The 140,027-nt window shown below is 46.6% G+C and overlaps 13 protein-coding genes, 1 long non-coding RNA gene, 1 other non-coding gene and 1 pseudogene across 18 annotated transcripts in view; 6 read left to right on the forward strand and 10 right to left on the reverse strand.

Annotated features, from left to right (window-relative positions):
* Positions 1-1,070: 1,070 nt before the first annotated feature.
* On the forward strand, positions 1,071-9,876 carry LOC117856404 (hydroquinone glucosyltransferase-like; annotated as a pseudogene).
* LOC117859381 (small nucleolar RNA Z247) lies at positions 6,258-6,396 on the reverse strand. The gene has a single exon (XR_004641179.1). It is a non-coding gene; the product is annotated as a small nucleolar RNA Z247 (small nucleolar RNA).
* Positions 9,877-11,709: 1,833 nt separating the features above from the next.
* LOC117854947 (hydroquinone glucosyltransferase) lies at positions 11,710-13,484 on the reverse strand. Its single transcript, XM_034737210.2, has one exon. It carries the CDS (start codon positions 13,338-13,340, stop codon positions 11,862-11,864), a length of 1,479 nt encoding a protein of 492 aa, XP_034593101.1. The 5' UTR covers positions 13,341-13,484; the 3' UTR covers positions 11,710-11,861.
* A 447-nt stretch (positions 13,485-13,931) lies between these two features.
* Positions 13,932-19,494, reverse strand: LOC117854948 (probable GABA transporter 2). The gene is made up of 6 exons (XM_034737211.2): positions 19,108-19,494; positions 18,755-18,985; positions 18,257-18,354; positions 16,527-16,713; positions 14,844-14,974; positions 13,932-14,621 (listed from the first exon to the last, which is right to left on the reverse strand). Exons 1-6 carry the CDS (start codon positions 19,217-19,219, stop codon positions 13,995-13,997), a joined length of 1,386 nt encoding a protein of 461 aa, XP_034593102.1. The 5' UTR covers positions 19,220-19,494; the 3' UTR covers positions 13,932-13,994.
* Positions 19,495-22,809: 3,315 nt separating this feature from the next.
* Positions 22,810-28,505, reverse strand: LOC117856762 (uncharacterized). Its single transcript, XM_034739146.2, has 5 exons — positions 28,309-28,505; positions 26,047-28,155; positions 24,877-24,937; positions 24,572-24,795; positions 22,810-23,368 (listed from the first exon to the last, which is right to left on the reverse strand). The coding sequence occupies exons 2-5, from the start codon at positions 28,083-28,085 to the stop codon at positions 23,314-23,316; spliced, it is 2,379 nt and encodes a 792-aa protein (XP_034595037.1). The 5' UTR covers positions 28,086-28,155; positions 28,309-28,505; the 3' UTR covers positions 22,810-23,313.
* A 5,797-nt stretch (positions 28,506-34,302) lies between these two features.
* On the forward strand, positions 34,303-35,160 carry LOC117857666 (uncharacterized). The gene has a single exon (XM_034740465.2). The coding sequence runs from the start codon at positions 34,493-34,495 to the stop codon at positions 34,907-34,909; it is 417 nt and encodes a 138-aa protein (XP_034596356.1). The 5' UTR covers positions 34,303-34,492; the 3' UTR covers positions 34,910-35,160.
* A 93-nt stretch (positions 35,161-35,253) lies between these two features.
* Positions 35,254-41,009, reverse strand: LOC117857665 (jasmonoyl--L-amino acid synthetase GH3.5). 2 transcript variants are annotated; one of them, XM_034740464.2, is made up of 7 exons: positions 40,732-41,009; positions 40,068-40,276; positions 39,734-39,986; positions 37,550-37,881; positions 37,350-37,451; positions 36,380-37,197; positions 35,254-36,027 (listed from the first exon to the last, which is right to left on the reverse strand). In XM_034740464.2, exons 4-7 carry the CDS (start codon positions 37,828-37,830, stop codon positions 35,480-35,482), a joined length of 1,749 nt encoding a protein of 582 aa, XP_034596355.1. In that variant the 5' UTR covers positions 37,831-37,881; positions 39,734-39,986; positions 40,068-40,276; positions 40,732-41,009; the 3' UTR covers positions 35,254-35,479. The 2 variants fall into 2 exon arrangements, with proteins under 2 accessions (XP_034596355.1, XP_034596354.1); XM_034740463.2 differs by lacking the exons at positions 39,734-39,986; positions 40,068-40,276 and having other exon boundaries at positions 40,732-41,008.
* Positions 41,010-50,386: 9,377 nt separating this feature from the next.
* On the reverse strand, positions 50,387-54,105 carry LOC117855689 (uncharacterized). The gene is made up of 3 exons (XM_072293609.1): positions 53,419-54,105; positions 50,855-52,882; positions 50,387-50,744 (listed from the first exon to the last, which is right to left on the reverse strand). The coding sequence occupies exons 2-3, from the start codon at positions 52,788-52,790 to the stop codon at positions 50,623-50,625; spliced, it is 2,058 nt and encodes a 685-aa protein (XP_072149710.1). The 5' UTR covers positions 52,791-52,882; positions 53,419-54,105; the 3' UTR covers positions 50,387-50,622.
* A 3,445-nt stretch (positions 54,106-57,550) lies between these two features.
* On the forward strand, positions 57,551-60,357 carry LOC117859113 (uncharacterized). The gene is made up of 4 exons (XM_034742300.2): positions 57,551-57,849; positions 58,488-58,806; positions 59,463-59,521; positions 59,803-60,357. Exons 1-4 carry the CDS (start codon positions 57,615-57,617, stop codon positions 59,841-59,843), a joined length of 654 nt encoding a protein of 217 aa, XP_034598191.1. The 5' UTR covers positions 57,551-57,614; the 3' UTR covers positions 59,844-60,357.
* Positions 60,358-69,097: 8,740 nt separating this feature from the next.
* LOC117857005 (uncharacterized) lies at positions 69,098-74,324 on the forward strand. Of its 2 annotated transcripts, none has more exons than XM_034739474.2 (3): positions 69,098-69,297; positions 70,984-71,055; positions 71,845-74,324. In XM_034739474.2, the coding sequence occupies exon 3, from the start codon at positions 72,119-72,121 to the stop codon at positions 74,063-74,065; it is 1,947 nt and encodes a 648-aa protein (XP_034595365.1). In that variant the 5' UTR covers positions 69,098-69,297; positions 70,984-71,055; positions 71,845-72,118; the 3' UTR covers positions 74,066-74,324. The 2 variants fall into 2 exon arrangements, with proteins under 2 accessions (XP_034595365.1, XP_034595366.1); XM_034739475.2 differs by having other exon boundaries at positions 71,848-74,324.
* A 383-nt stretch (positions 74,325-74,707) lies between these two features.
* On the reverse strand, positions 74,708-79,872 carry LOC117857004 (disease resistance protein RGA4). Of its 2 annotated transcripts, none has more exons than XM_034739471.2 (3): positions 78,947-79,872; positions 76,583-78,718; positions 74,708-75,029 (listed from the first exon to the last, which is right to left on the reverse strand). In XM_034739471.2, the coding sequence occupies exons 1-2, from the start codon at positions 79,744-79,746 to the stop codon at positions 76,600-76,602; spliced, it is 2,919 nt and encodes a 972-aa protein (XP_034595362.1). In that variant the 5' UTR covers positions 79,747-79,872; the 3' UTR covers positions 74,708-75,029; positions 76,583-76,599. The 2 variants fall into 2 exon arrangements, with proteins under 2 accessions (XP_034595362.1, XP_072149711.1); XM_072293610.1 differs by lacking the exon at positions 74,708-75,029 and adding an exon at positions 75,041-76,171.
* Positions 79,873-100,421: 20,549 nt separating this feature from the next.
* LOC117854901 (uncharacterized) lies at positions 100,422-114,388 on the reverse strand. Its single transcript, XR_004640391.2, has 7 exons — positions 108,347-114,388; positions 108,180-108,261; positions 102,537-107,826; positions 102,388-102,456; positions 102,112-102,303; positions 101,189-101,256; positions 100,422-101,098 (listed from the first exon to the last, which is right to left on the reverse strand). It is a non-coding gene; the product is annotated as an uncharacterized lncRNA (long non-coding RNA).
* Positions 114,361-122,500, forward strand: LOC117854900 (disease resistance protein RGA5). Its single transcript, XM_034737164.2, has 4 exons — positions 114,361-114,524; positions 114,652-115,486; positions 118,864-120,906; positions 121,048-122,500. Exons 2-4 carry the CDS (start codon positions 114,654-114,656, stop codon positions 122,351-122,353), a joined length of 4,182 nt encoding a protein of 1,393 aa, XP_034593055.1. The 5' UTR covers positions 114,361-114,524; positions 114,652-114,653; the 3' UTR covers positions 122,354-122,500.
* A 1,799-nt stretch (positions 122,501-124,299) lies between these two features.
* Positions 124,300-126,024, forward strand: LOC117857296 (mitogen-activated protein kinase kinase 4). The gene has a single exon (XM_034739891.2). It carries the CDS (start codon positions 124,315-124,317, stop codon positions 125,563-125,565), a length of 1,251 nt encoding a protein of 416 aa, XP_034595782.1. The 5' UTR covers positions 124,300-124,314; the 3' UTR covers positions 125,566-126,024.
* A 56-nt stretch (positions 126,025-126,080) lies between these two features.
* On the reverse strand, positions 126,081-134,006 carry LOC117857295 (uncharacterized). The gene is made up of 14 exons (XM_034739890.2): positions 133,315-134,006; positions 133,120-133,206; positions 131,796-131,905; positions 131,595-131,645; positions 131,303-131,474; positions 130,885-131,205; positions 130,577-130,777; positions 129,980-130,468; positions 129,678-129,887; positions 128,793-128,981; positions 128,427-128,590; positions 127,784-127,942; positions 127,157-127,235; positions 126,081-126,837 (listed from the first exon to the last, which is right to left on the reverse strand). The coding sequence occupies exons 1-14, from the start codon at positions 133,792-133,794 to the stop codon at positions 126,394-126,396; spliced, it is 3,156 nt and encodes a 1,051-aa protein (XP_034595781.1). The 5' UTR covers positions 133,795-134,006; the 3' UTR covers positions 126,081-126,393.
* Positions 134,007-137,212: 3,206 nt separating this feature from the next.
* Positions 137,213-140,027, reverse strand: part of LOC117858775 (uroporphyrinogen decarboxylase 1, chloroplastic) — a 3,796-nt gene continuing 981 nt past the window's right edge. The window contains exons 3-5 of the mRNA XM_034741903.2: positions 138,955-139,239; positions 138,075-138,310; positions 137,213-137,571 (exon numbers count right to left, since the gene is read on the reverse strand). Coding sequence (XP_034597794.1) covers positions 137,403-137,571; positions 138,075-138,310; positions 138,955-139,239 — 690 coding nt within the window. The 3' untranslated portion in view covers positions 137,213-137,402. The remainder of the gene's footprint in view (positions 137,572-138,074; positions 138,311-138,954; positions 139,240-140,027) is intronic.

Consider the following 140,027-nt stretch of genomic DNA (forward strand, 5'->3'; position numbering starts at 1 on the left):
AGTGGAAAGGCAGTGGCGTAGTACCGGAAAATACAACGTTTTTATTATTTGACCACTCACATGGTGATCAGGCCAGACATCGGGTCCCATGTGGGGGTGCGTCACTGGGTTTGGGTAATTATATTTTCGATCTTTGGGTACGGCTAATTGAAAGGTCGTTATATGCAACCCGATCCGTTGTGCATAGTTGGTGAGTAGGTATCTCCTGCAAGATGTAATCGGTCTGGATCGCCGTAATTCTCGGTTATGAATGTACTTGATCATCGCTTAAGCATCGTAGAGTAATCAAGTTGAAGATAATGTTTTGATGTTGTATGAGGTTAGTCCCACCTAGTTGCTCAAAAATGTTTTATTCACTTAGAATGATTAGGTAAAAACTAATCTGAAATAAAATGATAAAACTAAGGTTCCACTAGTAGTAAGCTTTCCACAAAATGTGAGTCAACCAGTACACTAAAAAGTTATCATATTCCTTGAAACAATATTTTAAATTTACCTATACAGGTTAAACGGGTCAGTCTTGCTGAGTACCCTCGGGTACTCAGGGGATCCCTTGTTGTTTTATTTAGAAGCGCAACAGGGTCAACCGAAGAGGAAGGCCCGAAGAACTAGGGTATTTTACGAGTCTCGTAATACCCTAGAATGAAACCTCGTTGTATAATTAGTTTCCCCTCGGACTTGTTTATGTTCAAAACTCTTAGAAATAGTCTAACTTTGCACTATTAAGTTTGTTTCAATTTATGGTTTGTAATAATTCGTGCCTCCTGTATGTATGTAAAAATGTAATATTTGTTGATGCTTTCCCTTCGTGGAAGCTATCCTGATGTATGGCTACGATTCAAGTCGTGGATGATTCGAGGCATCCTAGGGACACTTGACGGACTACCAGATTTACACTATATTAAGTACATTTCATATAATTGTTGTTCCGATAGTGACTAGACGCACTTAGGCCCATTTAAATCGAACGGTTCCGCCACACAGCGCATGTGATGGAGGTAGATATGATTTCCTTTTGAAGTAACCAGTGGAGGACCTTTGGTACCGAGTCATAACACCACCCGGTACTAAAAGTGCTAAGGGAGCGGTACTAAGGTTGTTTTTTTAGTGAAGGACTCTAGTTACATTTCATTTCAAAGCAACGTATTTTGATTGGATAAGAACATTAGGAAGTGCACATAGCGGTAGAGAGGTTTGAGAGTGACGACGCCGACAATCAGAATCAGCACGACAGCACACATAGCTGAATAATCCTTCTGCCTGATGGCCTCGAAGTCTCGCAGCAGTCTACTTATATTGCCCCCACCGCTACAGCCCTATGTGTAGTACAGCAGGCAAGCTGTGAGCAGCAGCAACCCAACTCCGGCAACACTTTGCCTATTCACACAACCACACCGATCCAACGCTTCCATGGGGATGGAGGCCGCGCTGACGACGCCTGAGAAACGAGCTGCGCACCTCGTGCTCCTCGCGAGCCCCGGCGCGGGGCACATCCTGCCCGTGGCCGAGGTCGCGCGCCGCATCGTTGCGCACGGCGGCGGCGCCGAGTTCACGGCCACGCTCGTCACCTACGCCAACTTCTCCTCGGCGGACCACTCCTTCACGCTGAAAGAAATATTTGGAAGCCTTAACCCTCAAGGGCCGCACCTTTCATTATACAACAGACCGTGTGATACAAGATTACAAGACCTAATAGATCATACGATTCACCGTCGCCAAGCGCTCGTTCCCGCGGCTCCGAGACCTCCTCCGCTCCCTGCTCGAGTCCCCGTCCGGCGTCGCCGCTTTCGTCCCGGACCTCCTCGGCCCCTGGGCGCACCAAATCGCCCGTGAGCTCGGCGTCCCGAGCTACCTCTTCTGCACGACCAACCTCATGGCGCTGTCCTGCATGCTCCACGTCCCCGAGCTCGACAGGACCACTACCTGCGAGTTCCGCGACATCCCGGAGCCCGTGCGCCTGCCGGGGTGCGTGCCCCTCCGTGGCGCCGATCGACCTGCTCGACCCCATCCAGGATCTCGCAGCGACCCCGCGTACCGCCTCATGGTCGAGTTCGGGAAGAATCACCTTCTCGCCGATGGCTTCATCGTCAACACCTTCGACGCCATCGAGCAAAGACCCTGGTGGCGTTCGAGGAGCTTTCGGACAAGGGCGTGTACCCTCCGGCGTACGCGGTGGGCCCCTTCGTCTGGCCGTGCCCCAGCGTCGAGGCTGCCAATAAGCACGGCAGCCTGTACGAAAAGGAGGAAACATCTATCTTAACTCGTCACGGTTGCACGTTTATACGTGGTGAATAACACTAAGATTTTACATGAATACAATCATGATCACCTAGCACTCGGTTTGCTTTATAATCTAAATTACAATCTGTAAATAATATCTCTAAGCAATTCGAGTCTATCTCTAAAATCACAATTGTCACGCACGTACACAAGTCTATCTCCTAGACTTTCTGTGCCAGTGCATGGTAGCCAAGCTACCTGAATTGCAACCGAAACTCTAATATCCTTCCTCAATCTAAATCTCAAGAAGCCATCCGCAACTTGATCATGAGTGGATACTAATCTGACTTGTAATTGCTTCTTGACAACTCTCTCTCGTACAAAGTGAAAATCAATCTCTATATGTTTTGCATGAGCATAAAAAACTGGATTTGCTCAAAGAAAATCGGCTCCCAAATTATCACACCATAAGGTAGGTGGTTATGTCAACTTTACTCCAAGTTCAAGCAACAAAGATTCTAACCAAATCAATTCTGCAGTAGTATTTGCCATAGACTTATATTCTGCTTCAGTACTAGAACTTGAAATTGTAGCTTATTTTCTAGCACTCCAAGATACAAGATTAGGATAAAAGAATATTGCAAATCCTCCAGTAGATTTTCTATCATCAACACTACCAGCCCAATCAGCATCAGAAAATGCACTCAATGTCATTGAACTGGACTTTCTCATATGCAACCCAACGTTCAAGGTAAATTGAACATAGCGAAGAATTTGTTTAACAGCAGTCCAATGAACAGATATTGGCACATGCAAAAATTGGCATACCTTAGTAACTGAAAATGCTAGATCAGGTTGTGTGAGAGTAAGATATTGAAGTGCTCCAACAACACTTCTATAATGTGTACTGTCTTCTGGTCCCAATGGTTCTCCTTCAAAACTTAAAAGCTTTTCCGTACTTGATAATGGCGTTGATGCACTTTTACACTTAGGCATACCACGTGTTAGAATCTCACGTGCGTACTTCTCTTGTGACAACAACAATCCTTCTTTGTTTCTTTGAACTTCAATTCCCAAGAAGTAATTCAAATCACCAAGATCATTTAGAGCAAATTATTTCGAAACAGCTTCACTAGAGTTGCTAGTGACAATAATATCATCAACATATATTAGCATATAAATCACCACTCCTGATCGTGGATAAATAAATAGAGAATTGTCCGAATTTGAGGCCAAGAACCCAATTTTAATAAGCTTTGCTTCAAACCATAAACTGCCTTGTCAAGTTTATGTACCAAGTGTGATGCACCATTCTTTTCAAACCCAGGCGGCTGTTTCATGTACACCTCCTCTTCCAGAACACCATGAAGGAATGCATTCTGAACATCCAATTGTCTTAAGCACCAATCTTTAGAAATTGCTAATGACAAGACAAGCCTCACTGTTGCAATCTTGACAACTGGAGTAAATGTGTCCTCATAATCAATTCCATATCTTTGATGAAAACCTTTTGCAACCAATCTCACCTTGTATCTATCAACTGTTCCATCCGCCTTCTTTTTAACCTTGAAGACCCATTTGCAGTCAATTAGATTGCAGCCACTCTTGGATGGCTCAACTAGATGCCAAGTGTTATTCTTGAGCAATGCTGTGAACTCCTCTTGCATGGCTTGTTTCCACCTTGAATGATTTAGAGCTTCTTCCAAATTTTCAGGCTCTCCAATAGCACAAAAATTCCCATAATGAATAGTCCTGTCTGTAAACTTCTTTGGTCGAACAATGCCATGTTGAAGACGTGTACGGCACGACGGAGGTGAACCAATTTCTTGCAACTGCAACGGCACACCGGATCCCACAATCGTGCAGAAAATCCCTCAGCAAGCGCACGTTCAGTCGAGGCGGAGGCAACTGGCGTAGTCGGAGAGAGCGAGCCACGTGACGCCAATGGAGAGGCGGGGGCGCATGCGCGGTCCACGTTGTCGGCGATGGGGGCGTGCGTGCTGGAGCCACAGGAGACCGCACGTCTGTCCCCCCACGCAGTGCGCACTGGTTAGCAGAGTCGGGCGTAGGAGGATTTTCCTGGGAGTTTGCGCTCGGGCCGGCAACAGGTGCAGGCAAATCCAGCTTGGGAGCGACGCCAGGATCGTCTGCAGCCCGGACTTGATCAGCACCAGCTTCATTATCGGATGCACCGATTCCTTATGTGTCACTGCGAGATTCCAAATTTTCTGGAGCAAGTTCCTGCACAACATCAACAACTTCACCAAGAGTATTAGTAGCATCAGTCAAACAATTTACACCCCCATGATTGAGTAAATGTGATGACAAAAGGAGGATTTCTTGGCGCAATTGGGCGCCCATATTGGGATAGAGTTGGGAGAAAGGAAAGAACTCCTCATCAAAGACAACATCGCAAGATATGTAGATACGTCCCAAGGAGATACCAAGGCACTTGAAGCCTTTGTGCATGGTGCTATAGCCTAAAAAAGCACAACGAGTGGAACAAAAAGCAAGTTTGCATGAATTGTATGGGCGCAAATTGGGCCAACAAGCGCAACCAAAGACTCAAAGAGACTTATAATCAGGAGTTCCATGAAGGAGGCGAGTGACAGGAACATTATAGAATTTTTGGTTGGGAAATTCGAATGCCAGACCCGGGCATTTCTCAAGCTAATGACTTTGCTTGGAAGGAGATTGATGAGGTAGGTGGCGGTTAGAAAAGCATGATCCCAATATTTGAGAGGCATGGAAGCATTGGCAAGAAGGCATAGCCCTACCTCAACTACATGACGGTGTTTTCGTTTGGCCATGCCATTTTTTTGATGAGCGTAGGGACAGAAGACATGGTGAGAAATTCCTATGCGTTGTAAAAGGGAGTTTAACTTTTCATATTCTTCTCCCCAATCTGATTGCATAGACTTAATCTTGCGATTAAATTTCCTTTCTACAAATTGCTGGAAATTTTGAAAGACTTGAAAGACATCAGATTTTTTCTTGAGTAGGTAGATCCAAGTATATTTGCTAAAGTCATCAATGAAGCTAACATAGTAGCTATGCTGACCAATGTAGGGGGGCGCCGACCCCTAAACATCCGAGAAAATCAAATCAAGGGGAGACTCAGATGAACTATTTGATATAGAATATGGAAGTTGACGGCTCTTGGCCATCTGACAAGCATTACAAATAGTTTCTGAATTTTGATCCCTAACACACAGGAGTTTATTTGAACTAAGAACTTTTTCTATGATAGGAAAGCAGCATGCCCAAGTCTACTATGCCAACGCGTAGTAGAGGGCTTATGGACGACAAAAGCTTGTTTGTTGGACTCTCCTAGCGCTAGATTAGATCCATTATGGATAGAGGCCTTCTCAGGATCTACCTTGATGAATGATTCTCTTTGTTCCCTGATCCTTGATACAAAAGAAATTTGGATGAAATTCTATGAAAGCATCATTATCTCGAGCTAGTTTATGAATGGAAACTAGATTCTTACTAACACTAGGAACATGAAGGATATTTTTCAGGATAATTTTTTGCTAGGGGTATGTAAAGTTGTATGACCAATGTTACTAATTTCCATACCTGTACCATTGGCCGCATGCACTTGATCACGTCCATTGTATTTGTCATGAATTGTCATCTTCTCAAGCTCACTTGTGACATGATCTGATGCACCACTATCAACATACCAATTTGAATCATACCCATAGCAGGCCGTGACTGCCCTGCTGTTTTCTGATTTGGTTGATCGTCATCTTCATCATATCTATACCAACAACGATTTGCTTCATGCCCAACCTTCTTGCAATTCTGACAGATGATCTTGTTAATGTGACCACCTTGTTTGGGTGCACTAAAGTTGCTAGGGCCGGAGCTGTTATTTCCACGACTAGGTCCACCACGACCATTATTGTTGCGACCATGACCATGGTTGTTGTTACTGTTATGACCGCGACCACCATAGTTGTCGCATCCTCTACCAATCATATTAGCTGACGACTGAAATTGTCCTCCATCTTGTATCATCTCCATGCGTTGATCATATGTGAGCAATTGAGAATATAGATCGCTCAAAGAAAGAAAACAAACGCGACCGAGCATAGATGTCACAAAAGGATTATAGTCAAAATCAAGACCATTCAAAATAAAGTGGATCATCTCGTCATCATCTATAGCCTTCCCAAACCGTGGCCAATTCATCTTTAAACAAGCATATCTTGGTGAAGTAAGCGGAGGAGGACATGTTACCCTTCTTGGTCGTGGAGAGTAGAACGCGCAGATTTGCAATCTGCGCTTTCGAGTGCGCTGAGAACATCCTCTCAAGCGCGCCCCATACTTCTGCTGTTGTAGCTGTCGTCGCCACCGATGCTAATGCATCTTTGGTAAGAGAATTCAGCAGATAGCTTAGTACTTGCTGATCTTTCGCGATCACGATCCAGGAGTCGTACTCAGCGTTGTGGACGATCTCCTTCTTGCCATCCGCCATGACCACATCTAGAGTCTTGGGCGGCGCAGGGGTAGATCCATCTAGGATCCCCATGAGTTGATCTCCTCGTATAGCATGAAGAAACTGAGCCTTCCATAGCAGGTAATTATCTCGGGTCAATTTTTCCGAAACAACTCCTAGCGCCAACATGGGTGTTGACGTCGACGCCATGGAATATTGTTGGGAGGTTTCTGTCTTGGGTGGCACAGGAGGTTTGGTGCAGGAGATGTTCCTGGTGCAAGTATTGTGGATGTTTTAAGAAGAGTATGCTCTGATTACCATGTAAGAAAAGGAGAAAACATGGTTGACTATCTTGACTCGCCACGGTTGCACGTTTATACGTGGTGAATAACACCAAGAGTTTTACATGAATACAATCATGATCACCTAGGACTCGGTTTGCTTTATAATCTGAATTACAATCTCTAAACAATATCTCTAAGCAATCCGAGTCTATCCCTAAGATCACAGTTGTCACGCCACTACCGGAAACACGAAGTTTGTCGAGTGCCTGGGGCACTCGGCGAAGGCCCAAAAACACTCGGCAAAGAGTTTGCCGAGTGTAACACTCAGCGAACTGCACTCGGCACACTTCGCCTCGGCAAACAGTGGATTTGCCGAGTGCCGAACGTCGGGCATTCGGAAAATGGTTTGCCGAGTGTCAAAAAGCACTCGGCAAACATTTTCAGAAAAAATTAAAAAAAAAACAAAAACACCGGCCGCCGGCCACGGCCACCACGCCGCCACCGGCTGCCACGCCACCACACCGCCTCGCCGGCTACCACCACACTACCTCGCCCGCTGCCACCCGCCACCACGCCGCCTCGCCTGCTGCCCCCACGCCGCCTCGCCCGCTGCCACCCGCCACCACGCCGCCTCACCTCCTGCTGCCACCTGCCACGCTGCCACATCCGGCCGAGAGGGGAGGGGCCACCGTCGGAGAGAAGGGGAGGGGGCCTCGACGGGGGAAGGAGGGGCGGCCGCGCCGCTGCCGGAGAGAAGGGGAGGGGGCCTCGGCGGAGGAAGGGGAGGGGGCCTCGCCGGGGGAAGAAGGGGCAGCCGCGCCGCCGTCGGATCCGGCCGGGAGGGGCCGCGCCGCCGCCGGATCCGGCCGGGAGGGACGGGCCGCGCCGTCGCCGGGGAGGGAGGAGGGGAGAGGAGGGGGAGGGGCGCCGGCAGGAGAGGGAGAGGGAGAGGGAGGGAGGGAAGGGGCGGCGGCGGCGGCTAGCCGGCGGCAGGGTGAGGGAGGTGGGTGGCGGTGTTGCGCGGAGCTAGGAAGAGGAGGGGGGCATCGGGGGGCGTAGGAGGCTGGGGTGCTGGGGTCAAGGGGCCGGGGGGGCGGGGTAAAATACTTGGTTTTGACGTTTGCCGAAAAGAAAAAAAAATTTGCCGAGTGTGAAAAGAAAAAGACTCGGCAAACATTATATAATTACCTTTAATACATTATTAAAAATATCCAACGGTTCCAAAAATTAGCAAAATGACACATGAAATAATATATGTTGTCTATTGCATATAAAAAAAGTTTTGTGGTCAAATCAAATCTCGAGCATCACTTTGACTCTAAATCTAATCGAATTCTTCTCAACGCTACTATTCTTCTTCGGAGATGCTTCGGTTTGTAAACATCGCACATGACAAAATGTGCAAAACCTTCTCAATTTTTTACCACAACCTCCACGTATGATATCATCACACCATGACAAATCTCATGATTTTCCGAATTCGTTTGCCTTTTTTAGAATTTAAAAATCATTCGATCGCATGTTTGTGGTTATGTTTCCTGAACAAGATGTTTGAAATTTCTTTTCATGGTAAGGCCTCAAACTAAGCTAAATAACATAAATATCATTTTTCTACGCATTTTATTCTATAATTTGAATCACTTGCCGTTCAAATTTGACTTATACCAAAAATTCCCTTGAAATGCAATTAATTAATTAAATATAGCAAACAAATCCAAAAATATACCAAATTTTAATATGAAGTACCACATGTTGTATGTGGGGAGTAGAAAAAATTTTAAGGTGAAAAGAGGAAAAAATTTATTTTTTTACCGAGTGTCAAAAAAAACACTCGGCAAACCCCCCTCTCACTCGGCAAAGAGACGGATTTGCCGAGTGTTTTTTTCTTGACACTCGGCAAAGATTCGATTTGCCGAGTGTTTTTTCTTTGCCGAGTGTTTTTAGCTTGGCACTCGGCGAAGAGCTTGTTTGCCGAGTGTTGAAAAAAAACACTCAGTAAAGAAAAAATACTTGGCAATTTTTAGCTTTCCGGTAGTGCGCGGTCTATCTCCTAGACTTTGTGCCGGCGCATGGTAGCCAAGCTAGAATTACAACCGAAACTCTAACACTGCCTACGGTGGCTGGACGAGCAGCCGGACGTGTCCGTTCTGTACGTGTGCCTCGGCAGCGGCGGCACGCTGTCCACCGAGCAGACGGCCGAGCTGGCCGCCGGGCTCGAGGCGAGCGGCCAGAGGTTCCTGTGGGTGGTGCGGTTCCCAAGCGATAAGGACTGCAGCGCGAGCTTCTTCGGGACGGCGGAACACGGCAACGACCCCCTGAGCTACCTGCCGGAGGGGTTCATCGAGCGGACCGAAGGAGTCGGGCTCTGCCTGCCGCTGTGGGCTCCGCAGGTGGAGATCCTGATTCCTGAACCACCGCGCCGTCGGCAGGTTCCTGTCGCACTGCGGGTGGAACTCGACGCAGGAGGCTGCGACCGTGGGCGTGCCGATGGTGGCGTGGCCGCTGTACGCCGAGCAGAGGATGAACGCGGTTATGCTGTCGGAGCGTGTGGGGCTGGCGCTGCGGCCGAGCGAGGGCAGCGGCAGGGAGGACGGGGTGGTGCCGAGGGAGGACGTCGCGGCCGTGGTAAGGGAGTTGATCGCGGGGGAGAAGGGCGCCGCGGCGCGGGAGAAGGCGCGGGAGCTCCGGGCGGCCGCGGCGAAGGCATGGGCGCCGGACGGGCCGTCGCGCAGGGCGTTCGAGGCCGTCGTCGGCAAGTGGAAAGAACTTTGAGCGTGCGGCCGGGCTGATCCATGATTGTGTATGGCTTTGCGGTTATGCGCGCGTCATATGGCGGCGACGTGTCGACCGATATCTCTTTGTTCGTCGCTGATGTTTGTCTCCTCATCGCTTTTGTATGTTGTGGGTTTCGTGTGTTCAGTGGAGCTTGGCTTGCTCTTCTCGCTGTCGTTTTTGGTGATAACCATGAAGCTTGCGCTGTTCCCTCAACAAAAGGACATTGATCGATCGATTTGGCACCAAATCGCCATTGTTTATCATTGCCCTGTGCGGAAGAGATCTCCATTGTTAAACAGTGATGATATTTGTGGGCCGTACAATTTATACAAATGTCATGAATATTGCATGTTGATGTTGGCTGCAAAATTATAAGACCACTATTTTTGTTGCAGTAAATTTATACGTCCAAAAAAGTATATATACTCTTCATGTAATTAGTGAATGATTAAAACAACTAATATAAGTGTTTAGGCTGTTAACGCTTGCTTCTTTTTCAGAAATCCATCGGTGAGATATATATAGTTCAAATTGAATCTAGTATTGTACTAACAAAAAATCAGATGGTGTTGAACTCTGACACTCAATTTTTATTAGACCGCAAGAAAAGTTATTGTAACTTATGTGGAAGGACTGAAGGGTTGAACTAAGCGTAGGTCAGCTGTCAAGGCTCTTTGTGGCGGAACCTGTCTACTCAGATTCGAGTCCTCAACTCACTACGGGTAGTCGTATTTTCCTGAATTTATTTCAGAATTTAACCGATACTGTTCTTTCAATAGTAAGCAATATGCTCATTGATGGTGAGACGCTAGTGGTGACTTCGTAAATCTCAATATGTAGCTCCGTGGAAGGAAGGAAACTACAGTTCTTTATAAAGTAATTGTAATTAAGTAATTGTAATTAAGGTATAGAAAATTTAAGAACTAGGATGTCATTAAGCACTAAAATATTGGTGTTGATTATTTTTGAATTGTTGTCTATTTTGGTTTCTCCACACATATTGAGCTTGAGCTGATATGATATGCATTTTGAGAGTATGGGGACCTAAATGACACCCGAGCTAACAAATGTGGTTGAAAGAGTTTCCAATCACAACGCTCACATTCTTTTTTTGGTGCATGATTTGAGGCCCTCTCCCAACCCCTGCCTTTCAATTAATTGCGTTGGCGTCACATAGTAGGTAGCCCGTAGCCCAACATTAGTGCATACCCTGACGGGCCAATGCTATAGAAGCATAGAGTATCTTCACCTGTAGCATGCAGCTCAACGGATCGAATCATCCCGTGATCCGGGACAGGGACAGGACGGATTGCCGATGGGAAGGGGTATCTGCCGATTTCACTCGCTACCATGGTATTGTTTGGATACGCTTCTTCGTTTGGATTATAATTTAAGTGAAGATTTTCTCGTTTCTCGCTTTTCGCTTCTTGTAATTCAAATCTCTGAAGCGGCTTACTACATAAGCGAGAATCGATGGAAATAACCAAAGCATTTGCTAGGATTCTGACTTATTTCCACCGACTATATCATCTCACCGGCCAACGTGCATGTACGCCTTAGTAGCATTGCGCGCACATATGGCAATATAATGTAATTGATCTTCTGTCCTCGCCTTGCAAATTTACTATGTTTATGACGACGGGTTATTGGTTGCGCAGCAGCAGCAGCGTCCACATCATCCGCGCCAAAGTTTGCGTATACAACCAGGTTCAAAATTCATGAACTTTGCAGATGGACTGGTGCTGTGGTTTTGGTCCTTAAGAATATAGGCCTACCTCCGCATCATGCAAACTTACCACGGCCCAGCATACCGGTCTGGGAATAGGAGGAATTATATGTTGATGTGGTTATATTCTTTCTTTTTTCCTCCCGAGACCTCGCTCGTCGCTACCTCGAGCCCGACTTCTGCATCCGAGAGGGAGTCCGATTCAGGCTTCTGCTGCCCAGCCAACTCCGCCTCCCTTGGCCAGCTATGCAAATTGATGGAGCAACCTCTTATTCTTTTCACGGAACACACGACACGCACATATAAAGGTGATGATACAAACATGGAGACGCAGCAGCGAAGAACAAAGGCACACAGGCATGAATGAATCTGCTTGCTGTCATATGCGCAAGCCTAGCTAGCTAGCTAGCTACGACCCACAAATGGCGCAAGCTCGCGCGGACGCAGCCTTCTTCCACTTACCGGCGACGGCCTGGAACGCCTCTCGCGATGGTCCGTCCGGCGCCCAGGCCTTCGCCGCGGCCTCCCGGAGCTCGCGCGCCTTCTCCCGTGCCGCGGCGCCCTTCTCACCTGCAATCAGCTCCGTCACCGCCGCCGCCACCTCCTCCCTCGGCACAACCCCGTCCTCTTCCCTCGGCCGCAGCGCGAGCCCCACCCGCTCGGACGACAGCATCACCGCGTTCATCCTCTGCTCGGCGTACAGCGGCCATGCCAGCATCGGCACGCCCGCGGCCACGGCCTCCAGCGTCGAGTTCCACCCGCAGTGCGACACGAACCCGCCGACGGCCCGGTGGTTCAGGATCTCCACCTGCGGGGTCCATTCCGCCACGGCGAGCCCAATGCCTCTGGTTCTCTCCACGAACCCTTCCGGCAGGTAGTCTAACGGGCTGTCGCCGTGACCGTGGCCGTGGCCACCACCAAAGAAGCTCGCGCTGCGGTCCTTGTCTCTGGGGAACCGCACCACCCACAGGAACCTCTGCCCGCTGGCCTCCAGCCCGGCCGCAAGCTCGGCCATCTGCTCGGTGGACAGCGTGCCGCCGCTGCCGAAGCACACGTACAGGACCGACCTGTCCGGCTGCTCGTCCAGCCACCGCAGGCAGCTGTGCTCTCCTGCATCACCGCCGCCTGATGAGCACGTACGGACGAAGGGACCAACCGCGTAGGCCGGAGGGTACACGCCTTTGTCGGACAACGCGTTGAACGCCGATATGGTAGCGTGCTCCATGGCGTCGAAGGTGTTGACGATGAAGCCGTCGGCGAGGAGATACCTCCTCCCCACCTCGACCATGAAGTGGTACGCGGGGTTGGTGCGGTCCTGGACAGGGTCGACGAGGTCGGCGCCGCGCAGCGGCTCGCAGCCCGGAAGCCGGATGGGCTCCGGCAGGTCGCGGAACTCGCAATCGCAGGCGGTGGTCTTGTCAAGGTGGGGGAGGTAGATCAATGTGTGCAGCGCCATGACGTTCGTCGTGCAGAAGACGTAGCCCGGGATGCCGAGCTTGCCGGAGACCTCGAGCGACCACGCGCCGAAGAGGTCCGGGACGAAAGCCGCGACGCCGGCCGGGGAGGCGAGCAGGGAGCGGAGGAGGTCGCGGAGGTGCGGGAGCGCGCGGTCGACGACGGTGAAGATGCGGGTCTCGACGTGGGCGTCGGCGGGGAGGTCGTCGAGCGGCACCTCGGGGAGCACGGCGGTGGAGACGGACGGCGGGAGCGAGGCCACCGCGGAGGAGTAGTGGACCGCCGAGGAGAAGTTGGTGTAGGAGACGAGCGTGGCGGTGAACTCGGCACCGCTGCCGTGCGCGACGACGCGCCGCGCGAGCTCGGCCATGGGCAGGACGTGGCCTGCGCCGGGGCTCGCGAGCAGCACGACGTGCGCGGCCTCCGTTCCCATGGAAGCAAACAGTCAGTGGGAGTGGGACTGTGGGACTGCTACCAGCCTACCACACTAACAGTCTGCCAGAGTTCGATTGCAGGCTTGCAGCAGCAGTGCATGCAGTGGAGTGTACAAGTAGTGTGTCCGGGTGAGGCGGCAAACAAGGATCACTGGTTCCCCAGCGACAAGGACCGCCGCGCCAGCTTCCTCTCGTTGTTATTGGCCTGTTTGTAGTCCATAAATTTGCTCAGAAAAAAAAAACACAAAGCTGTAGTTTTCATTGCCAATAGACTCAAACCACTCACTGAGCACGTGGTTGGTTCGCTGTCGGTACGGGCACGTTGGATATCTGCTGTGTGTGGACCGTGTGGTGCCGCGCTGCCTCTTGCCACACTCGTGTTCTCCGTTCCACGTATGTGATCACATATCACACGGTGCTCTCTAATCATGCATGGCACGGGCCGGGAAGGAGAAGGAAGGTGGGAGACAACGACTATTCCTGATCGGACCCACCTACACTAGCACTAACCATCTCACAAGCGTCGTTTCAGGTGTGAAAAAAGAGTCACAGATCGATCGACTCAAAGTGGCACTACGACACAACACCTCGGCGCGACAACTATGCACTTGCTATATACCATGCCATTCGAGACACGTTCATTCAAAGTGTGTTCAGTCGACAACGTTGTTGCTGAATAGCTTGAACTGGCCGGCGTCCAGCACGAGCTTGCGGATGGACGCGAAGGCGCCGATGACCCCGACGCCGGCGAACAGGACCATGACGGCCGTGTTGGCGAGGAAGACCGGGGACCGCCTCGGCGGCGCGAGCGCCATGTTGTACATGAGCACGGGGAGCACGAAGTCGAGCGGGATGAACCCGACGGCGCCGACCACGCCCACGATGTCGCCGAAGAAGGGCAGCATGGCGGCCATGAACGCGCAGAAGGCGAGGTACAGCGTCCGGAGCAGCAGCCGCGGGGCGAGGTTCCGGAGGGAGAACCGGTCCTGGGCCGCGTCGGCCGAGCTCTTCTCCATGATCTCGTAGGCCACCTGGGAGTAGACGAGGCCGATGGCGAGGAGCTGGAGGAGGACGAAGAGGACCGCGACGCCCAGCAGCCACGTCGGGGCGAGGGCAGGGCCGGAGTCCGGCATGAGGCTCTTGAGGACGTTGGACTGGACGTGGCTGCCGAAGGCCCAGTAACCCGTGATCGACGAGAGAAAGAACGTGAAGACGATGACGGAGTAGCACAGCACCAGCGCCTTCATCATCTTCCCCGCCGCCGGTGGCGCCAACGTCGCCTGCACGCACAAACGAGTTCAAACTTGTTGGACCGGTAGTGAGATTTTTATTACTGGGCTCTATTTATGGGCCTACTGATGCAAGCTCGATGCAACAAGGAGCCCAGCCCATCATGCGAGTTTTACTACAGCCCAATATCATGCTGTCTGGGACAAGATTTAATTTTCTAACTCAGATAGGAGTAATATCTACTTCTACTCAGGACGTCCAATGTTAAATACCTGGATTTCAGGCAGTATGCCATTGCCGAAGACGGAGGCAAGGATGGAAATGGATAGAAAAGCATTGAACGTCTGCTCGGACTTGGACGAGCTTAGCGAGTAGTCCTTCGGAGGAACGTTTTTGGACAAACCTGTCAAGAATGAGGACATAGTTAAACACTAGCACAGCAAGTTACTACTACTAAACAGACTAGGAAAGTTAATGATTTCCATAGGGTGCACTTCATGGCAAAAGAAAAGGTAAAAAGAAAATCTGAAACACATTGGCTAAAAGAAATTTGTTCTGAAACCCAGAGCTGATCAAACTCCCAAAGAGACCCAAGTAGAGATATCTCTGGGAAGAACTTCAGAACTGTGGAGTACAGCTAAAAATGGGTAAAATTCTTATAAACTTCTGTCGGACACCTAAATTCTTAGACATCAGCCTCCTTAATTATGTGTTTTTCGAAAATCACCCTAATTCTCAATTCAAATCATGCAACACATTCATGTGTGCGACGATCTTGTAGACATTCCTGTCGGTGCCAATTGTAAACAGTATAACTGTCAGGAAACCGAAGGACATCTTTTAAGCAACATTGTTGTGTTTTGTTGAAGGATGTCAGACTAACGATTCCACGGTGCTAAGGTGTCGGTACACCATTGCAGGTGAGCTTATGCAAATGAAGCATCAAAGCACTACAGAAAAGCTGCGGCTGTAAATAGCATCTTTTCTTTAATTTGTTTCCTTCATCGTACGCAAAGGAACACCTAAACCACAACGAGAAGTACTAACGGGAGATTTAAGGCATCTGATTCGTCAATTATGTCAGCCTAAGTGTTTCAGCCTTTGAGGAATCTAATTCCTCCACCAGGATCATATGGTGTGTTTGGTTTGAGGGTTGAAGGGGGTTGAAATGAGTTGGACCCAGTTAAGGAGATGTTTGGTTGAAAAGTTGGTGGGTTGGGTTCATCCCAATAAAGGAATATTCTCCTCAGATGCAGGTTGGATGCATCCGTCCAAAATGAGCAGACGCATCCAACCCATATGCACGGCGTCTCCCACAGTTTCGTCCGAGAGGAGAAGCAGGCGCGAGGGGCGCGAGCCTCTGGCACGGCACGAGGCGGCTCCGGCCATGGGGAGAGGCCGGGGCTGGTGTAGGCCGGCAGGAAGGAGGACGGCGGCCGGCACCGGGGAGAAGGGAGGGGTGGGCGGCGGCGCAAATAGAGAGGGAGACAACGGCCGGGAGCGGCGGGAAGGATGGCGGCCGGGAGTGGCAGGAAGGATGGCGATCGGGAGCGTCGTTGGCTTGGGGAGCTCCACCACCGACCCCGTGAGCTGCGGTGTGGGAAGTCTCGGTGTGGGGGAGAAGATAAGGTGGGGTAAACGAAAAAAAAGAAAATGTTAGGTGGATGATATGTGAGACCTAATGGATGACATGTGGGTCCACAAATAGATATGGCTAACGGTGTTAAAATGGCATCCATCCCAATTTTCTCAACACTACAATCAAACAAAAACTGGAACGGACCTATCCGTCTCATCCAAACACGAGATGGGTTGAACCCAACCCATAAAAGTAGGATGAACCCAACACATTCCACATGATCCCAAAACTAAACACATGCTAGAAGATACGGAATGTATGGAATGTATGATAGTACAGTAGGATTATGTAAACAGGAGAGTTCGGGCAATATTACCTGCACGAATGCAAGCGGCAGCCACAAGGATTGTGTAGCCCAAGCTCAGGATCAGCGAGACGAAGTTGATGTGCCGCAGCGAGTGGAACGACGGTAGCTGGGAGAGGAAGGCGAGCACCACAGCCACGATGATGATGAAGTGGTACAGTTTTAGGGGACCATGGGGAGCAAGGCTCCTGTACATAATCTGCTTTGGGCACCATGAAACATTACAACATGCAGATAAAAGAAAGCAGGTTTTTGTTTGGCTTTCTTGACATTAAGGTAAGGATTATTTATGAAGTAATTTACTGATTATTTTCTCAGTCAAACAAATTTACTGAAAAAAACATATAGCAACCAGTGAGCTACTTTCTGACAGAAAAATCAACTCTTATCTGTACTGTCACGGCCGATTTCAGTTCTGCTTCTGCCTGTGTTACTTTCTCGCTTCAGCTTACTTCCTATTTAGGAGTATTTATTATAAATCTTCAGGTCAAGTAAAATTTGGCTCTCAGAAAAGATAGTAGGTGAATCTTGACTGCTGGTAAGTGTACACAGTGTGAAACACAGGTAGTAGCCTTGCTTATATTACAACCACACGTTCAAGTCTCCCAACACGTCGGAACGGTAAACACTAGAAAATGACACATCAGCACTTATTAGTAGGACCTCGTTTGTTGTTTCTTGACGTGATCGGCTATCATGATTTGGACCTTACAGTGTCTGGCGGATATTTAAATCAAATCAAACGACTGAAGACCACATATTAGTATGGCTCAACAGAACTGCTAAAATAGTGAAGTGTAGCACGGAAGTTGAAAGAACGAAATATCTCCTTCCCATGTAAAATTTGACTCTCAGAAAAGGTAGGTGAATCTTGGCAGCGAAGTGAACACGGTGTGAAATTCAGGGTAGCACAGCCTATACTAGCTTACAACTACATGTTCGAATCTCACAACGTCGAAACGTACGCTAAACACTAGAAAATGACCGATCAGCGCTTGGCAGGACTACGTTTGTTGTTTATGTAGCGTGATAGCTATCTTGATTTGGACCTTACAAAACTGCTAAGATAGTGAAGTGCAGCATGTTCTAAGTATAAAATGTTATGTGACCACAAGCTTTTGGTTATTGGTATACTACAAATCCCACAAGCAATGCCAATCAGGGTACTACTTGCAACGCTTCAAATTATCCTCCAACGTGTTGGCACGCACGTCACTCTTGCGTCCAACAACAGCCTCCTTCCTTCCTGATTTTCTAGCTAGTGTGAACTTTTTGAAGAATTTTTCTAGTGTCAAGTGTGAGCTGGCCATCCCTATGTGCGTGCGGATTAAGTCATCGCAACAGTGGAGATACAGAGAGCGGTCCTGGAGATACAGAGAGCGGTCCTCACTGAAGCAACGCATGTCGATCCACTCTCCGTTCGAGGTAGGCTAAATTTGGGGAGCCGGAGATGCGTGATTTCTGTCGCAGACCCCTGCATTCACACAGACGAACGAGACCGTTTCCACATTTGCGACGGCAACCGTCCGTGGATATTGCTTGTTTATAAAGAGAGTGCGGGCTACTACAACTAACTAATTTCATATACGTCCAAGATGATGGAGACGGCATGCAAAAGGACATGACAATTGCCCAGCTCACTAGCTAGGAGTAGATCGGTAAACTAACCCAACGTTGAAAGCTAGCATGAGCTAAGTGAATTTACTTATGCTAAGATTTTCTTGGATGCAACGGCGGCGCACCTCGAGGCAGTCGGCGGCGAGCAGGATGGAGCCGATGCTGACGCCGGTGTTGATGGCGGTCTGCACGGTGACCACGAAGTAGAACATCCACCCGGAACCTGCAATACATTTCCACCAAACACAAATCGCAATTCAATCAGCGGCCACCTCAACCTCACCAACACACCATCTGCTATAATTTAATGTAGGAAGAAGCCGAACGGGAGGGGCGTGCGACACCAGCGCGGGGCCGGCCGGCCGGCCGGCCGGGCACGTACAGCCGTGCTCCGTGCCCATGGAGTGCACGCAAACGAACGCCATGGGCGGGCGAAAGGTGTGGGGGGCGCGGGCGCACGGCATTGATGCCGCTGTCGCGCTCGCGTCCCCCACTTCGTGGTCGCGAGCGATGATGCGCCGAACACGTGGGGGATGGGAGAGAGGACTTGCGGTGGATGGCGGTGGTTGATTCGGTTGGTTGGTTTTGGTTGCCGAGATCGGGAGGCGGGTGCGCGTACGTACCGAGGACGTCGGCGGCGAGCTCGCGGAAGCGGATGTGGCGCCGGCCGCGCGCCTCGCAGTGTTCGAGGACGCGGGACATGAGGGAGTACTCGTAGAAGGTGACGGCGGCCATGGTGGAGAGCAGGGTGAGGCCCAGCGCCCACCCCGTCCCGCGCAGCGCGTAGGGGAGCGTCAGCACCGTCGGGCCCACGATCGCCGTCGTCAGGTGGAACCCGGCGTGCCACCACGTACCTGCGGCCAGCAAAACCCGAGATCAATTGGCCGGCCGGGCGGCTCATCCTGCTTAAAGCTGGAATTGAACTCGGCAAGTCATCAGGGACGAGGAAGAGGCGGCGGGTGCATCGCATGCGTACCCTTGGACTCGAGCACGAAGGCGGCGCCGGCGTCGGCCCCGGCCGCGGGTGCTGGCTTGGCGCCGTTGCCGTTGGTGACGCCGGCCTCGGCGTCGAACGCGGCGGGCGCCATGGCCTCGCCCGTCTCGCTCGATGCCCGTGGGCGCAGACGCAGGCGCCTATGTTATGCGTGGACGACACACAGAGAGAGATACAGGCACACGTACGGTTGCTCGGCGAGGCGAGGATCCGATTCAAATCTTAAATCCGACGGGGCGCGTGCGTTGGGGGTGGTGATGGGCGAGTCAATAGCGAGGCGAGGAGATGAAGTGTGCGTGGCGTGGGGGTCTCCGTTGCCGGATCGCCGCTTGTTTTCTTTGGATGGAGCCTTGTGCCCTTGTGCGGTGGCGTGCCCCGTATTTATGCTGCTCGCCGCCGGGCTGCCGCGGCCGGGCTTCGGTTTACGGCCTGGGGCACGCCGCGCTGTCGCGATCGGTCTCGGGGAAACCTTGGTAAATTGCCGGTAGTGGGTTGTTCAACTGATGCGCTGGTTTTGTTTTGCCTCCCTTTGCAAATGTATCGTTTCCTCAGTACTGCTGCTGTTGATCTTGGGCCCTTGGCTCTTGAGTTAAATCTATCAGCTCAAATTACTCCGTCCAGTCACGGATACCTGGCGTTTTAGACAACAATATGATTTTTAAGACATGGCTTTATCGAGTACTTTTCCGTTAAACTAGTATGTGCTATTTTGTTTACTGAAGGAGGGCATGTTCACTTCAGCTTATAAGCCGGCTGAAAAGCTGAAACGGCTGATTTGTTGTGAGAGGAAAACACTATTTGGTGGCTGATAAGCCAACTGAGTAAGCTGAAGCGAACATGCTGTCAATAAGCATCCGCTTGCCAATGAACTGTTGTTGGTCCCGGAACCTTTCCAACATTTAAATCGGCTGCCAAATTTGATAGATTATGAGTTATGACAACAGCAGCTCAGCAAGTGAGGTGGAGTATTCTCTCGATCCAACCAGAAACTATGCTATGGATCTTGTTCGCTCAATTTTTTCTTATCGGTATCTCTCTGAATATTGACTCTGGGCATATGTAAAATTGTAATAAATACTTCGTAAAACTTTTGTTGTGCTGCCGTAGTACCCTGTAGATTTAACTCAGACTTTATGACATCTATCTAACGTCTGTGGACTTTATTTGGATGTATTATGATGATGGTATTCAGGATTTTAGTTGCGCTTCAGGGATTACTCCATATGTAGGTAACTAGATTCATCCAAGGAAAACAAAGCAGAACTTTTGCGAATAATGTATTCATGCTATTATGAGATAGAAACCTCTTTTAAATTATACTTATTCCGTACCAAATTATTAGTCATTTTAATTTTATTCTAAATCAAATTTCTCTAGATTTTACCAAGATTATAGAAAAATGCACATATATCTGCCACATCAAACTAGCTTCACTTTGATAGTATTTATCTTGATAGTGCATATCTCTTTCTTGAAAAACGTTGTCCTGTGTTCGCCCGCTGACAGTGACTGTGACGACCTTCTGCTGCTCGACTCATCCGTGGAAATATATCAAGACAGCTTTGTTGGCGGATCGAAAGCTTTTCAGGCAAAAGATGAGCAGAAGATGCCAAGAAGAATCCCTCCAAAGCGACAACGGGGCGCGTATTTCCACCGGACTTGACCCTTTGTCCGTAGAATTTGGCATAGCAGCACGGTGTACCGGAAGTCCGGAGCAGCGTATCTCGGCGTACCAATTGGCGGTGACAAAGCGAACGATACCGAGTCTGCCCGCACTACCTGCATGCCGCCGATAGCGCAGCCGTCGAAAAGGCGGCGATGCCTGATGCCATGTTTCCTCCAGCCGATAACATTCTTTAAGCACGGAGATGTAACTCTCGCTGCGCCTGCCATGACCTGTCGAGGTGCTACTGGGTGAGATTGCACATACCTGGGCCGAAACCGGCGAGGCTGAGCACTTCTGCAGAAATCTCCTTGCAGCATCGTGGACTCGGGTCGCTTCACTGGAATGACGGCGATCTTAGTGGAGGCACAAGAGGGACAAATGCTTATCAGCATCTCCAAAAATGCCCAAAATACTACCCAAAACTTAATTTTGGGAGTAAAATAGAAAAAAACACAGCTCCAACAGTTACCTACACGCCCAATCCCGACGGCAAATGGAGCCATTTTTCCGCAGCGAACCCGCACTCCCAATCGGCGAAATAATAACGAAGCCCACCGATTTTCTTCTCCTCCCGCGCAGAGTTCCTCCCGTAGACGCCATTTTTCCTCCGTTCATCCGTTTTGCCGCAGGAGGTGACGCCGCGTGCCTTGCACTGCATCACCCTGCCGCCGGCCTCTCCGCTTTCCGCAAGCGACGCTGGCGCAAGCGTCGAGGACGGCGGCGGTGCGTGGCCTGACAGGGAGCCATGCGGCCGTCTCCATGAGTCCAGGTCGTCCCATCGAGTTGGGCTAATCTAAATTCAAGTTCCAGAGCAAGATTTTTTTTTATTACTTCATTTGATGAATACTCGTGTGTCATGATTAATTTGTATCTATCTGATTTGCAATATCTTTGAGTCATGTGAGAAGAGATTGAGAATGTTATTATATGGGGTTTGAACTTTAGATAAATTCAGTTTGCACTCGCTACCCCTTATCATCGCTTAGCCGTGCACAGGCCACCCTCGCCGTTGGCGCGCACACCACAGGGCATGTCTTTGGTGGAGCAGCGGTGGTGCCGAGCAGATGGCCTGGCGCCGCTGAGAGGAAAAGAAACACGAGGATGCGAGTGGATGGCCCGGCGGCGCCGCGACGAAAGAACCGCGAGTGGCGTCGTTCAGGAAAAGTCCAAGGCAAAAGATCACTGCTAATTTGAAAAATAAGAAAAAGGATGATGCGTGGGATATTTCATAATTTTTGGAAATGGAAATTGGAACTGTTGGAGGAAGGCATGTTTTATCTGCCCAATTTATTTTGGGCAACTCCCAATCCTGACTTATTGGGAGTAAAATTATTGGACACTCTTGGAGATGCTATCAGGAGAGCTAGCAAGATATTCCTTCCGTCCTAAATTACTATTCATTTTAGTTTTTTTATATACATAATTCTTACTACATATCTAGATATACTATCTAGATGCATAACAAAAGCTATGAATTTAAAAATGTCAAAACGAGGTAATATGGAACGGAGGGAGTAGATCCGATTCCGGCTCAATCAGTGCAAGTAACAGCAGACGGTTCCCCCAGTATCGAAACCAGAAGCGTCACTTCTGGTCTGACGAAGAGACCAGTTTCAGTGTGCTTGCATGATTTGTATTGCTGTCGAGTCGACAGAAAAAAAAGTCAGGTAGGTGTGAAGTAAATATGTGGTCTTAATAAACTGGCCCCATCAGTCCATCAGCTCACGACAACGGTTTCGGAAATGCTGAAGATCTAGCAGCTTCTTGCAACCCCGTCAGCTCACGACAACAGTTCCAGGAATGCTGAAGATCCAGCAGCTTCATGCATAGCTGCAAGCCTGCAAGTGACACATTCATGCGAAGCAAGTTAATACAATGAGAGCTGGTGTACAGTTGTACCTGAGCAACTGCGGCCATGCCCGTGATCTTGAATACCAGGTTTGGCATCAGAATTGCAGCTGTACATTATATGGGCAAGATGAGTTGCACATACAGAACGAGCCAGGGGAGCTCCAGGGGAGGGGAATGCCATCATATCGGCAAGGAGTCTCAAGAATCAAGAGCCAATATATACATATATATGTTAGGGGAAGCATAGCTCTACCAATATATTACAAGCCGATAATTGCTCATACATCTAAATATGCGCTTCTGTGCCTGTGATGGGGCGGGCGGGCAATGTACCGACAATGATAACACAGATAAAGAATAGCATGTACAGGCAGAGCAGTGAAGTTAGAGCTGCCTGATAGACTGAGTCACTAGCAAACTTCCTTCCATCAAAGGAATGGAATTAGCAGGACGGAGATTATTGGTAGTAAGTCACTTAACCACATGATCCTGGCTTCTTGAGTAGCATCATGTTCAGGAAACCCAGGATTTAAGTACTACTTGTAGAGCTCCAGTCCAACAACTTGGAGAAATCTGAGATTTAATATCACAAGATATCACAGATTTGGCCACCCATGGTCAGCTTTGAAGAGTGCATTATGAGCAAAACCAAGATGCTGTACAAGAGCCAGCTATCTAAACTCTTCAGGGACGTGCATGCCAAAACCACGCTTCAACTTCTCAATCCTATTCAATAAAAAGCAGATAACTGTAAGTGGATGACCGAATATATTGGAAGCAGCCTGACCAAGAAATACATGATGTGTCAAATGTTAAATAGCAAGAACCCAGGGCCTCAGAATATCGTTGGCACAAACTGCTCGAGGATCCTGAGCTAAGGTGTACATATGCTTGTACAGTAGATATAAAGATAACAGTTTAAAGAACAGGTCACTCGCAAAAATTGGCAAGGCAGATGCCAATGCACATCTACAGAGGATTCAATCATCACTTGTGGTGCTGGGCTTGGAAATTAGTTGGAATAGACACCAACGATTGTTTTGTTTAATGAGAGAAAGCCCCACGATGGTATTTGGCAGACATGGTTTAGAAATGGGGGAGACCCCACCTTATGGCTGGCTTTTGGATCAGCAGGCTCTTTGCAGTCCAACAATTCTAACCTGTAAAGAATTCATGTGCTAGCTACAAATAAATAATTGAAAGTTAATTCGTTCAGGTGGAGTTGAAGACTTGGACGACAGGTGAAATGAAGTGTATGTTCTAGAGAAGTTGAAACGGAGCATTGAATATGGAAGCTTATGTGCAGAGGAGAGTAAGATTGGAAGCTTATCACTAAGAGATCTAGCTGAAATTTCTACGTCAGAGGGCACTGTGGTTTAAGTGGAAGTGGACGTCAATCTTGAATAGGTTGGTTTTGCTTACACTAATATTCAAATCCATATCCAAATTTGTGGGACTTTCCATCATGTTAAGTTTGCTTGTACGGTCGTTTCACCTCAGGACGTCCCATGACACAACGCCTAGAGTCAAACAGGCCAGAAATCAACACTAGCCATTCTAAATCATTAAATGTGAGAAAATGGGAATGTTACAAGATCAAGATGGTGAAATAGGATAGGTCAAAGCATTATCCTTTCAAAAGAAATACTCATAGCCATGTAACTCCTGTCATTTCTGGGACCCATCAGATGTTTCTTCTCGCATGAGTCACTTCATCGATGCTTGTGGTAGATGGAATCAGAGGCCTTAGAAGCAAAGAGTGCATTGTGCTCCTAGTTTTTCTTAAAAAATATGTAAAGGAGCTCCACGCTTATGATAACATGCAATGGCAAAGAAATGAATGTAGAAAAAATGGATCCAAATGTTCAACCACAAAAGATTTAACTTTTTCCACACAAGCACAAAATTAAAGCATGTAAAGAAACTTACGTGGGAGCAAGTTTTCCAAGACTGCGTAGCTTTTTTCCAGTTGCTTCATCAGTTATATCTCCAGATACCTCAATAGAATATGACTTTCCAGATATCCGCGGCAGTCCTCTTCCCACAAGCAAATCTAAATCCCTCTGATGAAGCTCCCTGCCATTGACGAAAACACCAGTATCCCCACCGGCACAATTTCTGGCCATCGGATAATTGAATTCTCTAATAAATGGCTGTATACAAAAAAAGTTATTTGTGAGAATTTATTTTCTAAGAGAAGTAGAACACCTTTATGTAGAAAGAACTCATCTTACAGGGATAATGCCAATACATTCTCTGCCCATGACACCCCAAAAACCAGCACGGTAGTCGTACCTAAATTATGAACAGAAGTAAGGGAGATGTCAGCATTTTTTCAAACAAAAGAAATTCCAAAGAACCAACAGAAGTTAATCCTACAACAGCATCTGTCATTAGGGCTCAATCGAACACCTCACACAATAAATAATTAGCTGGATAATGCACGCCAGAGATTAATATACAACCAATGCATTTTTCATTATCATTACCAAAACAATTCTCTAGCCAAGCTAAAAATGCATATTCAAAAGTTACAGGTAAACATCCATTCAACAGTTCAGGGTTCAGGTTAAATGTCACAGTTGATGCAAACTAAAGGTAAGAAGATCAGAAAGCTGACAAAATACAATACGTCAACAGCTACTAACACTATTGCACAAAATATATTGAAAACACCACCTAATTATTGCAACCGAGTTTGGCACTTAGTAAATATAATTTCATTTCAGCTCAATAAGACAACGGGTCAAAGAATAAGGTCCTCAGTAGTATAATTATGCATGCACGAGGCAATGACTAAGACAACAGGAAGAGTAGAGACTGCATCCAAGCAAACTTTTAGTGGTTCTGGGTGGGGGAGGGGTATGCAAATTACAGGACGCACTGAATTTGAGCTACAGCATTTTAGTGGGGGCACTAGAAACACAAACAAGAATGAAATTATCACCAGTAATATGAGACTCTAGCAGCAAGGAGGGTGGTAAAAAGCCTCTCTACATATCAAATATGATATGTGTGCTGATTGTTTCAGGAAGCAAAACCAAGATCAAAATCAGGCACATCCACACGCAGAACTAGAAACAAAGTGTGCTGTAAGCTTGGGAAAGAGTTTCAGAAGGAGCTGCTATTCTTCTACAACTACATGTTCATAATAACTCCTTTCAGATGTCCTTCTCCTTCATCATAATTTTCTGCTAATAAATCAGATTTGCTTCTGGCTAAATGATGGTGAATGCTGGTGATGGTTTTTACTTCTCCTTAACTGTGAATTCGCGTTACTTACTGCAGAATAGAATAAACAGTTTGCAATATATATATATATATATATATATATATATATATATATATATATATATATATATATATATATATATCAAACTGTTTCTACTATAGCAATCACTTACCAATACGAACCAGGGTCAACAGGACCTGCTTTCTTTTCTGCCTTCTTAAGGGCTCTTTCAGAGATTGGATGACCATTAATTGAAACCTTAGCACTGTCCATGGACTTATTTAATAAAGACAGGTCCTTGAAGCCTTTCTTCAAGAAACCAGCAAAAAATGATGAGTCCCCACTCTTACCAGTTGAGGACTGATCTTCATCTAACCCAGCCTCTGATGAACCCCGAGAAAACCCAGAATTTGTGCGCCCATTAACTGATGAGCCACTCTCTGCTGGGGAATTGGCATCTTCAGTAAATGGCCTCTGCAATTTCCCATAATCTTCTTCCGTTTTCAGCTCGTCATGTCTCTCACTTGTGCTTCCAGCTTCGATGGCATTGTCTTTGTTGTCTTCATCACAGTTGTTGCTAATGTTTTCAGATCCAAGAACGCATTTTTCATCTCCTTTGGCCTTTGGCTCATATTTACTGCTGTCCTCACTTCCTCCAGGGCTGCTATTGTCATCTTTAATGTTTGTATACTCATACTTTTCACTTCCATCTTCAAGGCTACTACTGTCATCTTTCACACTATTCTGCTTGTGCATTTTGTTACCACCTTCAAGGTTGCAACAGTTATCTTCCTTGTCTTTCTGTTCGTAACTGCTGCGTGAGCTTTCATCTTCAGTAGCATCTTTGTCATCATCATTGCCCTTTTGTTTGCTTCTTGTACTAACGCTCTCATCATAGTCATCATTAACATCATATTCTTCTTTGCAAGTTATGTCTGATCTGTAAGCCATTGCATCCTCATCGTTACCTTTTTCTTGGGTGCACAATGGGTCAACAAGTTTGTCCTCTAAAACTGGAGATCGTGGGGTAACTGAACCATCTACTGAAGGCTCTGCCTCACAGCCTGCATCTCTTTCACACAATATATCCTTTGGGCTACCAGCATCCAGAGACCTGCTTGGAGAGAAAGAGAGACCCTCTGCTTTTGACTGGATGCTCCTGTTTGACCCATATTCTTTGTCAGTCCTGCCATGACTGGTGGTAGAAGAAAGTGAATTATCATCAGCAAAATCCATGTTGAACTGCATGCTGCTATGCTCGTTTGCATTGTAGAACACGGAATTGAAATCTTCTTGGCGCTGATGAGTGGAATCTTTCATCATCTGATCATTTGAGCTCTGCTCCATTTCAGGCACATATAAGGATGATGATGGTGTCAAGGGAATTCCTTTTCCTTCATCATGCTTCAAACTGATTATCTGACAACAAGACCCACATTGAAACCGATTCTTCTTCCTCCCTATGCATTTTTCCACAGGCATCTGCAGTAGCTTATAACATGAACTGCACACGGCAAAAGGTGCAGCGCCATCCACTGGACGACAGATATGTTCTGCCTTCTTCCTGAAGAACTCTGCCCTCCTCTTCAATACCGTCCGATGAGAGTAAAGCGATGACGCCACGGACCTCCGATCATAATCAGACGAAACAGATGGTGACCTCTCGAACCGGTACGATTCATGCTGCCCAGCAAAGTATCTCGCCATTGGGATGTTCTCCTCTTGCGGCGCAGCCCTCTGCCCGTGCAGACAGTGCGGACAAGCACACCCATAGTGATGGTAGCTCCCAGGCGCCATCCCACCGTTCTCCCACTGCCTCCCAGGGTACTGGCGGTAATGCCCACTAGACTGCCTCACATACCTCTCCCCATGTTCAGGGCGCTGCGGGGCGTATGGGCTGGGTGGTGGCAAGCCGTGCCCATACCGGCCACCATAGCGGGAGCGGTGGTACCCCGGCTGAGGTGGCGGCTCAAGGTGTTCAGGGAGCATGGAGACCGCGCGGCGGCTGACCCTGCGGTGCTCCCGCGGCTGGCCGACGACGTGGCATGAGCGCGTGATCTGGTCCCTCAGCTCGTCCAGCTTGCGCAGCAGCTCGACGGGGTCCTGCTGCAGCGCGGCCCAGTCCGCGCCGCCCCTCGGGTCGCTGCATTGCGGGCGCTCCTCCACCCCAATCCTCCGCCTGTACTTCATCTCCTTCAGATCGCTCCCCATGGCGGGCGCCTCCCCGCCAGGCGAGACTCCCCCCACCTTTCCCACCGGATCGGCAAGCGCCGGCGTTGTCCTGCACGAGTCGCGCGAAATTTGTAGAGGGTTAGGGCTGCAGAGGAACAGATCAGAGGTGGCCACCCTCTTCCGAGGGGAGGTGGGGAATGGAGTAAGATCTGTCGGTTTTGTACGGGGACGGGAGAGGCGGGGGATGCAGGACGGCGGTTACCTTCCGACAGAGGTCGCTGCGTCGAGGCTACGGCGCGGGGGCGTGGCGGCGCCGCCGGCTCTCCATTAGGGTTTCTCCCCGCGGCTCGAGGAGTCCGCCATGAGAGAGAGAGACAGAGAGAGGAGAGGAGGGAAGCAGAGTAGTGTCGGGGAGCGGCGGCAGCGTGCGCGTTTGTAACGGAGACGACGAGGGAGCGAAGTGAAAGAAAGGCTTTATACAGCGGCGGGCTCCCTAGGGACCTTTCCGCGATATCTGGGTTCCCGGAGGGCCCCGTGCGCCGCTGAGTTACGTGGGGATGTGGTCCGCCTTTGGAACGATCTGGCTGCGCCGCTGACGCGGGGGGTCAAATCCGCGGGCCCACCTGGAGGCGTGCGCCCGTGGTGGGCCACGGGCGCACAGCTGGCGGGAGCCTGGCGCGGCGGCTTCGGTTTCCCCATTTCTCTCCCTCTGGCTTAAGCAACGAGAAAATAATAATAATAATAATAAATAGTATTTTTTTTAATCACTTGACCACCGTATGAACATGTTACTGTGGTATAGTACGGTCCAAGTTCGGTAACGCTTGCAGTTTTCCCCATTATTAACGTGAACGTCGCAACGGAATCGGAATTAAATAGGGGTTTGCTTGGAGGAGGGAATATGGCGTTGCAACTGGTTACCGGTGAAAGGGACTCGGGGCCTTCAGCATGGCATGTGTTAGTTAGTTGGGCCATGAAGGAGGTATAGTTGGAGTGCCTTTCACAACAGATTGTGTGTAAGCGACTGCACATTAGATTTGTACATACACAGTAGACTGTTAGCTGTACGTACGATGCCGTGTGCCAGAGAAGTGTTGTCGTGTACATTAGGCACCCATGTTCAGAGAAACAAAAGATTTGTACTAATAAAGATAACCGGATCCGAGCTAGTGAGATTCCGGCGCCCTTGTTCACAGTTCAGTGACACTTCCCGTGCCTATAGAAAATTACTGGAAACCGATCTGGGAAAGAATACTGCTTGTCAACGAAAATTATATGTTTCGACGACCTAATAGCGTTGCGATTAAAAGCCACTGTAGGCGACATGTTTCGTTGGACCACAGGTCCTGTGTCACGACCCTCACGGGACGGAGGCTCCTGGCTGCAGCATGTGCAGGGCCAGGTGGAGCTCGCATGTGAGCCGTTCGACATGACATGAGTACCCATGGCCTTTGGCAGCTGTATCACAGTTTTTCGTGCAGGGATGATGGAAGACAACGGGAGGATAGTGCGTGAGCAGGGTTCGGGGTTTTTTTTTTTCGAGTTCCATACCCTTATTCTACACCTTACTTCTAGAACACTTATTTTTGTAGTTGGCAGCATGTCATCAGTTTACTAAAGCATTTATGGGACTGGACCTGCTGCCTGAACAATGTTTCATCATTTCCTTCACTCGAAGTTACTTAAGATTGATAATCCTTTTATGTGAATTTGCCATAGACCGTACCGGAAACCTTTGACAGTACACATGATTAAGATTGATAATCCTTTTTTTCTTAAGAAAGACTGTACACTCTGACTATTGTGTTTATTTTCAGGTATTCTTTTATAAGGAACCCTTGGCTTCTAGAACATCGATTTTTTTTCTTTTCCCGGTTGCCAAGCATCGATCCTGCCATCATCATCAGATAAGAAAAGCATCTACTATGATCTATGGACGCGAACGTTTCCGTGTTCCCTTCGTCGTGGGACGCGACGGCTGCCGGCTTGCGTTCCCTTCGATCGCTGCCCAACTCCGGCCGCTTGACAAGAATTGACAAGAGAGAATGGAACAAAGAACGCGAGGCACAAGCGATGGAATCGAACACAGAGCGGGAGGCTGGTGGTGTAGATGCAGCCTCTGCTTTGTTGAATTTGTTGTTTGTCAGGGCAGCCCAGCTAGCGTGCACCACAGGTTCCCCTGGATTGGCGTTGGCGAAAGGTTGTTGCTTACCCAAGAGATGCCGCGGAAAAGCCTCATTTTCTTCTACGAGTACTCCTAGTTGCATTATCTGCTCTATTCAGGACATATACCACGCGCGAATTGGTGCGGTGTATGTGGTGAACCAAAATCATGGATTTTTGGCGGTATGTTCCTCCTAGTCACTTACGATCATGTCACCAACAAACCCCTCGAGAACTCCCTCCTGGCAGAGGGAAATGAAAGAGGGTGCAGGTCGGCTAGCCTCTTTCATGTTCCCGGGTCTGGTGGACGCGTTCTTGCCGTTATCCCTGTTACGAGTTGTTGAATTTTTGAGCCACGCATTCCTTCCTTCGTAACCAAGTAGGAAGATTAGATCATGTACTTGTCCTTGTGCTGCGAGATCTACTTTCTTAGAGAGTGTTTGGATACTAGGTGCTAAAATTTAGCAGTGTCACATCGAATGTTCAAATGCTAATTATAAAGACTAAACATGAGCTAATTATAAAACTAATTGCAGAATCCCTGTACTAATTTGCGAGACGAATCTATTAAGCCTAATTAATTCATCATTAGCAAATGGTTACTGTAGCACAACATTGTCAAATCATGAACTAATTAGGCTTAATAGATTCGTCTCACGAATTAGACTCCATCTGTGCAATTAGTTTTGTAATTAGCTTAAATTTAATACTTCTAATTAACATCAAACATCCGAGGTGACATGTGCTAAATGTGCTAAAGTTTCAGCGGTATCAATTTCATCCCTGCCTTTTTTCTGCCCGGCCGAAAGGACAAAGGGAGGCGCCCGCACGGGGACACGCGAACGCGCCGGACCGACAGGTACAAGGACCCGGTGCTTTTGCTCTTGCCGCTGTCCTCTCCGCTCTCGTGCCCGGAGTCAATGCTTGTCCGGGCACCGCACCGGTGGGGGGCGGTGGTTTTCGTCTGGCGCTCTCGGCCGCGTCTTGCTAGTGCTCTCCTCGATCAGCACAGCAGGAGGCTTTGCAGAGGCCGGACGTGTCGGCAGCGGGCACGGCCGAGCCGTGTCATCCGCTGGGTCGCTGGGAAGTCTGCGTTTTGGCTGGCTCCTCACCAAGCAACAAATACAATCAGGTGAGCTCAGCGAGTCCAGCGCCCACCAAACTCTTAAGCGTCCGGACGTGAGCGGCCTAAAATGGTTGGCGCATGGCACTGCAGGGTGCAGGCACGGCACCCCAAGAAGAGGGGAGCAGGGATGCCGTGGCCCATGGCCGTGACCGTCGTGATGCGACATGTGGGTTTGGCGGCTTGGCCTGGGGGAAGTATAGACCGTAGAGTCAAAGATTGCAGCGCGGATGCGTATCTGCAGCTGTACTGTATCGACAAGACCGTGTGTAGCGAACATGCCCATTAAATATAGTTTGTATTTTGACGACGTTAAGCATGTGTTTTGTAGGTTTTCTAGTTCTCAAGTTAAGTTACAGTATTCAAGCTATGGTATTCAAATGACCAAGTCATGGTATCTAGAATTATTCTATGGTATTCTAGAGCATCCAAATGATGGTATTTTCTAATATCTGAGGAGAAGGCTCGGAAGACGAGGAAAGCACTATAGCACTAGATGATCCGATGGTAGGTTAAGGGGAGCGTCGGACGAAGTATATTTACTTTGCGAAGTTACAGAGAGGTTTTGGTTAGAATCTCTTCAGCATCGGATAATCCGACGGTACCATGTGATGAAGCATCAGATGAATGTTGGATGTGTCAGTGAAAAACTTGGACGCGAGGAGGCCAACGCTAATTGCATCGGATATTCCGATGCATGCCAAAACAGACCATCGGAACATCCGATGGTATACTTTAACTAGTTGTTGGCGCAAAAGTTCTTTAAGCTCTTGGGCTTTTTATACCCCTCCACTTGCCCATTTGGAGTTGCTGGATGAAGTTGAAGTGTGCAGGAGTCTATTGAAGAGTAAGACACATCAAGAACACATCCAAGCCACTAAAAGTGCTTAAATGATCCGTCAAAGGTATAGCACAAGCTTAGGAAAGTGATTAGTGCTAGGATAGGTCTACAGAAGAGAGAGTGCAAGGTGTGCCTACCTTATGATCATGTTCTAAACCACCTTCGTACAGGGTGTGCCGGCGCCTTAGAGCCTTTGTAGTTCGCCAGCAAGTCTTCGACCCTCTGGCTTGGTGTAGAGCAGCGTCGACGATCGTGTGCGGGAGACGTGGAGACCCCCTTCGTTCGTGAAGAAGCTCCTCGGTGGAGACGGCATCAAGGTGACCGGGGACCTTGGCATGAGCCTTAGTGGCCAAGCTTTGTGGCAAGTCAAAGGGTGTCCAGGAAGAGACTGGGTGACTGGGAAGTAATACTCTTGTGTGAGTGTTTTGGACTAGTGGTGGCTTAGTGCCTACCGATAACATGGGATAAATCATTGTGTCGAGTTTGTTTCCCCTCATTCTCTCCTTTACGTTTCCGCATTACATTCTTGCAACTTGTGCATTCTTAGTGTAGTATTTTGCTAGGATTGACTCTATGTTGCAAAACTTGTTTTGGATGAGGGTTTCATACTAGATCAATCATAATTGTACATCTTGATAGCATGATCTAGTTTAAGTTTGATGCAACAGTAGTGGAAGTTATTGGTTAAGGTTTTAATGGTTAAGGTTTTAAGTTATCTAATTCACGTCTTCCTCCTCTTAAACTATGAGGATCGATTCCTTACATCATCCCTGAGTCAACAGTCAACCGTACACATTGTGTAGGAGCTTAGTTCAAATTCGGGGTTCGAAAGTCGTACCGATCGGGTCAGTCACATGCATGTCGCTCGCCGCGAAATTGTGTTCGTTGGAGTTTTTGAGAAACGGGGGAATTTTATACCAAGAAATAGAGCATTACATTTTCATGAGCATGGTTGAAAATGTAACATCCGTCGTTCTAATGAATCAAATGTGACCTTAGGATTAACTTTGTGTCCTTCTGAGTTTTTAGTAGAGAAAGAAAGAACGCAAAAGAAACTTGATCGTACTGTATTCGTATCTTGCAAATGCTGTCAATTTAAACTAACACAACCTCCGAAGCAGAAAACATGCCTGGTGGCTCCGGTGAGTTGGTCAGTGGCCACACACACAGACATGCGCGTCGTGGGCCGGTGGTGGAGTCCGAGAGGGCTGCGTTGCCGACGGGCCAGTGTTCCCCGCGCGGGCGGCGAGGAGAGGAGGGAGGGGAGGCGGGCCCGTGAGCCTGATCGCCGGCCCTGTTCACCGCACTTGACGGCTTTGGAATTTTGGACGGAGCCACGGAGGGAGCTCTGGTCAGCTGGACGACGACGACCTTTAAAGCCGAGCAGTGCGACTGCGCAACGCGCATGTGCCCTGTCCTTCTCCTTCCCCGTCTCCGAGGACTGGCCGCGCCCGTGACTGCTGCCTGTGCGCGCACCCGCGCACGCTTTTATCCGCGACGCTGCTGGCAGCTGTCACCGCACGTACGTGTGCGCCTGCGGAGGCGGTTCCGCCTCGGTGCGCGGCGCCACGCGCGTCGGCGTGCTCTCGCGCGCGCCGTGGTTGGTGGTGGCGTCCCGGCCGGTGGCCGCTGCCGCGTCGTGCCCTGCCGCTGCCGGCCAGCCGCGCAGCAGAACGCGCGTACACCTCGTGGTGGCTCGCGTCTCGTTCGTGTGCGTGACAGGCCTGATCCGCCACTATCTACCTACTCTCATCGTACTCTGTCATCCTCACCGTCTCCGCAGATATTATCTACCATCTGCTGGTCCCTACGCCGGCCTCAGGGAGTCATGGACCATTTCCATGCGCCAAGACTTGATCGTCCCTAACTTTCAAAAAAAAAAAGACTTGATCGTGTCCAAATGGGGCCATCGAGACAGTTTAGATGTCCGAACGTCCTTTGAGGTTGGCGAACAGCTGGTTCCGATGCAACTTTTTCATTTGACCTCCGCGCATAATCGTTTTCAGAAAATCGCGTCGTGTGTTCGCTGGACAACTTCTTAGACCCAGAGACCCTCGGACCATTTCTCTCTCACCGAACATGACCCCCCCCCCCCCACCCCCCCCCCCCCCCCCCCCCCCCCAAAAAAAAAAAAACAGATAGCCCAACCAACCTGCACACGACTTGCACGAATCAGGTTGCCAGCAAAAAAAAAAATACAGGAAACAGGCGGGCACGCAAAGATCAACGCACAAGCCGTTTCTCCTCCATCGCGTTGCGTCTTTGCATCTTCCACCTCGATCCGGCCAGTAGGCTCGCGATCGTGCTCTTGATCAAAGCATGTCTCGGAAGCGCCATGATGATCTTGGGAGAGCGGAGAGCAGCGGCACCGGCACCAGGCGCGGTGGCAACAGCGGCAGGGCGGTGTGGGACACGGGGAGCTCCCTGTACGACTCCTACGAGCTGGCCGCCGTGCGCCGGCTCCTCGACAGGCGCCTTCTCGCCGGCGCCGGCGTCCTCCCTCTCCGCGACGAGCCGCCCGCCGCGGCAGAGACGAGGGGCAAGAACAAGCAGGTCATCGTTGCGGCCAGGGCCCGCAGGAAGGTGACGCTGCGGGCGCTCTTCAGGGCGGTGGCCACCTGGGCGGCCCGGCCGAGGCAGGCGCCGCTCGCCTGCGCCTGCGCCGGCATGGTTCATGGTCGCGGTCAGGGTGGTGCTGCGGTCGAGCCGGATGTGCCGTCGCACGGCGAAATTTGATCGTCACAGTTGAAGATGATCTGTTCTTGCATTGGGGTAGGTCGTTCTTCATTTTTTTTTTCATTTTGATGTGTGATGTGATGTGTTTTGTGTACATGCGACGTGTTGCTCTGTTCATGCTGCTCTTGTTCATGGACCAATTAAATCTTTAGGGAGAGGGAGTTCGGGTCCGGCGACGGATCTTTATCTAAGCCCATGAACACTTTTGACACCTTTTCTCATGGAAGAAAGTTGTGGCGAGACCGAGTGAATTTGCTTCTTGTACAAAACTTTTGCTTCAGTGCACAGGCTATTTTTCTGAATTTTCTCGAGTGGATAACGGCTGCTAAATGCAGTGCTAGGAGTGCAGCAACCTTACATCACAGCTACATTACTATACACACTGTCAAACAGCTATATTTACATATAAGAGCTACTAGCAATATACAGTTGCGCTACCCTCAACATGACGGATCGTACACCAAACACTTTCAGTAGACTAGAGGAAGTGATCAAAGTAAAAGGATCTAAGACGATGATAAGACGATAACTGCATTTCAGCTATCAGTAAGCTTGTGTGGACAGCAACGATCAGATCCCATATGCAGAGCTGAAGTAGCTCTGGGTGACGTTCCTGTTCAGTATCTGCAGCACCTTGCTGTTGGACTGGCTCACGAACCGCGGCGTCTTGAACTGGCTCACGGCGCCACCGAGGCTCAGGTAGTGGTTCATGACCTGCCCAAAGGTGCCCTTCCGGAGGACGCGGAGCTCGAGGGCTCCAATGGTCTTGATCTTCCTCGAGCCGACGTACCCCGCGTCCACAAAGGCCAGGTCCATGCTGTTCGCGCAGCTGCTCAGGACCTCCTCGCTGGCGTTACCAGAGCTCAGCTCCCAGAAGATGACGTAGTGCCCCGGGTCGCTGGATCTGTCCACGAGGCTCGTGAAGTCCACCACCTCGAGCTTCTCTTCGGCCAAGAGCTTCTCTGCCTCTTCGACGGCTAGCTGCAGGTCTTTCTCCGTGTTCTTGTCGATGTTGATGCTCAGGACTAGGCTTCTGCGACATATGAACTGGAGCTCTGGTGTTGAGTTGTGGAAGCCCGCTATCTTCACAATATCTCCCAGTCTGTATCGGTATAGACCTATGGCCCAATAGCCCACAGGGAAAGCAAGAATATTAAACATGTGCCATTTCACTGGAAATTAGAACTGATCAGAGATATTTACTAGGCAATATGCTACTGATAAACCTTTTTTTAATGGAACTACTGATAAACCCTTCTTAAGGACAAAGATATGAAACACTAATAAGTATGGATGAACTATAATAAGCTGGGGCTGGAGGCTGGCTAAACAACCCCCAAGGTAAGATAATCTGAATCATCATATGAAAAAAAAAATAGTGGGTAAACAAGATGGCAACATACAAATTTCCAATGCACAAGAAACAATCAGAACTGCAGTATTTGAATGCTACTTGAGAAAGAGACGTACCTGCAAAGTTGGTTATTACAACTTCGTAGATTTTGCCAACCTGGACTTCAGTTAAGCCAACAGGTTCTGACTCTATGTAGTGAATAGAGGAGCTGTTCTCCATTTCCTCCCCTTTCGGTTTTTCCAGAGGAATGAACTCAAAATAAGCAATATTCGGAAGAACAGCGTATGTCACCTCCTCAGGCGGCAGCGTCGGGTTTACATTAGAGCCAACCCATCCTTCAGATGCACCGTAGTCAGCACTCATCAGTGGTAAGTGTCCAGCATAATGTCTCAATTTCTTTAGGTATGGCTCCATGGACCCTGTCATTATACCATAGATGTACTTTGCATTTGGCCACAATGCTGGGATTACCCCATACCAATTACTCAAATTGTGGCACTTGCTGTAAATTGAACTAGCAAGCTCAGGATTTGGTCTCAAGATTTTTGAAACAGCTTGACGGATAGATGGTGTGGTGACTTGCTTTGAGAGAACACCATCTCTTATATCAGCACATAAATCTTCCCATACCTCCTCGAGGGTATGAAATGCATGGACAAGACTGTGTGCAAATGGTGAGAAAACAAACTGAACTTCATCTGAGTAGATTAACCCGCATAATAGATGGCAGTATAAAGACTGATGGAAGTCGGGACCAAAGATGACTTCATCAGGACTGCAGCACTGAGACATGATATCCTTCATCGCTTCCTTGAAACGCCAACTCCTGTACAAATTTGTTGTCGCAGTTGTAGCAAGAATGCCCCCTTGCGTAAAGACTTGTTTGCTCCCATAAACAAACTGCAGAGCTTTTCCATTACCAATAGGATATTTACTGCAAGTATGTCCAAAGATTATTTTGAAATTCTGGGATCATAAAATTGAGGGGATCTATGAACATTTACACACCCAAAATTATTATATACTAAAATCAGTATTGAGCAGATAATTTATAAAAGATCATAAGTAAGAAGTGAAGTTCCTTACCGGTTTCTAAAAGCATATGAGGTTCGGAATATTTGAATTGTACTCTCAAGCAATTCATCATTGAATGGCAAAAACTTTGGTTTTCCCTGTGTCGTACCAGAACTGAAACAAGAAGACAGAAGCAATGAAGTTTAGACTTCACCTATTTCAGATACATGTTGATGCAACAAGACACAAAAGGTAAAGTTTAACTAGTATACCTTACGGAGAGGGAAGTGATGGGCTTCCCAGTTAGGACCAGTGAGTTGTCTCCATCAACTATCCTTTGGATGTAGGACTCTATGTCACTATGCACACATAGAGGAATGCAGGATTTGAAGCTCTTGGAATCTGTTCTCCTTTCAAGATTGAAGCGATTCAGATACTCAGCATCAGCATTTAGTTCAAGAATCTTTCTCAGCGTATCCTGCTGCACGCGTCCAGCATCACGCGTTAGCAACTCAAACTCATCAATGATCTCATCACTGCTGCAGATTGTCATCGGAACTTGTAGGTCAGAACCTTATCACCTGCTTGTGTTGAAGAGGAACCTCTGCAAATATCAACATCGGAATATAACAGCCACATAAACCACTTGAAGCAGCATTGCCACAATACAAATTTAAATCAAATGCTTGAAAGTTAAAAAGAGAAAGACTATCGATCAGGGACATCTAGAATGACATGTTATTCATGTGCCTGACCAAGAGTGAGCTGGATGCAGTATATTTTTGGGATCGGTACCCGGAAAGGAAGTACATGCAACTTCATAACCAACAAATTAGGCTACAAATCATGAATTTTGCCATTAAACAGGTGGAGGGAACACATATGTGGATACCTAACAAAGCCAACAACCAAAGAAGGTAATCTTTCTAATACATGTCAGTGGATGACGAAAAAGTAGCAAGTCTCTGTCATACAAAAATAAAGGAAGAAATGGACACCCACTTTTATTAAAGGGTGAGAGTTTTCATGTCATTATGCCCCCCTATCCAAGCAAAGTTAATCCCAAATTTTAGAGCAGTGACGCTGATGATTACAAGAGTAGCTTTGTTTAGGTATGTCTTAATGGTTATATTAACTGTCTTAACACTGAGTCAACCCTTCTCGTCATCTATAACCAATTAACCATAAAGTTTACTTCTGGCCACCAATTGTACAAGACAAAGTGATAGAAGCAGTGATAGCAAAACATTTTGGTAAGTAACTATCCATGAACTACTGCTTAAAAATAATGAGCTACTTCCGCAATAGGCAACTTTACTGAGGCAGCCATGACATGCGTCAACCCAAGATAACCCACCTAAGCCTGAAATTTGTGAACTGTTTCTGCCTTTCTGGCAGAGGAAACACAACCATGAAGGGTTGTCAGTTTGTCACTCACCGGGCGTACAGCCATACACATATACAGGATCCCTCAGGAAGTTGCATGCAATGAAATGACTAGTACAATGGTTGCTTCCTTATTCAGAGCATTGATGCAACTAAAATGGCAAGAAAGGTACAGAGGTACAGACGCCTGAAGCATTTATTCATTCTTGTATATACCAAACTGACAATGAAGAAAACATGTAGGCAGTATAAGCCAAAAAAAAACATGGTTCGTTGCTAGGGGCAGGAAATCATGGTTTCTCTTTGAGGGAATGAGTTGACCTACTATTAGAGGCAAAAAAAAGTAAATATCGCAACTCCCAGATAGTACATCCTGCACGCTTGGTTCTCACACCTTGATCTTCCTCTAGGGACTACAAAGCCAGGCATGGAAGAATTCCTACCTCTAATTCAGCGAATTGAAAAAAGGCTTACATGCACCTCGACATTCCTCACCAAAGGAGGAAAATTGGAAATGGTCAACTCAGTGCTTTCAGCATCTGCAGTTTTCTACATTTCAACCATGAAGCTACACAAAAGAGTCATCAAGCATATAGACAAATACAGGAAACATTGCCTATGGAGTGGAGCAGATTTAAACTCAAAGAAGCCGGCCAAAGCTGCTTGGCCTATGGTCTGTGTACCAAAGAAGGAAGGAGGACTAGGAGTCATAAACCTCTCAGTCCACAATGATGCTCTTCTACTCAAGTTCTTACACAAATTTTTCAACAGGGCTGATATCCCTTGGGTCCACTTATTATGGGAAAATTACTATTCCAATGGTAAACTGCCTGGACAATTCAAAAAGGGATCCTTTTGGTGGAGAGACATTGTCAAGCTCCTTGACTCCTTCAAAGGACTTGCTTCTGCTGTTATTGCAGACGGCTCCACTGTCCTCTTCCGGACTGACCTCTGGAATAACATTGTACCCTCAATGGCATTCCCAGAACTTTTCTCTTTTGCCAAGAACAAGTTCATCTCATACAAGACTATTGCAAATCGGCCAAACTTTATTCAGAACTTTCACTTACCTCTCTCAACTCAGGCGCATCAGCAATTTTAGGAACTGGAGGAGATATTACTAAGTAATCAGCCCTCGACTGACAAAGATCAATGGCAATACATATGGGGTAATCATAACTTCTCAGCATCAAAGGCATATAAAGCTCTCATTGGACACAGAGAGGTTCATCCAGCCTTCCTATGGATATGGAGATCAAAATGCCGAATGAGCATAAGGTGTTTTTCTGGCTACTTCTCAAGGATCGACTCAGTACTAGAGACCTATTAAGAAGGAAAAACATGGCTTTAGATTCGTGTGCTTGTGAACTCTGCATCCTCCAAAGATTGGAAACTGTTACCCACCTCTTCCTAAGGTGCAACTTTGCAAAGGCTTGCTGGGCTTCTATAGGGGTTTCAGTCATCACCTCTCGGCCTCTGGTTCATATTATCAATCTCATCAGAAGCAAGCTAGCAGTGCCATTCTTCATGGAAATCACCATCTTGATGTCCTGGTGCATCTGGACGACTAGGAATGATCGGTTGTTCAACAACGAAGATTCCTCGGTTGATTCCTGTAGAAGGAAATTTATCTACGAATTTTCTCTTGTTATGCTAAGAGCTAAGCCTAGTTCTGTTCCTGCCATGTCGGCTTGGATCGATAGTTTGTAATTTTCCTTTGGCTATTCCCCTTTTTTTTTCTTGTTTGTTTTTTTCCTAGTCTGTAACTTTAAAAGGATTTTTTCTTTTATATATAATCAGTAGGGGCTTGCCCCTCCTGTTCCTTCAAAAAAAAAGCTTAAGGGCTAATCGACAGAACAAACCATGAATCTTGATGCAGTATATTCCCGCTAGTTTACCAAGCATATATCGCCTTCGAGTACCATTAATAAAGATAAGATCCCAGTCCAAGAACCGCACTTTTCTGATTTCCCTCCCCAAAATTCTATCAGGAATCAACAAAAGTTCACCATGAACCAGCAAAATCCAACCTTTTCGCGATAGAAAGGAACGGTAGGAATGCACTCACCGCGAAACCAACGAGCTGAAGAGGCGGCTTGCGAGACGGGGGCGGGGCGAGGAAGCAGCCCCGGCCTGAACGCTCGGAGGCGGAGCGGGGTAGTCAAGGCTGAAGGGAGCTTACTGCTGATACTGTGGCGGATTAGTTGGAGATCGTTATGGATTTGGTGGACACTAACTGCTGGAGGTGGGGGATGCTTGCAAGGAGCTTGCGGCTGGTTTTATAGCCGCCCTGCTCCCGCGAGTTGGACTTGAACCAACACACGGAACTGGGTGTGTGGGGATTTCCCTTGTCAGGTCAGGTGTGCTGTCTGCACATGTGAGTAGCATGTGTGCGAGAGGCACGTATATAGAAAACATTATTTTCTCAGCACTGGGAAAAAGAATGCAAAAATGTCACTATGGCAGTATGGCCTATGATACAATTTTCATCCATGCACGATTGATGGCACAAAGCTACGGGCCATTTTAGCGTGATGTGACGAGTCAAGACCAGAATTATATATGTGAGATAGTGGCCTTATTCCTTCTATGTATCATTGTTATGCCCAGAAAAATAGGTCGTCTCATGTGCCTGTTGTGACGTTGTCCAAACATATGGATGTTGATATGGACCCAAGATCATTACCTTTTTCTAAACTACAAAAAGGTAGGTAGAAAGTCTTGCGCCAATCTCACAGGTGCGGGTATGAAAATATGAGTAGGGCACCTCGAAGTCAGAATTTGAGGTCATTGAGCATTGGAATTTTGTTGGTTTTGATTGCTTTTTTTTATTTTGATCCTTTTCGCAAAAAAATTTCACAAATAGGCTCTTGGCGGAACCAATTCCAAAAATGGACCCTTAACGTCTTAGCGCCAGCCTTCATGGCGCCAAAGTCCCCGCCATGGTGTGACCACATGGCGTGTGATGGATTACGTGGTGTGTGATGGATTATGTGGCGCCAAGCCCTGGTGCCAAGGCTTGGCGCCACCGAGCCTGGCACCAAGCCTTTTACCATAGCACCGAGCACTCCTTCCTTTTGCGCATCAGATTCTTTTCGCATCCTCAAACCCGCGCCGCCGCCCTCGGAGTCCGCCGCCGCCGCTGCAGGCGCCGTCGCCCGCCCGCCCCCGCCCGGCCCGAGCCGCCCTACCCCGCCCGGCGCCCGCCTGCCCCCGCCCGGCCCGAGCCGCCCCGCCCCGCCCGGCGCTAGGAGGCGCCCCGCCGGCGCTGTCGTCGCCCGCCCGGCCCGAGCCGCCCCGCCCTGCCCGGCACCAGGAGGCGCCCCGCCCCGCCGGTGCCCCCCGGCCGGGCCCCCGCGCCCGCCCTGCCCGGAGGCCGGCCACCCCCCGCCCTGTGCCCACTCCCGGTCCAGCTGGAGGCCGCCCCCCCCCACACCAGTGGCCCACGGCCCGGCGCCCGCGCCCTCCACGGCCGGAGGTCGCCCGACCCCCCGCCCCCACCCCCGGCGCCCGCCCCCACCCCTTGCCGCCGGTGTGCAGCAGTGATGTAAAACTCTAAGAAGAGTTATATTATAATTTAGATAGATAGGTAGAATTGTTAGATAAAATAGTTATATTGAGAAATTAGAATAGTTAGGTAGAATTTAGATAGGTAGGTAGAATTGTTAGATAAAATAGTTAGATAGATAAATTGACAGATAGATAGAATTGTTAACTATGAAAACTAATATAATTTGGTAGGTTTTTCATATGAATTGTAATGATAGAAGGAATGGAGAACACTCATGACACTATTTAACCAGGTGGATTTGCAATTTCGTTTACGTAGTTAGATGTATAGTTACATAGTAAACTAGTTATTACGAGTAGTTGTATAGTTAAGTACATATGTACATATTAGGTGACATAGTTAGTTAGTTGTATGACATAGTTAATTAGTTGTATTTAGTAGTTAGTAGTCAATTGATACTATCTTATTTCATACTAGATACCTTGTACTTAGAATGCTTCATTTATTATGGACTAAATGAATTGTGCGTCGTTATATTGATGTACTAGATGGAGAACGTAGTGAGCATATATCATGGAGGTACCGTGGAAAGGGATGACTACGGATGTGTTAAGTTTGTTGCCATGTAGTGCGAGGTTGTGATATTTGATGAGAAACCCTCGTTTAGTGAGTTGCTTGCAAGGGCTCGGGAGGAGCTACATTGTCATGGAGATGATGAAATCACAGTCGAGGGCATACTTCACCTAGGTTCCCTTCTCAACATTCAAAGGAAGATGGTCCCAATTTGGTGTGCAGGCCAGTGGGAAAAATATGTGAGAATGGTTATGAATGGTCATTCCCCAAGTGTTGAAGTGGTTGTTCGTCGGGTGGGAGTTGATCCAAATCCTCGTTGGTTTTCCCGACCAATGGGTCAACGGGCACACTTCGATCCTCCTGTCCCAGAACCTGTTATGGACGTGGAGGTTGCACCTACGATTCCCGATGCTGAATCTGCCCCCAATGAAGTAGTTGGACATGGTTGTCAGATTGTTGATGATGTGGTGGACTCTCCTAATGAGTTCCTTTTCACTCAAAATGATCCGAGTAAGTGTCTTATCAGTTTTGTTGTTGGGAGCTAACCCCATTCGTTCCATCAATTTCTTCTTTACTCATATTTGTACTTAATGTCGCAGGAGATATTCCAGAAAATGTGGATGTGCCTCTAGTTGCTGCGCAAGTGCAATGTGGAGATGGATTGCGTGGCTCCAATAGTGTTGAAATTATCAATGATGCAGATACATACGAGATGGGAGTGGATCTTGATTCTGATGATGATCACCCTGTTGGAGAGATAACAGAGAGTGATATTGAGATGTTCAGGCGTATCTTCCCTGGATGTCGTGATCCGATAGTTCACGAGTTTAGCGATCTTACTCTTTCCGATCAGGCGTTTGCAGAAGGACGTGATGATGAGCTCCTAGAAGCTCATGAAGCTAGTCCTAGTATGGTTATTGAGGAGGGAAGGGTATTTAAGGACATTCCCGCATTGAAGAGATGGTTGCAAGCATTTGCGGTGATACGGAAGAGACCTTACAAAGTGTCGCATTCATATGCGGAGCGCCGTTACACAGTTGTGTGTGACAAGGAACGGTGCCCATGGAGGGTTTGTGCAAGAAAGCAAAATATCATCGGGAAGTGGAAGATCACAAAAGTTGTCGGTCCACACAATTGTGCTAACCATGAGCTTATAGTGAGACATCCGCAGTTAACATCTACCCTAATTGCGAAGCGGTTGATGAGAATATTGAAGGAACAACCCAACATGAAAGTTAGAACAATTATCAGAACTGTTGAGGAGATTTATGGAGGTTATGTGATAATTTATGGTAAAGCTTGGAGGGCTAAGCAGCGAGCGTGGAAGATGATATATGGGGATTGGGAGTCTGGGTACGAGCAGCTGTCAGTGCTTTTTAATGCAATCAAAGCGGTGAATCCAGGCATGCATTATGAGTATATCCCAAAACCAAATGCTTGGAAGGATGGGAGGCAAATATTCGGGCGTGCGTTTTGGTGCTTCCCTCAGTGTGTGGAAGCCTTTAGGCACTGTCGTCCTGTTTTCTCTATTGATGGTACATTTTTGATTGACAAATATAGGGGCACACTTCTTATAGCCATATCTTGTGATGCGAACAACATGTTGGTTCCTTTGGGCATATCTTTGGGATCAGGTTAAGGTTGGCCATACGAGGTTGGACCGCGCGTACCTGGATTACATCAACGAGCTAGACGCGCTCACGGCTCATAGTGTAAGTCAAAATTTTTTAACATGCTTTGTACTCTTTTAGTATAATAACTAACATCTTGTTTTGACATGTTGCAGGTAAATTGGCAGCCTTACGAAGGAGAGGACACACTTCCTTTTGCCGTTAGCTTCATGTGTGCGGCCGACGACGATCTTTACAGGATGAAGTGCCCTCTCATATGTTTCTATGCTGTTGAGTACCACCTACCAGATCGAGTAGCACGTCAGTTTGGGATCAGGCAGATTTGGCCAACACCTGCGACCTCGACTAGTGTGGAGTTACACAGGTAAGTCTTTTCCTATTTGAATTATTTCCAATACCATTAACTAAATTTTGCCTAGCAGTAACATCTAACGTGACGTGCAGCGTGGATCGTAAGAAGAAACAGAAGGTCACTGATTGACACGCATTCCACCAGGCGTACATTGAGGAATGGGAGCAGGTCAACGAGAACGTGGACGAGAACGACGAGCCACACACAAACAATGAGTATAGGCAATACCAGACTTGGTACCAAGATGCAACGCGTCACAGGCTGAGGGTACAATGGACACAAGATGACTACGCCGACATCCACTCGTCCGATGATGAAGACACGGTGTACAATCAGAGTACTCGTGCTGGAAGGCAGGTGGAGACAGGACCAATCCTGGATAGGATGGTAAGACAATTGCTTCACTTTTCTATGTTCTATGTTAAGTTACTTAGTGATTTAGTTAGGTAGATAAGGACTTAGTGACTTACTGACTTAATCATTTAGTCATTTAGTGACTTGTGTAAGTTAGTTAATGACTTAATCATTTATTTCTTTAGTGACTACTGACTTCTAAAAATTTGTTGAGGCCGTACCCTCCAAAGCTCGGTTAGAGATATTGAGCATTTCCATCCTAGAGTTACGGACCCCGAGACGCGAAGCTTTCTAGACGTAAGACTCAAATTATTCTTTCTAATACTTTATTAATACGTTACATTCTTTCGTGTAACTAGTTTTTTCACAACAGCAACTGTCAAGTCGGCTTCACCGTGCAGCTGCTCGTTGTGGTTGCAGGACTGCCACGACGCGAGACGTGCACGTTCCATCCCCACGCGAAGGAGGCGTCGGTATGTCTAGGCAAGGCCCCTCAGGTTCAAAAGCAATTGCATCCGAGGATGACGACGACGACGATGAGCAGAGGCCCGAGGAGCTTGGCCCGTCTCAGCTCCACAAGGCTCCCTTGACTCAGCCTACACAGGTTGTAGGCACTAGACTACGTCGCCCACGTTCTCCTTACACTCCAGGCACCGACACCTTTGTCACAAGGGTAAGGGTAAGACTAGGAGGCATTGAGCTATGTGGTATATGGACTTTATGTTATATGGACTTTCATTCTGAAGTATTGTGGATTTTATTATGAATGTGTCATATGCTTGTATGTTTGTATTTATGTTCACTATTCATCTCGTAATTTTATATGGATTGCATAAAAAAATAGAGGAAATTCTGCCAAAATTTCACTAACAAGTACCCTTTTTATTTTCCGCAGAAATTTCACTAGAGTACAACTTTGAAGTGCATTACATCGCAAAATAAACATAGGTCGTCTACCACTTGCATGTTCATACTTAAAGTGCATCATTACATGACAACATAATAAAAGTCTCACAGTAGAAAATATTGTTCATAAATAAACCATAGAACTAGAAACTAATTATGACTACTGAGTGCAACGAGGTCACTTTCCCTTCTCAAGGCATCGGGATTCTCCTCAATCGCTCTTTTGCTCGGCGTGCACGCTAAAGCTTCTTCTCCCTCTCCTCCTTATTCGCAGCAACACGCCTCCTTTCCTTCTCTTCCTTGTGCTCCTTTTCCGCAGCCTCCTCTCTGAGCCTCTTCTCGTACATCTCCTTCCTCTCTGCATCCCAGCGCAACATATATTCCAAAAACTCCTTGTCTTCAGGATTGATCTCAGTGTTGATCCACTGCTCAAAATCACATAGCGGTGGAGGGGTCTACAACAAATGCAATTGTTATAAAACAAAAAAAATATGGTCAATAATTATAAGACAATAACAATTCCTTACCAACATGTTAATGCGGCGCTGACGAAGTGTAGGTTCAAACGCAAAGTTGGAACACATCCAATACCTCTGCCTATACGTGGCATGTTCATCGAACTTGGCTACCTTGCAAGGATCGCCGCAAAAGCACATAGGCACTGGAACACCACAGGCAGAGGCAATGGATCGAAGGCATTTCCGGTCATCTTGGCGCCATAACTACAATTTAGTTTATTTCGTTGTAAGAACCAAACGCACTTAACAATAAACCTACAATTAAGGTTTTTTCATTTGATCCACAACAATGAGCACATAACATAACTACGTGCGCTGGGGTTACATTAGTTTTTTAGCTTTTCCACGTCTCGGCATCCTACATTTGCATGAAACCCTAAGTTCAAAAATGCAACAAATATATAGCGAATCGATGTGAAAAAAAGCTACGAGGGAGAGAGGATACCTTGCTCTTCAAGATCCACGGATCAAATGAAAGTTTCCTAAGCTAAAATATCGATTCGTAGTAGGGCGAAGTAGGGAGAGTAAAAACCCGAGAGAGTGAAGAAGAATGAGGAGGAAGTCTCGGGCAGGAAGAAGGGCCGGCGCCTTATGTAGGAGGCTTGGCGCCAGCCTGGCTGGTGCCAAGATCTATGGCGCCAAGGCTTGGCGCCGGTCAGGCTGGCGCCATAGATCTTGGCGCCAAGCCTTGGCGCCACGTCAGATGCCCGGTCAGCGGCCATGGCGGGGACTTTGGTGCCATGGAGGCTGGCGCCAAAACGTTGTAGCTTGGCGGCTAAGGGTCCATTTTTGGAATTGGTTCCGCCAGGAGCCTATTTGTAAAAAAATTTTGCGAAAAGGGCTAAAATAAAAAAAAGTCGGGCTGTATGACTGTTTTCTACATGTGTCCCTTTGGAACAAAAGATTAGACATCTAGAATCCTGTAAAATTTCTACAGCACATCTCAACCTATTATAAGACAAATGTTGGAGGAAAATTATCATGGGATCACATCTCTTCAGAAGTTTATTACTTTGCATATCTTCCTCAAATTAATGTGCTTTTCATGTGTTGTATCCAAACATTATATTGAAAGCTTCAAGCACACTAGATTCTTAAGCGATTGCAAATGATAACCAACTTCAAAGTGTGTTGTTCTTTATTTTTATTTTTTTAGAATAATCCTGCATTTCCAAACGAGGCGTAATAAGCATGATGGAATGTAAACAGACAAATGAGATGTTGATGCAAGGTGATACAGCAAGAAGACCTCGCTAATAAAGCTGAAGAGGTCATCGGCGAGGAAGATGAGTTCGTTGCCTGAAGTGGACCTTTGTTTGAACCGCCTGATTGGGGTTGGACAATCAGCACTAGAGGCGGTGGTGACTTGAGGCATCCGTTTGGCAAGTTGAGCCAGAGAAGATGAGTGAGGAAGAATGGGTCAGAGAAGAAGACATCCATGAGGGAGGCAGAGTCCACACACTTGTAGCAATTTTTCCATGCAACAGCTTTTTGCTTAAAGTGCCTTCCTCTTCTAACAAGCCTGGTTAAAATTGCGTCAATTGCCATCGTATCTGGTTAATTAAAAAAGTTAATTAAAAAAATCGAAATTTACTCTTTCTACAAGGAATATCCAACATGCAGTATATTTTTGTTAAAAAAAAGTGTCTTCCTCTTTTAATTTAACAAGCCTGGTTAAAATTGCGTCGTCAATTGCCATCATATCCGGTTAATTAAAAAAGTGAAATTTACTATTTCTACAAGAAATATCCAACAGGCTTGGTTTGAGAAATCCACCGCATGACAGCACATTATTTGATAAACTGGTTCAAACTTTTTTCTACACAGGTAACATCCATGTCACCTGTTTGGGTACATGACACCGACTTATACCTTCTCAGAGCATGTAGGAGGACGTCACATAAGTCCACTAACGTTTTGGGAATTGGGAGATGGGGGGTGTGGTTCAGAATCGCCCAACGTGTTCTTTTTCCAAATGGGCAACCCTGAGTGCAGTCATTCATGTTAGGGAAAAAGCACGGACTGTGCCCTGACATGGAAGCGGCAAGTCTAAAAAACCTTGGAACCGTAGTGAACCTTGCTTCCGAGTGCAAATCCGAATCACCTGGTGGAGTGGAGGTATGCATGCAGCTAGTGGACCACAGCTAAGAGCACGCAAAGTAGGCGTCTGAATATTGGCGCCCTGACCTCCAAATGTTTCGTGTTTCATCAGCTAGTGCTTCCTGTCGCCTGTCATTGCTGCTTACATATATAGTTGCATGTTGCATGCATGTGCCTACTGAACTTTCTGCAAAATTACTCTGCGCACATACTCCGTACGTATAGTTTTTAAGTTTTACTCCCTCCGTTCCAAATTATAGGTCGTTTTGACTTTATTAGATTCATAGAGTTTGTTATGCACTTAGATATACCCTATGTCTAGATACATAATAATATCTATGTATCTAAAAAAGTTAAAACGACCTATAATTTGGAACGGAGGGAGTACAAGATGTCTGCGACACAGGTCTGGTTACAATTTATACATCTATAAAATTTCCAACCATTCTGTACGCGACGGTTAGATATTCTCGGGATGGACGGCTCTAATTTTTTCCAACCATTCTGAAATTTCTCACAATTTTATATATCTATATGCGTGGACGTGTCATCAGTCACTGGCTGGCTGTAAGACTAACAATTTTGTACACAGAGGGTTAGTAAAATTTAGTTTGTAGTTTTAGTAAAATCACTAGTTTGCACGGATTTGTTTTATCCGCTTTTGTCACAAACATCCACTACTTGCATTGCCAGCTAGCTGCTGCGCGCTTTCGCTTCTCCCCACGTGTTATTGGTGCAAGTTTGGCCGGTTTTTGTATGCATTCCCCGCGCGCTCAGTTTGTATCGTCGCACACACATAACACGCTTGCCTTGTCTTTTGTATAGTTTGGTCCTGTCCTTGTAGGTCGCTTGTCATCTTGTAAAGCCAAGCAGATCATGGTCATCATGATCAATCTCGTGTCTATTCTTTGTTGCGTGGTCTCTTGGGCACACAGATAGCCGTTCTCTTATGCTAGTATGTTGGTGAAATTATAGATTTATGATGAGTTGCAATCTAGATATTCCTACGATGAGGAAGCTTACAAAAAGAAACCAAAGATGAACAGAAATATATATGGCTGAATTTCGTGTATTAAATCACCTATTATGAATTTGCCTGTAGGTTTCCTTTTTTTCGAATTACAAGCTCCCCTAGTGTTCCTCCTCAAAAGAAAGAATCATTAGATTGTCCATGTTTACAACATGTCGGGAACTATCTTTTACTGTGCTCTGAAGTAGCACGTCAAAACTACAATTCGCTCTCAGTGAAAATCACACGTAATTGTACGAGCTGACGCTTCCAACGTGGTGCTCCACAGCCCACAGCCCCCAAGAGAGGCAAGATCAAACAAATTTGGTGGACACCAAACCCCTCTAACAAAATACAATACGGGCCGCGTACTGATCAAAGAAAAGTGGCCTCTCAGTGTCAGTCATCACACGCACAAAGGCAGGATGACATTGGGCCCATATTTCAGGTGTCACAATTTTGAAGCTTATCAGGCCGATGACATGGGGCCCGATATTTCATCTTTGCTGCGGGCCCATCTATGACAATCCATGGACTAATCAGCACATGATAGAACTGAGCTTCTGCTAAGCTTCAGTCTTCAGTAAAGGTTTATCTGTTCTATTGACACGAGCAGAATGTGCAGTACGGCAGAAGCCAGCGAGCATCGATCTGGCAAACCAACGAATTCACTACGGAAAGCTTCTAAACGTTTTAATTCCCCTCGAGAACACGCAAACATACGCTCGCCATTTAGAATTTTAGATCGCTAGATAGGAATAGACTAAGGTTGAAATCCAAAGAATTTTTCTCAGTGCTTAACCCAAAGTATTTTAGTATCAACATACATAGAGAAATTCTAGAGATACCCAGAGCAATCCACTTGCCACAATCAAACCAGCAAGCAAAAGATCTATGCAAATGCGAGATTCTAACCAATAATCTATGGAATCAATCTAATGCAATGCAAAAACCTTTCCCCAACCTCCTGACAATCTCCAGCACAAGCGCCGCCGCCTCGCGGTCCTAGTCCGAGGCGTGCCCGGACGTCGGCCGCCGCGCTGGAACCTCGGGCTTCAAGCCTAGCGTTTTCCTTGCCGTCGTCGGTGGCTTCACCGCGCTCGCCGGTTTCACCTTCTGCCGAGACCCTGAAGAGAGAGAGAACATCAGAACAGCCTTCACCCTGTTGGTCCTCTCCCATCGCGCTCGCTAAGATACGATCAAAATTTGAAAACTGAGACGAGAGACTGCACCGCACCTGTTTGTCTGGGTGGCACCTTGCCGTCCGCCTTCCTGACCGGCGTCTTCTTGCCGTCGCTGCTCTCCGGGCGCGACCGCACGGTGCCGCCGGACACCGTGGACGCGTCGTCCGGCGTGGCCGCCCCGGCCCCGTTCTCCTCGCCGCACAGAGAGTTCCCCTCGCTGCCGGAGTCCGAGGCCCTGTCCCTGCCCCCGGCGTGCGCGCCGGCGGCCTTCTCCCTCTCCACCGCCCTGTACGCGAACATCTGGAACGGCACGTCCGCGACGCGCGCGGCGGCGGCGGCGCCCTCGCCGCGCTGCCACGCCGGGATCCTCCTCAGCAGCTGCGCCTCGATGTCGAGGTAGTCGGCGGGCGGCGCGGCCGGCGGCGCGTCGGTCTGGCCCTGCTGCTGGTCCGGGTTCATGACCAGGAACCGCTTCACGTACCGGAGCACGCGGCAGACGGAGGCGAACGGTGGGCGCTGCTCCGGGTCGGCGTGCCAGCACCGCTTCGTCAGGGAGACCAGGTACTTGGGCGCCTGGAACGGGAATAGCGGCCGCTCGCCGGCGCGGATGTTCTTGCTCGTCTTGTCGCCCTGCAGGTGGTTGTCCTCGAACGGGACCTTGCCCGTCAGCAGCTCGAAGCAGATCATCCCGAAGCTGTACACGTCCGCCTTCTCGGTGCGCCTGGCGGAGGGATCGCCGCTCTCCTTCTCGAGCACCTCCGGCGCGTACCAGATGCAGGTGTAGTCGCCGCCGCCGGTAGCGTTGGCATTGGCGCTGCCGTTGGCAGATGCCTTGCCGCCGGTTGTGACGGTGCCCGACCACTCAAACCCGGCGACCTTGACGTGCACGTACCCGTCGGGCTGCCGCGGCTTGACGAGCACGTTGGACGGGTTCAGCTCGCCGTGGTAGATCTTCTTGGCGTGCAGGTGCTCCATCCCGCGCGCAATCTGCAGCATGATGTCGACGGCGACGACGAGCGGGAACGGGACCCGCCGCCGCGGGCAGCTCACCTCCTTGACGTAGCTCCCGAGGTCCTTGGCCATGAGCTGGTCCATGACCACGAAGTACTCCTTCCTGTCCTCGTCGCGGAAGCAGTACGCGGCGTGCGCCACGTTGGGGTGCGCCACCGACGAGAGCAGCGCGACCTCGGCCTCGGCGTCCCCGATGAAATGCTTCACCGCGAAGCTCTCCCCCATCCACTGCGCCTCCTTGAGCCGACCGCCGAGGCGCCTCCGCACGCTGTAGTCGCCGCTGAGCAGGATGGACGCCGGGTGCAGCTTCCCCCGCGGCGCGGCCAGGACGTCGGCGAGCCGCTGCTCGCTCTTCGTCAGGGGCTTCGGCGCTGTCGGGGACTTCATCTCTTCGAGGAGCTGTAACAGCAACCACCTGTCCTCCTTCCACGCCACGTCCATCCGCGCCACGAGCTCCTGGGGTACCAGGTATACCTTGCCGTGCGCGTTCTGGAACAGCCTGGGCTCGACCATGTCCCTGTCGTACTTCTTGGCGAGCACCATCCGCCTCCGCGCGATCTCGTCGGCGTCGGAGCCGGCGATCTCCGCAGCGGCCTCGACGGCCTCAACCGAGACGGCGACGCACCAGAGGATGGCGTGGAGGTGCTGCTCCACGCACTCGGTGGCGTGCGCCACCGCCGCGGCGCGCGCCCACCAGCTGCCGTCGCCGCGCAGGTCCAGGCACTGGCGGACGTAGCCTTCGGCGTCGCGGAACGCGCGGTGGAGCTCGCGGAGCGGGGCCTCGATGGCGCGCCACTTGGTGCCGCGCTCCTCGAAGCGGAGGCTCGCGCGCACCTCGCCCGTGACAGCGGCGAGCGCGTGCGCGCACGCGTCGGCGAGGAGGCGGCACTGCCGCGGGTTGACGCGGAGCTCCGGCTCGAACGCCATGAGCGCGTTTATGCTGCCCACCGCCTCGCCGAGCTGCCGGAGCTGCTCCATCCTTGCCGGCGATCACCGTTCAGACTCCTTGGCGAGACGGGGACGGATCAAGTGCCGTCGTCCTCTGTTTCTTGAAATGGCCTCCTCGGTTTCTGCCGATGCAAAACAAGACGGCTATGTCAAATACTAGTAAAATGCGCGCGTTTCCATTGGGAATGTTAGAATTGCGCGTATGAACAGAGGTTTATCAGCGTTGTTTATGTCGAGAATACAGCATTGGTCTCATTACTACTTGCTTGATGCAGCGAAAAACTGGAGTGTACAGTTAACTAGTGCTGGAAATTGATTTCGGCGTATTTCAGAAGATCCTACAGACTACCGCTAGCTGTTCGTCTTCTTCCTGTTTCTTTCTTCTGTTTCGATTATCTCCTTTTTGGGATTAATTGACGTTGCGTGTGAAATCGAATCAATAGCACAGAAAATTCTCATGAGTAGACTGGTGATTAGCGAGTACAGACCGATATTAAGTTGAGATCACTTTGATAGATTGATTAACCAGGAGCAAGCGCGCAAAATCAAATAGGGGAAATCGAGTTGGATATCCCCGAAAACATACACGACAGAAAAAAAAACACACGGACAAAATCGGGAAGAGAGAGAGAGAGAGAGAGAGAGAGAGATTGCTTACAGGCTTGTTGGAGCGGGGCAGAGGGAGAACTGGAGGACGATCGCCGGACCTGGGGCCAACACGCCAGGTAGTCTTCCTTGGACTTTGAAGAAGCGAAGGCAGCCGAGGACCCCCAGAACAGAAGAATCTTGGAAATCCTTATCTGAACAAGGACGTGTATCTTGCTTGAGGAAGCGGTCAAAATGGAAACTTCCAAAGGAAGAGAGGCTTTTGACGAAGAGACCCCAGCTAAAAGGGACAAGGAGGATGGGGAGGATCGGAGCCTCCAAAGCGCGAGAGGAAGACGACGGCAGGGGAAGAGAGACCCCCGGGAGAAGACGGAAGAGGCGATCGGAGCGTGTAATTTTGGAGGCGAGCCCCGCCGTTTTGTTTCTCCCACGTCCGCGTTCGTTTGTTTGGTTTCCTTAACCGCACGGAGTTATGGAACGCGATGCTCCGTTTTCACCCGAGTGAACGTGCGAAGTAACTGCAAGTGCAAGGTGGTTTTTTCAGGCCCCTGTCGCTCTGGGTTCTCTGGGCTTCTGGCCCTGATTCTTGTAAAACTGTTACGGAATTCTTGCATTCCAGCATGGACTAGATTGTTTCCTAACGATTTTTTGTTAAAAGGAAAGGTTTTCTTGTCTCTAAATGGATAGTTTGGCTTCTAAACACGAGTTTATTCCATGCCTCTGTCCCTTGTCCACCATCTGGTGCGATGCAATGCAGTGCATATGCTTTTAACCTGGATAGCTGGATGCGTGCCTTTTGGCAGAGGAGAGACGCTTGCCTTGCCGCCACCGCACAAGAGGTGGCACGGCGCTGACCATTTCTCACGAGTCGCAAGCCACAGTGCATCGCTGACGACTGACGAGGCGACCAAATAAGCATACCAATTCAAGTCAAACAGAATCAAGAGAAAAAGAAAACAGAATGGCAGGAATTTTGTTTATTCCATCATCTAAAAAAGAAAAAAAAAGAATGGCATCTTGGACACAAAAGCCCAACTGGTCTCTCCCCACTCTGACAGAAAAGAGCTAGCACCTTCCTTTCACTCGCATCCGATGCAAATTTGTCATGCAACGAGCAGCCAGACCGAGCCCCAGGAAGAGGCGTTCGGGGAGCGAGACGTGGCCGCCCACGTCCGCCGCAGTGGGACGGCGAGGTGGGAAGTGGGGGCCGGCGGCCGGCGAACCAACCGCCGCGGTAGTTGGTCCATGCGTTGCGTCCTGATCCGGTCCGGTCGGTTACCGACCCAGAAGCGGAACCCGCCTTTCCGTGCCCGTGGCCCGTGGCAGCCCAACGACAACCAAACCCACACGAGGATTCACTGAGAAAGAAAGGATGGGCGTGCCAAAGGTCTGATCCGGCCTGGTGGTGGCTGGCTCACATCAGTCTCGTGTCGTGTGTACTCGTGCGTGCTATCTTTTTCTTTCTTTCGTGTGAGAAGAATTTCTTTGTTGGCATGGCAATACAATTAATCATGCTTTCGGACAAGCATATCTATCTATACTACAAGGTTAATTGAAAACGTTTCTCACTCAAAATAATTAACTTGTACCCCTCACATAGGACGCACCTGACAGGTTGAAGGGGTTGGAAAGTGTTGAAAAAAGACGAAAACTGCACATTAGAAAATGACTCTGTCATTTCGCCTCTACTTTTTTTCACCGAAAATTTTGTCCACCCGCCCAAGTACCCGTGCTCAATCCCGCCTGCGAGACCCGACCTCACTCCGCCAATTTAAGGCATTGCTTTCCTTTCTCTTCCATGTCACAGCTAACATGCCTATTCCCACCGCCGCCTCCCAAGCGATGCCACCTACCTCCGCCGCCGCAACCACCATTTGCCGTTGGGTGTCCTCCGATCTGAGCCGCCCATCCCCGTGTCTATGTACGTTCCCTCCTCCCGGCCTTCCACCATGCCATCACACCCATCTAGCCCGCCATACCCGCATCTGCTTGTCTCCTCTCCCACAAATCAGCCCTCCCCTTCTATACGGTCTCTTGTTTCCCCTCATCTGCACCACCGACACCGTACCCTACCTCGACGAAGGAGGACGTAGATGCTTCCGTGAATGAGGATACTGGCGTAGCGGCAGCCACCATGCATACATGATGGAGATACTGCGCTGATTCTACCCCGACGATTGCAACAGCCTGGTAGATGAGGAGGTGCTGCTGCTGGTCTTCTTGCCAGGTGCGTTCCTTGGGATTGGTTACATGCATATTTGTTGAAAATCTTACTGATCGGTGCATAAATGTATTTTGTTGTAGTTTTAACATGGGCATGCAACAAGAGAATAAACAGATTCAAGGAGGACTATGATCGGTGAGTGTCTTGTTTCTCTGTCCAGATGTTGGGACCTACATCATGAATTTACACACATAGATTGTGAAAAAAAGTAGACGGATTCATGAACCAATTTGGAATGGATTTGCCTAATGAATTAGAGTAGCACTACGCCCGGAGATCTTGACTTCTGAGGATGTTTTGGTGTAATAGGGATATCAAATCAATGTTTGCCCACTAATGTTACGAAAGTGAACTAAATTTCTCCATCAGAAGTGTGTTTTCAAATATCTGTATTTCCTTAGGTAGCTGCGACTTTCTAACCTACCCCAATTTTTAACTCTAATGCAAATATATCTTTCTCTTTTGTCTTTCGGACACACTACATATTGCTCATCTGTTCATTCAAGGATCACCAGTAGCATGTGATTGGTGATGCACGTGATTGGTGGTTCACTGCCTAGGTAGAAAGGGGTATTGCAATGACTGATAACTTGATACTAACATTGACTGCCATTTATAAATTCTATCATCAAATAATTTCAGCTTTGATGACTGCCCATTTAGAACAAAGTGTTTTCAACAAGCAATAAAAGTGAAATCATGGATTGTTCTGGAGATATTAAAACTGGGATGCAATGTGCTGTTTGAGTGATATTACTGTACACTCTTGATCCCACTACATTTCACGCAGAAACACAATGAGACAGGTAACTGCCATTTTCTATTTTTTCTTCCTTATTGGTTCTCTTGATGATGCACAGATACCTGAAAGATGAAAGTGCTTCCATATACTTTTACCCTTATAAGATTTTAGTCGAGGAGCACTTTTGAAGAACTGCACAAAAAAGAGAAGAAAAGATACAATATTCTGTTCGACTTTCTCATCTGAAGATTTTAATCCTGATATTCATGCTTTTTTCTTTTGATGGATCATCGTCCTCCACTTGGTGGTGTGATAAATTAAACACAAGAAACCGAGGGTCTGATAGTAATGGTCGTAATAGGCTAAGAGAAGAGTTTGGGTTAGCACCATTGGTTGCAGAAGAAACAATCTTTGGTGGCGATCATGATATTTTTATTTGTTGCTTACTTTATTTGGTTTTGATTATTCCGTACTTTCATTGTTGGCATCTAAAATTGCAATTGGTCATGGCCATGAAAATCTTGATCTGGCGGAAAAGAGGAAGCAAAAGGCACATCAAGTTTGATAGGGGAGCGGAAGAAGGAAAAATCATGCACCATTGTGGTTATTTCTATGTACCTATCTAGCATCTATAAAATTTTCATTGTGGGTAAATTTGTATCGAACAATATACTAAATATTGTGTCCACGGAAGTCAATGGCAAATATAGCCTTACTTATTTCATTTGGCATGTTTACAATTATATACATTATATTTGTACCTCGAATAGTAGAAAATTATGTCCCTCTATCACTATTTCTTTCAAGGAAGATTTGTCTACAACTCAGATGTCCTTTTTTCAATCGGCCATTTATACTTCACGTCGCATAACGTCACATAATCTTTGATGTGACAGTGTTTCCTCTTAAACATTTTTTATGAAAATAACATAGCTTTTAGCAATAAATCCTCCTTCCTGTTTTTTTAAAACACATGCGTGCCGCATGTGCACTCAAGTAAAAAAACTCTATGGAAGTCTCTTTAAATATATTTAGTCAAGTCTATCGCTTCCCAGCAACGCGTATGTATGCATTGAGTATTTGAGTGCAATGAAAAACATAATGACAGAAAAATGATTGGTGTTAATGAAACACGGACCCAACAAAAAGCAGGCATTCGAGGCCCATCACTAACCTGAAGCCCACAGGCCAACCGTTCAACCCCCATCGTCCGTCCATCAGAGCCCGTCGTGTCTCTTCGTCAGTTCGCGTCTCCCCCAAATTTCTCCAAACTCGCTCGCCGATGGACCGGTTCCGGCCGCTCAGGCGGATCCAGGTGGAGCCCGAGCCAGCGGAGCCACCGGCGCCGGCTGCGGGAGCTGGCGGTGACGCGGAGGGGGATGAGTCGCCGGCGCCCGCGGCGGGGCTGCTCATGGGGGCCAAGGTGAGGCGCCGCGCGGCGGTGTACCGCGACTGCAAGGGCGACTACATCGGCGTCCCGAACGATCCCTGCCTCACCAAGATCCTCTCCAAGCAAGGTGCCGTTCCCTGACTCGCGTCCATATTGATCTCTTCGGCTAGTTTATCATTGGTAGACAATGGGTGCGATCTAGCTGGAGTTGAATTAGTTCGGTGGTTGTCGCGTCGTGTGGATCTGATGCGCTTGCCGGCGGTAAACATGTCTATGTTTTTGAGTTTATGCAATATTGGTAGTGTGGATGCTGCAGTGCTTCGGGAATTGCCCAGACACCAGACTCCATCGGCTTCGACCTCATACCAGGGTGAATGGGCCCGTGTGATTTTGATCTTACCTCTTATAACAGATTAATGTGGAGACTGAAGTTCCAACATGTAGCATTGGGCAATTCTACCAAGCACCCCGCTGACACCTTGCTCTAATGCTACTAAGTGCCGGATACTGCTGACATCAATATCATGCTTCTAGCCTTCTAGGTTACCAACATGCCTTATTGTGCATGCACAGATATGAAGAGCTACAATATATTGCATAATCCATATGTGGCATGCATATACTTATTTGTTACAACAAACGTGTAGTATCATGCAAACAATTGCCTTACATTAGCTATTCCTAGTACCATGCACAATCTCATGACCACTTGTTCATGTAGCTATCCTTATGCGAGTCTCTAAATAGATGCTCAATATATTACAGGGGACAATAAAGTTCTGTTTGCAGACAAGGTATTGAAGTTCACTCAATCAGGAAAAATGAAAAGACGCATCCTGGTGATCACGGATTTTGCTCTATACCTTGTTGATCCTGATGCCGATATATTAAAGAGGAGGATAGCACTTGCAGCCGTGGATAAGCTATGCATTAGCAATCTCAGTGATAACTTCTTTGCGATCATTGTGCCGACTGAGTACGATTGTTTAATGGCCAGCACTAGAAAGAAGGAAATTGTTGATGTCATAGTTAAGGCTATCAAGAGCACATCTGAGTATGAACCTGAGGTGGCTTCTGCTAACAGGTATGTTGTTTCTGTTGAACCCTTGACATGCCCTCTTCTAACAGCCATATAATCTGCTGTGAACAATTGCTTCTCAATCCGTGCAATCACCTAGTTTTTTGGGAGCTGCAGCTGCAGAGCTAGAAATCTTAGACCCTTCAAAATTCTGTATGTATCATTGATGCCGCAGGTAAAATGTGTGAAATGAGAACTAGCATTAAAATAGGAGAATAACAACTACAACGTGCCAATTGGGTTGCATCAATATATTTCACATCAACCACCAAAATCCAAGTAATTTTTTGAAACACCGCCCTGAACTGTTCTGCTAATATGCTTATCTTTACAGTACCTTCTACTGATTCAGGTAGTCTGTATGAGTCTCTACCATTTACTGTTCACCTGGCGACTAAGATTATAGTCTAGGCCCTTCTACATCAAGTTTTCAACAGTAGTTCACCCTATGCATTGCATACTGTATCAGCTGTAGTTGCTTAATGATCTTCACTGTTTGTAAGAATTCTTAGTATCATCTTTCATCTGAACTTTCTCACTGTTACGATTTGATAGTGGTGCTTGGTTAAAACTCCAAATTGACATCTTTGATGCCTGAAAACATCTACTGCTTTGTATTGCTGATGAATGCCAGTCCAATACCCAGCTTCTTCATCCTGCAGGTTTGAGTATCATGCAGCTGCTGAAGTGATTAAGGTGGTCGAATTTGAGGATGCTGACGGTATGTTTAATATTTTTTTCGACGAACGCATGTTTAACATTGACACTACACAGTGTAGATGCTATGAGCTATCCTTAAGCCATTTACTCAGTTATGTGGAAGAAGCTAATGCATTGCTCTTGTGAGCTAATAAAGAATCCTGCACATTTTGCCTCTTTGACCTATTTCTACATGTTTGATTTTGAGAAGGATGTATATATGCATTTCAGTCATATTTTTTTATTGGCGCGTAATTTGATTTTTCATTTGGTGTGTGCTCCATTTGCTGATTTTGTACACAGGAGGCATTAAAACCAGGATTACGAACAAGGAGAAGTCATGATTCAGAAAACCAGAACTCATGGATTGTTGTTCCCTGTAAACTGTATAGGTTTTCAGTTTCAAGCAGCTGTTATCTTCACATGTGTAGCATATACCATAAAGAGACAATTCTTTTGTTGTGGTTTGGTTTTTTACTAGAAAACTGCGTGCCAGCGATCCATTCTGTTAAACCCCTGGAGTGGGTTTGTGGATGTCCTTGTAAACTGGACAAGATCAGGCAAGTAGCGCTACTGCAAAACCTCTGGAGCCAATGGACTGCAGGCAAATCCTAGTGAACTGAGGTATTACACAAGCCTTGGCTCAGCCTTAGGTTTCAGGCACTGACACGCTTCAAAAAGCAAATACTATCAGCAAAGGGCAAGTGTGCATTTTAGCGATGGCTGTACCAATGTAACCTTTTTGACCAGATCAGGGGAGAAGTTCATTCTGAACATTACTTCTGTTTTATCATATTTTATGTTATTGTACATGCTATCAACAAATCAAGTAGTCTGCAACGTGCATTTTCTCTATCAGATACTTATTTGTATGCCCTGTCAAACTGCCGTTGTAATGGCACGACTGACCTTTCCTTTTGATCAACAATTGAACCGATTCATTCTTGTGTGCAATTATCTGATTATAATCGAGCTCCTCTTTCACCAATTATATATTTCGTGCAAGATTAGTCTCCCGTCCCCTATGATTTGCAATTTTTTTGGACCTCTTGTTGAAGGGTGTAATAACGCGACAGTAAACCTTTTGCTGACCACATTCAAAATATCGTTTCTTCATCGATGTCCATCACCTTTACATCCTCCTCGGAGGAAAGGAACACAAAATCCGGTGAATGGAACACGTCACGCACAGCCACAGGCCCTACCAACCGTAAGAGGAAGAGCAAGTGTGTATCTGTGCTTCTTCATGGTCACAGTGACAAGGATAGCCATCGGCACAATAGAGAATGCCACTCTTCATGCGTACTTGTAACCTCTGCTTTGCAAACATATACTGGCAAATCCAGCTTAATTACTTCCAATGGAAAATTGGATCCTACTTATACAATTTCTTCCCTTGTATTCATATGGAACAAAATGACTTTTCCTTGTTGGGTGTCCTTTTTCCCCCCTTGTTGGGTCTGGGAGAGGTGGTGCTTGGGGCGGGTGGGGGGGTCTTGTAAACACTCTAGCAGAGTTGTTACACAATAATTCCCTTGGGATTTGAATGCAAAAAAGCTGTTGTTATAGATCCGATTGAGGAAGTGGATCAACAATTCTAATGGAATGGGTGTGTTACTATATGAAATCTAGGAAAGGAAAGCAGCAGCATCAGATCCGAAGCATTAAAGAAGGGAGTATATCCTACATAGTAATAAAGCCACTAACCCGCCCACGCTGTGATAAAATAAAATTCACTAATAACCTTGTGGCCGTTGTGCTCACCTTCAGTCTGTAGACAAAATGACTGAAAAAGTTTATTGTATTTCCACCTTGAATACATGCAGGCACCGTGTCTGTCCACACAGCAGCCAGTACAGTACCTGGAAAGACCCTGCGCATTTACAGCTAAACACCAACACATTTCTCTGCCATTTCCAAATCTTTTAGACAAAACTGAGACTTTGGCACATGGTGAGCGAAAAGATTTTACATGTTCCAAATCTACTTTCCAACACGACAAGATCTAGATCGGTCGCTCTTTCCATCCAGCAGATTAAAATAGCCGCTCGTGCTGGCCTCGCGTTCCCTCTCACGTTAGCTTTACACAAAATGCAAAATGCCACACGGCTTCAGTGAAGGTGCGTGTGGTTCCTGATGCTATTTTTTTGTTTTGGTGTGTTCTTGTCGTGTAATAGGGTGTTTATCTTTGGGCTTTTTGGCCTATCATCTCTGATCCACCGGGGGGAGAGATATCCTAGGCATATTCTCTGGCTGGATTGGACAACCGTACAAAAAGAGGCAGCGTTTGAGCGTTGTTTTCAGTAATGCCAATGGGCGCTCGTGCCGAATGCAGTTTAGCATACGTGTTTTCCTTTTTATATTCATATATAAATGTCTTTGTGCACTAGTTTATTCATATTTTAATTTCAGAAGGTGGCTGAAGTTCTCAGAAAAGGCGAGGAAGAAACCAAAGACGACGAGGCTCAGAAACAACAACGCAACAACGTGTCTCCACTCTCCACATAAAGTAAAGCCGCTAATCAAAGAAGAGGCATCATCGCCATCAACTCCTTCACCACCTAACAAACACGAAAGCAATACAAACTAAAATAAAATGCGCACCAATAATGATGATGAACAAATACTTAGTACCTCGCTCGTGTATCAGGAAACGTTACTGATGGTACGCTAATGTATAATTTCTCATTAGCATACGTAATAACGTAATGCAATCTGTCATGCGCAGCTAGCTAGGATGAGTTAAATCCTTGCACGGAGTACTAAACATCCGAAAGTGACGCCAAGTTCCATCTCAGAAATGATGATGAAAACATCGAAACGCGCGGCGTATGAGCCCGTAGCTTGCTTAGATATTTGAGGATCATCTAGAAGAGGCATCGAAACGAGAATATGCGCTCCAGGAACACATTCCCTCCCTTGACGTGGATCCTCTGATTTTGGGGGTGCCTGCAACGGGGTCCTCTGATTTGGACGTGCCAAAAGGTGCATGGACACCAACGAAGGAGGAAATCAACCATCATGCTGCATGGTGGTGGTTCCACGTGTTGGATCGCTTTCATCGCCGTGCATGCTAACGGACACGCCGATGATAATTGATGAGATGATGCCGGCTCGGATCGGAGTAGTGTAAACCTTTTTTATTTTCAAAAATACACCCGAAGAATGTCTTTTATATATCTGATATTTATTAAGGAAACAATAGTAGTTAGTACAGAAGAAGGATAATTTGGTACAAAACCCTGAAGAACTTTCTGATCGTTTTCTTCCTTCGATTGCTTGCCACACATTATTGGAGGACTTTGATTACACGAAACAGCATGCTGAAACTACACCGTTTTGCAAGTTCTTAAACTTAAACCATGATATTCTTATCTAAATCTATAAATTCTCAAAATGAGGAGGACCTAGATCCTTAAGCCTTTAAAATGGTTGAGGTATATGCTTAATTTTAGAGTCTCTATGGGCCTAGATCTTTACTTTAAGAGGTTGCTATGGAAAAGACGAAAAGTGTGTAAGCCCCTAGTTCATTTCACTTCGAGTGGTTTTTCGTTAAAACAACAAAATCACGTGTGATACAAAGTATTTAATTGCATGCACCAACCAGTTAAACCCAAAAGCTTAAGCTGATAAGGAGAGGTGGAAAATTCACTTATACTTCAACGAGAAATAATACAAAGTTAACCTGCCCCCATTATACCACAAAAATATATGGCATCCATGATTCAAGACCACAACGTGAAAGTACAACTCGATGCCTACACACACTGTTGACATACCCCTCTTTATTTCCGTAGCGAATTATTCCGCGAATCAACACCCGATGACAGATTTGGTTCACATCCAAGAGCACAGCAAATTGACATGCTATTACCAGATCGGCTAACGGAATAATGTTTTCTCCTAGGCTAGCTTGTTTGTGTGATCGATCGGGCAGGAACAAGAACAGGATGAGATTATGATGCCCCTCAGCAAACAAAAGGTTTCTTTGTGTTGGTTTGATTTGATTCACGCCACGTACGTCACGCGCGCCTTATCGGATCAGCGCTAAGATTGACCTTTAACAAGCTGTCTCGTCGAGGCCCGGCCGGCATGGAGGAACAAGGAATTTGTTCGATAACCGGGAGAGGCATGCATGGCGAGAAAAGGGCGGCCCTCCGCGGCTGGACAACCACAGCCATAGATCGGCGTGGACGTGCGGTCACAACGGACGCTTGAAAACGACCTTACCTGCATTTGGCATTTTTGCAATCTATGCTTTTGGGTGTGTGCAGTGTTTGAATTAATATGCTTGAGACAGGCTCCTCCTTGATTCCGAAAAAAAATGTTGGCTATAATCATAATGAGTACGAATTGAGCGTAGCTCAGCTGGTAAAGTCCCTTGTGGTGGAACCTTCCCACCATGATTCGAGTCCTCAATTTGGCACTGGTGCTCGCATTTTTTTGAATTTATTCTAAGATTTAACTGGCGCTACTCTTTCAGTGGTAGGCGACGTGCCTGTCAACAGCGAGACGCCAGTGGTGACTTCGTCAATCTCAAGGATTTGCCGGCTCAGTCTTTTGGAGGTGCTTATAGGGGTAGGGTTGCGTGCGTGTGTTTGTAGGGGTGAGTGTACGTACATGTATGTGAGCGTCTGCGTCTGTACTGTGCGATTTGAAAAAAATAATCATAATGAGTTCTCCATACGATTTAAAATATAATTAGTTTCAACTTAAACTAAGACAAGAAATGATAACCATACTACCTTCGATTAATGGCAGTAGTCACACCACACTCTTAGGGCATCCTCAATGGACGTCGACATGCTCTCTACAAGGTTCCACGTAGGAAAGAGAATCGAGGAGAGAGAAGAAAATGTCGCTAGCCCTGGCGAGAGCCACTAGGCACACGCTCACATGCTAAGCGGGGCCACCAAATGTTTGCTCTCCTTCCTCGCGGCGGACAAGCTCGGGGGCAAGCGCGACGTGGCTTGGCTTGAGAGTGCGGAGATGGGGTCAGGGGAGGTGCAGCCGACAAGAGCGGGCGTGGGATCACTGCGGTCGGCGATCTCCTTGAAAAGGTGATGAGGCAAGCGGGTTGGGTGGCCTCCGGGGGGGGGGCGAATCTCAGCTTCGGCGCATTGGGTAGTGAAGCTCCGTCTCGGCGCGGCACCGCGCCTCTGCTCGGGCCGCCGGCGTGGGGGAGGACGGGCGGACGAGCGCCGACGGGGCCGGGGGTAGGGTGCACCACGCCCGGACGCAGGGCGCGGTAGCCGGCGAGGGGTGGCGGGTCCCGACGCAGGGGACGACGGGCGAGCGCCGACACGGTCAGGGGTAGGGTGCGGCGTGGTCGAACATTGGGTGCTGCGGTTCGACTGGGGGTAGGGAGCAGTGCGGCCGACGTCGGGTGCAGCGGCCAACAAGGTGCGGCTGGCGGCGAGCACGCAAGCTGACGCGGGTGTAGGGGCGCGCCGCCTTGGCAAGCACGGCAGTGATGCCATGGCTGAGGGAAGAGGCGTGAGAGAAGGAAAGGAGGAGAGGATAAGGTTGGAAGTTAATATGCGGACCCCACGTAAAGTCTTGCTATAGCAAGATTATTGAACAGGTATTCTACATAACGTGTTATATCCTACATGGACACTGTTACAGAGAGCACCTTACTAAGACATTGCGGGTGCCCTTACTCGTTACTAGCTGGTAGCTCAACAGATTAAGAGAAAGTAAGAAGAAAGAAAGATACGGAAGTCTAAATGACTGATATTTCACAAGTCCTACATCTGATGCGCATGAAAAATTGGAATAAATCAAGCAATGCATGAGTGTGAACGTGCTACGACATTGTTAGGTGTTCACTGTCTCCGATTTTGTCGAGGGTAAGAGTAGATTCTCGGAGCCTGCAGAGAGAACAGTTTTAGAGGAAGAAGGACTAGCAGCAGTGGTGGTTTGAGGGCGGGGCGCGGCGAGGCAACGTGAACCGATAGTCGTGGGTAGAGGAGGCGACAACAGTCACCGAATTAGTACAGTTGGGCGGTGGGAGTTGAGTTGGTGAGGATATGGTGATCATCAAGCTGTCGAGGACGTAGGTGGCTACGAGAGCAATGTGAACTTGTTGTAATAAAAAGGGACGGATAGAGGTTGTTGGGGGATTGGGGATATGGTGATCATGAAGCCATTGAAGATGTAGGCGGGTGCGAGAGCAACATGCAAAATGAGCTTATCGCCGTAAAAAGGGGAATGATAGAGGTTGAAGAAACAATCTAGGCTGCTGATTCAAAACCAATGGTCGAGAGGTGTTGCCTGATTTGTTTTTCGAGATGCAACGCATGATAGGTAACTAGTTTCATATTTTAAAGAGTATAAAATCTAAATCTAGATATGGCAACAAGAACCACCGCATTAGTACGGTTGGAGGGTGGGGGTTAGGAGGGGGATACGGTGATCATAAAACCGCCGAGGACGTAGGTGGCTGGCAAGAGCAATGTACAAAATGATTTTGTCATGGGAAAAAAAAGGAATGGGCGGAAGTCCAAGGCTAGGTTGTTGCCGGTTGGATTCAAACCCAGCTATCGAGAGGCGTCGCCTTTTATTTTAGATGAACTACAATAAATAGCCACTCCCTCCGTTTCAAATTATAGATTATTTTGACTTTTTAGATTTATATATATTATTATGCATCTAGATACTGTGTATAAAAAATTAAACTGACCTGTAAATTGAGACGGAGGAGGGATGGAACGCAAGGAGTAGTTTCATATTTTAAAGAGTATAAAATCTAGCATTTTTTTCACCGATTGGTGCTGATTGCTGAAGCATTTTTCGCAGCGAGAGGCACGAGGCCGTGTCCACAGATCCAGAGACACGGCGCACAAGCCCAACAGTGGACAAACGTGCGACAAAGCAAAAGGTTAAACAAAACAAAGGGGCAAAAACGAGAAAACGAAACAAAATAGTACGCCACGAGCGCCAGAACGTGGGGCCCCCGGCGGCGGCCGCGGCGCGCACCGGCCGGCACCGCACCACGGACGGTGGCGAGCCGCTGCGGTGCCGCCTACGTGGGCCCCTCCCAATCCCCACGACGACGCGGCGCCCGAGGCGAGAGGCCGGCCCTCTCCCCTCCCGCCGCGTGGCTAGTTTACTTGCGGTGCTCCTACTGACGTGTGGGTCCACGGGGCGGACCGGGCCCCGCGGTGGGCAACGTGCGCGCCCGTGTGGTGCTGTGCTGTCCTCGGCACACGCGGCTGCTCGACGGCTTTTGGTTTTCGAGGGTCGAGGGGATAAAAGCGCTAGCGTCACACGCCCATCGTCCCAACTCCCAAATCCTACGCGTGACGCCGCTGCTGCCATAGCGCAGCGCGGGTGCACCTGGATGGGTGACGCTCGTTCGAAGGGAGAGGATGAAAACACGGCCAGGTTCAATGGATCGTGCCGCCTTTGTTCTTTGCTGGTCATCGCCTAGAGTATAGCATGTACCGAAAGGGTGTGTTTATAGTAGCCGGAGGACCTTCGTCCGTCACTCCATCTTATTTTCGGGTAGTGATAATTTTGCTTCCAACCTGCTCTAATTATTATTGATTTATGCTATTTCTGAAATAACAAGTGTGACCAAGAGAGAGTATATCATCCACACCTTTTAAAAGCATCTCTGAGAGTGTCAAAAGAAATAATCCCAAAATATTGATTTTGAGACCATGCCGCTAGCTGTTGATCGACACCCGACCTCGGTGCTAGCTCTCATTTGCGCACGGCGGCAAAGCGGCAGGATACGGTGAGCACGACAATAATAGCAACGGTGCTAGTACGACGCTGAAATAGGAGGTAACGTAACTGCAAGTTGCGACGTGAGAAAAATAGAGCGTATGGACAACCGAATGCGCAGAGATGGCGCATGCAATGAATTTGATGCGGGATCGGCGTGGAATTGTATATTGGGAGCGTTGAAGGGTGGAAATCTGGCTTCGTAAGGGACGTATTTTGGACAAATATAAATATTGGGAGCTGCTTTGGGAAGTGTTGGAATATAATACATCTATCTAATATTAAAGTGCGGTTGTTTTTTCCAATCGTCGTGGTTGTTTTGCAAAAAAGTTTCTCAATTTTTTTGTAATCAACCTGCAGTCCTTAGAATATGTCTTGATGATTTTACAAAAAGGTCCCCAAACTTTACTGCAATTGACCCGGGGTTCAGCCTTTGCTCCTGTTCTTTTATCCCGCCCACACAGCGCGCTCGCCGGCGGCGGTGCGGGACGCGCGCCACCGCTCCGTCGCTCGCGTGGTCAACCCTCCTCATGCTCACCACGCACTACTGCCGCTCACCCGGGACCTCACACCCCTCTCTCAATAACGTCCATCCCCTTCAGATCCTGAACTAAGGCCTCCACATCTAGCAATTGGGAGCTCGATTTTGCACTTGATTGGAATGATTTGAAGTGGATTATAGAAGGGAGGTGGATGGAAACGAGAAGAAGAGGAGAACGCACTCCTGCTCATGGCGGCCAGAGGCGTTGTGGCCTAGCGCTCGAAGTGGGAATGAGGCTAGGCACGGAAGACGAGCGCTTGCCTGGGCGACACGAAGACGTCAAGATGCGCAATGCGTGGGCGACGGCGAGGATGGGGCAAGATGCGAGTGATGCTGATGGACGAAGAGGCAGCGACTGGCTGGATGACGATGAGTACGGGGGAAATCGAATGAATGGATAGAGCGGAGATTAAGCGGTGAATTTTTTTATTTCCATGTATGGGTCCCATGTAATAAACATATGACATCAAACCACCCACAAATATCTTTTACTACTACACTTGCAAAGAGAGGACTACTAGGGATAACACACCAACATATTGTGAAGCGAAGTCAATGTATTAGGAACAAGCAAATAACAACATGAGAGAAAGTAAGGACCCGTAACAACGCAAGGGCATTTCTGCTAGTTATTTATAATGCCCAAAACCTGATTTTTGGTAATGGGTTTGACACTTTTGAATAAACAACTCGTCTAGTTTATTAAAGAAAGCAGGAGTCCCAAAGACAAACAAGAATTTATCGGAACAAAATTCTAACTAGTTTAAATATATATGGGAATCATAATGATTTTTATCATAATAAAGCATCGTTTTTAGCGAATCAGGATAGTGCATAAAAATCAACACCAACTGACCGAATAAGATAGGTAGGCAATATGGCAAATAACAAATGTAGTGATGGGGCTTTGGATATTGTGTTGAAATTTTACATCATTATTGTTATAACTAAATCTAGAGCTCACAAGCCTGCCAAATTGTCCATCTATAAAAATCTCTAACAAAGAAGAGGAAATAGAGATGGCATGGAAATATCACGTTTCAAAGGTCCTAACCCCTGACAGGAGCCACCGTTACACTTGTATAGTATATGCAGCAATAGTCCAGATTAACGACACTATACAGAAGGAGTGACGATCGCATCTAGACAACACGTCGAGCCAGGTGGGCGTGGCAACCCAATGCAGCGCATGTGCAGGTACATCGCCCTTTCCCCCCCACTCCTCCTTTGGCGTCCCACTCGAGTCCAGTAGGTGGGTGAGCAGCGGCGGGGCGGGGGCGGTGTGGCCTCAGCGATTTGCCTTTTTTAGCGCCCCCGCTTGCGTTCTCGGTTTTTCTCCTCCTCTTCCCACGACCGCTTCCCTGCCTCTCCTTCCTACAGAGCCGTGGGCGCTGTTCGCGGCGGCGCGCCTCTCGCCTCCTCCCGCGCGCAACGGCCTCCCTCCTCAAAAACCCTAGCGACTCGGCCGCCGCGCGATTTGGATCGTGCCCGGGGCCGCTCGCCTCTCCCGCCGTCCAGTCCAGGTGCGTCGGCTGTCCAATTCTCTCTCGCTCTCTTCTCCGCACGCTGTCGATTGTGTGTTGTTTCGGCCGTTCGGTGCGGTGCTGGGCCGCCGCGGCGTAGGAGCTTGCGTCGGTTGCGGTCTCGAATCTGCGCGTATAGGTATAGGCCGTTTCGGGCGCTTGTGGGTTCATTCCTTGCCGAAAGAATCACTGTTTGTTTTTGTGAAAAAAAAATCACTGTTTCTGGCCGTCTGTTCAGTGCAAAACGAAGCGAGATTTTCGATTTCGGTTTTCCATCCTGTGATTTTGCGGACCTAGAACTCTCACAGTTCTTCTGGGTTCGATTGGCAAGTTTTTCTTAATAAAAAAGGAATTCTGGTGTCTTTGCTTGTTTTTTTTTGTTGAATGGTCTGTATGCCGCTCCCTTCGGCGTGATGCGGCTTTTTGCCCCCTTTTGTGTGAGCCTATGTTCGGGTTGCGCAATTTGGTGGTAGGAGGTCTCACCATCCATCAATTTGTTGGTCTGCCCCTTTTCTCGTCGCTGAGATTGCTTTTCTAGGATCAATCGGTGTATGGCGCGTGAATTTCATTTGATTTCTGGACGGCTTTTTACCCTAGATTCGTCTCTTTGTTGGGTTGCTTTTGTTAGCTTAGTGAAGAAACTGGAGACCTTCTCACTTGAGACTTTCTCTCACTCATTTTGTAAGTGTTCCTCATTTGCTTGCCGGAGGACAATTGTATTAGTATGGTACCTACGGTAGTTATTATAGGATAAAGTGAGCATTTGCTTGTCTGTATATTGCATTTTCTAGGCAAGGGGGATATACATTCGGTTAGAATCAGTACTGTTTTTCTCCTAAACGCTAAGTGCAAATCCGTATGCATCTTTTGGTACCATATGGTCTAGAATACATTCCATCACATATGGAGTTTTGGTGAGTTGTTCAATTTTCATGGATAATACACTGGTTAGTTCCTGATTAATTATCTTATAATTGGAATACTTAATGCGTGATGAATTCCAAGCAATTCCTACTTGTTTTTAAATATTTGGTTTAATATTGGGTACAGGCCTTTCTAACAACTTTTAGCATGGCATATTTTTTAACCAATAAAATGTTGTTCCAGATTTGCCAAAATGATATGTACAATATCACTGATGCTAGTGGCATACTGGCATCTAGTGCTAAGGTTTAGTGGTCTACTAAGCACTTCCAAACTCTCGATAAGTGTACTGGAGCATTTACTTGAAAAAGAATATAAGTATCAAATTGAAAATAGAAACAGTTAGGTTCCTAGGACTTCCGTACTCTTGCAATTAGCTGTGGTTAGTATCTGAAATTTGACTTAGATATTTGCTGTCACATAGAACTATTCTTTTTTTTATGTGGCTTATAATTTCTGTGTGTAAAAAGAATACACGTATCAAATTGAAAATAAAAACAGCTCGGTTCCTAGGACTTCTGTATTCTTGTAACTAGCTGTGGTTAGTATCTGAAATTTGACTTAGATATCTGCTGTCGCATAGAGCTATTCTTTTTTATGTGGCTATAATTTCTGTGTTTTAAAAGGCCAGCAAGTTTGCCAATTCGTGTTTTTTGTTGACTACAAATAGATGATCAAGAGAAGTTTGATGCTTAATATGATTCCAAATTCAATTCTCTATTTGATAATCGAAATCTTATGAAGACTGATATGTTTTTGCAGGATTGTTGATACCGGCTTTGTTCCTTCTGTTATTTGAAGTTGTTCAACCTGAATAGAGCCCTGCTTTATTTGGTACCATTCATAATCTTTGATACCTTTAATTACGTACTCCTAATTAACAAGATTTTAGTCTTGCTGCTGCAAATTATTAGATGTATTGTTTCTTAATCATGAATTCTTATTATACATGAACCTGAGGTATAGGCTAAATTTCCCTCTGGACGGTTTTCCAAGATCCTTGCTATTGACTAAGATATAGCTACAAACTCGAATTTTACGTGTTCATCTACCAGCGGAGATTTATTTTCTCCTCATTTGACATGGCATATATGCATTTGATCTTTGCAATTTTAAGGTTTCATGAAAGTGGTACTGTTAGACTTGCAATGTTGTTATAAAAACACTTAAATTATATTGGTCAATAATATTTTGGCAATGTATGATTACATAAAAATAGTAGTTAGACCGTTAGACTTAGAGTTAAGAATACAAGCTCATCTAGTATACAGACTGCAATGTCCAAATGGGCATTGAAATATCAGGGGAGGCAGCATATTCATAGGTTTACTAGCATCAGTTTTATTCTGAAGGTTCTCTATATGTAACAACTCTGTTTGAAGATAAGTGAGCAGTGGATTTGACTGCTTATTGAACACTAATAGTCAGGTATCGTTCTAGGATCTATCAATCAGAAATCCATGATTTCTAATTTGACTAGATTCTTGCTCTGTTTGGATGCTGATATCATTTTCCTTTGTTATTTATCCCTTGATGTTAACTTTTAGTTGGAGATCTCATATTTCCAGTCCTTTTGCTGCATAGTTTGTAATTGTGATTGACTGAATTTTTCTTATTGACCAGCAGGATTATTAGAGTTCATTTGGCCTGAATGCCACAACTGGGACTTTTCACCTAGAAACTGAGGCTAAGTTCACAACTTCATCAGACCCTTTCATACATAGAAAGTGGCGAGACATGGATCGTGATGATGTAGCTGGTTTTGTCAGTGGAGGTTGCTCGGAGTCCTGACTTTCTAACCCAGTACATGGTAGTAGGGTCATGAGTTGTGATACCCAGAAGACAATTGGTTCTTTTCATTTTCTAGTTGGTTTGCATTTGACGTTCCTCAATTGGAATGGACAAAACTACTCGAGACCTTGAGTTTGGTAGTGATATCAACTCCTTGAAGTCTTACTGCTATTGGAGCACAGCTGAAGATACGGCTCTGCACAAAGATAGCACACCAGATTCCACAGCATATTCCAGCTTTTCTATTTCTAACTCAAAAGCGTCGAAAAGGAAGCAAGGTGCCATGGCTGGAGTGAAAGGTACTGGAAACCCTTTACTTACTCTGGGTCTAGGCTGCTCACCAAGTTCCTCTGATAACAGCAAGCTAAGTTCTGGCACTGCTTGTGTAATGTCTTCATCTTTGTTGAAGGATATTGATGATGAGTCATCAGTAGACCTTGGTCTTAACCTTGGGTTTTATGTTAGCAATGATATCGCACCCTGCCAACAGAAATCCCATGGTGTTAAAAATGCGCCATTGACAAACTCGTCTAAACTGGATCTTCAGTTGAGTTTATCTACTGGTTCGCCTGAATCAGTTATCATTGATTCAAATATGATGTCACCAAATTGCTTGGAGATGCCAATGACCAACTCCTCCCCAGCCATTGTAGGAGAAGGATCGGTACCGCGTAATTGGATTTTTGATCATTCAGTTGTTTCGTCATCATATGCTTCTGAAGCAACATGTTCCTTTCCATTTCCGAAGAAAACTGATGAAGGCAATCCCTCTGCACCTTCTCCTGTTATATCTTCAGCTATGTTTACAAGTGTGAAAAGTCCGGGTGCCTCTACTTCTGAGACAACTAATCCCCAATTGCGCAGCAGTAACACTAAAAGCTGTCAGTTCCCAGGATGTATGAAAGGAGCAAGAGGGGCATCAGGGCGTTGCATAGCCCATGGTGGTGGTAGGCGTTGCCAGAAACCTGGTTGCCAGAAGGGCGCTGAAGGGAGGACGATCTATTGCAAGGCCCATGGTGGAGGCAGGAGATGCCAATTTCTTGGGTGTACAAAGAGTGCTGAAGGGCGCACAGACCACTGCATAGCTCATGGTGGTGGTCATCGCTGCAGTCATGAAGGTTGCTCCCGAGCTGCTCGTGGAAAATCTGGCTTGTGCATCAAGCATGGTGGTGGCAAAAGGTGTCAGAAGGAGAACTGCACCAAAAGTGCAGAAGGTCATTCTGGTCTCTGCATCGCGCATGGTGGTGGAAGGCGGTGTCAGTTTCCAGATTGCACAAAAGGTGCTCAGGGAAGCACAAAGTTCTGCAAGGCGCATGGTGGAGGAAAGCGCTGCACATTCTTGGGATGCACCAGAGGGGCTGAAGGTAGCACTGCATTTTGCAAGGGCCACGGCGGAGGCAAGCGCTGCGCCTTTCAGGGTGGCAGTGTGTGCCCAAAGAGTGTGCATGGTGGTACTCAGTATTGTGTTGCCCACGGTGGTGGGAAAAGGTGTGCTAGCTCTGGCTGCACTAAGAGTGCTAGAGGGCGCACAGATTACTGTGTGCGCCATGGAGGTGGCAAGAGATGCAAGTCTGAGGGCTGCACCAAGAGTGCGCAGGGGAGCACTGATTTCTGTAAGGCTCATGGAGGAGGTAAACGCTGCTCATGGGGTCAGGCAGACGCGACCTTTGGTATTGGCGTACAGCAATGCGATAGGTTTGTTCGGAGCAAGACTGGTCTCTGCTCAGCTCACAGCGCTTTAGTCCAGGACCACTGTGTTCATGGTGGTGGTACATTAGGTCCTGCTATCCACCAGTTTGCGATGAATGCCAAACCTACTGAGATGAAAGTTGCTGCAGTGAAGGGAGATCCACATGAGGAGACGATCCTTGGTGGTCCTCTTCGAAATGGTGCTGTTCATCCTTCTGCCCCGGCCCAGCCTATGACCAATGATCCGCTGCCAGAGGGCAGAGTCCATGGTGGCGGGCTGTTGGCTTTGCTTTCGCGGGGCGGAAGCAGTACAAGCGCTGGTGGCTCAGAGAATTGTGCTTTAGGCAAGATTGCGTGGATGTGATGGTATCAGGTTCTCCAAGAAATTGGCTGCCTGCAGTTTTGATCAGTTCCCAGAGTTTGTGCTGTGGTGGATTGAGTCAGCCTTTCAGATTCCTCCAGTTGTGTTGCTCTTGTTCGGGTTTGATAGGATCTACCCAGGACGTGTACTATGAAAATAAGAGGGTAGCTCTTAGACCATGGGGTTGATGTATTGTCTGTTATTGTAATTACTTGTTGCTGAAATGTTGTTCTTTGTGTTTATGCAATCCGGTATTTTAGTAGCCTTGTTTGGACTAGATTTTACCATTGGGATTTTTTTTTGCTTCGGTCTGAATAATTTGTGTTTTTAGCTGCTTTTTCTGCTGCGAAGCTTTTATTTTGGTGCTTCGCCCTGTCATCTCAAATCCGGTAGGAAGAGATGTAGCGCCCGCTGCTCGTGATGATTGTTGATTGCATTCCCAGAGGCATTTTCCAGAATCTTCACTGGAAAATACATGACCCTTCTTGCTTGGCTTTGCTTTGTTGGTCCCCTATTGTGTAAGTGTTCAGGCTTAGTACTGAAATTTTGTAATAATGAACAGGCCATAAGCTTTTGATTTCTAATCGACTTCCCTGATAAAGTAACCTTTTGAAAATATAGTGAAATTATATGGAAGCTGACGGATGAAGCAGCAATAAGGTACATGCAGTACCTAGCTAAAATTTATTCTCTACACATGTTCAATGTTGCCACATGAACACAAAAAGATTGTAGGACCGAACTCGTGTTCCCCCACTTAATGTTAAAGGTTTTTGAATGTAGTTGATATGGTTGGAGTCTCCCAGAACAAGAACAGGATGTTGCTGCCACAACACTCAATCATAACTGTAAGAGGAACTTATTTTTAGTAGACCCTAAAATTGCACTTCAGCATCTTCTTGGTCACCCGTTTCACAAAGCAGCATCTTCTGGGTCCAAATTAGCACTCTCAGTTCTGCCCCTGCAACTACAGCAAGTAGCAAAAGATGTCAATCCCCGTACAACTGCAACATAACAGTTCATCTTAAAGAAATAGATTGCGCTAAAATCTCCTAGGCATCTGATAGAAATCCCCTCTTGTCATTGCGTAGGTACAAGAGGAAAGAAAAACTATGGCGGGCCGCCTAGCACTCACGAAATCAGTATTAACATCACAGGCGGTATACCTCCTGTCGGCAATGGAGGCCCCCAAAGAGGTGATGAAGGAAATTGATGCAAAGCGCAAGAAGTTCTTTTGGGCAGGGGCAGCGACATTAACAGGGGGAAAATGCAAAGTGAATTGGCAAAGGTCCGCCCGACCGACAAGACTGGGGGAGTAGGTATTTTAAACATCTCCAAGTTTGCAAGAGGACTGAGGCTCAAGTGGCTGTGGCACGAGTGGAAAGCAGAAGATAAGCTTTGGGTAGGCTCCGAGGTTCCGTGTAATAACACGGATAGAAAATTATTTGCGGTATGTACACGCATCGTCGTAGGCGATGGAGCAAAAACTTCCTTCTGGAATAGCGCCTGGGTTCAAGGCCAAAGGCCAAAGGACATAGCGCCAAGTATTTTCTCCATTTTAAAAAGAAAGAACATGAGTTTACGTGATGCGCTCCACAACCGAACTTGGATCCGGGACATCAACATACACCACAGTAGTTTCTCTGTGCAACACTTCCGAATACGTCCTTCTGTGGCAAGTCGTACAATAGGTAGCCCTACGCCCGGGTGTCCAAGATGAAATCACTTGGAAGCTTACTGCAGATGGTAACTACTCCGCAAAATCTGCTTACGCCGCACAGTTCATTGGTTCGGCATCCACCAACTTTGACGGCTTGATTTGGAAAATATGGGCCCCTAGAACTGCAAAACCTTTTCCTGGCTCGCAATCCAAAATTCGCTTTGGACTGCTGACAGACTTTAGAAAAGGGGATGGCCAAATCCACCTACCTGCCCACTATGTCGGAGATCACAAGAATCGGCGCTACACCTTTTCGCCGAATGCCAGGTTACAACAAGAATCTGGGCCATGGTGGCGGACTGGTTATCGGCACCAGCAATCCACCCAAGGGCTTGGCAACAGGCCGATACGCTGCACCACTGGTGGTTGATGAGAGCAGGAGCAAATTCCTGCTCCAAGAGAGGCATGCGAACTTTGATTAGGACAATCTGGAGGGAAAGGAATATGAGAATATTTAACAGCAAGGAGTCTTCTGTCAATATGATTTTTGAGAGGATCAAAGACGAGGCCACCGTGTGGATTATGGCGGGAGCGAAACATCTCTCCGCTCTAATGGTGCGATGCTGATTGCGACTGAGTTCATAGTGTTGCTTTATATTATTTTATTCTTCTGGCTCAATTTTGCCTCATGTCATTTCATTTTTAATTCATTGTATTTATCCAGTCTGGATTCCTTCTTTTTAATATAATCGGCAGCTCTCCTACAATCGGCAGCTCTCCTGCCAGGTTCGTTTCAAAAAAAGAGGAAAGAAAAACCGAATCGAGCACACAATTATTGAGAAGATGTGTTGGCTACTAACCAATTTATGCCGTCCGCCTAGCTAGGTGTCGCGGTCCTTGCTCTCAAGTGGGGATTAGCCTTCCTGGAACTGAAAAACCAGAGATCGCCAACCTTCCGTTTCCTGTGCACGACAGAGGCCTCAGATCCACTGTCAACCTGCATCTGATTTTCAGCTTCAGGAGATGTTGCCGCGGGGGTGTGGGAAATCTCTCTAGTCTGACCTCCCATCTGCACCTGATCAATCTCTTCTTTCGTCTTGACAAGGCAGATCCTAGGCCGCCTCGGATGCTTCTTTGCAGCTTCTTTCCACTCCTTTCTTGTTTCTTCACTCACTGCATCATCAAGAGCTACCTCCTTAATACGCCCGAGGCGCTCGATTCTTGCGCCACAAAGGCCATTCAGATCTTTACACAGCAGCCAGAGCGACTCGAGGTGTGGCAGAGCTCCCTCCTGGTTCTCTAGGCGGGTCAGGGATCGCACCACGACGCATAGGCGCCGGAGGGCTTTGAGCTCCCCTTGTTCTATGACGAAGTCCAGCTCACTTGTGATCAGTTTGAGGTAATGCAAGGAACGCACGTTGCTCAGTGCAGCAAGAACATTCCCGCTCAGCTGACCAGAGGACGAAAGGCACAGCTCAGTGACACTGCCTAGCTTGGTGACGAACAGAGGCAGGCTGCGTAGCTCGCCCTGTAGCTTCAGCGAGCTGAGGTAGCAGGGGTTCTCTTCCAGGTTAAAATCCAGAAAGTCTTGCGAGCATCCCTCGAAATTCAGGGAGAGTGTGGGAGCATCGTTCACGTCGGTGCCTCTCTGGATGAACTCCTGTATGGGGCTCGAAAGGTGAGAGAAGCAGCTGTTACTGCCATCCGCAGTGGAAAGGCACCGTAATTTCAGCTTCGTCAATCTGGTCATATGTCTCATGAGTTGCGGAAACTCTGTGCTCTGGTCGGCGACAAATCCTGCTAGCGTCTCCAAGCTGCTTTTCTTTGACAGGAAGGACTGTAGGTTTCTCATTTCTTGGCGTACATCTGGGAGCCTAAACACCCCAAGCAGATGAATCAAACTTGGAAGCTTTATGGCTTCTATGGGCATGGCAATAATCTGCGTCTTCGCTCTTCTTACGTCGAGCGTCTCCAGAAACTTGAGATTTGAGATCTCTTTCGGAAGCGCTGTAATGTTGCCCCCGAGGCTTAGATACCTGAGCATCAACAGGTTGGATAACTTCTTGACATGCTCATCCTTCAAGGCTTCGCATTCTTCTAGATCCAAGACTCGCAGCAGCTCATATTTGGAAAATTCCACAATATGCATACCTGCTTCTCCGAAGATTGTCAGAGATCGAACAAGGGAAAAATCAACGTTTGAGTTTATTTTGTCCCTTGTAGCACCTTTGCGATGTAAGGAAAGGCGGCGGATCTTATCCGGTAGGCCAGCTTGATCATATAGTGACGTGATGAAATTCTCACGAATGGACTTCTGCAGAATGAACTCGAGCATCATGCCGTGAGTTTGGCATGTCTTTGCCTCTGTGTTGTTGCTGATACCAATGGGCTTGATGATACTCCGGTCTGTGAGCGCCTTGAAATTATCGGTAGCAACATCCATGGCACTACGTCGATGGTCTGCTTCGACGAATCCTTCAGCTAACCATCGTCTTATCAGGCATTTCCTCTTGATCGGATGGCCACTTGGGAAAATGCTCAAATATAGCAAGCAGGCCTTGAGAGCATGGCCAGGAAGGCTGGAGTAGTTTTGGAGAAGGACATGCTTCAGCCTTGCCAATGTCTCCTCGTTCTCCACATGTTCGCCCATGTAGCGGCACAAATTTGCACATCCTGCCGGTGTCATCTGGCACTTGCTCAGCAAGAGCTGGGCGGTGGTAACAAGAGCAAGGGGTAGACCATCACATTTCTTCATGACCTGCTCTGCAGGTGCATAATCTTTCCAGGAGGTTTGTTTGAAGAATAACTCCCTTGATTGTTTGTCGTTAAGAGTTCTCATGACGTAAACATGGCCACCATCGGCGCTGCAGGCGTTTGCAATGGAGTGAATAGCCGTGGTCACGATCACTCTGCTGCTCACGCCCATGTCTTTGGGGAAGGCGTTTTTAATGGTGTTCCAGTATTCTGTCCGCATATCATCGATAACAATGAAGAACCTTGAGAAAAGAAGAGAACATGTTTAATTAGACAGCCATAGTTCTGACATAATAATTAGTAGCAAATGGGGGCAGGTAAACATACTGTAGCTGAACTATTACCATGAAATTAAAGGGGAAAAGGATGAAATGAGGGCGCAAAGCCATGCGTCCATTGCCAATTTACCACTAATGTGTTCAGAAGAAAATAACAAACTGTCCAAAGGGAACGCGTTGTCAATTTCTTACCTTTTGAACTTGAGGCATTCGACGAGGTCATCACAGCTGCCATCATGAACTTGCATGCCAACCTGAACTTGCCGGAGGATCTCCTTGAGAACATCCCCCGCGCCCTTCTGCGATGCACGAACCCAAACCCGTGGGTTGTAGTCGTATTCCTCGCCGACGGCGACACTGTCGTACACTTGTCTTGCAAGAACAGTCTTGCCTAAACCACCAAAGCCAACAATGGATATCACCTTGAGCCGATTTGGCTGGTCTTCGTCTTCCCGCATCAGCTCCAGAACCTCATCCCGGGGCGCATCCATGCCCACGAGCTCATCTGCGGGGGTGAGCGTGTTAGATGCCACGAAGGTGGATGCAGATGCCTCCGAGGTGCTGGATTGGCTGCCGCTGGTATAAAGCTCTCTGAGCTTGGATGCCTCCTCTGACTTCCTCCTGAGCTCCCGGATCTCGGCGGCGAACTTGGTGCGGACGGACATCGTCTTCATCTGGTGACCTTTCTGACGGAGCGACGACGCGCCGGGCTCACGAGTCACGCGGTGCAAGAAGCGGTCGATGCTATCCTCGATGCTGTAAGCCAAGTCGCGCACGCCTTGGATCCAGATCCTCTGCACGTCGCTGATACGACCATTCCCCCACGAGCTCCGCTCGTGGTCCTCGATGGCAGCGGCGATCATGTTGAGCTCCTTTCGGATGTACTGGATCTCATGCTCCAGGGTCCGCCGTAGCTCATGATTTCCTTGTAGAAACGCGAAGATCTTCGGCGCTAGCGTCTTGAGGACAGCGCTCACCAGCGCAGTCTCCATGCCGCCGCTGCTGCAGGTGCTTTGATTGATCAATACTGCTTCGTCCTTCTCAAGGAATTTTTTGGGTGGAACAAAATGGTGAGATGCCGTGGCATGGCGGAGAGGACGGAGCCAGGTATGCGGCTCCATCACACGGAACAAAACGCCAGGGCCTGTTTGGATGACACCCCGTATGTTCGGACGCTAATTAGGAGAAGTAAATATAAGCTAATTATAAAACTAATTGCAGAACCCTATACTAATTCGCGAGACGAATATATTAAATCTAATTAATCCATCATTAGCAAATGGTTACTGTAGCACCACATTATCGAATCATTGACTAATTAGGCTTAATAGATTCGTCTCACGAATTAGACTCCATCTGTGTAATTAGTTTTATAACTAGCCTATATTTAATACTCCTAATTAGTATCTAAACATCCACTGTGACATGTCCTAAAGTTTAGGACATGTCATCCAAACAGGCCCAAATATTCTTTCTGATCCAGTCATTGCATTGCCCCTGCCACCACGAACCCCCTAAGTCAACCCTCTATGATTGGTTTTTAAAATAGTCCATCAACCTGTGCCAAAATATTAGATACCGCGTACACCAATACACGGTTGGTAATGCAAATGTATATTTTAGATTAGATTTACTATATTAATAATTTTGAAATAGGTAATATAGAATGGTTGAATATACGATTCCATTGCCTACCACCAACTAAACTGACACAACACTCCCCATGTTGTTACACCTCCAAGCCCCATGCAACTGCACAACCATCCAACCACCCACCTTGTCCCATCCTCTCGTCTCGCCGCCACCGAAAGCCCGTGCGGCTGTGAGGACAATGACCGCAGAGCCCTTAGCAGGTGGGCTTCCTAGGGGAGCGCAGGCCCCTTCCTCCCGTGCTTGTGCCCACCGATGGATAGAGTCAACAGCAGCGCGACGGGCTAGATCCACACCGAGGGAGGACGGATCTGATGACTCCGTGTCAAGATCCGACCGCTTGGGCCAACGGCTAAGCTTGGTGGCCGGTAGCTATGCAGGCGGCTGTAGCAGTGGAGTGCTGGTGGCTGCGGCGCGGAGCAATGAGATGGCCAGGCGATGGCCACGAGAGGGTGCGGAGGTGGCCGCACAACGGTGAGGGAAAAGCAGCAGCCCAGTGGGAGCCGCACATATCTATGGCGATAGCGGCACAGTGCAAGAAGGCAGGTGGTGGCCGGGGTGGTGCGTCGGTAGTGGGGATGTCGGGCAGTCAAGTGGTGTGCTGAGGTACCAACCTTTAACTTGGCGACTGCTGCAACTTCATCCCTCACGGCAAGGATATCTGCTATTGGCAGTCAATTTCGTACGATTTTGACTGCTGATGAGTTCCACTAGTTTTAGTAAATATTTGATCTCAGGAACTCACCCGACGAATTTGAGCAGAAAAGGGTGAAGTGGTCTAGCTCCAAGAGATCCCCACTACGATGCAATAACAACTACCATCTAGTAGCAATTAGGAGCATCCACACGAAGGACGGTGCCCAGTGGCACACAACCTAGGCTGGCTGGCCCCCTCCTTTGTCATCGCAACTCCTCCCTTGGCAGGTGTGTCACCCAACAGCCACAACTACCGCCAAACATCTGACCCCTGAAAGCTATAAATACCCTCCTAGACCTCTCACTTCACACACAACATTGAGTATGTCGGCTCATCTCCAACTATATTGCCTTGGAGGAATGAAGCTTTATTGAGTTATGTTCCTCATCTCTCGTCGGTAACTCGCTTGCCTTACTCTTTACTTTAGATTCTTGCTTTACTTACCTTCTAATCTGCGGGATCCCTTGTCGGTGTAGGTAGCAAGTTCTACTTATTTGCGATTGCTCTCTGGCTAAGTACACGGTAGGGGTAAGTGACTAGATTTCTTAGGCATGGTGTTCAAACTTGATTAGTTACGTTGGATTGTGTCCTATCACATGAAACTATGGGGTAAGGGGGCAGGTGGTGTTACTCCTGTCCATCCTTTGTAGTCCACTATGTATGGGTGAGCAACCCCCTTTCTCACTTCTTTCCGTAGTTGCTTTCTTAAGAACCTTGAAGTAGATCGAGTCCATAAGCTACAAATTATTTGGGTAATTAGCTAGCTAGCTGACGTTAGACCCTCTACTGTACACCCTTTTTTGCTCCTGTTGTTCCAGTCGAACTTGTTTCTTGAGCTAATATCTCTTATCCTTCCATGGATTCGATATACCCAGGTTTACTCCCTAGTGAAAGCTACATCAATATGCATGTGCTTGCGGATTTATCTGTATAATAGGCTAAGGACTTCCAACACCGGCGGTGTGCCTGACGTTGTTGCCCGCAGTGGGCGAGGAAGGGATGCATGTAGCGTCTGTGATTGAGGCGCACCCGAATCAAGCCCAAGATACCAATCTGTTAATCCTACTTGTTCTAACTATTGATTTGCACAACTAATTTTGGTACTTGGAAAAAGAGATTTCTACAAATGGATCTTCTCAGTAGTCATGATGGAGAGGAAAGAACATGGTAGGTGTCATCAAACTTGTCCTACATGAAGCGGGTGATAATGGTCGTCTTATCCACACCCAGGTTGCCCAGAATCACAAGCTTGTACTCTGCTAGCTCCTGCACCATCTTCGCCATGGGATTAGGTCATCATCTCGAAGCGAGAAAGCACTAATGCCTCCTTGTTCCGGTTGCTTAGTTGTGGGTGTGGAGCTCTCAACGTTGCAGGCTACAACGACACCATCCCACCATCGCCTTCACGGCTGCGGCTGGGCACAAGCGGCAGCGGTAAAGAGAAGGATTGGAATAGGAGGTAGCATGCTGGAATCTGGGGATGAGGAAGGGTCAGGTGATGACATGAGGATGGGGATGTGCGGCAGCCTAGTGGTAGAGAGGGACAAAGGAGGTGGGACCATGGGAGGGTATGTGAAACAAAAATAGATGGAAGGGCAGGAGGACTTAGTGTTGGTCTCTGACCAGTGGGCCCATGCCAGCATGGTATGCCACTATGCAAAACCACTATAGGGATTTATGTGAATGGCAAAACCAATATCTAGTTTTACAAGTGAGGAGGTGATGTGGATGTCATATGATAGGTTGAGGGGGTTACGTAGACTTCTTCCATATTCTTGATCCATCCTTCTTCCCTCTCTTACTCATTTTTCTTTGGCGTTGCACCTTTGTGAGATTGAGAGCATCCTAATGTATTGGATCAAGAGTTTGAGTTTTATGATAGTAGGGAGTATTCAAGGAAGATTCATCATTGACTTGTTACTCCTGGAGGTTGTCGCCTCCTAGATCGCTTGGAGGTTGTGGAATCATTGAGCCCTTCAAAAAGATTGTGAAGGAGCCTCATTTACTCTTGTGAGAGGTTTTTTATTTGTTGTTCTCACCTCATTGGAGTGGTGGAGAGAAATTCTAGTGGAATCGAGGTGTAGAGCAGTTCTTTGATCCAAGCCTATCAAGTGGTGCTTTGACAGAGAAGTGGTTGGAACTCTGAATCTACCTCAACATGAATTAGGGTGACTAGCATGTCATCGACACCACAGGAAAAATTCATCTATAGTGTTTGATTATTTCTCTTGCTTAAGTTAATTTTGCAATTTACTTTGAGTTTTACATTCCTAAAGATTAAATTGTATCTTGTCACGCTAGGTTGCAAACCCTCACCTAGTTTGAGAAGAGTAGAATTAGGAATTCTCTTGCGTTACTAATTAAATTTTTTTGGTATTGTGATTTTAGTTGAAATCGCCTATTCATCTCCCTCTAGTCGGCATGCTAGATCCCACATGAGTGCGGTTCAAACATGAGAGCTCGAACAACATGGGTGAGGCTCAATCTCAAGTTTGCTTATGATGTGAATAGTTTTGCATGGGGTTTGTTCCTAGAGATTCCTAAGCGAGAGAAGGGTATGTCTACCATGGTACATTGCCATTCCCTAAGTGTTCCAAGCTCTAGATTATCATTGGTGAGATATGGTGTTCATGACTAAAACCTAGGTTGAAAAAAGGGTGGAGGAAGAAACTACGGGAACAAGCTTACTAGATAGGTGAAGATGACGAGCTAGGTGCCTTTGGCGCATGGGGTTATTGATGAAGATTCTTGCTCATTATTGCTCTTGACATATAGTAGAGAAAGAAGATCCTTTTTCAACCCACGGTGTGCTTGCGCAGGAGGAGGCGGATAAGCTCGATGTCAACCTCCTCCAGCAAGGTGTTAGATTTGGGGTGGGATTCTTGGCCACACTTGTAGGATCTAGGATACCGACTAGAGGGGGTGGTGAATAGGCGGTTTCTGCTAAAATCACAACACTAAATAAATTTAATTAGTAACACAAGAAAATTTCTAAATTTACTCTTTCTAAACTAGGTGAGGGTTTGCAACCTAGAGTGCAAGGTACAATTCAATCTCTAGGAATGTAATTGCTCAAAGTAAATTTGCAACAATGAAATTGAGCAAGAAAAATAACCAAACATGAGAGAAGAATTTTATCCCGTGATGTGGATGACTTCCTAGTCACCCCTAATCCACTTTGAGGTGGATTCAAAGTTCCAACAGATCCTCTATCAAGACTCCGCTTGATGTTTGAGCTGGCTTGGATCAATGAACTGCTCCACGCCTCGATTCCACTAGAGTTGCTCTCCACCGCTTCGGCAGTGCGAGCAAAAGAACCTCTCACAAAAATAACTGGGGCTCCTTCACAATCTTCTTGAAGGGCTCAATGGTTCAATAGCCTCCAAGTCATCTAGGAGGCAACAACCTCCAAGAGTAACAAGATGATGAAGCTTGCTTGAAGACTTCCTAGTGCCACAAAGCTCAAGCTATTGATTCAATGCACTAGGATGCTCTCAATCCCACAAGAATGCAATCTCTAAGAAAAGTGAGTGAAAGAATGTCTCAAGTATGTCAAGAAAGCTTCCCAAAGTGCCAAGAGAGTTCATCCATGACTGGGAATATGAGCTATATATAGAGCCACCCTCGAATTCTAGACATTACATTCAAATCCCTTCAAAATAGGGCATTCATGGAGCATCCACCTTTACCAGACCAAACCGTCTGCCATTACAACCCAATGACTATATCCACAATAAATGTGTATTAGAACTATCCATTATAGGTCAGGCGAACCGTCTACCCTTATAGGCCGGACTCTCCGCAAATCATACATTCAAACACATAGACCAGCTGTGGACTTGTCTATCTTTCAGATTACAGGCGGACCATCCACCCTAGGGACCCAGCCATCCGCCGATCAAATCAGGCCCACTCAAATAACTAGGGAAGGTTCTATCAAACTTTCACAATTAGCCGGTGGATCGTCCACTGTTCATGTTCATTCTCCACATAGAACCAAGATAAATTTTGTCCAAATTAAAATGGATGCGGTGGACCGTCTGCCCCTCGGGCCGGACCGTATGCCCTTACATCTTCACATCGAGCCAGAACAAGAACATTTTCTATCTAATTTGAAGTATTAGCTAGCGGACCATCCGTCCACCATGGTCGTACCATCCGCACATTTTCTATCTAATTTGAAGTATTAGCTAGTGGACCATTCGTCCACCATGGTTGTACCATCCGCAGTTCATCTTTTTTAGGATGATAGAACAAACTCAAATTTTGGCTAAGTAAAATAATGGTCCACCTCTACAAGGTGGAATGTCCACCATACACTACATGTTAGCCATTTTCGAAATGCATTTTATCATCGTTCTTTCCACCTTTTCAAACGAGACTAACCCATACGCATGCAATGCAATTGTTTGAGCAAAGTAGCACTATAGAAACGTCAAGCAAATTACCATTGACCCCTCTAGATAGTACGGCTATCTAGCTTGTGAATCTGGTCAATTATCATCCTCTAAGCACATCTTTGACCGATAAAATAGAAAAGCCTACCTTTACCTTTGCCTTGAGCTCTCCAATGTGATTTCATCCAAACTATCACCATAGCACAATAGCATTCATTGAAGCTCAATTCATCTCTAGGACTAACCTATAGTCGTATCTCCAATAAGATTGTTAGTACACAAATATTGTCATTAAATACCAAAACAAAAATTAGTAGCCTGCTTTCAACACTTCAAAAAAGCCATCCACCATACATATTGTCCATGCAAGTTGACCAAAGTACCCTAAACCTAATGTTACATAGCAACCCTTGCTGGGCCATTTTTGTACTAGTTTTTTTTTCGAGCACCAAATGGACATGCCACCTTCACAATTTTTTTCATCTGAATGCAGGCTATGAAATAATGCCACATGCCTTCTTATTGGCCACACTTGGCACACCATATGTGCCCCACACCCGTTTCATTGTCTTGATAGGACAACACGTCAACGCCTACATTTTTTAGGCTCAGACTGTAGAAACCCATATAGGACCTAGGAAAGCCTTTTCTGATGTCGAAGCATGCCCAACCCCCCACCAAGAACCCGAAGCCTTCAAATCTTTCACGCTTCATGCACATGCCACCTACTCGATGATGCCATTGCCACCCCTTGACTTGGTCAACACCATATTCTGTACTATTAGTCCTTGTTGACACAAAATCTGGACTTCAGGCTCTTGCGTTGGCAACACGTGAGGATCTGGAAGATCTTCTTAACTCCAGTACAGGCTCCAATCGGCTCGCGAAGGTGTGTAGCGTGCTAGTCAATTTGACCTGCAATTGATAAGGAGAAGCTTGGTAAACGTTAAATTCAGCCGATAGGCTACAAAGCCCACGAGCTCACGAGTGGTGTTACTTTGAATAAACACCATAATTAAAACATTCTTTGAATGTAATCATAGGATACATGTAATAAACAAGAATATTAATTGCATGTGCCATCAGCTATATGAGCCGAGCTAAGATAGATTTAAGATTAAAACCATAGCCATTAACAGATAACTTGTCTACCACGCACATGACATTTAAATTAACAGATCCAATTAATGTCATGAGCCGATAAATTGGACCTAACCGAGATAGTATGGCATCACAGGGAATTAACTTTGATTTATTAACCTAAAAGACTAGAAGGTGGCAACAAGGCCTCACACGCGTAGCCATCGGCTCGCGGACTAAACTGAGATAGCATCGGCTCAACAGCAGTAGGCTAACACTAAGGATCCAAATGCTAATGATACGAGGGTCAAGGGGCAAAGATCTATCGGATCTAATTAGGATCAAACAATTAGAGCATGTAAGATCAAATTAGCCGATACGATCAGATAACTGGTGAGCGCTTAATGATAACTAGGAGATCGATACGATACAGCCCTAATCGGACCTGAGCAAACTCAATAACTTTGAGCGTTTGAAGCAACTAAGAGATCGATGCGATTCAACTTAATTAAATCAAACAAATTCGATAACTATCCTTAACATAAGATGATCAGAATATCAGACTGAACCAAGAAAGTTCTGATACAGATAATGTAATGACCGATAAAGATGATATTTACAAGCTCGCTGGAGGTTGAAGCCGATGCAACTCTGCTCGCCAGAGGGAACTCGTCGAAAGATACTCTACTCGTACTCCTAGGGTTTGTGGCATGAAGTCGAAAAAGAACTTGTACTGATGAATTGATGATTATTCTTTACCATGCTCATAGGGTTATATTTATACTCTGGAGCAAACCAAAATTCTAGTTGGTTACGACACAACCGTTACAATTATTTGTAAAAATCTACTAGATAAATTTCCACACTTTCCCTTATTTGGTGGAGTCGCCACGTACGCTCTGGAATCTCTTTCTGACTCCATCGGCTTTTGAGACCTATCCTCTATCGTTAACTCTCGTCAAAAACCGGTGTCAACAATACATGATGTAGATCACTTATGGCTGCACACAGACTTCTTGATCCATTATTACTAAGCCACCTTATTCATACTTTTGCATATGGTCCATCGGCATGAACCATGGCCCGTGCGTATCCCTCCATAGTTGAAATCCATGCAAATGTCCTACTGCAAAGCGAAGGGTCTCCATCTGGTATAAAAAGGATTGGACAGGTCTGGCCGTCCCTCCCTTTATACAGGTGTTACTATTTATTCTTGAAGTCTAGCCCAAGTACATTGAATTTCTTCATTTTTCTTTAAAATGAACTTGACTGAGCTAAAGTATAGAAAATTGTTGGAAATATCAAACTAAGGAAGGGGGTCCCTTTTAATGCATAGGCCCAAAGCCAATAAAGGTTCGGAGGCATAGAAAGTTTGAAGGTGCATAGGTATGGTAATTTAGTGTTCGGTCTATTATCAATATCTCATAAATCAGGATAGTTTCTTCCATAATAAATTTATATGGAAGCTGAAGATTCCTCTTAAAATAAAATTTTTTCTTTGGTATCTCCAATGAGGTGTTATTTTAATAAAGAATAATTTAGCTAAGAGGAACTGGGAGTCAAAAATGCTGCTTCTGTGATCAAAATGAAACAATTAAGCATCTCTTCTTTGATTGTCATCATGCCAAAACCATTTGGAGAGTTGTTAATATAGCTACTGGGTTAACTTCACGAAAATCAATATCTCGTATGCTTGGAAATTGGTTAATAGGCATACAAAAAAAGATAAAAAATTGATTTTTGTTGGGATGGTGGCTGTTATGGGCGATCTAGTGTACGCGTAATGATTTGGTCTTTGAAAAAAAACAATTTTCCTCTTTTTATGTAGGTTAGCTATGATATTGGTCTCTTTTGCAGCACGAGGATATAAGGGAGACTATCCATTGGCAAGCAAGGCGTTGGAAATGGCCGGCTTGGCTATCTTTGCTAATAATGGATGGAGAAGTAATAATAGACTTTGCTTTTTAATTTACTCCTATTGTTTGCGTACTATTTTCCTTTCTTATTTATGATCAGCTTGAAAGCTAAGAATTATGTAAAAACTAGACTGTGTGCGGTCGCAGAGGTTGGAAACTATTCCATTTTCAGCACGGGGCCTCAAACAAGCAACAACAAATTTAGAACACATCTAAGGGTGACAGGAGCTAAAACTAGAAATTAGCCTTGGAGGTCTTAGGAGGGCCTCTGATGCATCTTCAAGAAATCAAAAGCACTTTTGTTGATATGACACTACTAGATCATAATCGCTTGCATGCGTGAGTACTAATAGCGCAGCCTCCGTACTTTCTTCCTCAACCGCGCCGCTTTGTCGCTGTTGCCGCGCACGCTGCTTCCTCACCACCGCCGCGCACGCTGTTTCCTCGCTGACGCCGCAAATGCGGCCATGGAGTCCGAAGCCACGAAGCTTGCTCGTGTTGTGGAGGTGGTGACGGACTCGGAGTTTGAAGGGGCGCCAGACTCCATCTCCTCGGTGGAGATGTGAGGCGTCCCCACAAAGTAGAGACTAAATGTGATCCAATTTATCAGTCCCAGGAGGCTGATAACACATTTATTCAATAGATAGTTCAGAAACCGTACAGCTCCCGAAGGAGCGGGCGGGCAAGCCACACCCAAAGCAAGACTAAAGCGATAACAACACAAATCCAAGTTGCAGTCCAGTCGGACTCCGGGCTGCAATCGGAGCTAAGCGTCAGCGGAAGCATCCTGAAAAAGGGCCAACACCGCAGGCAGCGTTGGGTGCAGACGCAACCTCCTAATCGAAGTCCTCGGCGACGAAGTCCGGATCCTCCTCTGAAGTAACAACACAAGGGTGAGTACAAAAGTACTCCGCAAGTCCAACCCCATCCACGGAGGGGGATACAACAAGAATATGCATATGAATAATCAAGGAATAAGCTATGGTTTATTTGCAGTAAAGCTGAATTTTTAGACACATGCGGGGTTCCATTTCAAAGAGATTTAAGGAAAAACATTTTAGTAAACAACATATCAAGTGGGGTTGATCCTACACAAAGGATCCAAGTTTTATCGCTACCGGACTCCCCGTCCGCCGTAGCGCACGGCACACCTGCCGGACACTTCCAAAATTCCACACACCCACACACGCAGTAAAATACCAGTCACCCCCAAAAGCTAGTTGTGTGACCGAGCCGTAACTCGTCCAATGCCGTGGACACGGCTACCCGGATAGGTTTTAACTCTGCAGAGGTTGTACACTTTTCCCACAAGTAGGGTACCGTAATGCGATCACCTTAGTGTCGGTACGGATCCTAACAAAGCCATTACCCACCTTAGCCAACACTGACTAGTCAACACGGAAGCGCTCAAGTGGTTAGCAACCCATCCACGGGGCCGAAACCGGGACCTAAGTCACCAAGAGCTTAGTCCTTTTTCCAAGGCCTCCCGTTGCTCACCAGCACACCTGAAGCCTAGCAGTTTAGCTAGTGGGATTTATGCTAAGCCGTTGCCCATACAACGGTCGAGTGGTTGTACGATGATGGAATTAGGCAGGATGACACATCAACTCGGTCCTTAGTTATGACAAGATGGATATCTCCCACTTTGCTCAACCACTGAGGTACGAGCCCAACAACCCGGCGTTCCACACAAGAAACACCCATCCATCTCATCCACCACCTCTCTTTACACCCGAAAACCCAACTCCTCAGTTAAGCATACTCACACATTATTTTCCGAGTAAACAAGTGTAGTCATGTTTGAATTTAGATAATGAGTTCCTAAGCATTCTAGCAGTATTTATCATCTAAACAGAGCAACTCATATTTAGAGATAAATATGGGACACAAGGAATAATCATGACAATCAAGGGGTGGCTATCCAACCATGTCTTGCAATAAAATAATATGCATTTTATAAAACAGGCCACTAGGTTGTGTCTTAAAAAAAAACTGGGTATTAAATATGCATCAAAGGGTGAGATTGGACTTGTCGTTCTCAAAGCCTTCCGGGAGCTCCTGCTCGCGGTACTGGTCCTCGGGCTCGGGCTCGCGGTCGAACTCCTCCTCGCGCTCCTCCTCGGGTACTCCGCGATCTACGGCACACACAAACGAGCACACAATAAATAAAAAGGGAAAAGGATTTTACCCGATGAGCTCCGAACAGGAAACATGAACGGAAAATAGGTAGGTAGGGTATTTTCATGAAATTTTGATATGCCTCGGCGGAAATATATGAGAGGAGGCTGTGGTCGAATTTGGGGTGGATTGGAGGAAATTTGGCGCATGAAATGATGGGTTAACGGAGTATTAGGGGCTTTAATACGGGGTTTAGGACTGAACCGCGAGAGAAGGGGCCTATCTGTAATTATTTTTGGAATGGTGGGAGGACTTGTTCATGAATCAGGGAAATTGGTGGGTTGGATCGCGAGGAGAGGGATTTACCCCTTCTTCTTCCTGGAGGAGGCAACAGAAGGTTGAGAGAAGGATGGCCGTCGGCGCTCTGGTGGTGGTGGTGGAGGGAGGCAAGGTGCTCGTGGTGAGGTGTGGAGGTGAAGGCTCGGCTCCCCCCTTTTATAGGCGGCGCACGGGCGGGCGAGGGCCGAGGTAATGATGGCGGCCGGACTTTTAGCCGGTGGCGTGCCGGAGTGGTGGAGCTCGTGGATGGCGTGGCGGCGTGGTCGACGAGGCCACAGGGGCGGCGACCAGTGACCGGCGACACGACGCGACGCACCGAGCCAAGCACTAGACGCCAAGGCGCGAGCGGGCGTGGCACGGGCGACGTGACGCAGCGCGGGGCGGGGCGGCGCGGCGCGGCCCGGTGCGCGTGCGTGCCTCGGCGCGCGTGCCTGCGTGCGCCAGCGCCTGGCGCAAGTGGGGGGGGTGCCAGGGAAGTAAAAGAAGAGAGAGAAGAAAAGGGAAAAGGGAGAGGAGGAAGAAAGAGAAGGAAAAAGGAGAAGGGAAAGAAAGGGGAGGAAAAAGAAAGAAGGAAGAGAAGGAGAGGGAAGGGAGGGGAAAAAGATGGCGGAAATTGCGGGATTCGACTGCGCGCGGTGATAGACTTGACGGGCACGCGGCGAAAATTACGGGGAGCGGAAAAAGGGGAATTGACGAGCCGGGGCCAGGACGGCGGGTCCGACGGAAGGGAAAGGTTTTGACGGAGCTCGGCGGTCGGAAAAATTTTTTGAAAGTATTTTTAACGGGTGATTTAACTGGGTGTATTTTACGGGCGTTACAAACCTACCCCACTTAAATTGAATCTCGTCCTCGAGATTCGGCTGAGTCCTGAACAGATGGGGAAATTCCTTCTTTAACGCATCCTCGCGTTCCCAAGTGGCTTCTTCCTCACCATGCCTACTCCATTGAACTCTGCAAATCCGTACTGCTGAATTCCTTGTCCTTCTGGTGACTGTGTCCAGAATCTTGACGGGTACCTCCTAATATCGCAGATCTTTCTGCAAATCTATGGTTTCCACCGGTACTTGCTCTTCGGGTACTCTCAGGCATTTTCTTAGCTGGGACACATGAAATACCGGGTGGATATCCGACATTTCTTCGGGCAGCTGAATACGGTAGGCTACCGCTCCAACTCTCCTTAGCACCTTGTATGGTCCGATATACCGAGGGGCCAGCTTCCCTTGCACTTGGAACCTTCTGGTACCTCGAATCGGAGAGACCTTAAGGTACACGAAGTCCCCCTCACTGAAAATCAACTCTCGTCTCCTTTTATCTGAGTAGCTCTTCTGTCTAGACTGTGCTGCTTTCAACTTCTCTCGTATTTCAGCTACTCGCTCTTCTGCTTCCTTGATAAAGGCAGGTCCTACCAGGGTGCGCTCTCCCACTTCTGACCACATCAACGGGGTCCTGCATTTTCTTCCATAGAGGGCCTCAAACGGTGACATGCCTAAGCTGGCTTGGTAACTGTTGTTGTATGAGAACTCTGCATATGGTAGGCTCTGCTCCCAATCCTTGCCATAAGTAAGGACACATGCCCTCAACATGTCTTCCATGATCTGATTTACTCTCTCTGTTTGGCCATCTGTCTGGGGGTGATAAGTTGAACTAAAGTCCAGTTTGGTGCCCATAGCCTTATGAAGACTCCTCCAGAATCTAGAGGTGAATTGGGTCCCTCTATCCGAAACAATTCTGCTGGGCACACCATGCAGCTTCACTATGTTGTCCACATAGAGCCGAGCCAGCTTTTCTCTTCCATGGGTGGTCCGTACGGGTAAGTAGTGGGCAACTTTAGTGAGTCGGTCCACTATCACCCATATGGAGTCATTCCCTTTCTGAGTCTTGGGCAATCCCACCACAAAATCCATGCCAATCTCGTCCCATTTCCAAACTGGAATGGGTAGTGGTTGCAGTAACCCGGCTGGCTTCTGATGTTCGGCCTTAACCCTTTGGCAAATATCGCAATGAGCGACGAACTGGGCTATGTCCGCTTTCATCCCGTTCCACCAGTACTTCTGCTTTAAGTCCATGTACATCTTGGTGGATCCCGGGTGGATGGAATAGGCTGAGTTATGGGCCTCATCCATGATGGTTTGCCGGAATTCACCTTCCTTGGGTACACAAATCCTATCCTTGTACCACAAGGTTCCCTTTTCATCTACTCTGAAGTCTGGGGCTTTATTTTCTCCGGTTTGCCTGTGAATCCTCACCAGGTCCGGGTCCGAGCCTTGGGCCTCTCGGATTCTTTCTTCCAGGGTGGGCTGAACACTTAGCTTGCGGCTGGTATTCTGAGGAATGATGTGCACATTTAATCGGGCCATTTCCTCCTGTAAGTGAGGGTCCTTAGGTCCGATCTGCCCATAGGATTTCCTGCTTAATGCATCCGCTACCACATTGGCCTTACCGGGGTGGTAGTGAATTTCCAGATTATAATCCTTAACCAACTCTAACCACCTCCTTTGCCTTAAATTCAGATCTGGTTGGGTGAAGATATATTTTAGGCTCTTGTGGTCAGTGTAAATCTCACACTTGTTTCCGATCAAGTAGTGCCTCCAGATCTTGAGGGCATGCACTACGGCTGCAAATTCCAGATCATGGGTGGGGTAATTTTGTTCATGGGGCTTAAGTTGACGGGAGGCATATGCTACTACCTTCCCATCCTGCATCAGGACACACCCTAACCCTTGGCGAGAAGCGTCACAATAAATGACGAAGTCCCGCTGGATATCCGGTAGGGTTAACACTGGGGCGGTCGTTAATCTTCTCTTCAGTTCCTGAAAACTCCTCTCACATGACTCAGTCCAATTGAATTTCTTATCCTTCCTGAGTAGCTCTGTCATAGGTCAGGCTATTTTGGAGAATCCTTCAATGAACCTCCGATAATACCCAGCTAAACCCAGAAAACTTCTGATTTCACTAACATTGGTGGGTTGCTGCCAGTTGGAGACGGCTTCCGCCTTCTCAGGGTCAACGGCTACTCCTTCTGCGGTCAAGATGTGACCAAGAAATGCCACCTTCTCTAGCCAAAATTCACATTTGCTGAATTTAGCATAAAGTCGGTGGGCTCTCAATTTCTCCAGAACTACTCGCAGATGTTGCTCATGCTCTTGGACACTCTTGGAGTAAATAAGTATGTCGTCGATGAAGACCACGACAAACTTGTCTAGCTCCTCCATAAACACCTTATTCATGAGATTCATGAAATAAGCAGGGGCATTGGTCAGTCCAAAGGACATCACTGTGAATTCAAACTGGCCATACCGGGTAACAAAAGCTGTCTTCGGGATATCACTTTCCTTAATCTTGAGCTGGTGGTACCCTGATCTCAAATCTATTTTGGAGAAGTACTTGGCTCCTTTTAACTGGTCAAATAGGTCATCTATTCTGGGAAGGGGGTATTTGTTTTTGATGGTGACCTCATTTAGTGCGCGATAATCCACGCACATCCTCATACTTCCATCTTTCTTCTTGACAAATAGCACTGGGGCTCCCCACGGGGACGAGCTAGGTCTGATAAAGCCACTCTGCTGCAGTTCACCTAGCTGTTTCTTCAGCTCTGCTAACTCAGATGCTGCCATTCTATAGGGCCTCTTGGCTATAGGGGAGGTTCCAGGGATAAGGTCGATCACAAACTCTATATCCCTATCTGGGGGCATTCCAGGTAGTTCTTCAGGAAAAACATCTGGGTATTCACTCACTACCGGGACTCCTTCTATGACCTTGGCTTCCATGCTAAAAACCATTGGGTCGGGCCCACTTCCTCGGGTGTGGCAGGTTACTTGTACGCCATCCTGATTAATTAGGCGCACTACCTTATCAGCACATCCTATGTGTCCATCATGTAGGCTTAACCAATCCATTCCAAGGATCACATCTATTCCTTTAGACTTAAGTACTACTAGATCTGCTAGGAATTCTACCCCACTTAAATTGATCCTTACCCGGGAACAACCTAGTCGACACTGGATGTCGGCTCCAGGCGTCCGGGTTATTAGGGGTACCTTTAGTAGTACTGTAGGTATGTGGTGCTTATCCACAAAGCTTGATGATATAAATGAATGTGATGCTTCAGAATCGAAGAGTACTGTTGCCAAAACTGAGCTGACTAGAAACTCACCGAGTACAACGCCCTGAGCCTCTTGCGCGCTGATGTGGTTGACGCGGGCTCGTCCAAACGACTGCTGGGGCTGCCTCATCTGCTGGCTGTTGTTGTTGTTGTTGCCGGGGTTGTTGCTGCGGACGGGAACACGGTTGGCTCCTGACACTGCTGCCCTTGGCCCAGTCACTGCGTTGGAGAAGGCTGATGCAGCTGGTTTGTTGGTGTAGGGGCAGTTGTCAATGAAGTGCCCTGGCTCACGGCAGTTGAAGCATGCCCTGCCGTTGTTGGTGACCTGACTGGCGCTGTTCTGCGGGGCCTTGACAGGGTTCTGGCTTCTGAATGGGGCATTGGTCTGATGGGAACCGGAGGCTTGAGACTGGGTCCGGTACTACATGGGAGCTTGGGACCTGGGCATGGGGTAACCAAAACTTCTTGGTTTCTGGAACCTGTCCTGCTGGTGGGCCTTGCTGTCCAGGAACCGGCGCTTGTTGTCCCTCCTTTCATCTGCCTTGGCTCTCTCAGTCAGAATGGCCATGTTCATCAGGGTGTTGAAGTCAGGGTAAATCTGAGGAGTAAGCAGGGTCCTCAGTTCTACGTTCAAGCCCTTCTTGAACATGTCTTGCTTCTTCTCATCCTTGTCTATTTCTTCTGGAGCATAGCGAGCCAGCTCCATGAACTGATAGGTGTACTCCTCCACGGACTTGTTACCCTGGCGCAGTTCACGGAATTCATCCGCCTTGCGCTTCATGGTAGCTGCAGGAATGTGATAGCGGCGGAACTCTGTCACAAACTCATCCCAGGTGATAGTGGAGGCATCCTGGGCGGCCGTGCAGTAGTTCTCCCACCAGGCTAAGGCAGTCCCAGTGAGCTGGTGTGCAGCCAGGAGAACCTTGTCCCTGCTCTCACAGCCGAATGGCTCTAGCTTCCTCTGAATGACCCGCAGCCAGTCATCTGCGTCCAGGGGGTTGATGAACCCGCCAAAGGTGGGTGGCTTGGTGCGGAGGAAGTTTGTCAGTTTCTCATTCATACCCTGTCCGCGGGGCCTCTGGCGAGTGATGGCATTGGCCAAGGCTTCCAGCAGAAGGGTCTGGTTGTTCATGACTTGTACTAGATCAATGACCGGTGGGGGCGGTGGCTCCTGTGCTCCCACTTGACTTTCCCCCCTACCCTCGGGCTGGTTCACCTCTTGCTCCTCATGATGCACTATTGGAGGGGGTCCCTGCCTTTCCTGCTGCCTTTCTGCACTAGGAGTGGCACGTGCTTGACTTGGGGAGGTCCTGGTGGCACGCTTGGGAGGCATCTGCAGATTGAGTGAACTTTCATGAGACTTGGATTTGGATATTAAGGTGTTGTTTGGTTAATTATTTCGAATTTTCGAAGAGACAGAATCCACCTCCTGTCGACAAGCACACAGACTAACAAACAACAAGCACAAAGAATTTATTAATTTTGCCGGGGCGGTTACAACACTTGGGGTAGGGCCAAAACACGTGCTACACGACCGGTACAACAACACAACTGGGGTACAAGTCTAGACTCGGGACAGCTTCTGGAGTACAACTCTGGACCACGGACCATGACGACTCCACTCCCTCGGGCAAACTCTGGGTTGGGCACTCTACTCGCGGGACGAATCTGCACACTGCGCGGAGTGGTCTTCTGGCGGAATCAGGAGGGCCAGCACCTCATCTCTTAGGGTCCCACCTGCGGGAGGGAGTTCATTGGCCACCTCAGAGTCCCTTTCCGAAGGCGGTGGTGCTGGTGTGGCATCAGGGCTCTTCCGCTTTCCGGACCCCTGGGCAACAGGGACTCCATCCAATACTGGGGCCTCGTCGTCCTCCACGATCCGCATCTTCCTCCTTGTGCGGTCCGAGCGGTGGGCTTCCTTCAGTGCCTGCGCGTGCCGGTCCTCGGCCTCTTTGAGGGCCTCGATGGCGAGGGCCTCATTGCTTTGGGCGGCCGCGGCTCGGGCCTCAGCTGCTGCCAATCTCACCTGGAGCCTCCTCACCATAATCTCGGCATCCTCGGCTCTGCGGATCTGCTGCTTCAAATGGGCGGCCTGCTCATCGCAGAGCTCATCCAAAGTGAGGACGTAGGCAGCCATATGGAGCACGGTGGGGTCATCCTCGCGCTGTCCACGTCCTTCCAAAGTCCTCACCCAGGCCAGCCAAACCGCGCGGTTCTTCTTGACAGGCGGGTAGAACCTCATCGGTGTGCGTCCGATGTGCCGTTCATAGATTTGGCACAGGTAGCGCAGGGCTTTCCGAGCTGCCGCCTGGTAAGTGTCTTTCCGCCGGAAACCAGTGGCAGACACATTCCAAGGCTGAATGTCGGGGAAGCGGCTGCTCCTGCCCACAAAGATGGTCATCTCGCACCGGAGAGTCCCACGGTCCTCATACTCCCTGCTGGAGTACTCCGGGCGCTCGTAAATCCCGAGGCGGTCCATGCAGGCGAACAGCAACCTGGGAAAACCGGGCTCCTCCAGGCAGTGGCTGTTGGTCCATCCTTCTTCGGCCATCTGGAAAGAATCGGGGTGTAAATCAGTTTTGCAATTGAGCAGGGGTAGCAAGAAATTTTGTAAATCATTTAATTTGGTCAAAATGGCTTTTCCGGTCCTAATGGTTACGTCATACGGCCAACGACGGCTCTGATACCACCTGAGGCGTCCCCACAAAGTAGAGACTAAATGTGATCCAATTTATCAGTCCCAGGAGGCTGATAACACATTTATTCAACAGATAGTTCAGAAACCGTACAGCTCCCGAAGGAGCGGGCGGGCAAGCCACACCCAAAGCAAGACTAAAGCGATAACAACACAAATCCAAGTTGCAGTCCAGTCGGACTCCGGGCTGCAATCGGAGCTAAGCGTCAGCGGAAGCATCCTGAAAAAGGGCCAACACCGCAGGCAGCGTTGGGTGCAGACGCAACCTCCTAATCGAAGTCCTCGGCGACGAAGTCCGGATCCTCCTCTGAAGTAACAACACAAGGGTGAGTACAAAAGTACTCCGCAAGTCCAACCCCATCCACGGAGGGGGATACAACAAGAATATGCATATGAATAATCAAGGAATAAGCTATGGTTTATTTGCAGTAAAGCTGAATTTTTAGACACATGCGGGGTTCCATTTCAAAGAGATTTAAGGAAAAACATTTTAGTAAACAACATATCAAGTGGGGTTGATCCTACACAAAGGATCCAAGTTTTATCGCTACCGGACTCCCCGTCCGCCGTAGCGCACGGCACACCTGCCGGACACTTCCAAAATTCCACACACCCACACACGCAGTAAAATACCAGTCACCCCCAAAAGCTAGTTGTGTGACCGAGCCGTAACTCGTCCAATGCCGTGGACACGGCTACCCGGATAGGTTTTAACTCTGCAGAGGTTGTACACTTTTCCCACAAGTAGGGTACCGTAATGCGATCACCTTAGTGTCGGTACGGATCCTAACAAAGCCATTACCCACCTTAGCCAACACTGACTAGTCAACACGGAAGCGCTCAAGTGGTTAGCAACCCATCCACGGGGCCGAAACCGGGACCTAAGTCACCAAGAGCTTAGTCCTTTTTCCAAGGCCTCCCGTTGCTCACCAGCACACCTGAAGCCTAGCAGTTTAGCTAGTGGGATTTATGCTAAGCCGTTGCCCATACAACGGTCGAGTGGTTGTACGATGATGGAATTAGGCAGGATGACACATCAACTCGGTCCTTAGTTATGACAAGATGGATATCTCCCACTTTGCTCAACCACTGAGGTACGAGCCCAACAACCTGGCGTTCCACACAAGAAACACCCATCCATCTCATCCACCACCTCTCTTTACACCCGAAAACCCAACTCCTCAGTTAAGCATACTCACACATTATTTTTTGAGTAAACAAGTGTAGTCATGTTTGAATTTAGATAATGAGTTCCTAAGCATTCTAACAGTATTTATCATCTAAACAGAGCAACTCATATTTAGAGATAAATATGGGACACAAGGAATAATCATGACAATCAAGGGGTGGCTATCCAACCATGTCTTGCAATAAAATAATATGCATTTTATAAAACAGGCCACTAGGTTGTGTCTTAAAAAAAAACTGGGTATTAAATATGCATCAAAGGGTGAGATTGGACTTGCCGTTCTCAAAGCCTTCCGGGAGCTCCTGCTCGCGGTACTGGTCCTCGGGCTCAGGCTCGCGGTCGAACTCCTCCTCGCGCTCCTCCTCGGGTACTCCGCGATCTACGGCACACACAAACGAGCACACAATAAATAAAAAGGGAAAAGGATTTTACCCGATGAGCTCCGAACAGGAAACATGAACGGAAAATAGGTAGGCAGGGTATTTTCATGAAATTTTGATATGCCTCGGCGGAAATATATGAGAGGAGGCTGTGGTCGAATTTGGGGTGGATTGGAGGAAATTTGGCGCATGAAATGACGGGTTAACGGAGTATTAGGGGCTTTAATACGGGGTTTAGGACTGAACCGCGAGAGCAGGGGCCTATCTGTAATTATTTTTGGAATGGTGGGAGGACTTGTTCGCGAATCAGGGAAATTGGTGGGTTGGATCGCGAGGAGAGGGATTTACCCCTTCTTCTTCCTGGAGGAGGCAACAGAAGGTTGAGAGAAGAATGGCCGTCGGCGCTCTGGTGGTGGTGGTGGAGGGAGGCAAGGTGCTCATGGTGAGGTGTGGAGGTGAAGGCTCGGCTCCCCCCTTTTATAGGCGGCGCACGGGCGGGCGAGGGCCGAGGTAATGATGGCGGCCGGACTTTTAGCCGGTGGCGTGCCGGAGTGGTGGAGCTCGTGGATGGCGTGGCGGCGTGGTCGACGAGGCCACAGGGGCGGCGACCGGTGACCGGCGACACGACGCGACGCACCGAGCCAAGCACTAGACGCCAAGGCGCGAGCGGGCGTAGCACGGGCGACGTGACGCGGCGCGGCGCGGCGCCCGGCCCGGCGCGCGTGCGTGCCTCGGCGCGCGTGCCTGCGTGCGCCAGCGCCTGGCGCAAGTGGGGGGGTGCCAGGGAAGTAAAAGAAGAGAGAGAAGAAAAGGGAAAAGGGAGAGGAGGAAGAAAGAGAAGGAAAAAGGAGAAGGGAAAGAAAGGGGAGGAAAAAGAAAGAAGGAAGAGAAGGAGAGGGAAGGGAGGGGAAAAAGTTGGCGGAAATTGCGGGATTCGACTGCGCGCGGTGATAGACTTGACGGGCACGCGGTGAAAATTACGGGGAGCAGAAAAAGGGGAATTGACGAGCCGGGGCCAGGACGGCGGGTCCAATGGAAGGGAAAGGTTTTGACGGAGCTCGGCGGTCGGAAAAATTTTTTGAAAGTATTTTTAACAACTGATTTAACTGGGTGTATTTTACGGGCGTTACAAGATGGCACCGGACTCGGAGATGTAGCTCGCGCCGGAGTCCTTCATGCCGGATGAGCTCGCGCTGAAGTCGCAGGAGCCGGAGGAGGTCATCACGCCAGATTCGGAGATGGTGCTAGATTCCTTCCCGCCGGGCGCTTTTATATGCTCTCGCTGCGGTCTCGTCCACGCGGAATACAAACTCGGCGCCATGATTTACGCCGGCCTCGACGAGTTCGACCGCAAGCTTTTCATTCCCGATCTCAACAATGTCGTGATGGATGGCGATACTATCATGCTACCTACACACGTGCTCAAGATGGTCGACGAGAAGCACAAGCGCGAGCTAGCTGCTGGGAAGGACGACGCCAAAGCACCGGTAAGATAAATAGCTTTAGTTCTAAATAATTGTTACAACCATGCTCGTCTACTGATTAAGCTAACTAGCATCATTCTAATTGTTTGATGCAGAAAGAGTAGCCTCGGCTTCATCTAGCAAAGATGGTTCACAAGTGATAGAAGTTGGCAGCTGATCTTCTCTTTCTAATGTTTCTTTTTGCATGTGAGGTATCTTGAATTTGTTGCAACCTTTCACCTTCATAACTTCCATAAAAACACTTTGTAGTGTTAGAAACATTCTGCTAGCTTTGTGTATCAAATACTCCATGAATGCCTACAAAACAAGTGTGCAAGAAATGAGTCAATGAGAAAATTTGTTGTTGGAGAAACAATGAAACATGTGTGAACAATTTGATCAAATTACCTCTTGAACTGCTGGAACTAGAGCTTCTATTGTTTTTGCATTTTTCTTGTATTGAATTGCTTGAATAGCTGGAAAAAAAACCCAAGTCAAGAATGTTGAAATTTGGAGAATTAGGTGGTTGACAAATTAGGCGAATATCGAATCCTTCTTGCTTAGCAGCCTCATAAAAAACCGGATCATCCAATTTTAAATGGGAATGTGCATTGTCCTGTTGAATGAAAATTGGTGTACCCACATCTTCTCTTAGCCATTTGGCTCGAATGGCAGGCAACACTTTGTTGATCATGAATTCTCTAATCATGTCTCTTGTGATCGAAGTTATGGGCTTCATAACCAAGTCTCCACAGACACGACCGGTTCTTTGATTACCTCTCATAGCCGGTTCATAAGTAACAAGTGGAAAACAACCAATCCTACCATCAAAAATACAATTCCCATCCCTAAACCTTGGTTGAGCACAAACACACAAGAACATGAGTCTAGGGATGTAATTCTTGTTCTTACAAGTCTGATAGAGATCATCTTCTTCGGGTAGCAAATATTATTTTTCAGATTTTTGACAGATGTAGAACCATTTTTCATCAATGAATACAAAGTCTAACAAATCCTTAAACATTGGACCACCAAGCAAATCCCTCTTAATCATGTCAACACACCACTGCAACCTAGACTTCTTGTTAGCTTCAATGAGATATGGTATGATGCTACTAGAGTGGCGCCTAAGCAAACCTTTTTTCAAATACTTTTGAATCTTCCACTTGCTCGTGTTAAGTTTGGCACACACACATCCTCTATGGTCATTCTTTCCTTTAGAGGAATGTTGCGCAATGCTTCCAAATCAACAGATATTGCTTTACAACCAACTCTACCTTTCTTTAGACTACAAACCATAACCGAAATAGAGTTTGCAAGTTGAATTTTACCTCGCTTCCATAAACGCTAAACTGACCGTATGTGAACATCAAATTGATCAGCAACAATTTTAGTATCTTTCTTGCCCACTTTCCCATTCTTGCTTCTAGCCAACAAAGCTTGATAAACTTATTTTCGGAGCTCTTCAGACATTTGTTTCATCCTTCGGTGAGGTTCTTCAACGGGAGCCTCCACAGCATGTTCTACTTGTAAAAAAAAACAAACATACTCAATCCAACAATACAAGATGTGTGAAGTACTAAAAGCAAGGAAGCACTTAATCTTACCAGCAAGATTTTGTACAAAATCCAAATCAACCGCGCCAAACTCGTCTAGTGGCAAGTTCAAATCAAATCCTATCAAAAGGAAGAATGGAGTATGAATACGACTGAACATTAGTAAGGGCACAACAAACATGAAAGAAATGACACGTTACTGTTGCCATTTTCCACCGGCAAATCATCGAGCTCGTCGACATCCTCCACCTGCCGGAAGTCTTCGTCGAGCTCATCGGCATCCTCCACCTGCTGGAAGTCATCGTCGAGCTCATCGGCAGCCTCCACCCGCTGGCTGTCTTCATCTTCAACTGGAAGCTCGTTTAGATCAAATGGAATGGCCATGTGTGAGTGTGAGTGTGTGACGCTGGCTGTTTGTAGTTTGCACTGGTACAAGAAGCTGCATGGGGGCTTTAAATAGGAACCCAAGCGTCGCATGCCTAGAAAAAAAGAAACGCGACCAGCGTGCGTGCCTAGCAAAATTTCACGGCCAACTTGCGCGCGAGCAAAAAAAAGAGCACCTCACTACCGCGACTAGGAAAAGTTGAGCGCTAACGCGCCAACCTCGCACGCACGTCCGCTACAGGGCCATGCAAGCCTCCAACGTGCAGCAAAAAAAAAGTGCTCACGAGGACTCGAACCTTAGACCTCCAGTCTTGGCTGCCTCAGGAGACGCTGCAACAACCAATCGAGGTGAATTCTTTTCGTGTCCACGATACACCTGCAGCCCTATTTAATAAGGGCAAACAGGAAAAACTTCACCCTAATTAATCACTCCTTGGTATGCACAATCTTGTACTAAACGACATCTAAAAGCTATACGGAGGGAGTACAAGCCAACGTTGCAGCTCACCTTGTCATGACGCTTCAGGAAGTCTTGGTAGCTTTGCCCGCTGCGTAAGGGGTCTCAACGTCTAGAGGCTCCAGTGCCCGCTGATGATCCCATTGGTGGCTCCTTTGTTGTAGGTACCACCATAGAGCCATCATCACTGGGCTATGCAGATGAGCGGTGCGGTGCCCGTGTGCATGCGGGACTCGCTGGCGGTCTCACATGGGTCGTCAGAATCCAGTGAGATCCTGGGGTACCGGAAACAACGTACGTCGGCGATGATACTTTGCACCCTTCATCTTCTCGCCGCCGGTTCCACATCGTGGAATGCAATACACAGAGAGCGTATCTCGCTTTTGGCCACTGGTGGTCGAGGTAAGTTCCGGCAAGGATGAGGCTGATGGTAAGGGGCAAATGGATTCAGATAGTGATTCTATTTTTTGCGAGATGCTCTCTTGTCTGGTTTTTCGACTAAAGATTTGAGAAGGCTGGAAGCTTTGGCTACTGACATCGTGTCACCAAGTTTTGGTTCGGTGGATGTTGGTGCAGGTTAGGTTAAACATCCACGAACACTGGCAAGGAGAGTGGTGCATGCCGTGGTGGAGCGTAGATAGTCGGGGCTCAAACCATGGCGTGCTCCGCTGCCCAAGCAGAGATCATCACCGGGGTTGACACTTGGTGATGTAAGGGTGAATGACCTCTGGTCGGGAGAGTGTGACAAGGGTAGGCTGAGGCTGTTGGAGCTATCCGGGGCTGATAGTCAGGGTGCTGCGAACGCCGGCGAGCCTTTGGAAGTGGAAATGACGACGACGCAGCCAGTTCGGAGGAGGCTGAAGTTTGAATTTTAAGGGAACAATCGATTCGACTTCCTGGGTCCGGTTTGTGGGTTGGGAAAATGACCTTTGTTCGAGGTAGGGGCCCAGCAAACTTTCAGAGGGATGAGTGGTTTAGGGTTTCTTTTCATGAACGGAGGGAAACCCAAAGGTTTGGCATCCCGCAGCTCTTTTTCCAACATCCAAATGTCGTGCCCCTCCCACGAATTCCGCCGCTCTTTTCCCACTGCCCAAGAGTCATGCCCTTCCTACACATCTATCATGTGGAAGAACGAGGTGCCGTAAACCTGTGGAGAGATGCATCATGGAGCAGGTGGGTGGGGTGCGATGGATCCACGAGGTGGGCGTGGTGGCCGTGCGCCCTTTCCAAACCATCATCGGAGAGCATAAGGTGACAGCCATGCGCAAGGCTTGCAGTATGGTGCCAAGCAAGAGGAACGGGCTCATGGTGGAGGTGCTCACCATGCAGTTGGCGGAGACATGGAGAAGAGCCAGAATTTGGCGCGAAGCTACGACAGCAACAGCATTGGCCGAAGCTGTGGCGGGACGCGTTTAGGCAATGGTGCAAAGCGAGGGGCCTGTGGCTTCAAGGAATCGCACAACGGCCTTCATGGCTATGCTGGAGGATGGTGCAGTCGGTAGGAGTAGACAAGAGTGCAGGGTGCTGCACTGGAAGGGCGTGTTGGCTCTGAGAAAGTGCCAAACATGTACTCAAGGGCTGGTTCCTCAGCAAGGGAGAAGGGTACAGAGGGAGACAATACCCTGAAAAAGGAAAGTGGTGAAGATGGCTGAGGGATATGGGTACCCCACAGTCCCCACCGACCAGGATACTAGCCGGTCCTGATAAGTGGGCCCGCACGACCAAAACATGCGGGCCAAGGATGTGAAGATACTTGGAGCACAAGTCAAGGAGGTCGGACGATTCAAATCAGTCCGGATATTGCGGGATACTTGTTGTAATCCGACTCAGATTGCTTTTCATGTACCAACCAGCTAGGTTAGATTCAAACTGACTTGTAACCCTAGGTTGTCAGCCTATATAAAGCGGCCAAGGGCACTTCCCGAGGGCAATCCTATCCGAATTGTTCCATGCACCAGCGCAAAGCAATACAATCCAGCAAAACACAGGACATAGCGACTGACGAGCCAAGTTGTCGAGGGTGATTCCTTTCATAATGGAGGGGGCGTGTTTGATGAGAATGGCTCGGGGGTAACCTTTCGGTGAAAGTCTCCTTTCTGGTGGACCTTCTCTGGTTCCTGTCAGTTTATCTAGGTGGTCTTTTTTCTGCTCCTCCTCCATGGATATCTCGATGGTGGACCTTCGTCCGGGACTCCAATTCTCGACAAAGGTACGATCCCTCCTTGGAGCGCGCATTTCTGCCTCTTCATCCTCTGGGTCAAGTTTCTGGCTGCTTACAACTTTCACCAGATCAAAGATAAAGCTGTCAGTTGAGAATGTTAGCTTCTTATTGCAATCTGTCTTGGGAGGTTCAGCTAACCTTTTTCTAGTTTCTGAATTGGAGGATTGGATTTTTAAGTTTTGTGTCTCTTCCAAAGATGTTGGGTTACTTGTTTATCAATTGGGCATCTTTCAATGTGACATTTTCAAAGTGGCTTTTCATCTCTATAATGATCGGGGGATTCCTTTTGCAAGATCTGTCCTTTCCTCAGCTCAAGGAATTTGTTCAGACTAGACTACAGTGATTCCTAAGAAAGCAAGTTTTAGTGGCTACCCTCCTTTGACTGGATCAAATTTGATTCCAATCAGATCTTCTCCTGTGGGTTCATATGCCCGAAATAATCACAGAGGTCAGGACTCTGTGTTTAATCGATTGGGAAGGAATTGGATCAAGAAACCGCATCAAACAGCGAAGAACATGGATCCTTCTAGGATTTCAAATTCAAGTTCTCCCATTTCAGGAATTAATCTGGGGTTCAATTTGGGGCCATCAATATAGATTTCATCAGCAAATGTCAATGCAGGATTATCTCCTAATTTGGTGCTAGATTTAAATGCTGAGCTAAACTCTCAGATGGGCCAAAAATCATGTTCAAGGTGTTTTTCTAACAGGCACTCTCGGGCCTCATGTTCTTGGCCTGTAAGATGTGGCCTTTGTTTTAGGTTGGGCCATGTGGCTATTACTTGCAGATATCCTCCACGGTTCCCAGGCCTCTCCAAGGATATGCAGTTCACTACCTCAGTGCCTCAGGCCGATTGGGAAAATGTTTATGTTCACTCTTGGTTTAAATCCCCTCTGTCTATGGCGAGTGGACCTACTAATGAAAGACCGCCAGTAGTTGGATCCTTCCAACATCTGGGTCGGTCCTTACTGGGTGTTCTTCCCGTTGCCCCAGAAATAACAGTTTTTTGGCAACTTTGTCCCATAACCGCAGTCTCCAGTGCTGTCGCTCCAACTTCCATGCTTTCCTCACCGTCATCGCACTTGCCTTGTTCTTCTTTGCCACGAGAATCCAATCACGGCGATCTACCCCTTCCTGCTATAGTGCATCCGCAGTGCTGTGCCCGCCCTAACTGCCATATGCTTTACTTGGGTGATCCTGCATTGTGGCAGGCGGCATTTCCAGAGAATCCTCCTTTGTCTCCCATGGCGTATAGATTTGTGGATCCTACTCCATTCCTTCCTCGTGGTAGTCAGCGGCAGTTGGTGGGCTTCCGCAAACCAATGTCCAGGGTTATTCTCGGAGGTCCACAGAGGAATCAGAGTGATGTGGCTATAGCAACCATTGAGCCCCTTCCACAACAACTTGTATCATTTCAATCCATATGAGATTTGCTCGATGACTTTTTGAGGAATCGTTGTTGAATGGGTGTTCACTCTATCCAACCATGCCCCTATGGTCAAGCCTATGTTCAATTTCACTTTGTTCATGAAAAGGATTTCCTGATTGGAGGGGGGCCTCATGAGTATGGTCAATATAGAATCTCATTTTCTGATCACAACAAGTGTTGGAATAATAGACTTATAACAATGAACTGTGAAGTATGGATCATGATTCTAGGTTTTAATATTGATTATTGGACAAAGGCAGACTTAGAAAAGGCTGTTGCTGAGTTTGGTAGGCTTCTGGTCTGGGAAGAGGATCCTAACAGCCTTGCTAGAATCATTGCTAAAATAAGAGTGGTTGATCTCTCTGAAATACCTTGGTTTCTAGTCTGTTTAGAGGGCGAGGACTTTGAAGGCAACTCATGGACTGCCCAATGCGAAATTTTACAATATAGGATGTTAGGTGGGGGCCCTACTGATGAAGGCCAACCACCTGATGATGTGGAACCTACTCTCTTTAATTTTTTTGGCTATGGGCAACCTTCAGGAAATGCAGCAAATGCAGGAAATGTTAATCCCAATGCTGCTAATCAGTTAGCTAATCAAGAACCGGCTCCACAATGGGGTCTCTAGCCAGATGGGCCACATGCACAAGAAGATGGGCCTTTCATTGGTGCTCAGGTAGTCCATGAAGATCCAAATGTCCGCATTGTTCAGGCACTAGCTGCACCTAATCCTGTGAATAATGAACTTGCTGGTAATGGTCAGGGGGTAGATGTTGACAATCTTGGCATTGATCTGAACATAGACATTGGTGAAGATTTGGGGGGAATTGAAAACTTAGTGAAGCCAGATGAGGATATAGAGGGAGTAGCCAATGAGGAGGATAATAATTAGGTTATTGAGGGTTCAGACAACTCTGATAATGACCTTGCTCCAGTTCAACAGGTGGTGGAGCAGCCTGTACAAGTTGAAGTGTTTATCCCTCATGCTGATGGGCAACCTGTTCATATGGTGCAAGATGAAATAAATTAAAATGATCTCATGGGAGTTAATCATGATCAGGATATACAACTAGAAGAAGGAAATAATAATATCATGCAGTTGGGCTATGTAGAATTTATTTAGCCTAGCCAAGATCCAGTTTTTGCTCAAATGGAATCTTTTTGTCAGTCTAATATTAATCAGCCAAATGCTGAATTTTATAGGTAGTGGGCACGAAACTTTTCTTCAGGACCTGATGAACCCAAGGTAGAGGTACCCATTTCCTAGGCATCTTTCTTTATGGCTCAATTGATTAACCCCAGGAATTTTGTGTGGGCCAAGGAGTTTTTATCCTCAACAGCTTTGCAGTACCTTGAGTTTGATCAAGCTTTAAAATTCTCTATACCAAGGAAATGTCCTTACACCACAGCAACTGTTTGTTCTTCTTCCAAGTCTGCAAATAAATCAGTTGACAGCAAAGGTAAGGATATCTTGTTTGAAGGGATGGATAAATCACATATAGCCAGTTCCTCTGTTACCTCCTTTATTTCAGCAGATAATACTCAATGCCCTGTGATGCCTGCTATAGGCTCCCCCAACAGTACCTAGACTGGTTCTCCTGCTACGCCTGTTCAGGGACTACTTAAGAAGGTTACATCTTCCACTGGCCCCTGGTCTAAGTCGTTGCTTCAGTAGGCCAACATGATGGATAAGTTAACAAAAGATGCTGTAGGCAGTACTCTTTCTGATGAAGATCTTAGAAGAAGCAGGAGGACTGCTAATCACAACAAAGGATTCAAAGGTTCTGGATGTAAAGATAAAAATTGCATTGGGTGTTCGGTAAAGCCACCTTTCTTATTGTAGTCAGTGATTCGCAATCTGGGAGAAACCTTTTGTAAAATTGAATCTTCAAAGCTTTCAGTAGCTGCTGTGAACAAAAAGAAGAAGACTGTAGCCCCCCTGGTGGAAGGAAGCTGCTTAAGAAAAAAGCTGACAAGAACAATGAAGATGGTGATGTCACAAAAGATCAGAAAAAAAGCCCAAAAAGTAGTAGACTTGGAAGGGTGGCTAGGTGTTTTATTTTGTTAGTCATAAAGAAACTTAATATATTATGCTTTAGTGTTACGGACCTCTGTCCTTCTGGGAATGTTTTCCTTTTCTGTCTCTATACTGATGATGTCCATTCAGTACTATGGTTGTTAAACACCTTTTATGCATATTGATGAACTCTCCTCATAACAAAAGAGATTGGAAGATTTTGTGCTGGAATGTAAGGGGCATTAATTCTGACATATGCATATTGATGAACTCTCCTCATAACAAAAGAGATTGGAAGATTTTATGCTGGAATGTAAGGGGCATTAATTCTGACAAGAAATGGTATTCAGTTAAAGATAAAATCCCTGAAAGTAATTGTGACATCATATGCATCCAAGAAACAAAGAGAGAAGCTTTAGACTATTTATTCATCAAAAAGTTTTGTCCTTCATCTTTTGACAAGTTTGAGTTTTTGCCTTCGCAAGAGGCCTCTGGAGGGATTGCTATAGTCTGGAAATCATCTGTGTTCCATGGGGAGATGGTGTTCATGAACCAGTTTGCTATTTTAGTTAAGTTATCTTCCAACCTTACTGATTGGGAAGGGATTTTAACAAACATTTATGGACCTTGCACTGCGGATGGGAAAGTAGCCTTCATCCAATGGTTCAAACACATTCAAATGCCTGACGACTTCGACTGGTTGGTAGTGGGGGACTTCAACCTCATAAGAGATCCCTCAAATAGAAACAAGCCAGGTGGCAATTACAATGACATGTTCATGTTCAATGAGGCCATTAGCACTTTTGGTTTAGTGGAAATTCCTTTTAAATCCAAGCAATTCACCTGGTCAAACAAGCAACAATCACCTCTGTTAGAAAGGCTAGATTGGTTCTTTACCTCTAGCTCCTGGGTCCTCAGCCATCCAAACACAACAGCCTACCCATTGGTGATGGAAACTTCAGATCATTCCCATGCGTCATCAACATTGCTACAGATATCCCAAAGGGTAAGATTTTCATATTTGAAAATTATTGATTAGAACATGATCAGTTCATGAATGTAGTCTTGCATGGTTGGTCAGTCCCAGTTCAGGAAACTGACAAGGCAAAAATTATCACACAAAAGGTCAAGAATCTTAGAAGGGTCCTAAGAGCATGTCAATCTCAACTTTTGAACCTAAAGTCTCTTCTCTCAAATGTGAAGTTGTCTCTCTCTTTTATGGAACTAATTGAAGAATACAGGAACCTAACTCTGATGGAATGGAATTTTAAAGCTACTCTGTAGGAGAAGTTGCAAAGCCTTCTCAAACAACAGAACATCTACTGGAAACAAAGAGGATCAATTAAATGGGTAAAGTTTGGTGATGAATCAACAAAATTCTTTCACGCGAATGCAACCATTAAACATGGTAAAAGCTATATTAGATCTCTAGAGGACACAACTGGGACTCCTCAATATCATCATCAGGTGAAAGAGTTAATTCTATGGGAAGCATATAAAAAAAAGGCTGGGCACTTCTGAATATAACTCCATGTTTTTTGACCTTCAACAACTTCTGCATGAAGTTGAGAACCTGAATTATCTAGATGAACTTTTTTCACATGAAGAGATAGACTCTGTAATCAGTAATCTGCCAAATGATAAGGCCCCTGGTCCAGATGGGTTTAATACAGATTTCATAAAGAGGTGTTGGCCAATCATCAAGCAGGATTTCTATGCTCTTTGTGAGGATTTTCATTCTGGAAGTGTCTGCTTACGAAGCATAAATGGCTTGTATATCACTCTAATAGCCAAAGTTGAGGGCGCAGCAAAGGTATCAAACTACAAACCAATCTCCCTACTGAATACCTCTATGAAGCTTCTGACTAAACTATTGGCCAATAGACTGCAAAAAGTAATCCAGTCACTTATACATGCAAATCAATATGGCTTTATGAAGTCAAGGACCATTCAAGATTATCTCGCCTAGGCATTTGAATACCTCCATTTATGTCACAAATCCAGAAAGGAAATAGTCATTCTCAAGCTTGACTTCGAAAAAGCTTTTGACAAAATTGAGCACAAAGCTACGTTGTCAATCATGCAACAGAAAGGTTTTGGAGAAAAATGGATTCACTGGATGGAACAGATATTTGATTCAGATACATCTTCCATACTTTTGAATGGTGTTCCTGGGAAAAAGTTTACTTGTAAGAAAGGAGTTCGTCAAGGGGATCCACTTTCTCCCCTCTTATTTTTCTTAGGAGCTGATCTTCTACAATCTATTATTAATGTCTCAAAAGAACAAGGACATCTACATCTACCAATTCCTCTGGCATACAGTCAAGATTTCCCCATTTTACAGTATGCAGATGACACCTTAATAATCATGGAGGGCTGCCCCCAACCAGCTGCTGCACTTGAAACAGCTTCTTCAGAATTTTTCATTGTCCACTGGTCTCAAAGTTAACTTTTGTAAATCAATAATGGTGCCTATTAATATCACAGAGGATAGATTGCAGTTATTATCACAAACCTTTGGATGTGCTATTGGCAGCCTGCCTTTTACTTACCTAGGGTTACCTCTTGGTCTCACTAAGCCCAAGATTGAGGAGTTTCTGCCCATAGTAACTAGATGTGAGAGAAGATTGGTAACCACATCAAATTTTCTATCAGACGCAGGAAGACTTCAGTTAACAAATTCAATTTTACAGCTATGCCAATATTTCATATGTGCACTTTCTTGCTGCATAAGATAGTGTACAAGCAAGTGGACAAGTATAGAAAATGTTACCTTTGGAGAAAATCTGATATAAATAACAGAGAGCCACCAAAAGCAGCCTGGGAACTTGTTTGTTTGCCAAAGGAAGAGGGTGGCCTTCGTGTTTTAAACCTGAGGACTCAAAATGAAGCTCTTCTACTCAAATATCTCCACAAATTCTTTAACCGGGCAGATATTTCATGGGTTGATCTAATCTAGGAGAAATACTATGCTACTGGTAGGCTACCAGGACAAGTAAGAAAATGATCCTTTTGGTGGAAAGATGTTGTCAAGCTTCTGGACAAATTTAAGAGTTTAGCATCAGTAACAGTACATAATGGTGTAACATGTTTACTTTGGCATGACTTGTGGAACAATAAGGTTCCTGCACAAACTTACCCACACCTAGACTCCTTCACTAAAAAGGATGATATCTCTATCACGCAGGCTTATGTGCTGTCAGATTTGCATCAGCTTTTCAACCTGCCTCTAACAGCTCAAGCTATGGATCAGTTACTACAATTAGCTGCAGACTTGGATTCTGTCTCATTCAATGATGAGCAAGACTGTTAGACATATATCTGGGGTAACCCATACTTCTCTTCATCAAAAGCCTATCGCACACTTTCAGGACATCGCGAAGTTCACCTAGTTTTCAGGCGGCTTTGGAAATCTAAATGCCAGAGCAAGCACAAATTCTTTTTCTGGTTACTCCTCAACAACAGACTAAGTACAAGGAATGTACTCCGAAGAAAATATATGAATCTACCCTCTTACTCATGTGTCTTGTGCCCGCATAACAATGAGGAAACCTTGTTCCATCTCCTCCTAGAATGCCCTTTTGCCCAAGAATGTTGGATCAATATAAGCCTGTTTGCCAATTTATCAGATGAGCCTTACACCATCCTCAACAGCTTCAAAACTCAGCTTCAAGTTCAGTTTTTTATGGAAATCATAATTATCAGTAGTTGGTGTATTTGGATGGCAAGAAATGACTGGATATTCAGAGGAATCATTCCATTAGTTCAGGGTGCCATGTTGCGTTTCAAGATTGTTTTTACTCAGGTTATCCTTCGAGTAAATGAGGATTGGAAACAACCAATGTTGGAATGGCTAGAGCATACATTGTAATCTTTCTGGTTTTCTTCTTTCCCTTCTTTGTTTCTTGAAATGTACCTTTCAGACTGTCTCTTTGCTTTTTCCTCTTTTATTTAATATATATCCAGCAAGGGATCATCCCCTCCTGTTTCATAAAAAAAATACAGGACATAGGGTATTACTCTCCGGAGGTCCGAACCTGTCTAAACCTTCATGTTCTCGTGATTACCTTCGAGTTCTTGGTCTCGCAATCCTCCCTGCCTACAAATCTACCACTTGGGTAACCCCCTGGTGGACTGCCGAGCTACTAAATCTGACAATGGTGAAGCAGATACAGTGATGGAGGAGGCAGTAGGTGGTGAGGAAGAGGATGTAGATCATCCAAAGTCAAGCATTAGGTGTTCAAGGTGCACAAAGAAGGGATATATAGCAGCCAGATGCACTGCAGAGGTGTATTGTGTGATCTGCAATGGACACGGTCATGTGAACCACAGATGTCCGATGCTAAAACAACCTAAACCAGTGGCTCATACAGTGGGATATGTTGTTCATGGTTTGAGGTTTTATCACATCCCACATCCACTCTTGCCTAGGGTCAGGAAGGATTCAAAGTCAGCACTGATCACAGTTGTGGACGGGCAGCTAACAGAGGAGCAGGTGATAGGCCAATTACAAAGGATTTTCCCTGGAAAGTGGAGGTGGGAGCTTGTTGACCATGAGGGCAACACTTTCACAACCAAATTCCTCTCAAAGTCTGAGCTGCAAAGGGCTGTAGCTTTTGAAGGGGCAGATATTAAGGAAGCAGGAGTAGGTGTACAATTAAAATTCGATGTTTGGCACTAGAAGGAGGAAGGTTTTTTCTGCCCAAGGTTTGGGTGAGGGTGCGTAATCATATTTTGATTTCAGCTTCAATTCGTACTAAAATCAAATAAGATGAAATGGATAGAATGGGATAGATTGGCTTACCAGAACCGCTTGGCAGCCTAATCCGTGAGGACGACACGACCTGGCCGGGGTCTCACCATCAGCAGGCCGCCGGAATCTGACGCCATCGCCGGCGAGCCGCTACGGGTGAGGTAGGCGATTCAGGAGGGTGCTATCTTCGCGGAGGGAAAGGCGGCCGTCGGGTTGCCGCCAGGGCATCGCCGGGCCACCATGGTTCCAAGCGATGGGAGTCTCCCGCACACAGAGATCTAAGGTTGCAGTCTCGTACACACGCGGGGAGGAGGCCAGCTTCCCCGAGTACTAGCAGATCGGGTCACCATGGAAGCTGTGTCGGAGAGTGGCGAAGGGGCAGCGGAGGTCACCAGAGCTGCACGCCGCGCCGCTGTCATGGGGAGTGGCGCCTGCTTTTCGTGTCGGGGGAGAGAGGAGAGAAGAAATGAAATATCTGTCAGGTTTTCTGCGAGCGCGTGAGAAGGTGGGATGGTAAAATGGAGAAAATTTCGGGACGACTTGTTTGCCTAATTAATTTGTAAGTGAGCTCAGCTGAGTCGAGCCGCCTGATGCTTGTAGCCGGGCGGGGATGCGAATCGCAGAAGCGGGACAACGGGGCTGGTTATTCCATGACCAGTTATAGATAAATAACTCCATATATATATAGAGAGAGAGAGAGATATTAGATGAACGTAAGAAACAACGACTATGCCAGCATGTAATTGTTTAAGAGAGAGCTGGGTAATCAATCATCGGGTATCTTCCTTCCTTACCTACATAAGAAAATAAAAGTACTTTCTCCTCGCTGAGGTCGAAGAACAAAAGCAACCATCTCAAGGAGAGAAGACGCAAGGATCCTTGATGAAGCGCTCACGCGCCATGTTTCTATGTATTGACACCAGTTGGTGAGTCGTTATTCTTCAACCTCCCTTCTCTCATATAGTTGTCGTTCTATCACCCAGATATATAGTTGTGCAAGGTATTCAATTAAACTGTTTCCATCTGTGTGTGTGTTTGTTTTCGGATGCGGAGACATGGAGGCGCCAATCAGTGCTTCGCTGGGGGCCATAGGGTCACTGATCCGAAAGCTCGACTTGCTTCTTGAGTCTTCCGAAGAAGTCACCGGATGCAGGCCTCGATCTCACAAGGGGGCCAAGTACGGGATGCACCTCCTCAGAGACGACCTTGCAGAAATCAGCTCGTACCTTCAGGATCTGTCAGAGTTGGAGGATCCTCCGCTGATAGCCAAGTGCTGGATGAAAGAGGCGCGCGAGCTATCCTATGACATCGAGGATTACATTGACAGATTTGTGTTTTCTGGCCATGTTGCCAACATCAAGACTAGATGCCGCCGAATCAGCCATATTAAGATCGCTCGTCTTGTAGAGACGAACAAGAAGCTCATTCGACGCAAACGGGTTGCCGCCATGATCTCGGATTTCAGAATCTACACCCAGGAGGCGATTGAACGGCACAAGAGGTATGAGCTCGATTGTTCCAACTTCAGGCGCAGATTTGAGCCCGCGGGGCGGCTTCCAACAACATACGAAGAGGAGGCCGATATAATCATCCATTGCGGGATGAACAAGTTTATGGACTCGCTGAATAACGGCAGGGATGAGCAGCTCAAGGTGGTCTCAGTCGTGGGATCTGGAGGAATCGGAAAAACTACATTTGTTACAGTGCTGTACAAAAAACTCAAAGGACATTTTGATTGTGGAGCTTTCGTCCGCTTGACCCGAAAACCTGATATCAAGACAATGCTGCGTGACATCCTCACACAAGTTCAGCGGCAGCAGACCCACCATGACCATGGCGAGGATCCCGACCTTATTGGCAAAATCAGGGAACATCTACAACATAAAAGGTACTGTAAGCTTGCCCCCATGTATCTCCACGATTATGTTAGGTGATCCAAAAGTATTGTTTTATCTGTAAACGGGGTTTGCCCAGAAGTTAGTACCCAAACTTTGAGTCCAATCAAACAGCTAACCCAAATTTGGGACCCTTTTTAGATGAAAAGATATTCTAGTTCATTATAAGAAAATGATGGAGGTCCCAGGCTCCCAGCCTCTACATCATCCAGTTGTTCGTTCCACAAACTAAAGAACTTCATCATAGACTCCGTCTACAAGGAAGCAACACATCTATATCATCCAGCTGTTCGTTGTACAAACCAAAGAATTTCATCGTAGATTTCTACAAGGATGCAACACAGAAAACCTCTACAGTTAAGAGTTAGCAAACAATGTTCATTCATATCATAAATTTAATCTAATGCTTAACCTCCATCCAAAGTTGGTGTTAGTATATATCTATTGCCGCCATCTCCAAGAGTAAGCATGCCTGACATATTCTGTGTGTCGTCTCCTCCCTCTGTAGAAGTGAACCAAAACTTATCCAATATATACGCTCCCATGTATATAACCAATATTTTGTTTCCTGAGATTACTCCCAAAACCATTAACCACGTCTTAAACGTATCTTAGACACTAGCCCGGAAGTGATAAACCAAGAGCTATGTGAACTATTAGCTAGATAAACTTAGCACATTGCATTCTACAAAAAAGATGTATGGTTTCGTTACAACTACATAAACAATATATTTGATCTCCATGCCAAATTCTTTTGACAACAGGTTATATTTATATTAGTGAGTACAACCCTTCATCGGTGTTCTGTTTTCAGCCTGTTGTGGTTCACGTCTTCTGTTTGGTGGAATTAATCATACCTTGGTAGTTAGTCTCAGTGTTCCAAACATAGTTAATCCTTTTACACGAAACGATGATGAAAGTGTAAGAGAAGTCCTGCTTCCTTCTTAAATCAAAGCGGGGTCTGTCTGCACCTTCCCATCTTGTTTTTTTTTCACGTAGGAGTGGACCGTATGCATATTTTAGACAAGGGGTGTTATAACCACTGTAAAAACTCCTCATTTTCCTTTTATCGTAACTTTAATTTCTACATGTTGTTATCAGTCATGTCTGCAAGATTGATTGCGGGCCTATACATGGATTTAATTGAAAAGATGCTACTATTATGTAAAGACCAAACAAAATATTCATTTTCATCATTTAATAGGATGTGTTGGCTTCTTTTGTCAATTGTTCCCAGCCGTTAACTTTTATCCACCATGTGATTGTGATGCAGGTACACATTGTTACCATTGTTATCACCTAGGTGTGTATACGTACTATTTCTACCTAGGGTTGGTAAATCCATGAGAAAGTATTGAACACCCATGCCGAATTTGTGTCACAAACCCAAGGAGGCCGACACACCCACTAGAATCCCTAACTAACAGACTATCCTCGGACCTCGGTTCTCTACATGTTTTTAGGGGGGAAAAAGACAAATTCCAAACTATGCATAAGCATTTCATAAAAAAAAATGCATAAGCACCAAGGCACCCATCCCATATTTATTGTAGTGTTTATCAGCTCATATATATGCTAAGAAAAAGGGGAACAGAGGTAATAAATAAACAAAGGAAGCACTGTCTATTCTTATTTCTCTACGCGTTCTTGACAAAGAAGTTACTCAAACTAGCTGAATGAAAGATTTCCTTTGCTTCCTCATGCTGCAACAACATCCAGAACCACAGCCAATACGTTCCCCTAAACCCCAAGGTATTCTGCATAAATAAAGCACATTGTTTCCTTCTCAAAAAAATTATATCATTGGAGCAGCACCATATGGTCCAACAAGCAGCTGCTATCACCACTCAATTAATAATATATAACCGTGGGTATGCAAGTTCCTCCTGTTTCATAAAAAAAAGCAGCTGCTACCACCACTCAAGTAAGCCAACTCCCTAGCGTTCGAGAGATGGATCTTGGTGGTGTATCCACTAGTAATCTAAACCATTCTTCAAATTGGCCTAGCATGATTTTGATACAGAAACGACATTTTTTTTTAATTTCTGGTTCAATAGCCGGGTGCCTTCGGTCAAAATGACTCTACGCTAAAGGTACCACAGAAAAAAAAAAGAACACCTTCAGTGAAACTTTTTAGCTTCCAAATGAATTTATTGAGAGAAACTAGTGCCCTGGTACGGTCGCATGGAATAGACTAAGAATGGCAGTGCTTATGTAAGTCCCAAGTAAAAGTGTTATCATCCACTAAATGAAATTAGCTGTTTTAACTAGATGGTACCAATCGATGAGCTTGTTACCCACTAACGCTCTATAGAAAGAAATATTCAGTGACGTATGACTCGTTACATTTGCCACCATGACATGTCATGGAATATTTTTCATTAAGAAGAAAAGTTTGAACATGTACAACTAGGATACACGACCACGGGAAAAACTTGTTCAGGGATGCAAACCACAAACTGAAAAAGAAAACACCACTATATAAGGTATTCTAAGGTGCATCAACGAGCGGAGTTCCAGGAAGCCCGCCCGACCCTAAGTTCTCGCTTCCTCCAAAAACCACCGGCGCCGAGGCCACCGGCTATAGCGTCGTCCGCTCGTGCACCCGTCTGTTCCACTCCTTCCAAAGCGACCAGCCAAACTAGTGAATCAAAATCTTTCTGTTGAGTTTTAGCAACCCTCCTCCTTGCTTGGATCCACCATTCGGCGAAAGGAGCCTCGACTTATGGCACGAGCCATTGCATACCAAAGAACCTGAGGACACGAAACCATGTCTCATCGCTGTGTACACAGCCCGTAAGCAGGTGGTCCATCGTTTCGACCTCTTGGGTGCAAGCGCACATTCATCTTTGTCATGCAAACCATGTCGATGTAGCCAGTTAGAAGTCCAACAACGACTATCAAGCACAAGCCAACCAAAGAAATGACATTTTCCTGGCGCCTGCACTCGCCATAACATAGGGGAAGTTATTTTCATGGAGATTAATGATAATATTATATCAGCTCTCTACATATAATATTATTACCCTTTTATAGGATCACGATTTCAATCCAGTAACTAAATGGCGTGGCTTACGTAGCTAAATCAAATCAACTTATCTAGTATGAAACAAGAGAATCATCGACCCAAACATGATCGCCTTACTCCCCAACTATACCTTGCTAGAAGTCAATATCATCCAAAACAAAGTATGTCACTACAGTGCCTATCATTTTGGTGAATAAATCCATGGACATCACCTCCGATGCCTGCCATGCTTTTGTACCCCCTCTGTTCCTCCTTTTGCAATACCTCCCCTATGTTCTATGTTCTTGACATGCTTGTGACTTAAAAAATAACTTCCTTATTGCATTAATTATTGGCATGCAGGTATTTGATTATTATCGATGATCTATGGTCTGCATCGATATGGGATGTAATTAGTCATGCTTTCCCGGGTGGTGGAATGTGTAGCAGAATAATAGCAACTACCCAGATTGAAGATGTTGCATTAGCATGCTGTTGTTATCACTCAGATTATGTGTTCGAGATGAGACCTCTGGATGATGATCTCTCAAGAAAACTATTTTTCAATGGCCTTTTTTGCTCTGAAAGTGATTTTCCTCATAAAATGAAAGAAGTTTCGAACAAAATTATAAAAATATGTGGTGGTTCGCCACTAGCAACAACCATTATTGCTAGACTTTTAGCAAGCCATCCTGTGATGTTAATGGAGCAATGGACATACATATATGATTCACTAAGCTTCAATTTGAGGACATGTTCTACTTCAGAAGGGTTATTGAAACTAATAGTAAACTTCAGCTACAATAACCTGACTCACCATTTGAAGACATGCTTGCTCTATCTTAGTATGTATCCAGAGGGCTGCACGGTATGTAAGGATGATTTGGTGAAGCAATGGGTGGCTGAAGGTTTTATCGATGCAACCAGAGGGCGAGAGGTGAAGATTGCAGAAAGCTATTTCCATGAACTTATTGCTAGAAGATTCCTACAACCTGCAGATATTAGATACAACAGTGAGGTGGTGTCCTGTTCAGTTCATGACGTGGTACGTGATCTTGTAGTGCAGAAGTCTTTAGAAGAGAACTTCATTATGGTACTTGATTGTTATCGGAGGAATGTGTCACTTTCTGAAAAGGTTCATCGACTGTCTCTCCACTTTCCTCACGCAAAGTACGCAAGGACAAACATAAGATCGTCACAAGTTCGCTCGCTTGCTTACTTTGGATTATCTAAGTGCATGCCTTCTATGAGGGAGTTTAAGCTAATCCGTGTTCTAAACCTTGGATTATCTGGTCATGAAGATGGTGATGACACAATAGATCTTACTGGGATTTATGAATTGCTACAGTTGAGATATCTAAAGGTTGCAAGTGATGTCTGCATAGAACTACCAAAGCATATGCGAAGGTTACATTATTTGGAAACCCTTGATATCGGTACGAAAATCACACATGTTCCATGGGATATTATCCATTTACCATGCCTGCTGCACCTCCATCTGCCTTTCGAGACAAATCTGATGGATTGGATTAGCGCCATACCTGCCAGTGTGTGGAGCCATGGCAAGCTGACCAACCTGCAAAATCTTCACCTCACATGCTCTATACCGGTTCCTGACCATCTGCAGAGAAACATGGAAGCTCTGGGCTCTTTACTTGGAGGACATGGAAACCTCAAAACTCTAGCTCTCATTCTTGGCTCCGCTCATAAAAATTTTGTTCACAGTCCTTCAGAAGTAACATTTTCCTGGGATGAATTCGCACCTCTCCTTCTCGAGAGATTTGAATGGTCGCCGCACATTTTCACCTTTTCCAGAGTTCCCAAGTGGATGGGAAAGCTTGGCAACCTCCGCATTTTAAAGATTTCAGTAAGGGAACTTCTGAGGGACGGTGTTAATATTCTCGGAGATTTGTATGCTCTCACTGCTCTGTCTCTGTATTTGCATATGGCGCCCGTTAAGAGGATCGTCTTCGACAACAAGGCTGGATTCGCAGCTCTCAAGTACTTCAAGCTCATCTGCAGTACAGTACCATGTCTGAAATTTGAGATGTACACACTGCCTAATCTCAAGAGGCTCAAGCTAGGCTTCAGTGCCCACAGAGTGGATCAACATGGCACTACACCTATCAGCATCGAGCACTTGCCTGGCCTTGAAGAGATCTCTGCAAAAGTTTGGGATGCACGTTCCGATGCAGAGACTGCCTTGACGGCTGCCATTAGCAATCATCCAAGAAATCCCAGAATCAGAGTGCAGTTGGTGGATTGGAGCTTTTGTGGTGACGGAGTATGGTATATGGAGCCCCGGACTCTAGAAGAAGATGAGATCCTTGAGGACGACCTGGATGAAGAGTGTGTACTTCAATATGAGGACTCAAGGAACGATGAGAAGAAAGAAGATTATGTCAGGTATGAATTTTCCTTAATACAAAACGCAAATTTCATAAAACTACACCTACAAGCACGCTATTTTTGTGAAATTTTCTCACAAACATAGGCCACGCTAAACCTCGTGATGTACTTCACTATCTATCTTCAAACTGACACCAGGAATGGTGGCGACAAAAGGCGTCGGGAGGAAAACTGCAGCAACAATGTGAAAAGTCAGAATGTTTCTATTTCACCATCCATTATAGGAGAACGATCGGTACTGAACAGTTGTGAGCATTCTACTGTTTCATCATCATATGCTTCTAAAGCGGCTTGTGCCTTTCAAAAGATAACCAATGAATGCAAAGCCTCTGCATCTTCTTCAGGCATATCGTCAACTATGTTTCCTGTTTCTGGCATTTCTGAGGCAACTAGTCCCCAACAACGCAACAGTAAATTTAAAAAATGTCAGTTCCCAGGATGTATGAAAGGAGCAAGAGGGGCATCAGGGCGTTGCATAGCCCATGGTGGTGGTAGGCGTTGCCAGAAACCTGGTTGCCAGAAGGGCGCTGAAGGGAGGACGATCTATTGCAAGGCCCATGTTGGAGGCAGGAGATGCCAATTTCTTGGGTGTACAAAGAGTGCTGAAGGGCGCACAGACCACTGCATAGCTCATGGTGGTGGTCACCGCTGCAGTCATGAAGGTTGCTCCCGAGCTGCTCGCGGAAAATCTGGCTTGTGCATCAAGCATGGTGGTGGCAAAAGGTGTCAGAAGGAGAACTGCACCAAAAGTGCAGAAGGTCATTCTGGTCTCTGCATCGCCCATGGTGGTGGAAGGCGGGGTCAGTTTCCAGATGGCACAAAAGGTGCTCAGGGAAGCACAAAGTTCTGCAAGGCGCATGGTGGAGGAAAGCGCTGCACATTCTTGGGATGCACCAGAGGGGCTGAAGGTAGCACTGCATTTTGCAAGGGCCACGGCGGAGGCAAGCGCTGCGCCTTTCAGGGTGGCGGTGTGTGCCCAAAGAGTGTGCTTGGTGGCACTCAGTATTGTGTTGCCCATGGTGGTGGGAAAAGGTGTGCTATCTCTGGATGCACTATGAGTGCTCGAGGACGCACAGAGTACTGTGTGCGCCATGGAGGTGGCAAGAGATGCAAGTTCGAGGGCTGCGGCAAGAGTGCGCAAGGGAGCACCGATTTCTGTAAGGCTCATGGAGGAGGCAAACGATGCTCATGGGGCCAGGTGGACTCAAGCTCTGGTGCTGGCGCACAGCCATGCGATAGACTCGCTCGGGGCAAGTCTGGTCTCTGCTTATTTCACAGAGCTGTATCAAGCTCTGCACCAAAGGGCGGAGTTCAGTCTTTGACCGATACGTTTCCACAGGGCAGAGTCCATGGTAGGCTGTTGGCTTTGCTTTCGCGGGGCGGAAGCAGTACAAGCGCTGGTGGCTCAGAGAATTGTGCTTCAGGCAAGATGGCGTGGATGTGATGGTATCAGGTTCTCCAAGAAATTGGCTGCCTGCAGTTTTGATCAGTTCCCAGAGTTTGTGCTGTGGTGGATTGAGTCAGCCTTTCAGATTCCTCCAGTCGTGTTGCTCTTGCTCGGGTTTGATAGGATCTACCCCGGACGTGTACTATGAAAATAAGAGGGTAGTAGCTCTTAGAACATGGGGTTGATGTATTGTCTGTTATTGTAATTACTTGTTGCTGAAATGTTCTTTGTGTTTATGCAATTAATCAAGTACTCCCTCCGTTCCAAATTGTAAGTCATTCCAAGAATCTTGAAAAGTCAAAGTATCTCAAGTTTAACCAAATTTATATGATAATATAATAACATTTATGATGTTAACTAAGTATCATTAGATTCTTTATCAATTATATTTTCATAGTATATCTATTTGATGTCATAATCTTTATATTTTTCTCTATAATTTTGGTCAAACTTGAGATGCTTTGACTCTCCGAGATTCTTGGAATGACTTACAATTTGGGACGCAGGGAGTATTTTAGAAGTATTTTACTAACCATATTTGGACTAGATTTTACCATTGTGATTTTTTTTTTGCTTCGGTGAATAATTTGTGTTTTAGCTGCTTTTTCTGCTGCGAAGCTTTTATCCTGGGGCTTTGGCCTATCATCTCAAATCCAGTAGGGAGAGATGTAGCGCAAGCTGCTCTCGTGATGATTGTTGATTGGCATTCCCATAGGCATTTTCCGGACTCTTCACTGGAAAATACATGACGCTTCTTGCTTGGCTTTGCTTTATTGATCCCCTATTGTGTAAGGGTTCAGCTTATACTGAAATTTTGTAATAATGAACAGGCCCTAACTTTGTGATTTCTAATCGACTTCCCTGATAAAACAACCTTTTGAAAATATAGTGAAATTGTATGGAAGCCCACGGATGCAGCGGCAATAAGAAGGTACATGCAGTACATAGCTATAGTTTCTTGTTTCTAGACATGTTCAATGTTGCCACATGAACACAAAAAGATTGTAGGATCGAACTCGTGTTCCCCCACTTCAATGTTCAAGGTTTTTGAATGTAGTCGATATGGTTTATGCAGTCTCCCAGAACAAGAACAGGATGCTACGAGATCTCTGCAAAAGTTTGGGATGCAAGTTCTGATGCAGAGACTGCCTTGACGACTGCCGTTAGCAATCATCCAAGAATTCCCAGAATCAGAGTGCAGTTACTGAATTTGAACTTTTATGGTGACAGAATTCGGTATATACGAAGTAGTGAAGAACCAGAAAGAACCCCGCACTGTAGAAGATGATATCCTTAAGGCCTTCTCCTTTAAAAGGGAGCAGGAGCACAGCTATTCATTCAAGTAGGAGAGCAGAAATGTTACAGCATACATAAAAGTCAATATTACATAAATTATTAACTCTCTTAGCACTATCATTAAGATACATGGTAAATCACGAACCCAACATTGGGTTACCACACGCGCTCCTCCGCAAGTTGATTTCTTCTTGAATTAGATTGAAGACTTGTTCAAGATATCCTTAAGGCCTGGATGAACACTGTAGCTCAAGGTGAGAACTCAAGGAACGATGAGAACAGGGGCGGACCCAGGGTCTCCGGCGACCCTAGACACCTGCTCGGGCTCCAATCAGCGGGAATGCACTGCATCATAAACTTGCTAAAGGCACGTAGCAAGGCAGACATCACACTACGATGCAGACTGCAGTGTCTACCTAAGTCCGCCACTGGATGAGAATAAAGATGCTTATATGAAATTTCCTTGTAACAAGGAGCAAATTTCATAAAACTACACCTACATGCAGCAAAATTTCATAAAACTAGTGATCTGTGCTCTCCGCCCATTGCTTTATATTCCTTGGTAATTTTCCCCGCAAAAAAATATATATTCCTTGGTAATTTTGCACATAAAGACGTTACTTTTGTTAAATTTTCTCACAAACATGTGGCGTGCTAACCTCATGACGTACGTCACCATCTACCTTCAAACTGACGCCAGGCATGGTGGCCGAAAAAGACGTAGGAAGGAGAAGTGCACCAAAAGTGTGAAAAGTCCGGACGATGTCCATGATGGCGGCAAAACGTGCCAGGACGAAGACTACATAGTCCAAGTCCATGGTGGTGCCCAGGAAAGGACAAAGTCTGAGAATACGCCGGACGGGCCTTTGATCTCGCAGCAGCCGGGCATGCCCGGGCGGTCGCGCCGGCGCCCGGATCTCACGCTGCCGTTGCCGCAGCGGGATTTGACCTCCCTCGCCGTGCCGCTACCGCTCCCTCCGTCCTCCGCGCCGTCGTCCATGTCGTCGTCGGGATCCCTCTCGGGGGCGGCGTCGCTCGGCGCGCCCACCTCGGCTGGCTCCGCGCCGCCGAACCCGCCGCCGCCTCTGTGCGAGCTGGAGCGCGTGCGCTGCATCGGAAGCGGGGCAGGCGGGACGGTGTGGATGGTGCGCCACCGTACCACGGGCTGCGCCTATGCGCTCAAGGTGCTCTACGGCAAACACGACGACGCCGTGCGGCGGCAGATCGTGCGCGAGGTCGCCATCCTCCGCACCGCTGAGCACCCGGCCGTGGTGCGCTGCATCGGCATGTACGAGCTGGACGGCGAGCTCCAGATCCTGCTCGAGTACATGGACGGGGGCTCGCTCGAGGGCCACCGCATCGCCGACGAACGCTTCCTCGCGCACCTGGCGCGCCAGGTGCTCTCAGGAATCGCCTATCTCCACCGGCGTCACATCGTGCACCGCGACATCAAGCCCTCCAAACTCCTCATCGACTCCGGCCGGCGCGTGAAGATCGCCGACTTTGGTGTGGGGCGCATCCTGAACCAGATCATGGACCCCTGCAACTCCTCCGTGGGCAGCATCGCGTACATGAGCCCCGAGCGCATCAACACCGACCTGAACGACGGCGCCTACGACGGGTACGCCGGCGACATCTGGAGCTTCGGCCTGACCATCCTCGAGGTCTACCTGGGCCGGTTCCCCTTGGGCGAGAACCTCACCAAGCAGGGCGACTGGGCCGCGCTCATGTCCGCGATTTGCCACTCCGACTCGCCGCAGGCGCCGCGGGACGCCTCGCCGGAGTTCAAGAACTTCATCAGCCTGTGCCTCCAGAAGAACCCCGCGAACCGGCCGACCGCGCTTCGGCTGCTGCAGCACCCGTTCGTCGCCTTGCCGCAGCCACAGCTGCACATGAGAGTGACTGACGAGTAGGGTTGAAGCAGATACAGTGCATTCACCGATCCTCCATGAACAAGACGGTCCATCTGGGCATATCCGCCGGTTCCAGATGGAGATGTATATTTGCATCCGTTTATGCAGGCTACGTCAGCTCATACAGAAAACACTCTTCTCTGAAAAGTATATATCCACCTATGCAAGATAGTGCTCATGCCACCGACCAAACACACCCTTAATTGATTACCTTGCTAATTCGAATGGGTGGATGTGGATTGATCATGGATGGACGGTTTGCCTGGTTTCTTTGCAAGCATTTTCAGTTACTGTGATTACCTAAGGTCCCTGAAGTATCCTTGTTATCGTGTTTCAGTTTATGTAATAAGGTACTTCAATTTTCTGTTTTGTATGTTGCTCTGCAATTTGCATGCTTTGGTCATTTGGTGCGAAATGTATACTGTGCTTTCAAAACTCAAGAACTGTCTGTCAACATTCTATGTGTGACTTGTTGAGCAGGCTTTGAAACACGGAGAGCAGACATTAACCGGAAATTTAACAATATAGGACATCATGGGTCATTTACTCAATTGTTAAGGAGGCTGCAAATGCAATGCCGCAGTTAGAAAAAGCTTAGCTTCGAGGAGACCAGAATCCTACGGAAACCCAAATTTACACCACTGCAACTCGGTGCTATAGATATGTTACAAAGCCACAGTAAACAGAGGGCATGACAAAACTGACCAAAAATATTCACACCCGTCCGGGGGGCAACTAGCGAGGACATTAGCGGTTAGCCGTAACGAAGAAAGAATGAACAAAATTTCCAACGGAAAGAATCATCACCCCAATTATGCGGTCAAAATGCTACAAATCTACGGTCATTGTATGGTTCGAGCCACCGGTATCCTCTGGTGGTGGCTTTATATACTTGCCCAGCGTCTTTTGCCGAGCTCTCTTCTTGATTCTCTGGATCTTGTCTCTGCTCTGCTGCTTCCGCCGCTCCTTCTCCTGTTGCCGCATGGTCCGCTCCCTCTCATAGAGACCCTGCCAGAAGACCTCTCCAGTTTGTGGCCAGAGCCACCTCCTGTCAGGGTGATCCGAGTCGAACTCTTCTGCCAATTCCTCATCCATGCTCTTCAGAATGGCATAGGAGAACCACTGGACTGACATCTGACCTCTCCTGCCACTGAGCTGGTGCTGCTCCTGCATTGCACCAGTCTCAGGATTGACATAAACCATCCGCCGCGCACTGTGGAATGCCCAAACATTCACAATCAACTCCAGAAGGCGAGAGTAGCAGTGCCGGTCCTGTACAAAATACAAAAAGGTCAACAATGCAATTTTTTAAAGGTAGGTGAGCTATAATTAACCAAAAGCATGTGGCAAAAGTGCATAATGAAAACAAGTCTCATTATCAGGCCGATGCGAATGATGAGCTTCTATTTTTCTTTTCTTTTCTAAGCACAAGAGGGCGACCATGTATACTAGCATGGTAATTATCTCATATCCTTATAGATAGCAAATTTCATTTCATACTATTGATTATTCTATCCTCAGAAAGTATAGTGCTCCAGAAAAGGACTTGAAAATAAATTAATGTTATATCTAAAGAAGTGGCAGTGCTAACCTTGTGGAGACTCAAGACGCAATGCCCAGTTTGATGGTGCTTGTCATACATTTGTGCATCCAGTGCATCAACAAACATTCTGAAAAAACAACAGCATACTGTAACTATAACCAAGCATATAGAAAAGGCTGAATTGATACAAATCCTATCATGTAAAAGGAATGGACACAAAGAACAACACAAGCAAGCAAATAGCGACCAAAAGGGTTTGTTCCATGTTGATTTATGCCTAGCATGCTGCTATAGCAACATAATCCTTTGAAGTGATCAAATGACCAAATACTTGTAGACAAATGGGTTTTGTTTTGGACCCTGGTCAATAAGAAACTATGCTAAAATTATCCATGTCAAAAAAGGCACTTCACTTGGATCTTGGCCAATTGCAAGGCTACCCTCTAACTGGTAAATTATCATCATAAATTACACTGCCTCAAATCATCACTAGCACTATAATGCTACCAATACCGACATACATGTATTTAAGTGAGCGACATCCTGTTGCGACAGTGGATAGTTTGATATACATATAGCATTATATAATTAACCAGTGCACACATCTTTTATCTAGTTATAAATGTAATAACACTCGCTAGATTCTCAATAAGATTCCAAAAACATAACCCATACCTTGAAAACATAACAAATTCTAGGAATGACCGTGTAGGCATGACCCAACTTTGCATCACAGACCAAGTGTCTCCATCATTAGGCATGTGTAGCAGAGAATCCAGTTCATGATCAAGCTGTACACCATACATTCTTTGGAAGGCCTCCAAAACAGCTAACCTTCAAGGTACAAACATGGAGTAGATTAGTTCAGTTGTAACAGAACAATGTTCGCAATGTTAATACCATTGAAAGGTACAGAAGACAGCTGATTACATTGGCTAGGATGCTGATATTCATATATACATATATATAACATTTATTAATGTAACAGATCTCATAGTTCTGTAACAATGATAAACTTACAGGCACTGGAGAACCTACAGTACAAAATCTCAAAATAACTACTCTATAAGAAAAGAACATAAAACTCCTTGAATGATTATCCTGTAGGAAAACATATTTGGTATTGCTTCATAGAATCGACTATGTGCAGCAACAACAGAACCCTTTACTCCCAAGCAAATCGAGGTAAGCTAGAGATGAATCCCGACAAGGGACTAAAAAGTAAACAAAGAAGCAACATTTCTCAAACCACTACATTTGCAGGCTTGCAGATTAATAATTCAACATATGAAATATGAAACATAGTTAACTGGCTAACCTGCAATTCCCAGCATTGGTTGCATCACAGAAGGACCAAAAATCTTTATTAGCATGGTTCCTTGAATCTTGATCCATCCGAACCCAAAAATAAAAGGTATCTCCATGCTTTTGAGATTGAATGGCTTCTAAGATTGCAGTTTCAGCATTGTTTGATAAGTTTGCCTGTTTAGAAAAACAGCTACTCAGTACAAGTAGGATGTTAATTGTTATACAGGACAATGTAGATAGTTCCCACTGCACTAAAAGCGTGCGTTTCATACACAGAACACTCGCATAAGCATCATTTTATCAGACCCATGAAATACATGGTACCTCCAAAAAAGAGGTATTGAAAAAATAAAATCTAAATGAACTCGATCATTACCTTTCTTGCTGTTACTCTCCAGGACTGAAAGCCTATCCAAGGATTTTTATGTATTCGGTCAATTCTGTTGGCGAGAGCAAAGAAAGCTCCAAATTCACCAAGAATATCTCTATAGTAAACATTGTTGAGAAGTGGAAGGCGAGAAGAGGCATCAATATCATCCGCTCCAGGTCTTCGACCTTTTGAAGACTAATGAAAGAGAAGGAAACTATCAACATGAGCCATTAAATATTTGTAAAGCAAAATCATAGTCTTGACAGTGCCATATTTGTTCCATTGGTAGTGGTAACTATGTTTGTTATGGCTAGATTATAACAATGCTAGATTTAGTTTTAGCAACTATTTTGCTTGAACATAACAATTTTAAAAAAAGGGAAAAAATATCTAGTGCAAATCAATTGTTGGATGCTAAATTATGGATTCACCAAGTGGATTCTTGGATGCAGTTTGGTTGGATAAGAGTTTGAAGGAATGAAGGGGATAGAGGACACCAATTAAGAGTGGCAGAATTCAACCCCCTATGATTGAGAAATCATGTAGTATTCCGCCTCCTCGACTGATTATAAATCATGTAGTATTCCACCCAAATATCATCCAATGACACGGATGGGAGTTTACATGTCATCACCTAATAGACCTCAAGAGGAGTTGACCTTCCAAAATTATTGCTATATATTGTTCATCAAAGGCTTGTGTAACCATAAATTTGATTAAACCAGAACCTGGGGTCACATAGCATATTTTACAACAATATTGCTATCTTTACTGTTAGAGTTGTCTGTTGGGTATACTTTAGTACTTTACTGCATCAGAGTTGTCTACATCTTTGGAACATTCTGGCCAACCACATATATTTTTTGTTGCTCAGAGGTAACAACAGCTTACCAGGCCAACTCCACGATAAAGAGAGCTTTGGTGCAGAAAGGGCCAGGTCCCCTCCCCAAAGAAAGGCTCATATATACAAAGCGGCTGACCTGTCCGCTCAAGCTCCTTGTCATCTCTTTCATGCAATTCATTCTTTAACCTCTCTACCCTTTTGACATTTCTGTACACCTCCTCCCATGTTCCATGAAGTTGGTCATTCCTGTCCTTCAACTGCATAATAATCAATTCCAGTTACTTTGAAGGATTGTTTGAAAAAGAGGATGTGCAACCTATGTGGTTAATATGCAACTTTTGCATTTTACCTCATCTTCTTCCATTTTTCTTTTGATGTCCATAACCTCATTTGCTCTCTGTTCCTCCCAGGCAATTGCAGAGAATGCTTCACTAATCTTTGATGTACTGACAGGAGGGCGTTCCATTAGGTTGCTATGCCACTCCTGCTCTAGTTTCTGGAGTATCTTGTAGCCAGACAAACTCTCATTCATATGATGTAAATGCTTCACGTCCTCAAATAGGTGCCATTTCCACTCTTGTTTCAGAGCTAAAGGTATCTCACCAGCGGTTAAAGGGCTTAGTACATCAGTGGGGAACTTGATAACATTTTCCAATAGCATAGCATAGCCCTCAATGGTCTCAGAAGCCATAAGGTTCTTGGTATAGGCCTTTCCAACTGATGCAATCTTTTGCCCTGAAACAGAGACTTTACCATTTGACAATGCTCGAAGTAGGACTTGAGTTAACATGCCGATATTCTTTCTTGGAAAAAGAAGCCCATTTACCCCATCATCAATCTACACCATATGACAACCATGTTAGTTTATTTATAATACAATATGCAGTCATCAGTATTTGAAACCTAGAGATGAATCACAATCTAATATGGGTGCACATGAACATACATGTTTTTTAATAATTGCAAGGTCTGGAGCTATAACCAGCTTCTCAAGACTCATAGCTTGGACTAGCACACTGGGGAATGATTGCTCCTCGAGACAGGAACCATATATAACAAGGTCAGCTGTACCAAGGAGGCTGTCCTTGTCCCCATCAGCTACATGCTCCACTGCACCTCTTGGGAAGCCAACACTCAGAGCAATAGACTATCAAAAACCAGAAAACTAATACACGGTTAGACACAACATAAAGCAATGAAGTATGTAAATAACCAATTCACAAGATGAACAGAACATGAAGGTGCAAAGCAAACCTCAAGGATCATCCTATGCTTCTCGGTTATGTTCCTAGTGAAGAACTTCACTTTCAGTTCAGACTCTGTGCTATTCTCAGAGTGATATTGCTGTAATAGAGGACCTACTGCTTGCAAGATAAGCGTCTCTTCCATCAAATTCTCACGATATGAAAATGGAGTACCAACAATAGCGATTACAAAGTCTTTGGGGCTCAAGCCCAAGCTGATCCTCGCATCTTGGTGGTAATGTTTGGCAATAAAGTTATCAGCCTGAAATACTTCTGAGGGAGAACCTGGAATCACGAAATAGTTACCAGAATCAAATGCAGCATACTTCACCTGCAGGAAAAATATTTAATTATACTTTTAGGTCGATCTTCATCCATATGAAAATGACTATGTTTGTTGAAATCACAATCAGATTAGAATTAAATACCGGTAATATATAGTTTGGGAAAACTATAACATTTGCCCTGCTGAAGACTTCTTTCCAAGCATCTATGATCTGAATCATTCCACTCGCATTATATTCTTTAATACGATGAGCAAGAGAACATTCATGCACAGTCCAAATGACAGGTATGGATTTGAAAGGCTCGTGCAGAAGACTGTAGGAAGGCAGAGACACATGGTCCAAATCAAACATCTGACTTTCAGAAAGCATTCTATCACAATCTGAAACAGATGAAGAAACATATAGTCATGCAATTCTAGTTTTGTAATACTACCTTGAGAATACTGGTCTTGCCTCAATAGAATTCACAAGTACGCCATCATAGCTGCAGAAATAATGCAAATAAACCTGGTGAGGAAATAATTAGAAAGTGAGGCTGGTGCCATATACCTTAGTAAAAGCAGGATGGGACACATAATATGATAATACAGTAAGTGAAAAGATAACAACAGGAGAGAGAACTTCAAAAACTTACTCTAACCAATCTACAGAACTAGGTAAGTTTGTGTCCTCAGGCAAAACGCACACCGGTACTCCAATGGCTCTCCAAATATTACCACACGGGCCATCCTCAAGTGAAAAAACCTGGATTAACAATTTGTAAAGCAAATTAAGGTTCAGGGAAATTATTTTGGGGGCAATATATGACAGTGAGTAAGCAAATATATATGTAGGATATCTTAACTCATACTAGCATCCAAATGATCAAAAAAGAAAAGGAACAAACAACGTGATACAGCAACATTGACTAAAGTTAGCAGCTTAGTGTGTAATAATATTAATACAATATTCCAAGTATCATTATCCAAAAATTCTGCACATACTTATAAACATACTTCAAGAAATTCATACGAATAAAGCAACGTGCCAACTTATCTCCACAGGAAAGGGATATTAGCATTGCCAGCATTTTGGTTAGGTGTAGGTCTCGTGTGTTTCTTGGGCATATGGAAGTCTAATAATGTTGCTAATTCACAACTTTTGCAGGTAATACTCTACACGCACAAAAAGGGTAAAAGTATTTATTCCTTACACATTTTTAAGACATAAGATCCATCCATGAAAGAGGCAAAGTCGATTGATCTGGATACCTTTAAGCTTCCAAGTTCTGACAGCCAATTCATAATGCAGTGTCACAAATGCTTATATAAATCATGTTACTGGTAGCAGCATTCAAATACACGAAAGCAGAAGTTCCTCTTAGGCAAATCAATCACTAACTAGACAGGTTTATCAACATCAAAAACCAACTGTCAGGAGTAACTATAGTAGAGGAAGAAATTTCAGCAAAAAGGATAGCATCTCCGAAATAGCTACTTGGTAAGGTGTAGCCCGTGAAATTTTTCCATAGCACAAAAACTCTACATCGACATGGAACTAGCAAAATACAATCCGCATCATAATACTTTCACACTGAGGACAGCCAACTGCAGAAAATTTGACTACCACAAGAGTCCGTTGAAGTAACCCCACACTTAGCATTGTATATCCTCCTATTTTTCCTTCTACAAACTAGAACATAGAGAACAACAATGTGGCTGATGCATTGCCAGAGATATTTATACATCATACATGGCAAAACCAATTTGCTCCATAAAAAGACGATAAATCACAACAGCTCAGCTCAACCATTAAGCCATCTCCAGTTCACCCACAAACAACTGCTAGATGCAAAATCTAACAAAATGAACACAAGGGCACGCGTCCCGTCCAAATCAGTACCTCCACGTGCTTGTGCAATGACCAACACACACATTAGTAGCCAATGATCCGCGACAAAGTAGTTCAGTGTGACGCACCTTCATTTCGTAGCCCATAGCCTCCAGCACCGAGGCAACGCTAACCATCTGAAGCTGCATTGCGCTGGGATACAGGTCACCAAACACCTACAGAAGTTTCAAACGCGAGCAGCGAGGAAAATCAGAAACTACATCGCCAGAAATCAATCCCCGACCCACTCAAATCCTCCCCCAAGCCAGCACACGAGTACTCACCATGGCAAGGCGCGGCTTCCGTACCCCCAGCCTCCTGACGGGTGTCCCGAGCTCCGCCAAGCTCCGGGCCTCCTCCCTTTTCTCCCTCGCCCACTTCTCCTTCAGCCTGGTCGGCTCGAACACCACGCTCGCCTCCCAGCCCCCGAGGCCAACGTCGACGCGGGGCAGCGAGGAGAGCTCGCCCCCGCCGCGGCCCGGCCCCGCGCGGCGCGAGGGGAGCAGCAGCCTGGGCCGCTCGACGACGCCCGAGCCCGGGAGGAAGGCGACGAAGACGATGGCGACGAAGAAGAAGGCGGCGGCGGCGACGATCCAGTGGAGGTAGTCCACCTTCTCGAACAGCAGGAAGCGCGCGAGCCTGGATCTCGCCCGCACCCTCCGCGAGCCGCCGCCGACGCCGCCCGCCCGCAGCGGCTGCGGAGCCGGGGCCGGCCCGCGCTTGTAGCTCCCCGCCGCCGCGGCCCCGTTCTCGAGGGAGCCCATGGCGAGCGTCTCAGCCGCGCGCCCGCCCGCTCCTAGAGTTCCCCGAGCGCGGCGGCCATCAGCGGATTGGTCGCGGGCGGGAGCAATGGGGTTGGCAGTGAGGAGACTCTGGCAGGACTCGTGAGCGAGCGCGGCTGCTGCAACTAGTATTTCCGCAGCGAGGCGTTGCGTTTCGTTCAGCTCAAGAAGATGGAGAGAGAGGGAGAGGGAGAAGGGGGAGGAGAACGGGGGAGGCGGTGGCGTTTAAGGCGTGGTGAGCGCAGCGGGGCGGCGCGCGTGCGTCAGATGGAGAAGGGACGGTGGGGATGGGCTCCCCACGCCCGGAGCATGGGGCCGCGTGTTTCGGGAAGCGGGAGGGCGGGTGGGATGGGGGTCACGCCGTCTCGGGCTCCGTAAGCCGCGTACAGTAGGCAAGTTCTCTGCTACGCTCTCGGCCTGGTTTGGTGTGACAGATGGGTCCGGAAGCTAGTGGGACCTATGTGTCATGCTGTGGGTAAGTCAAGCGCTCGGTGGCGTTAGATTTGTGTAGAGGAGGAGGCTTTGTTTTGGGTAAAACCGAGCCCCACGAGATGTTTTCCTCGAGTACTCCACTGTTGTCGCCCAGCCAAGGATGGAATAATAAATTAGTTTCAAAAAAGAGAGGATGGAATAATAAATTGACATTCCAAGAGATAGACATTTTCTTCTTGACACCAAATTTACTCCCCAAATGTACGGCTCGAATATCTCCTTAGTTTACTTTTTTACACAAACAATATTTCTATTCTGCCTTTCTGTGAAAGTGTACTCGAGAGATGGCTTAACGCTGCCACGCATTATGATTTACGAGCACGCATGGAAAAGGGGCAGGATTCTTGCGGAAAGAATGTGCAAGCCTGCTTCTGAATCCAGAGGGCGGCAGCTTTTGATTCGTCCGCCCGGAAAGTTTTCAACGCAATCCGGGCGCACGGAAAAAGGATCTGCTGGACCTGGACCGGGTCTGTCTCTTCCGGTCTTTCCTGCAACAACGAAAACGTTCGTGTGGCCGAAAGCTCCAACTGCGCGGTTGGTAGGGGGCGTGCGGGAGAGCGAAACGCTTCTGTGACCGAAAGCTCCCCTGAAACGTGGCAGCAAAGGGGCAGGTGTCCGCTTGTACGGTGCTCAAAAGGTGGCTGGAAAATATCTATTGGTCGTTAGTTCCTTGTGTTTGTGCACAAGCTAAAATGTTCTGTTTCCGGCACCCCGTTTGTTTCCAGGCATTAGACTCGATGACACGTACCTTCCTGATTACAACAAGGGAATAGTGTTCACAGGAATTAGAGTTGAGTAGTGTCATCAAGTTTTCGGAGGACTGCACTGCAGATTCAAAAGGAGTAGTGTCAGCTGATTCCATGATGTTCCATTCCGATTCGAATGCGAGCGAACGCCCAGTCTTCGGAGGATTGCACTGCAGACACCGGGCGAATCTCGATGAACACTCTTGGGCCTGTTCGCTTCAGCTTATTCAGTCGGCTTATCAGCCACCAAACAGTATTTTCCTCTCACAATAAATCAGCCGTTTCAGCTTTTTCAACCGGCTTATAAGCTGAAGCGAACAGGCTCCTTGTTCCTAGCCTCCTACCAACCAGAAAAACCAGACAAAGAAAAACCGGACAAAGAGCGTGGTTTTCTGCTGCTCCGTACTCAAGCGCACATTCAGGATGCAGTATCCGCTCGTCATCCGCACGACATTAGTATATGCTGCCCGACGGAGCGGTGGGTGAAGAGAATTCTGTTTTGCGTTTTCTGAATATTCGTGAACCAGAAGACTGTCACGATTTCCATTTTTTAGGGGGAAAAAAAAGACTGTCACGATCCATCAGATCTGCTCGCGCTAGATGCTGTCAACGGAGGTGGTGGAGGATCCCAATCAGATCCCTTTACGACCACGCAAGCAAACAATTCAAGCAACCATAGCGATTCAAATACAATTACAAAACACATGAATGATTCATGAAGCATGGGAGCTGCGTTTCAGTCACATGCCACAATTCTGAGCCAGTGGCAGATCAGGAGGCAGGTATAATTCAGTGCGTCCCCCATCATTTCCACCAGGACTTCGATTTTTGCTAAAAGAGATCTCGTGTGTTCCCCTAATAAATAACGTCGTACTCACTGCGTAAATATACTACTGCACAACTCAGCTTCTACGACTAATTTTTAATTCAGATCACATTGAATGTTTGGATACCAATTAGAAAAACTAAACGTGAACTAATTTAAAACTAATTGCATAAGCCATGGCTAATTCGCGAGATGAATCTATCAAACCTAATTAATTCATGATTAGCACATATTTTCTGTAGCATCACATGGTCAAATCATGGACTAATTAGGCTTAATAGATTCGTCTTGCGAATTAGCCTTCATTTATATAATTAATTTTGTAATTAACCTATATTTAATACTCCTACTCCTAATTAATATCTAAATATTCAAGACAGAGATAAACTTTAGTTACACGAACCGAATAGGCCCTTAACCTAAGTATCCCAGTAGTTGGTTGGAAAAGTTAACCATCCAGGAGACAAAGCCCCACCCCACAGTAATAATTAACATCATATGGTCCATTGTGCTGTCCCTGGAAAGGCAATCATATTTTGATTGATTTAGACACCACAGAGGTTGACCCACACATATCATAGCTGCCGACGCTTAATTTCGATCTAAACTTTCAGCTGCTAGGAGAGATAAAAAAGAACACCAAACTGCGCCCAGTATTTCAGGGCATCATAAATTCTTGAATTGAAAATGCTCAGTCAGACATCATCAGATACATGAGACAGCATTCATGTAATTTGTTATACTCCATAAGTAATGGAGTCAGTTGTGACAAAAGCCATAGGTCTTATCATCTAACAGGATATCAGTTATCAAGCCATCCATAGGGGAAATGCCTCAGTCTTATCATGGAATAACAAAATAAATGAATTGCCAAATGAGTTGGGCGGATAAAGAACATTTCGAGTTTGGGTAATGCTTGTGCCATATTTTAAAAGGCTAGTACCCATTTTCTGATAAAAGTATTTGTCACATCATTTGTTTAAGCCCAGGAGAATGACCAGAGATATGTGATATGCTAAACCTAGACAGCATGTGAACACATGGGCCATCTGACATTGTAATAAACAGCGGCCCCAGTACTGCTCTAGGTAAACGATGACAGATTAAATTATTGTTACCAGCCCACATCAGGATCCTTGGGTTACTTACCTAAAATATGATGCCCATTGGAAATTACAGAGGTTGCAGCCTTGCAGGACCTGCATAAATTCATTCTAACTGGAGTAATAACAGCCGCTTGAGGCTCTAAAAGAAGAAAACGGACAACTCCCTGCATCCTCCCCTGATTTCCTTCTACAACCCGGTTGCATCATTTCCTTACTGAGCAGATGAATAATGAAGCTGATAGGCAATGAATAAAATAGCATCAATTTTCTGTCTATATCTCTACAAAACATATCCAGGTTCTCGCAAAAGGAGTGGCTCTTAGAAGGCAGAAGGTATTGAGCTAGACAACACTAGGAATCGAGGATGATACACAACGGATCAAATAGACATTTGATGAAAACAAGAATGGATTGCCGTTGTCATGCAACAGGCTGCAATTCTTCAGCAACTGAACCTTGGAAAAGGGTGTCATATCTCAAGCTCCTAGTGACATCAAAGAAATGTGCTACAGCTTCTTCAGGTGTTTTTTGTAGCACACCGTGACCCAAATTAAGAATGTGACCTTTTGGACCAGCTGATTTCACAACCCTGCAGAGCAGATAGTGATAAAACAATTATTAGCAGTTCAGCATGGAAAGGTATTTCGAATATAATGACTGGAAGGTGCAGCTCCTTTAGAAGCTTATGCATCAAACGAGACAACTCCCATGCAACACAACACAAACATGAAGGGCTTAATACTGCTGCACTTTACATGTTACGTGAGATCGCTAACAACATGCAGAAAGATAATGCAACACCCTAAAACTGTGTGAGATGATCATCTATTTCCTATTCTATGATCAAGAATTCGATACATCTAAGGAGTAAGATGATTATTCATTTGTATACAAGTGATGGATATCCATTTGTATACAACCGTACACTTGTGTCAGAAATGAAATGAGCTAAAGCTGTAGCAATGATGGTGTAACAAACATGACAGGAAGACGTATATACTTCTGAGGGAGCAGTTTTGGGGATCTCGTTAATTAATTGCAAACAACGAAAACTCAAACACAAATACAATTGAATCATGAAACGTTACTGACCTATGAATTTCATCAGTCAATACTGGTAACGGTGAAAATAGAAATGCTGGATCCACGTTCCCTTGTACACCAATTCCATTACCAAGGCGCCTCCTTCCATCAGCCATGTCCACTGTCCAGTCAAGCCCAATAACATCAACTCCTGTATCCTTCATGCGCTCAAGTAAACCTCCATTTCCATTTATATACAGCACAAGGGGTACATGAGGGCACTCTTTCTTAATCCTACTCACAATCTGTCAAAGAAATGGAAAAGGTTAATGAACAGAATAGACCAAATTAGAATTTTGCATGGAATCTTTTAATCTAAATAATAGTCCCAAACAAGCTAGAACTTGTGCAAATTTACAAGCTCAAGATGAAAATTGGGATTTTTCCTTCTAAACAACTGAGCCTGCAGAATTTACCATTTATGACCAAGTCAGCCAACTACATATATTGTGCTAGTTGCAGTCTTACACATATGTAAACCAAACTAAAGCAACATACAGTGTCTAAATGCATTATTGCATGTCATATAATATACAAATTTAAATTACTGAGAACATGTTGCTGACATAAACATCAGTTAATGATTATGTGTAAAAGATTAGCTCTTTCCATATTCACTTTCACAGGTTATGAAGAACTTGTAGCCGTAACCATAACAAGTTGTGTAAAATGTGCTACCAGAAATTGCAGAGGATTAAAGCATTTAATCATATGATAAGTATTCAGTGTAAGCATAAGGAGAGTAATTCTCAGAAGATAATGAACTTTAGAACATTTAGTGCTGGTAGACATTACTGTTGTATTATACAGTGCAGATACATAGTGATGCCACCCACGCCATATGTGAAGTTGGGAATAAATGAGAGCAAGAAAAGTAAGGAACAATTACCTGTTTGATATATGGTTTTGACCACTGCTCCCACACATGAGGTGGAAGTTGTCCACCCCATGAATCAAATATCTGTATACACTGAGCCCCAGAGTTTACTTGGTAAATGATATAGTCAGATATTGCTTGTGCAAGGTGTGAGAGAAGGCCCCTCAAGACATTTGGAGCTGTATGGCACATGCTCTTTATATTTGTGTATGTGTTGGTCATCCCTCCTTCAACAACATAAGTTGCAATTGTCCATGGGGCCCCCACAAATCCTAGCAAAGCAGCTTTTCCATCAATCTAGAGGATAAAGGAGCAAACGGGTGTATAAGCATCAAAAGAAAGTGTAGTGCAGAATGCATTGCTGAACTATACCAAATCCAATTCATATCGATAAAAGTGCACTCATAAATAAACTATTGATGTTCATGAGAAATTGAGAATGTATAGCGGATTTGCGGTGGTAGTTTCCCCAGCAGAATATTCAACAATGAGAGCAACAACAATATAGCTTTGGGTTGAAATATACAACATGATTAGCATTGTACTGACTTTTTACCAGGCTTGCAGTTCATTAACCACTAGGAACTTTAAATTGAAATGCCTAATCCATACCACTAGAAATTTCAGACAATCACATTCATAAACATCTAATACAGATAATAACAAATATGCATCTAGTAACACCTACACACAATCAACGTCTAGAAAGAAGTAAAGCAACAGCATAGCATATTTAGTTATTTACTAAGTTGCCAATATTCGAAAACCTGTTTCACGAGATACCTCAAAAATGTCAAGATCTCATTCACACCATGCATCAAAACCTGCTTTCCTGACATTTGTTTTCAGTTGGTGGCATTCATAGCAGCCAAAAACAGTCTTGAAACCACCAAAACAGAACAAATTAACCAATAGTGTTTTGCTTTGCAGATGCTACACTAATACGTTAATGTTAAATTGTTAATAATGGACCTTCTGCCAACATTAGTTTTCAAAAAGAAATGCAAGGAGATAAACATATTTGCAGCACCACAAAGACTAACTTTAATAAATGATAAATGTATGATTGAAAAGTACAACTGCAT

The sequence above is a fragment of the Setaria viridis genome, chromosome 5 (genome assembly GCF_005286985.2).
Source record: "Setaria viridis chromosome 5, Setaria_viridis_v4.0, whole genome shotgun sequence".
Classification (NCBI taxonomy): Eukaryota; Viridiplantae; Streptophyta; class Magnoliopsida; order Poales; family Poaceae; genus Setaria; species Setaria viridis.

Coding starts and splice junctions, on each gene's coding strand:
- LOC117857005 (XM_034739474.2), top strand. CDS start 72,119: ATGGACAAAACTACTCGAGACCTTGAGTTTGGTAGTGATATCAACTCC.
- LOC117854948 (XM_034737211.2), bottom strand. CDS start 19,219: ATGGCGCCCGCCGCGTTCGACGCCGAGGCCGGCGTCACCAACGGCAAC. Junction 18,986..19,107: donor CTTCGTGCTCGAGTCCAAGG/GTACGCATGCGA, acceptor TGCTGGCCGCAG/GTACGTGGTGGCACGCCGGG. Junction 18,355..18,754: donor GCTCGCCGCCGACGTCCTCG/GTACGTACGCGC, acceptor AATGTATTGCAG/GTTCCGGGTGGATGTTCTAC.
- LOC117857004 (XM_034739471.2), bottom strand. CDS start 79,746: ATGGAGACTGCGCTGGTGAGCGCTGTCCTCAAGACGCTAGCGCCGAAG. Junction 78,719..78,946: donor GAATGCCTCAAGTTCAAAAG/GTAAGAAATTGA, acceptor TCTTTTCTCAAG/GTTCTTCATTGTTATCGATG.
- LOC117854900 (XM_034737164.2), top strand. CDS start 114,654: ATGGAGGCGCCAATCAGTGCTTCGCTGGGGGCCATAGGGTCACTGATC. Junction 115,487..118,863: donor GAACATCTACAACATAAAAG/GTACTGTAAGCT, acceptor ATTGGCATGCAG/GTATTTGATTATTATCGATG. Junction 120,907..121,047: donor AAGAAAGAAGATTATGTCAG/GTATGAATTTTC, acceptor AACTGACACCAG/GAATGGTGGCGACAAAAGGC.
- LOC117857295 (XM_034739890.2), bottom strand. CDS start 133,794: ATGGGCTCCCTCGAGAACGGGGCCGCGGCGGCGGGGAGCTACAAGCGC. Junction 131,206..131,302: donor TCCCAAACTATATATTACCG/GTATTTAATTCT, acceptor TTTTTCCTGCAG/GTGAAGTATGCTGCATTTGA. Junction 129,888..129,979: donor GAAAAATGGAAGAAGATGAG/GTAAAATGCAAA, acceptor ATTATTATGCAG/TTGAAGGACAGGAATGACCA.
- LOC117855689 (XM_072293609.1), bottom strand. CDS start 52,790: ATGGAGCAGCTCCGGCAGCTCGGCGAGGCGGTGGGCAGCATAAACGCG. Junction 50,745..50,854: donor GGTGCCACCCAGACAAACAG/GTGCGGTGCAGT, acceptor CTCTCTCTTCAG/GGTCTCGGCAGAAGGTGAAA.
- LOC117859113 (XM_034742300.2), top strand. CDS start 57,615: ATGGACCGGTTCCGGCCGCTCAGGCGGATCCAGGTGGAGCCCGAGCCA. Junction 57,850..58,487: donor CAAGATCCTCTCCAAGCAAG/GTGCCGTTCCCT, acceptor AATATATTACAG/GGGACAATAAAGTTCTGTTT. Junction 58,807..59,462: donor GAGGTGGCTTCTGCTAACAG/GTATGTTGTTTC, acceptor TTCATCCTGCAG/GTTTGAGTATCATGCAGCTG.
- LOC117857296 (XM_034739891.2), top strand. CDS start 124,315: ATGACGTACGTCACCATCTACCTTCAAACTGACGCCAGGCATGGTGGC.
- LOC117854947 (XM_034737210.2), bottom strand. CDS start 13,340: ATGGGAACGGAGGCCGCGCACGTCGTGCTGCTCGCGAGCCCCGGCGCA.
- LOC117856762 (XM_034739146.2), bottom strand. CDS start 28,085: ATGGGGAGCGATCTGAAGGAGATGAAGTACAGGCGGAGGATTGGGGTG. Junction 24,938..26,046: donor GTTGACCCTGGTTCGTATTG/GTAAGTGATTGC, acceptor TTCATAATTTAG/GTACGACTACCGTGCTGGTT. Junction 24,796..24,876: donor AATGTATTGGCATTATCCCT/GTAAGATGAGTT, acceptor TTTTGTATACAG/CCATTTATTAGAGAATTCAA.
- LOC117857665 (XM_034740464.2), bottom strand. CDS start 37,830: ATGACAATCTGCAGCAGTGATGAGATCATTGATGAGTTTGAGTTGCTA. Junction 37,452..37,549: donor ATCACTTCCCTCTCCGTAAG/GTATACTAGTTA, acceptor TTCTTGTTTCAG/TTCTGGTACGACACAGGGAA. Junction 37,198..37,349: donor TCATATGCTTTTAGAAACCG/GTAAGGAACTTC, acceptor ACATACTTGCAG/TAAATATCCTATTGGTAATG.
- LOC117857666 (XM_034740465.2), top strand. CDS start 34,493: ATGTCTCGGAAGCGCCATGATGATCTTGGGAGAGCGGAGAGCAGCGGC.